This window comes from Macrobrachium rosenbergii, chromosome 28 (assembly GCF_040412425.1).
Source record: "Macrobrachium rosenbergii isolate ZJJX-2024 chromosome 28, ASM4041242v1, whole genome shotgun sequence".
NCBI classification, from domain to species: domain Eukaryota; kingdom Metazoa; phylum Arthropoda; class Malacostraca; order Decapoda; family Palaemonidae; genus Macrobrachium; species Macrobrachium rosenbergii.
Window position 1 is genome coordinate 13,691,815 of NC_089768.1, and position 144,179 is coordinate 13,835,993.

A 144,179-nucleotide genomic window follows, 5' to 3' on the forward strand; every position below is an offset into this window, starting at 1 on the left:
CGCAACACATCAATAGATTTTTTCTAGTAAGATACATAACTATATAGAAATGATAGCGTACATCAACCTAAAAAAGTGAACGAATTCCTAAATTGCTAAAGAAAGAAACACAAAATACTAATACGAAATCCTATATCTAGCGGGTAAATACAGGTTTTCTCTTTCAATCTTACGAAAGAAAACAGACCAGTCTTTTGAGTGGGTGACTGAGCTATGGTCTAAGTCTGTTGGTGTTTGTGTTGACAACGCTGAGATCCATATATATATATATGATATATATATATATATATATACACATATATATCTTATATATATATATATATATATATATATATATATATATATATTGAATGTAACTATTTGTAAACTTATGCTCTATAGAAATCCGAACCGCTTCACCAATCTAGACGAAATTTTGCACACGGCCCTCAAATGAGGGTTTTCGTGTTTCAAACCCGTACATGGCCACTCCCTCCGGGGTACTTTCTTTACAGCGAGTCTTGGCAAATACCCAGCCATGGGATAACATTTTGGACTGGTGTGAATCGTGGAGTGTCGGGAACGTAGGTTCTCACACTTTCTCGCCGAGTAACGTAACTGGAATTGCGGCCACGTTTAGGAAAATTTTCCTGCACCTCCCTTGAACTCTTTTGTCGCGTAAAATATGTGTATACTATAATTGAAAATACTTTTCTTTCGTGTGATTAATAATTCTGTCTTGAATTTATTGCTTTCAATAAACATGTTAGTCAAAACCACACCACGTGTTACTTCCTTCCTAAGGTAAATGATCAACTGTCATTCAGAGTTTTCCAGGGCAGTGCCGGATTGGTCAGCTAGTATGTGTGTAAATATATAATATAGAAAAAAGGCAAAGTGAAAGGACCTCAAAGGACCGATTATACAACAATTTGGTTGGAAATATAAGAAGGAGAAATATAAATATCGGAAACTGACGGGTGACAAAGCAAATTGAACATGAAACTGATATCGGAGTAAAAAAAAAAATCTTTTAGAGAATTTGCGAAGTAGTCCAACGTGATTTCAAAACGGATGAATATCGAGGAGGCTTATGTATGTTCTAAATATGAGATTCGTAGTGTGTTCCTTTCTGTATACCGATTTGTACCTCAACAAAATTCACAGAGAAGTTTTTCATTGCTCTAACCTCTTAAGGATTTTATATTTTAATTTTCTGTTTCACAATATTTAATAAATAGAATTCAATATAAATTTTTCTGCTTATTTATTCAGAATTTGTGTTATCTGGATTCGTTTTCCTTTGCGAAAAGAAAATAATTGAAATAAGAAAACAGAAAAAGAGGACTGATTAAAAGAAAGCTGATTTGCATAAAAGCTTAGTTACTATAGTTTCTGCTGATTATACGGAGCACGCATGTGCAGAGCGTGCCACTGTTTTTCAGTGCTTCCGGAGGATAGCTTCTTGTTGCTATCGCTATTTTATTTCTTTGATTTTATGGATAATAAACACTTACATCGACAAGCAAGATGCAACTTATAGTATTGTCTGCCTTAGGGTTTTTTTTTGTGTGAATTTCAGTAAATATTGTAAGCTGACTCTCTCATTTCTGTGGGGCTAATATTGGCTCTCATTTATGAATATACCTGTCCGGAAGTTGGTCAGCCTAATTTGTTTGTTAATGCACTGGCAATAGTGATGTAATAAATAAATAAAATAAATATATAAATATAATTAAGTGAAACATAAAAAAATCAGTGCATTTAAAATGTCCTCTGATTATATTTTTGCACTTAATATTCAATTTGATAAGTAAAAAGGCACAATATAATGTATATGACCGATTGTATTTTTCCAAAATAAAAAACGGTTAAAAAAATACAATCGCTCAAATACATTGTTGTGGCTTTTTACTTATTTCCCGTCACATTTTAGTGATGCGTCATAGATTTCAATTTGATGCTTGCAGTGAGAGTTCAGATATCAGTGCTTACGGAGGAGGGAGTCTACACTTCCGTGCCAGAATAATGTCGAGTACCTATAACATATGGATTTGATTTTGTTAAGGAAAAACTAAGACTGTTTCATCACAGATCTTATTAGTAACTTTATCTTCAACAGGAACCAACAATATAATCTTACAACAACTGATTCAGTACAAAGCATTGATTCAGTGCATACAACGAGAAACTCATCACTAGAAGTTGACGTCGATTTCAGAAATCAGATTGAATATCTACATTTGTAACATCTGGATTCCAGATGCTCTGGAAGCTTCAGGAAGATCAGAGATTTTTGCAGACGGTGTATCCGAGACAGTTGTCAGGGCAGCAGATGGCTCCCGCTCCGCACGAGCTGTCATCTGCGCATCTCTGGAAAGGAATGCGCACCATTATGCAAAGTATCTCTCAGCCAAAGCTACAATTGAGCTTCTTTCTGAGCCCCACCTGAGTCACATAAATCAAGGTTATATTCTGCAACGAATTTTTCAAATATCAATTTCCACTTTATCTAATTATATCTTAGTATTCTAGAAACAAATTCTATCATTACAAAGGCGCAAAAGATTAAGAAATTTAAGACTAAAGCGTCGTGTAACTTACATGAGGACCAGAAACGCTTGCTATTCCTGCTCCCAATGGCCGGTTGCAGTCTCCAGGTGTGCGATCATCAACGGGACATTTTGCTGTTAAGGAAAATAAAAAATGATCGCATAAAAGACTCACAGTAACAAGTGTCCACAAGTTTCAATGAACATTTGATGTAAAATGATTTAAACCCACAATCCCTATTGAAATAAGAACATTTACTGAAAAGGCGTCACTTACAGCCTAGTGCCATAAGGCAGATTGAGAGAGAGAGAGAGAGAGAGAGAGAGAGAGAGAGAGAGAGAGAGAGAGAGAGAGAGAGAGAGAGAGCGCTATTCACTCATCAGCGTAAAGAATTCCTACAAGAAAAGACAACTGAATATACTTACGGAGTTTGTCACAACATGTGAAGTGACCAGCGCTGTTTTTGCACCAGTTGTCACAGTTGTTTGGGTGACCTTGTGGCTTTCCAGTTGCCACGCCCACCAACAGGACAGTCATGAGAGCCAAAGCGATAGTTTTCTGGAAGGGAATCAAAATGTTTGATGACTTGACATGACAATAAACGGTCATATAAATGGGTCAGTTTGAGATTCCTCTGTACGACTTTTGCATTTTAACTTCTACTGAAGTAAAGCAAATGCAATCTTCAGTTATTTTCACCGTCAAGCAGAACAACTTTTTATCAAGAAAATGACGTTGATTTTCCCAAACAGAGTATCAACTGATGCGAGACTATTTGAAGAGAAACAAACTTTCGTTAACGTTACCATTTTGAAGACGGATTCTGTTGCTTCTTCACACAAGGCAGTCCGAGAGACGAGTGACCTCTGAGCGAGATTCGCAGTCCTTTTAAAGAGGGGACTCAGTCGCCAGTTGCCAGCTACTCACATATTGCAGCACTCACGGTGACTATCACCTCTACCGTCCGAAGAATTCGAGCTTTATTTCCTTACTGCGGAAAGAGAAAGGTGTCGTCTCGGTAGCAAGACCGGTCGGCGAAGAGTTAAGTAGTTTTCCTAGAGTTTCCCCTCAGGCAACATTGGAGGAAGAATCAGCAGGACGCAGAGTTTCACATTATGTAACGGGTATTGTTACACGATTGAGATCATGCTCAACGAGCCTCGAGATACCGTAAGGCATGTAGCCAAGCATGTAAACATATGCTCTTTATAATATATATATATATATATATATATATATATATATATATATATATATATATATATATATATATATATATATATATATATATATACACACACACACATATACATACATATATATATGATTATATATATATATATATTGTGTGTGTGAGTGTGTGTGTGTTTATGCATGTAAATACAGTATATATGTGCATATGTATGCTTGTACGCATGAGTGTATATCCTGTAGTAAAGTTGCCAATATAAATCGTGTGAATGTCATTATACATATAAACACACACACAATCACAATACACAAACACACACACACACACACACACACACACACACACACACACACACACACACATATATATATATATATATATATATATATATATATATATATATATATATATGTGTGTGTGTGTGTGTGTGTGTGCTTGTGTAATGTGAATGTGTGCGTGTTTGTACAATAAGTATATATGAAAATTTTGTGGTAGGTTGCATATATAAATCGTGTGACAGTGTCATTTTATATTTATATATATATACACACAAACACACACACACACACACATATATATATATATATATATATATATATATATATATATATATATATATGCACGTGTGTATGTGTGATGTATATATATATGTATGTATATATATATATATATATATATATATATATATATATATATATATATATATATATATATATATATATTATATATATATATATATATACATATATATATATATATATATATATATATATATATATATATATATATATATACACACATATATATATATATAGTATATAATATATATATATATATATATATATATATATATATATATATATATATATATACATACATGCATACATACTGTATATACATATACACAACTCTTCGTACTATTCCCTCCACCTTTTTTATTGCCGTCTTTATTTCCACACCAATCATATCCCCATGCATTATTAACTCTTTTTCTGTTAACACCGTCTTCCTTCCATAATTCAGATTTGCCCTTCTTCTGCTCTTAACATTCATCATAATACTACCTCCATGAACCCAGAATTGTATGTCTTTATTTACCTTGTATATAACCTAAGAACAGTTTTCTTATTATCAGTTCCATCAAGTTTCACTTCCTTTCACAATATCTTTTTTTTAGTCTTTAAAGAATTTGTTTTGCATTACTGTAAAATCAACATTTTTAACCAATCTCACTTTTAGTTTTCTATAAAGAAAACCATTGTGCTGGCTTTGTTTGTCCGCCCACACTTTTTCTGTCCGCCCTCAGATCTTAAAAACTACTGAGGCTTGAGGGCTGCAAATTGGTATGTTGATCATCCACCCTCCTGTCATCAAACACACCAAATTGCAGCCTTCTAGCCTCAGCGGTTTTTATTTTATTAAAGGTTAAAGTTAGCCACCATGGTGCGTCTGGCAACGATACAGACAGGCCACCACCGGGCGGTGGTTAAAGTTTCATGGGCAGCGGCTCATACAGCATTATACCGAGACCACCGACAGATAGATCTATTTTCGGCAGCCTTGATTATACTCTGTAACGGCTCTCCAGAAAACTCGATTGCGGCGAAGTTCGCATTTTTTACTTGTTTTCTTATATGCCTACTCAAACAATTCCAGTTTTTTCTTCAGTAAGCCTCTGAGTTTATCATTCCTCTAATTTATCGCTTCAATTACTTCTTCCTATGCACATGTATCCACTGAAGTCTCTGCTGGATCCGTGACAGCCTTGAATAGTGACCTTGGCGTCCTCAGCCTGTGGCTGGACTTCATTGCCATTCGTCCTGATTTCGTACAGCAAAAGTCAGTTCTCTATTCGCCTGCAAAGCTTTACTGTCTGAAGTTTTAAAACTGCACCTCCAACTTTGCATTTTAGAGAGCAGCAATCATACAAACCTAACTAAAAGAAAATATTGGGTGCCTTCTAGTCAGAAGTAAGATTCTTGAACAGACCTCCTGTGAATCATAGTTTCTCGAGTTTAGTAATTTAAAGAAAGGCAAGGTTTAATCACAGCAGCCGTTCCTTTGCTAAACAGAATTTCAAGAGTAATATATCAACTTGAAAATGTGAAAGGTTGGTAATCATAAATCTGTTATTCATGTTACGGTATTTTTAATTTTTGTTTCCCTGAAGCTGAAAATAGTTCGTTGTTTATTCACGTTTTAGTTTTATGTAAAAGAAAACTATTGAGATGACTATTTGCCTGTCCGTCCGCACTTTTCTGTCCGCCCTCAGATCTTGAAACTACTTGGGCCAAAAGGCTGCAAATTGGTATGTTGATCATCCACCCCCCAATCATCAAACATACCAAATTGCAGCCCTCTAGCCTCAGTGGTTTTTATTTTAATTAAGGTTAAATTTAGCCCTAAACGTGCGTCTGGCACCGTAACAACACAGCCCACCATGGCCGGCTGAGAGTTTCATGGGCAGTGGCTGAGAGTTTCATACAGCATTATATGCCGTACAGAAAACTCGATTGGGCCGAAGAAACTTCGGCGCATTTTTTACTTGTTTCTTTAGGAAAAGGAGAGAGTGAGGAGTACGCGAAGTGATAATGTTCGCACGACACTCTTCTTGCACTTGGATGATCTTGTATTAATGACGCATTAATCTCTTTTCTTCGTTTTGAAAAGATCAGATTAGAGGACTGATGTAACCCAGGAAAAGAATCCCATGTGTGTGTGTAACCTAGGCAGCTTGCTCAAAACCTTTCATCTTCCTCCCCTCTGTCATTATGTCGTATTCCAGACGAACTTTCCTCTTCTTCTCCTTCCTGCCCCTTTCTTCCATAAATATGAACTGGTAAAAAAAAAAGTAACTGTCCAGTAAATTACGGTATGTCGCTTGTCAAGCTTTCCTGTCTGAATATGATGGTATGGCTCTGAACACTTGAATGTACATTATCTGAAGTCAACTTTTCTCAAGTCAACAATAACCGCTGTAGATTTTGGTATTACTGTTGTTTAAACAGTTCGGTTTCTCTAACGTTGAGCTGATTCTTGTTTCATGCAACTCATTCTTATTCAAGGAGGACAGTTGGCATGTTGCAGTACGTATTATATTAGATATTGATTAATTTTTCTTTACTAACCTTCATAGGTTATTTATTACCTATTACTTCCTGTGTTTATTCATTATGCTTTACATGTCAATTATTTATATATCTTTTTTTTTCTGAAATATTAATTCTACCTGTGATTGTTAAACTGCAAAACCTTAGAAATGTTAAATTTCAAAACTGCGATATTAAAAGATATCGAAACTGTAAGGTAATAGGACAGGAATACAAGATTTACGCCAAAGGCCAAGCGCTGGGATCTGTGAGGTCATTCAGCGCTGAAACGAAAATTGAGAGTAAAAGAGGTTTGAAAGGTGTAACAGGAGTAAAACCTCGCAGTTGCACTATGAAATTACTGTTAAGAGAGGGTGGATAGCAAGATGGAAGAAAGATAATATGAATGGATCTGTGTGTTTAGTATCGATTGAAGAGCGCATGATTTAACAATATTCTGTAGCCAGTAATAATAGGCTGTTGGTTTTAGTTCCAGCTTTGGATACGAGCCTTGATCTCTATTTCACTCGAGCTTTCCTATATCTTGGTTTTAGTTTTCTATAAAAGAAAACTATTGAGACGGCTATTTGTCTGCCCGTTCGCACTTTTCCTGTCCGCCCTCAGATCTTAAAATCTACTGAGGCTAGAGGGCTGCAAATTGATATGTTGATCATCCACCCTCCAATCATCAAACATACCAGATTGCAGCCCTCTAGCCTCCGTAGTTTTTATTTTATTCGAGGTTAAAGTTAGCCATGATCGTGCTTCTGGCACCGCTATAGGTGCCAACAGCACAAGCCACCACCGGATAGTGGCTGAAAGTTTCATGGGCCGCAGCTGTGAGTTTCATAGGGCGTGGCAGAGAGTTTCATAAAGCATTATACGCTGAGCAGAAAACTCGGTTGCGCCGAAGAAACTTCGGGGAATTTTTTACTTGTTTCTTCGTGTTGATAATTTACGCTTTGCTTTTTTTTTTGTTTGTTAAGGAGTGACTTAGAATAAGAATTTGGTCTAATTCATCCCGTTGCAAATTTGGTGAGCAATTATCATTCAATGTTAGTTTTCTTTCACTAGTTTAAAAAATATATTTTTTTGATTGGCTATTTTGCCACATTACTCAATTGCAGTATTTATAATTATTTTCGATTATTAATTCATATACTAAAGCATGTCATGCGTTACCCTTTTCTCTCCTATCCCTTGTGTGCATTTTCTTTCAGTCGATAATGTGATGAGTGTACTAATAATGTTACAGGCATTTTTTCAGAAGCACAAGGCGCATTACAAATGAGAATAAGAGCGACATATGGCGAGATGAATGCACGATTAATCTGGACGGAACGGAACTAATAAAAGCCGTTGCATATTCATTGCCGAATAAATGAATTTACAGTTACAACGTCGATGTACGGCAACTATAAATGTAAGGGAATACATAATTAATATATGGCTCGTTGGCGGAGCAGAGCCTCAGAAAGGGATAATTAGTAATTCAGGTTCTAAGATATTTCTGTTTAAATACGACAGTGCCTTTTGCTTTTGAACTAAATTTTGAAGCCTGCAAAATGAATCAGAAAGTCGATTGAGTCAGTCTTGAACTTTGGACATTGTTAATGAGGTAACTGTTGCCTAAGGTTTCCCCTCAGCGTTATTACTTTGTTTCAGTCACTCCCCGGAGTGGCGTCTCAGAGACCTCGGACGTTTTCTCCCTTGAGGGTACTCTGCACGTTACGTCTTCTTATTATATATATATATATATATATATATATATATATATATATATATATATATATATATATATATATATACATACGTACATACAAACATACAGGTATACATATTAATATATATGTATATATACAAATATATATGTATAGATATATGTATATATATAAACACACACACACACACACACACACACACACACATATATATATATATATATATATATATATATATATATATATATATATATATGTATATACATATAAACCTGAGTGTCATGTAGCTTACACTTTTCGTGAAGGCTTATGCACAGATTTTGAAACAGATATATAGTAACAATGATGATGACTCACAATTCATAAATATGCTTTCTTGAATGTAATATACAACAAAAACGTTTTTAATTGGGTTAAATACGACGATCTACAGTCGAAAGGTTCGTTTTCTCCTGAACTTGGTCACTAACGATACGTCTGAAGCAAATTGCCAGCGATACAATTATCACGTAAAAAAAAAAAGGCGATTTTTTTTGTTATTCATAAGTGAACGCATCGCGTTATAAGTTTTCCAGACGGGAAAATTTATGATTTCATGCGTTCTCGATAATTACCTGGCCATATGACCGAACGCCACCTGGCCGCAGAGAGCACGTGCATAGTCAAACGATCCTCAGTCGCTGCCTGACGTATGACGGCGATTCATACGTCGACGCAACTCCTTTAGGATCCTTTTCACTTGAACTGCAGAGATTTTGTTCACAGTTTTACAATGGAAAAGAAGGAAGAAATGCTCTTATCGGAATGCTTTCACCGCTACTTGTCCAGAAGCCTACGCTGATCGCAATTCGAGCAAGCGGTTTCCAGTTGACCCCTATTACTCACCAGCATCTTCTCGATTGGAGGAGGCCAGTTGTCAACAAACCGTCACGGGAGGCGGACCTCGTAGCTCAGGTCCTTCGGCGCGCTGTAACCATACTTTTTTAATCATATGTGATTCTTTCTTAAATGCGTTTGCTTCGTTATCGACAAAGATTGTGTCTGGTATTAAAGTGCAGTCCTTGGGATATGAACTAATTACTGAACAAGGTTCGAGCAACTGAAATTCGTCAAGATGAAACTTTCTTCATGATTTTAACTTCGAAAGATTTGCATTACGAATGCCGCGAGGGAAAATGAATTGAAATCCAAAATGTACAAGGCTATATTGGAGGAATAAGTTCTCTGCATAAATGTCGAGGAAAATGGAAGGCGCCTCCTCAAAGATTTTGACCTGTTTCATCATTTTCGTCTTTTGCATTGGAGGTAGGTCATCTGTATTGGAGGTAGGTCAACGCCAGGTCCTGGGCGTCACAGAGCCTGGGGTCAACACCGTCTTTTCGATGTTCAGGGTCAATTTAAAGAAATCAGGTCTTGTTTTAAAAGGATGCGCAAAATAATATTAACAAATAATTTTCAATGCCATTTTCATATGCAATACCAAGTTTCAAAGACAAAAAAAAAAAACTGAAACTTAATGAAAGCAGTTTTTACACTTTTCACAATTAGATTAAAGTGAAGATACAAAGGTTTCACGGTAAAGTAAATTATAATATACATACACACACACACACACACACACACACACACACACATATATATATATATATATATATATATATATATATATATATATATATATATATATATATATATATATATATATATATATACATTTTATTACATTTTCCCCCAATAAATAGCTACGGTTACTTAAATTAACTAATTCATCATAAAGGTATTAATAAGGCATAATTTCAAGTACATCAAAAAGAAATTTGACAAAGAAAAATAAAAAAGGAAATTATCTACTGTACACCTAGACATTTGAAACAAAGTTATTTATATATTTTCCAGTGTAAAATAATTGTTGTAACCGTTGTTCGCTGGATAATTCATGAAAGTTGACTAATTTCAATGTTACCAATAAAAACTAAATTACTCAGACAAATAAAAAACAAAAAAATGCTGTATAACTCAAATTCATACATCCGCTAAAGATTTAAACATGAAATTTACATATTTTCCAGATGTACATCAAACACATACACACACACACACACACACATATATATATATATATATATATATATGTGTGTGTGCAATGAGCCTTAATCATGAAAATATGGAACATGATGAATATATAAATAAAGGCAAAATCCACGAAAGAAAACAATGGATAACTGCAAATTTTCGATAATCCTTTAAGCAGACTGCTAAGTAAAGGACTATAAGTCGAAATTCTTACAACACTCCACTTAGACAGATTCTCACATCAATATATATATATATATATATATATATATATATATATATATATATATATATATATAATATAACATATATATATAAATGCCATAACATAAATAAGAGAGAGATATGAGAGAGAGAGAGAGAGAGAGTGTGTGTGTTTTCCTTTTGTTTGTTGGTCATGGGAAGGTTCAGGGGGCCTGTAGTGAAAGGGTCCTGTATAAATGTATTCTGAAAATATGGACCTGATTGTCGGAAAAATTGCTGCCTGAAAAGGAAGATTATTCGTAATCCTACTTGAGAGAGAGAGAGAGAGAGAGAGAGAGAGAGAGAGAGAGAGGAGAGAGTTAACAGAAATAGATGCTTAAGCAGACTGCTGCTTAAAGCAAGCTCTGATGGGCGCAATGGTGCGAGGTGGAATGTCTCGAGGAATTCCCGAGGAATGAAGCTGTAATGAGAGAGAGAGGCTCGGCAGTTGTGAGAACGTAATCAAGATACGTGAGTTTGATGCGAAATAAAGGAACAACTCATTTCGAGACTGGATGAAATATATCATATCAACGATGCTGAGGGCAAGTCTTGCTTTGGAGTTTGAAAGGTGCAACTATGTGGTCATTCGGACAGCAAAGAGATGAGAGAAAGAGAGAGAGAGAGAGAGAGAGAGAGAGAGAGAGAGAGAGAGAGAGAGAGAGAGAGTGTGTGTTTTCCTTTTGTTTGTTGGTCATGGGAAGGTTCAGGGGGCCTGTAGTGAAAGGGTCCTGTAGAAATGTATTCTGAAAAGGACCTGATTGTCGGAAAATTGCTGCCTGAAAAGGAAGATTATTCGTAATCCTACTTGAGAGAGAGAGAGAGAGAGAGAGAGAGAGAGAGAGAGAGAGAGAGAGAGAGAGAGAGAGAGAGAGAGAGAGAGAGAGAGAGAGAGAGAGAGAGAGAGAGAGAGAAAGTTTTTTAGCTTCTTTGTTAACAGGGAATAGATGCTTAAGCAAGCTCTGATGGGCGCAATGGTGCGAGGTGGAATGTCTCGAGGAATTCCCGAGGAATGAAGCTGTAATGAGAGAGGAGAGGCTCGGCAGTTGTGAGAACGTAATCAAGATACGTGAGTTTGATGCGAAAGGAAAAGGAACAACTCATTTCGAGACTGGATGAAAAGTATATCAGCTCAACGATGCTGAGGGGGCAAGTCTTGCTTTGGAGTTTGAAAGGTGCAACTATGTGGTCATTCGGACAGCAAGGGTATTGGCTTATGAGAAAGAGAAAGGAGAGGACTGTGTATTCGGGTAAAGAAATGAGGAGTTGACTGAAGAGAAAAGTTTTTGCTATTTTCAATTGCAATTGCGGGATAGGACCGTGTAGAGCTGTAAGACAGATGAGGTTTAGTGAAAATTAAAGGAAAATACAAAGTAAAGAATTTTTTTCGGGTGAATTTGTGTGAGAACATGAGTAAAAAAAAAATACTTGTTCTTCAGGGAAGTCAATGTAGAGAAGATAATGAGAACATGAATATTAAAATAAACAAGTAAAAAATGCGCCGAAGTTTCTTCGGCGCGATCAAGTTTTCTGTACAGGCGCATAATCAAGGCCACCGAAAATAGATCTATCTTTGGGTGGTCTCGGTATAATACTGTTTCAGCCGCGGCCCATGACATTCTCAGCCGGCCGTGGTGGCCTGTGTTGTTGCGTTGCCAAAAGCACGACTATGGCTAACTTTAATCTTAAATAAAATAAAAACTACTGAGGCTAGAGGGCTGAAATTTAGTGTCTGATGATTGGAGGGTGGATGATCAACATGCCAATTTGCAGCCCTCTAGCCTCAGTAGTTTTTAAGATCTGAGGGCAGACAGAAAAAGTGCGGACAGAATAAAGTGCGGACGGACAGACAAAGCCGGCACAATAGTTTTCTTTTCAGAAAATTAAAACTGAAAATGAAAAGATGCCGTTTGAAGAGAAAATAAATGCAACTTTGACCTGACTAAGAGGATCCTTTCAAAGAGTCTTTAATGCAGGGTATTAAAAAGACACGGGATTGGATCACACGAGAATCTACAGTAAGGGGTTAATGAAAATGTGAAGACTTTCGAGGCAGTAACTGTTTAGGATAAAAAGAGTGAAAATGAATTTTGAAAAACGGAAAACAACCAGGAGCTAGTAGGAATGCCAGCTGGATAGTTTATGCGTTGCCAGTTTAATCAATGATCGACCAGACCGTGTAAGGTAAGTCTTGCTGATGGAAAGGCTCCAGGGTAATATATACGGTAAAAATTTCTGGTAATCATAAACGACTTTAAATTAATCTCATCTTCCATCAATTTCCTATAACAAAAGGTCTAATGTGAAACAACTTTCTGAGTTTAGTAAAAGCTGATGGATTTGGAGCATACGTACATACAAAACATACAACTATACATATTAATATATATATATATACATATATATATATATATATATATATATATATATATATATGTATACATATTATATATGTATATATATAAATAAATATATGTATATATATGGATATATGTATATAAATATATATAATATATATATATATATATATATATATATATATATATATATAATAAATAATAAATGCGTTGACCCTTTAATAAAGGTTGCACTAGCAGTGAGCCTCCGTTTTCTAAACAGAAAACCTACAGTGACAACAAGGTTATTAGCCCAACGACCCTGACCTTTCGAGATGGTCTCGGGGTTATATGCTCTCAAGCGTGATAATTATCCTTGGCTGCAGTATCATATGATATTCTGTTGATAACAAGGTTTACTACCTATCATAAATCAGATGTGCCTTTGCAAGGAAATAATTTGAAAAAGATGAAAATCTTATATTGTGTATAGGGATATATATATATATATATATATATATATATATATATATATAATATATATATATATATATATATATATATATATATATATATATATGTATATATATATATAAATTTATGTATGTACATATACAGTATATTTAATTAAATATTCATATAAATGAACAGATATACAGTATATATATATATATATAATGTATATATACATATATATTTATTTATATGTATATTTAATTTATATATATATTTATATATATAATAAATATATATATATATATACATATATATATATATATATATATATATATATATATATATATATATATATATATATATATATATATATATATATATATATATATCTATCTATATACCCCGGCAACCACACCCTATATACTGTATGTATGTGTCCGTGTGTATTTCCCTATAAGAATTTTTTCTTAGCGGTGAGGTTGCAAAGGTGTTACGTTCTGCTTAACAGTAAATCTTTTGGGAAGAGTTTGCTAAGAACTGTGCCCTTCATACTCTGGGTGCTACATAGTACAGTCGACCTGCCAATGAACGCATAAAATACGGATAACATCACAAGATTCGATCACGGTTTAAGGCGACAACGTCAGACTTGCTGGAGTCACCTGTGACCATTTACCCAAATGGGCACAGGTGACTGCAAGAAAGAATTTTCCGTCACCGTTAAGAAAATAACTGTGAACCACAAGGTAAAAAGAAACTGCGACATACACACACAGACACATACGCACACACCAAAATATACGTATATATATATACACACACATATATATATATATATATATATATATATATATATATATATATATATATATATATATATATATATATATATACATATACATATATATATGTATAAGCGAATCCCATAGGAAAATGACAGGGATTCGCTTATACACTGAAGTCACGTGCATCTACTGTGATTTTTTTAAGCATATTGCTAGGTAACCAATTGGTTCTTAGCCGCGTGAAATAAGTCTAATCCTTCGGGCCAGCCCTAGGAGAGCTGTTAATTAGCTCAGTGGTCTGGTTAAACTAAGGTATGCTTAACTAATATATATATATATATATATATATATATATATATATATATATATATATATATATATATATATATATATAGATAGAGAGAGAGAGAGAGAGAGAGAGAGAGAGAGAGAGAGAGAGAGAGAGAGAGAGGAGGGAGGACTGATCCTCTCCCGATTAACAGCCCAGACTCTTCCCATCCACCACAACTTAAACCTCGCTAACCCGATAACAAGGACGTGTATGTCAGGGTCAGATAAACACACAGAAGCCGCCTGAAATTAAATATGAAGGAATGATCGACTCATCAAGAGCTATTTATTACCGGAGGAGATTTTTGTTGTCCGCGATTCGTCGCTTCACAGAGATGGATATATGTAATGTAAGCGTTATCGTCTATTTCTGCTCTCGACTGTGGAATTATCGACGGGGAACTCTTGCATCATGGAAGCGTCCTTGTAAATAGTTTTCCAACGCTCGGTGCTTTTATGCACCCTGATGGTAATATATTAATATTCGCTGGAATTGTCACTTTGGTGGAATAAGCTTTGCCCCGGTAGAAAAGGAGAATATTGGAATGAAAGTATCATGTTACTGATATTGTGAAGATTTTACAGAATTCATCTCGAAGAGCTATAAACAATTCATTACACCTCGTTGGTATGAATCAAGGTATAAGACAGTCTAGAAACGTTTGCACACAGTATATATCAATACACACACACACATATACACACAGAGGGCGAGATATACAGTATATATATATATATATATATATATATATACATACTGTATATATATGTATATTCCTATATCTTTCTATCTATATGTACAATGTAGATATAGGCATATATATATATATATATATATACATCTATCTATCAACCTATCTGTCTATCTATCTATATTTATGTACGTATAAAACTCGTCTTTCTTGTACTTGAAAAAGAGAATTACACGACAAGTGATCAGAAACTGTTTGCTGTAGCCATCACTAGTATTTATATGCCTGCAGACAGCAATCGTCATTCACAGAGCATTTGACTTTGTATTATTGATGTTGCAGTGGACAAGTGCACATAATGTCAGTACAGTTCATTTGATTTGCACGCTTACGTGCCCGAGCAAGTAGTAGCAAATGAAATAGTCCTAAGGTTCCATTTTCAACGTTCAATAATTGTATTACTTCCGTCACTATCGCCTACATTGTTTCGGTAAAAAAAAAAATGCTAGTGCTACTTTGGCGTGTTATTAACGCGTCATCTACTCCGAGGTGCCAGTACTAAACACCGTGAGGTAATTGTAAAGTAGACGGCCGCACGAAGATACCTATCGTTTATTAATATAAAAAATTTGTCGACCACACAATATAGAAACGGGTGTATATAATACTTTGATCCCCGAGGGGCTATACTAAACAGGTCGTCCCAAGGAGCTTCCGCCATGTTTAGTACTAGCACCTCGGAGTAGGTGACGCGTAGATAACAAGCCAAAGTAGCACCTGGTTGATTTTAGTAACTTTCTACCAGTGATATATCTGCTAATGGGAGTTTGGAAAAAAAACTACTCTGGCAATTCGGGTTTTCTCTCACTTTATCCTTGCTGCAGGGCGCTAAGATCATCTGGAAATGGATATACTTTATAGAGATTGTTGTTTTTTACGAAAGGTGGAATTACAGCAAGGGCTTAAACACTGTACATCTCATTTTGCTTCTTTTCATCCGACCAGTCTGATTAAGTTTTAATACCGTAGCAATTTCAAGCTCATCTTATCTTTTATAATTAAGATCTCATCCTCAACATTATTCTTATTACATTATTGCACTGTCTTATTTTCATCATCCCTGCTATTTCGCATTAAGTTCACATTCATGTATCAATTCGGGTATGCAATTACACCTTTAATGTCTTTTGTTATCTTCCCTTTGAGTCCTCGATAAACAAATATAAAAGACAAAATTTTAAAACGCTTTTATTAAGATGCACTAAAAAGTAAAAAATAAATTTTTTGAGACACGTCAGGATTTTCTTACAATTAATCATGTCTGCAAAAGTAAAAGCGTGGGCGCCAAACATGGAAGGGAGTGCTACAAAAAAAAATATCTTTTTTTTATTTCTTGTCGCATTTCCTTCCATGTTTGGCGCCCACGCTTTTATTTTTGTAGACATGATTAATTGTAAGAAAATCCTGGTGTGTCTCAAAAAAATATATTTTTCACTTTTTAGTGCATTTTAATAAAAGCGTGTTTTAAATTTTTTAAAAATATATTTTTATTTTATACTTTCTAGTTTTGACAGGAACTGTAACCGATTTATGAGTGTAGCTAACGAAACTGATATCCTGTCGAGCCAACGAAGGTATAAAATTCCGTAGAGTTGTTAACTTATTCTACCGAATCAAAAAAGTTGTGAAAAATCTGAAAAGTGTCATACAAATCCTGAGATATTGGGATAGGTCACTGTAGGGTCATTAGAGGTCAGTGCTGACCTACTGACCATTTAAGGTTGTATTGTCACCGGGATTGAGTAACCATGTAAAATTTCAAGTCCATCGGACGAAGCGAACAGGTCGAAAGTTGAGTTACATGTTTTGACCCAAACAAACAGACAGACAGACAAACAGACGCAGAAGTCAAGTTAAATAAAGGCATGTAAAAAGAACGTATAGGAGTAAAGAAAAGGAAAATAAATTGTTTCTAAACGTGCCACTGACTGTGGTGTTCATATCTGAGAGACGAAAGTTATGCGAACATGAGGAGCTTTCATATGGTCGAATCCTGCTTTCTGATGTGGGTAAATTCCTCCCTTTTTTGGTGTCGTGGTTTATTACTGCTGTGTCCTAGGCTCATCTTCATGCGCCTCATGCCTACGAAAAACCACTTGAATGCTACTTTTTATAACTGGCGAAAAACCGCTTGAATGCTGCGTTTTATAGCTGGAGAAAAACCGCTTGAAAACGCTGCTTTTTATAGCTGGCGAAAAACCGCTTGAAAACGCTGCCTTTTATACCTGGTGAAAACCTCTTGAACGCAGCCTTTTACATCTGGCGAAAAACGACTGAACGCTGTCTTTTATACCTAGCGAAAAGCCGCTTGAACGCTGCCTATTATGCCTGGTGAAAACCTCTTGAGCGCAGCCTTTTACATCCGGTGAGAAACAGCTTGAACGATGCCTTTTATACCTGGTGAAAACCTCTTGAACGCAGCCTTTTACATCTGGTAAAAAAAAAAAGATTGAACGCTGACTTTCATTCATGGCGAAAAACCGCTTGAACGCTGCCTTTTACATCTGGTAAAAAAAAAAAAAAACCGCTTGAACGCTGCCTTTTACATCTGGTGAAAAACGATTGAACGCTGCCTGCTATACCTGGCGAAAAACCGCTTGAACACTGCCTTTTATACCTGGCCAAAAACCGCTTGAACGCTTCCTCTTATACACGGCATGAACGCCAAAAAAGAAATGACTGAGAAAGAAATTGGCCTAAACATGAGGTTTTGTTCGAAGAAAGTTATTTTATCAGGTGAAGAGACACGTCGTCTCCAGAACCTAAAATTATTATGCATTTATTAAAAAACCATATACTGTAACAGTCTCACATAAAAAAATGGAGAACGAGCATAATGAAAGATTAGTCCTGAGAGTGTGTTAATTCCTATCGTAATTTTTAGTTAGGTGTATAATGGTGAGTATAGTTCATGATATGAATTTCTGATATGTATTTCCTGCAATTCATCAAGAGAATTCAATTAGTTACGAAAGAAAGTATATAAGGGAATCAATATCAGGGATAAGTCCATGACAGTAAGAGACTGGCATTTATATCTCCTTTTACTTTGAAGTCAGCTATCGGACATTAGATAGAGTTAAAATTCATCTAAGGTTGCATTCCGGTTTCGAGACGGTTCTACAGTAATGTAAATGTGTAACAAAGTTGAATAAAAAAAGTCCCTTCCCTGTCAAAAATATTAAGTAAATAAATTAATATATATGTGTATATATACACACACACACACACACACACACACACACACACACACACACACACACACACATATATATATATATATATATATATATATATATATATATATATATATATATATATATATATATATATATATATAAATAAAAACAGATGCCTTTCATCCCAAATTTGCTTTGCCTCATCTTGGTATCTAAATGCACGACAATTTAATTGGCAATATTTTCGTCTTTACACTCAACCTCTACAGTCTCTCTCAAAATATTATTGGGGCCTGTCTCGTGATTCACAGTGAAAGTCCACTTCATCAAACTGAATCAAACTGAAAGACATGTTTTTAAAACTGCTTACTAGAACGCAATCAAATCTGTCTGTATGGCCGTCTTACTGAAACAGGCCGTCTATCTTCGAAAGTTCTTACGAATATTGTATTGCTGAATTATGTTGAAGTAACCGCCGTAGGGGGTTAGTGCCGTCAGTGCACCTCACGGGGTGCACTGCAGGCATTACTAAAGGTTCTTTGCAGCGTCCCTTCCTTCGGCCCCTAGCTGCAACCCCTTTCATTCCCATTACTGTACCTCCATTCATATTATTTTTCTTCCATCTTGCTATCCACCCTCTCCTAACAGTAACTGCAAAGAGCAACTGCGAGGTTTTCCTCCTGGTACACCTTTCAAACCTACCTATTCTCAATTTCCTTTCCAGTGCTGAATGACCTCATATGTCCCAGCGCTTGGCCTTTGGCCTAAACTCTATTCTATTCCATTCCATTCCATATGTTTAAGTAACCAGTAATTTCAATCGAGTAAGAAAAAAAATAACAGTTTATGACTTATGACTTCGGGCTGATCCATTTTGCTTTTAACAAAGTCATCCATTGAAATATTGTGATCATTCTTACATTTCAATCACGCACGAAAAGCTTTATGGCTAACGATGAATCCCTCCTCTCTATATTTCACTTTTACTAAATCACGTTAATGTTCATTTTACAGTTTATATTACGCACCCTTCATTATGGAAGTTAAGAATTATTTATCAATTATGATAACAGTAGCCTACACGCGTATTTTTACCAAACGCTTAAATTGAATGGCAATTATGAACACTAACCCCATGGTGTATAGTATGTTGTTCTAGTTTCATGAGTAATCCCTGTTTGTCAATAATTTATTTAATCATAATACAGTATAGTATAATCAACACTGATAAGTGATTATCAGGCTGTCATTAATTATTCATTACTCATAACAGGTCATTACCATCAAAGGTTCATTAATCATGATCACATCCTTATTAGTGGTACACAACTCATAATAACATTATTCATTATAATCATTATAATTACTCGCCCGAAAGCTTATATAACATAATTGTCACTAGTTTTAGTTTTCTGTTAAAGAAAACTATTGTGCCGGCTTTGTCTGTCCTCCGCACTTTATTCTGTCCGCCCTCAGATCTTAAAAACTACTGAGGCTAGAGGGCTGCAAATTGGTAATGTTAATCATCCACCCTCCAATCATCAAACATTGCAAATTGCAGCCCTCTAACCTCTGAAGTTTTTATTTTATTCAAGGTTAAAGTTAGCCATAATCGTGCTTCTGGCAACGATATAGGCCATGCCACCACCGGCCCTTGGTTAAAGTTTCATGGGCCGCGGCTCATACAGCCTTATACCGAGACCACCGAAAGATGGATCTATTTTCGGTGGCCTTGATCATACAATGTACAGAAAACTCGATTGCGCCGAAGTTTCTTCGGTGCATTTTCTACTTGTTTGCTCCCGAGATCTGCTCTCACAACTTTACCACTTAGCCTACTCTTATCATTCTCAGCAAGGCCAAGTATTTTGAACACCATTTTAGGCCCACTTCCCCATTACTGTCAGGACACCTTTTCTCTACTTTATTCAGGATAACTTGCAAAAAAAGGGGCCAATATAAACATAAAGTGGATTATAATATCCATATTTTGCTGGTTCTGAATGCCCATACATTGCTCACTAGTAATGGCTGACTAGCTGAATGGAGATTTCATTCAAGAACGAGGAGCAAAGGGAGAGAAATTATCCTTTGGTTTTGGAAGCTGGATTGCAGCCCAAGCCAGACTGTTAATGTTCACAGAGCAAAACTTTTACAGTACCTGCTTCTAATATTGTTTAGGATATTATCCCGTAATTAGCTGTGCCAGTTTTGTGTTAGGACAGAAAGGACAGTCTTGGAGATAAATGTTACCGAACCTGTGAAAAATAATTTTACTTCTTTTGAATACCTTCAGGAATACAGTATTTGACACAATTTCCTTTCGAATGATAACAATGTTTTCCCCATAATAGTAATATAAGTATCACATGAGAACTAAATTCACGGATTTCGTCTGACGAATTTTGATTATGCTCTGTTATCTCAGTGTGCACTTATGGCGTCTTTTCAAGCACATGCAACAACCTGACATCAAATTCCGAGCTAATTACACTGATTAGAGGCGTAATCTTTGCTAGGCTGAATGATTCACCTACCGGATATTTTAAGCATTAGTTGAATTGAACTGAACTGAGTACAGAATTTAGGCCAAAGGCCAGGCGCTGTGGCCTATGAGGTCATTCAGCGCTGAAACGGAAACTGACAGTAAAAGGTTTGAAAGGTATAACAGGAGGAAAACCTTACAGTTGCACTATGAATCAGCTGTCAGGAGAGGGTGGAGTGTCAGATGGAAGAAACAGAATATGAAAGGAGGTACAATAAAAGGAACGAAAGGGGCTGCAGAGTGAGTGCCAGACTCTCCGGCTTATCTGTACTCAGCGAATTTGCCTCATTGCAAAGGAATGACTTTAAATGAAAGTGAATTACCAATCTTGATTAAGAGAAACTTGAACTAGCAATTATGAGGAGCCAGTGCCATAGGCCTCCCGACTGCCTTTCTTTCAGCTTTGAAAAGATCAGAAACTCAAAATCTTTATGATTTCGACGACATGTGCCGGGCTCTCGTGGCTAAGGCATTTTCTTAACGGATCTCTGAAGGAAGCCATAATAATATTCTATATTATAATCTATGTTAGTAGTCAGTAGTATTTTCCAGCTAAGAAAACTAAAAACTGCCATCGCACTGACATCTTCAAAATTGGTATAAGCAACAGTAACGTAATTTAAAAGATGAAATTCACGTAGCGGAGTTCGTTGTAATGTAGACCACATTAGAATAACAAACTTCTTTAACAGTTAAACGAATGGTAGCCTAAACCGAGGAACCTATCCCCAGATTCTAACTGAATGACAAAATACAGTAGTATGAGGCAGCCTCATCACTAACACATATTTCGTTATGGGGTAAATTATGAATAATATTAATCCCCATCTTTAATATGATGATGAAATTTTCAATTCTACTTCCGAATCAACGAACAGCAACTTAATCTCTCCGCGTTCAACACGTAATATTATTCATATTCCTCTTTCTCTCTCGCTGCTACTGTTGCTGCCTGAATGAAGAGATCATTTGATACCAGTTTCCACGACAAGGCTCGAAAATAATCTAATCGAATTTGTTAGCGAGATAAGGCCTCGGGAACGCGACTCTTCATTCAATAATAGTTTCGCTGTCGCTAAGCGAAAGAGTGGATTCGCACACCTATTCCTGAGTACGTTCTTCAGCTTCTTAGAGCTCTGCAAGAATAATAAATAGCAGTAAGCATGGATTTACTCATTTAAAGAATGTGACCTAGTGCATCGTTACAAATGATGGATGTCTATACATACGTATGTATGTATAGAGGAGTTCCTCATTGGGAAGGGTTGGTATCGTTCTCGGATGGCACTCTGCTGGGCCCGCGTTCGATTCTCCGACCGGCCAATGAAGAATTAGAGAAATTTATTTCTGGTGATAGAGATTCATTTCTCGTTATAATGTGGTTCGGATTCCACAATAAGCTGTAGGTCCCGTTGCTAGGTAACCAGTTGGTTCTTACCCACGTAAAATAAATATAATCCTTCGGGCCAGCCCTCTCACGGGTAGCTGTTAATCAGCTCAGTGGTCTGGTTAAACTAAGGTATACTTATGTGTAGATGGATATATAAACATTGATGGATAGACAGGCATCGAGAAGTAGTGACCCCACCGCCACCCGTGGATAAGGCACAATGAAAGCGGGTACTATAGATGACTGGTGAAGAATTTAGCTCACGTTTGCTAGGTCCGTGCACTGCTCCCGGAATGTGCCTACCACTCCACCCAGCTACTGTAAATGGTCACCAGCGTCTGCTAGGGTTAAAATTAAAGGACGTTGGTCTAGCAACCTCATCCCTAACAAGACTTGTTGAGAAGCCGAGGAGCTCTTTCCTTCTATTATTATTATCAAAATTGTTTTACCAGACCACTGAGCTGGCCCAAAGGACTTTTTTTTTATTTATATTTTGTCAATTAAATCACAACTTTTCAAAAACGTTATAAATGGATAAATTTCAAATGTTGTTGAAGTTTCTTTTTTTATTTTATTTATATTTTTTACTTATATTTTGACAATTAAATTACAATTTTTCAAAAACCCTTATAATTTGAATAATTTCAAATGTTAAAGTTTTTGACAAAATTTCCCTGATCGATCTGTTTCCAAAACTGGATGTTCGCTGCTGATTAGACTTTGGACACTGATAAAATAAATGTTTAATTGTTATTATTACTTTCAATTCTGAGCATTCAGGAGCAAGGTTGTGGGGATTATTCATTATGTGTCCGCATGTTAGACGAGAATGGCCCATTCGGAGACGTGTCAGAAATACCTGCGAATGAGGAGACAAGGTCTACGCAACGGGGCGGAGTCGCCTCCCACCTGGGGTAACTACGTAGGCGATGACGTATCTTAGAGGTACCTACTCATTACGGCAATTCGCCTGCTGACGCAATGAGGTAGACACAGCTCCCCCTACATGGGGGATTTGGGTGAAGTGGGCAGACCTCCTCTTTCTCTTGGCCCTGGTTTATCGTGTCTGAAATATAACAATTCCTCCGGCCCGTTGCCTAAAATCTTCTTTTGATGAATCATTTCTTACTCAGTTCTTTGCTAATTCAATGCGTAGATATTCTGTTCGGCCGATAAAATTTTAATAAGGAAATAACTGATACTACAAATGAAGATAAACAGTCTTATTTTTGCTTTGAATTACGATGGGGACATTGCAGACTTCAACCCTGGGAAACACTAGACACTAATATTATTTACGTATATATATATATATATATATATATATATATATATATATATATATATATATATATAATATATATATATATATATATATATATATATATATATATATATATATATTTGTAATATACGTAGTACGCATCAAAATTTCCAAAAGTCTTCAAGAAAGCCGATATGATTTTCAATTTTAGATTTTCTGCAATAATTTCCGTTGTTGAAATATTGCTAGGGAGATGCATTGTTTTTAACAGATAAAATAAAGACCAGATCACTGAGCAAAGGTGAGTTCTTTTTTTTACTCTTAAGCAATGCAATACTTAGCTTATGGAAAAACTGGAGAATAAACGGCATTTATGGAGGCTAAAAAAAAAAAAAATGCAGTTTAGGAATGCCCTAATTAGACAGGGGACAACTACAGCAAAATAGCAACAAGTTTCGGGCAGGCTTTTGTTTTTAAAAAACAGGAAATAAAAGTCTTTGAGACAAATCGCAAAAAACTCTAGGCCAAAGCATCAGCGTCTCCAGTATGTTTCAGCTTAAGTACAGGAAAAACAAGTAAAAAATGCGCCGAAGTTTCTTCAGCGCAATCTAGTTTTCTGTACAGCGTATAATCAAGGCCACCGAAAATAGGTCTATCCTTATGTGGTTTCGGTATATGCTGTATGTGCCGCGGCCCATGAATCTTTAACCACGGGCCGGTGGTGGCCTGTCCTATATAGTTGTCAGATGCACGATTATGGCTAACGATTAACGTTACACAAAATAAAAACTACTGAGGCTAGAAAGCCGTGATTTGGTATGTTTGATGACTGGACGGTGGATGATCAACAAACCAATTTGCAGCCCTCTAACCTCAATAGTTTTTACGATCTGAGGGCGGACATAAAAAGGCCGGACGGACAGACAAATCCGGCACAATAGTTTTCTTTTACAGAAAACTAAAAAGAAGACTGCAAAGCGTATCAGCTTTTCAGCCTAACTTTAGCAATCCTTGACCGAAAGCAAGAGCTGGCTGGCACTCCCAGTAATCGAGATTTGCAGTTGTTTTGGCTTCCCGGTTTTCGCTTATCGACTTTGAAATTCTTCAAGTTTGAAGCTATTTTATGATCTTAAAGTTCTGGAAGTTTTAAGTGACGGGTCTCTCTCTCTCTCTCTCTCTCTCTCTCTATATATATATATATATATATATATATATAAATAAATAATATATATTTATATATATTTATATGTATATATATATGTACACATATACAGTATATATATATATATATATATATATATATATATATATATATATATATATATATATATATATATATAAAGAAATTGAAGAATTTGGAGTTCACCGGTTGTTGATTTTAATATTTACGATTCACGAAGAAGTGGTAAATGTAACCGAAAACAGTATACATATATATATATAATTCATTTAATCACATTTACTGCTTGTTTGTATATAATACCACCAACATCCACACTTCAATGTTGAACTCGTATTTGAAAGCTGAAATTAAGCAACTCCGTCATCCATGGCAGGATCCAAATTTGCTTTATGAGAAACGGCTGTTCAGCGCTAAAACAAAACCAAAAATTGGAGACTGGTTTGCACCTTTAAAGCGTAACAGAAGAACTATTGGTAATTTTGAAGTATTCCCCTTTACACTAGCAGGAACGTTCAGGCGTCTACAGAATGTGAAGAACAATCTCATATTTTCAAGCATTTATATTCGGGTGATAGAACTGGGTAGAATACAGACTTTAGGCCAAAGGCCAAGCGCTGGGACCTATGAGGTCATTCAGCGCTGAAACGGATATTGACATTAAAACGTTTGAAAGGTGCAACAGGAGGAAAGCCTCGCAGTTGCACTATGAATCAACTGTTAGGAGAGGGTAGAAAGATGGTAGACAGAGAATATGAACAGAGGTACAGTAAAGAGAATGAAAGGGACTTCAGCTAGGGGAAGAAGGAACGCTGCAAAGAACCTGAAGTAATGCCTACAATGCACCGCATGAGGTGCAATGACGGCACTACCCCCTTCCGGTGTTATATTCGGGCGGGGGCGTTGGGGGGACAAGCATCCGGTTCTAGTCTAGATTCAGTCAAGGCCAAAAGACAAGGTCTACCCAGTTGGGTGGAGTCGCCTCCCACCTGGGGTAACCACGTAGGCGATGACGTATCTTAGAGGTACCTGCTCATTACGGCAATTCACCTGCTGACGTAATGAGGAGGTAGACAAAGCTCCGCCTACATGGGGGATTTTATTTTGGGGGTAGTGAGAAGACCTTTTCTTTCTCTTGGCCTTGGATTCAATCATGACTGGGAAAGAAACTCTGTTTAGATGTTATGAAGGCGTCAAAAAGAGCTTAGATAGTAATGATTCATTGTAACTTTTATTTCTGTTTCAACGAAGAAACAAATCCACAGTTATGTAACTATAAATATATTTGAAAATAAAACTATACAGACAGCTTTCGAAAATAGGGACAAATTCTCGAAAGCTCTCTGTAAAACTTTATTTTGTATTTATTTGTACTACGGTTACATAGCTACGGATGTTTCTCCACTGTTGCCTATGTTTTTTTTTTTTTCAAGACGTGTGACATAAAACTTATTTTCATTCTTTTTTTCGTTTTCATAGTATGCAAATAGTTCTCAAGGTTAAGTACCCGGCCATTTTCGCGAATTCTCATAAATGACCCCATAAAACTTGAGAATATGAATCTTACTTATATTGCTTGAAGGACCGGGATATGAGCTCATAAAAGCTCATAAAACACCATTTTATGATGACCTGCATGTTTATGAAATAGTCTGCCTTCTCCGTCATCACGACCTCGGCCGAAGGCGGAAGATAACTCTGGTGCATTAATAAGCACAATTACGGAAAAACAGTCCCAAGGACAGTAATTCCATCGATAAGTGGATGTTGATATTACTGAAAGCCATTACAACGTACAAATGAATTTTTTTTTGCCGTGTGACAATGATATATGTTGAAACAGAGGCAAAATTTTTCAAACAACGCAACCTCCCACTTCTCTCTCTTTCTCTCTCTCTCTCTCTCTCTCTCTCTCTCTCTCTCTCTCTCTCTCTCTCTCTCTCTCTCTCTCTCTGTGTTTTCTAATTCTGAATCGTTGGGAATTAATGCCCTGTTCCTCTAACTTACCATACAGTCTTTTCAAATTCCCATCCTGTATTTTCAGAGACATCCATTCAATCTCTACATCTTTATTTACAAACTAGTGTTTCAATTCCAGGCCAGTTACTCTAGAAATTGGATAAACTGAAATGCCAGCCAGCGGGATTTGCAGATTGATGCGTTGGGCAGAGGCACTCTTGCGCGAATGCATTAAACTTTCGCCTCTTCCTTGTGTTACTGCCAATGTATTCCTTTCACGGGGACTTGCCTTAAGCCCTGTCAATCCTCATCAATTTTTCCTTTTTTTTTTTTTATTCAGCAAAGCGTTAAAGCTTAGAGAGAGAGAGAGAGAGAGAGAGAGAGAGAGAGAGAGAGAGAGAGAGAGAGAGAGAGAGAGAGAGGTGGCTGCTTTCTTTTTTAACAAAGAGTATTGACTAAATCTAGTTAGTTGGCGAAGAGAGAAAAGTGCGCTTTCTTTCAAGGATTTCCTCAGTCGGGGGAGAGAGAGAGAGAGAGAGAGAGAGAGAGAGAGAGAGAGAGAGAGAGAGAGAGAGAGAGAGAGAGGGGGGGTAAAAACAGTTCCTGCAAGTCCGTCGTCTTTAGACCTGCTGTCAATTACAGGGAAACTTCCTTTTTTTTTCTGGGTCGCTTCAATTTGCGGCGAAGATTTAGAAGTTGGCCGAAGTTTCGACCATTTGCCTTTTAAAACTATTATGTGGTTATGAGTTTGTACTCAGGATTTTATTTTCGGTTCGGGTTATTTTCTTCTGGGGAGTTGGAAAGTAAAGTGGACCTCTTTTGACCTTGTTTGCTAATTCGAACTTTAAGAATATTGCATCTCGACTGAAGGACATTTCATGGCAGCACAGAAAATTTTTCCTATGAATATAAAGGTGAATCTTATTCTTTCTTCTGTATAGATCGTCACTGATTTATTTAATGTTTTGCATATCGAAATCCAAATCTCTCTCTCTCTCTCTCTCTATATATATATATATATGTATATGTATATGTATATATATATATATATATATATATATATATACTGTATATATATATATATATATATATATATATATATATATATATATATATATATATATATATATATATATATATATATATATATATACTGTATATACACACACACACACAAATATACAAACACATACACACACACGCACAGACACACACACATATATATATATATATATATATTCATGATGCTACAAATGTCGCTTAATATATAATTCACGCTACTTCGGGAATATCATGAACTGGATATTAAGCCACACTTGTAGCTTCATGAATATATATATAAATCACGGTGTGATAAAAATTTCATATCTATATATATATATATATATACATATACATATATATATATATATATATATATACATATATATATATATATATATATATATATATATATATATATATATATATATATATATATATATAGAAGAGGTCTGGGTATTCAAGGATGGAATGAGTGCTTTTATGAAAATAGGTTCTAAAGTTGTGAGCTCGTTCTCATGCTGGGTTGCAGCTATTATTTTGAATTTTGAAGTTTTTTTTTTATGTTAATCTGCATTTTGCAGACTGAGAGTGATTACTTATGTTTTGGTAATTCGGCAGGCAGCCGGTACATCCCACGTATAGGTTCCCAGCTCACGCTTGAGACAAGAATGTTTATAAATGACGTTACTCGTTAGAATGGAATGGAATATAGAATTCTAGCCAAAGACCAAGCGCTGGCACCTATGAGGTCATTCAGCGCCTGAAAGGGAAACTGAGAGTAGAAAGGTTTGGATGGTGTAACAGGAGGAAAGCCTCGCAGTTGCACTGTGAAACAGTTAGGAGAGGATGGAAGTAAGCTGCAAGAAAGAATATGAAAGGAGGTACAGTAAAAGGAATGAAAGGGGTTGCAGCTATGGACCGAAAGGACGCTGCAAAGAACCTTAAGTTTTGCCTACAGTGCACCGCATGAGGTGCACTGACGGCACTAACCTCCCCCCCACCTTGGGTTACTTGTTAGAGAAAGCCCTAGGAGAGCAGCTGTTAATCAGCTCAGTGGTCTGGTCAAACTAAGGTATACTTAGAGAAAGACGCAGTCTATCCTGTTATCTGAAAAACGACCCGAGCCTTAGTGGATGTTTTTGGGATGAGTTTAAGGTTTACGAATGGGAATTCTTGGTTAAAGACCTGTACAACTTTCTTGCGGAAATCATTATTAGAAACGAAGGGGAATTTAGCATAGATTTTTAGTTTGGGAACATTACAAATGACTTGTGGCTCTTTAAAATTCATAAAGAAAAATCTTCTAAAAATTGTATAGAAATACCAAGATTATCAAGAACTTTCTTAACAACCCTGGAGCGAAATGCAAATTTTGTAAGAACAGGTTCAGGGTGACAAGTAGCAGGGAGAGGCACATCCTCAGCTGACTGCTTAGCTTCAAAAGCTCGATGAAGCAGTTCAGCTTTTTTCTTTAGGGGCCAGTAACCAATCTACTATATGTCAGTAGTGGTGATGTCAATTTGGCCCACCGCAAATGAAGCTGAGCAACTCCTTCAAGTTTCCTCTTTGAGGAATTACTGTAATTCCTCTCGACTACCTGGTAAATTCTATTCGCAGCACGGCGGGACTCGGCAAAAGCAGTGTAATTTTCATGTGAACGATTTCGTCTCCAAGTGTTTAATACGGCCTGTTTGTCATGGTAACCTCGTCTACATGCATCACCAAACCATGGCTGGTCATTGGTCCTGAATCTGATGACCTATCTAGGGACATACCTTACTAAACTAGCTGTCACAATGTGAGTAAAATTTTAAAAATGTTGACTCTATCACTGAATGTGATTTTATATAAAAGTAATGTAATGCAATAACTAATATTTTAAGAATCTACATTGGGATTTGCAAGGGGAACAGCACTAATTTTAAACGAATATTAATAAACATCTAATTGAGCATTAGCTTCGAGAAACGTGGCATTTGCAAAGCAGTTTTGGAAAAGGAAAACAAATGACTGGAAAAAAGAAAAAAGAAAAACATACACCTACCCACCAACAAATTAGATTAAGTTGATAAAACCCGGGCTCTATTCAGCTAAAATAAAGCCGTGAACTTGTCTCTGCTATTGAGGCGAGCAAATGTCAGCCAAGTTCAGGTTCTGGAATGACAAAGCTTCAACTTTCCACATCTCTTTTGATGCAGCACGGCAATTTGCATAAGAACGTCGGGCAAAGAGCAAAGGTATTTACCAATCGCTTTTGGGATGGGTTAATTGACTTAATGCCTGTTGCAAGGTCTTAGTGTATTCTTAGCGTATTCACTGATGATTTTCTGAGGACGGTGCAAGTTTTACTCTTTCGAAAGAATGTATTAATGATTCGACTATGAATTCGGATGCTAAAATTGCCCTAATTGTGAAATACTGAAGCTCTTTTTTACATGTATATTTTCTACATAGGATTATTTTGCTAGCCCAGACCTGCTGGCTAAACGTAATAAATTTGCTCAGAACTTTCGGGAAAACAGATTTAGCCTACCTTTTACAGATAGTTAGTGAAGTCACTGTTTGAGAGAGAGAGAGAGAGAGAGAGAGAGAGAGATGGAACCCCTTATAGCTTTAGGGGAGAATTACTGTTGTTCCTACCATCACGAAATGAATGGATTTATTTTAGGTTGGGAGAGGGCGTAGTCACTGCACTCAGCATTTAAAAGGAGAAACAATTCGGGGTTAGAAATCATACTTATCAAAGGCTTTTTTTGCAGTCAAGATAGGAATAGTAATGGAATACTTTTTTTATGTCCCTCTCGACGGTATCGTCATCGAGTCATCGAGAGCATTTTTCGTCAAAGTTTAACGAATACGGTCCAGTTGTGGTGCGCATGTCTCTAGTAGGTGTCAGTCATAGCAACAGCAGCTGATATACCCTTGGAGCAATCACAACATTTTCCTTTTGCATTCATCACTGGCCTTCGCGTAGACTCGTTTGCGTAATGAAGCATAAGCCAATTTTTCCCGTCTTCCTTTGATTTCACGATAATTGTTTCAACCCTTCCAGCAACAGGGCGCACGGAATTACAGGTAAATTTAACATTTAATATTTCTGGATACGTTTCTATACGAAGTGGCAGTCTGCACTTAATGAAATAACAAAGTGAACAGCCTATCAAATAGTAAAAATAGCAAAAGAAAAAAAAATTAAATTAAAATTAACTTCACGAAAACATGATTTTAAAAGTAGAAATGCAAAGCTAAATATTTCGAGTACATAACATTATTTTTTATGAAAGAAGAATCCTGGAACGTGGGAAAACGTTACGGTACTGGAGGCATGTGAAACATACAGAATTTGTATCTTCCCTCATTCTGTGGAGAAACTTTTGCTATTCACATCTTCATTTACTTATTTTCTGGATGTGCACCTTAGAAAGTGCACTTTCTCTCACCTGAAATATTCTGTATATTAGTGGTATACATCTACTATTGTTTAGAACCCTCTCTTGTTATGTTTTTTTTTTTTTATCTACTTTTATGTGTGATATACGTCAAAATATTAAATTCGAGTTGAACCTATAGTGTATAATGCATATAGACAATTTGCTCGACAAGAAAAAAAATGCTAATAACAAAATGAAAAAAAAATTGTGGTGCACTTTTCCAGTCATATGATTTCTTTCACAAATGAACACAATTATTATTTTTTGAAATGTTCAAGACATATACAGTAGACAACTTGCCTGACAAAATAAAAAAAAATTGTGGCTTTCCAGTCATATGGTTTCTTTCTCAAATGAACAAAATTATTTTTTGAGATGTTTAAGACATATGGACAACTTGCCTGACAAAATAAAAAAAATTGTGGCTTTCCAGTCATATGGTTTCTTTCACAAATGAACAAAATTATTATTTTTTAAATGTATAAGGCATATAGACAACTTGTCTGACAAGAAGACAACTAATAACAAAATAAAAATAAACAAATATAGTGCACATTCGCAATCATATGGTTTCTTTCACGAAAGATCGTAACGATTATTTTTTAGCAGATCCGAAAAGTGGCGAAAGGTTTTTGAGCGACTACGTCCCAGATTTTGAAGCCCAACTGTGACCAGGCTCCAGCGAACCCTTTCGAATCCTCATTTGATCCATCCCGTAGATTTATAATCTCGGTCTCATTCGGCTGAATTCTGGCAATTACGCAACGCTTGTTTTCCTCGGTTCTATTTAGGAAAAGGGTGGGCGCACGCGGAGGAGGCCACCACGGAATTTCGGGCCGAAATATTTCGCGACTCGAATTCTGTCCAGGTAATTACTTAACTTAGAATGCAAATGGCTGCGGACAGTTGTGTGTTGCTTTGAATTTACCGTTATTTTTTTTTTTTCCTGACGGTGTGTGCGCGTTATTGCGGGGCGTTGTTTTGTTGCTCAGACGAAGGCTGCTGCTGCTTCTCTGTCTGTGAGTAGCGTTCATTAAAGAGACGAGACCCAAAAGCCTTTGTCTTAGCGCGACCAATAACCCGCGTTGAATGTAGCAGAGACACGGCACTGTGATGGCAATCTATGCGAGGTAATTATCTAGACCTTCTTGTTCTTTTTTTTTCTGTAGCTGGTATTTTGCTCGTTAAAATGATTAATTCGCTTCTATTTCAGAACCTCCCTTTTCTCTTACCCGGTATTTTGCTCGTTAAAATGAATCGTACGCTTTTATTTCAAAACGTCTTGTGACTAGACAATGCTGTGAGGTTTGTGGATTCTGTGAATCTCTTCCGTCGGGCAAAAGCAGGAATTACGATCTGGTAGCTTTAACAATAACAATTTTAGTTTTTCTTTGGTTTATGTAAAATGAAGTGGGTCGATTTTGAACAGGAATCTTTTTATCCAGTTATGGCTATTTTTCTGAGATTCTATGGATTTTTCTTACCTTAAAAATTCTTTCATAAACATTCCAGCCGCTGAGAAACATCTCACGGTAATTATGAAATGAAAAAAAAATGAGCGAAGTCAAAAACTATTTACTTTTTAACTTTTATTTTAGATATTGTAGAAGTAACCAGGTTTGCCCAGATCGCATATAATTCGCGTCCATATCCAACTTTAGTGAAAACCTTCACGATTCATAAACTAACTTCATCAGATCTCATTTTACTCACCGACTAATTCGTGAAGGTTTTCGAGTTACTCTGAAACAGGTATACCCATCAATCACCAAAATACTTGGATAAAATTCGTCCAAGAGTTTAGCAGACACGTTCAAACTCAATTTCATCGCAGAGGGGGACTGAGTGATGTTCAATTACCAAACGCCTTGCGAGGTGACCGCAGTCTTGGAAATATGCAGAAGGTTACGCGATGAATGACTTGACCCGCGTCACGTAATGAAGTTCTGCGTCCGAAGGAAAGAAGAAGAAGAAGAAGAAGAAGAAGAAGAAGAAGAAGAAGAAGAAGAAGAAGAAGAAGAGGCTGTGATCTCAGAGGGAAAACGTTTGGGATTCTTGTTGCAGAAAAGGGTAATTGTCAAGGATTAAAATAAACGGTCCGATGAACTTTCAATTAAAGTAAAGCTGAAGACGTTTAAAACTGTAAATGACGAGGGAATTCAGGGTCAGTTCAAGTAATGTAATAAAAGCTAATGTAATAACAGCATGAGAGAGAAAAGTTATAAAGTAAAACTGTTTCAAGCTAAACAGCTCTGCACCTATCACAAACAGTGTAGCAGTGTTCCTGCAACTGTGTTTGCGGAGTGAGCGCTTAGAAACCAGGAACCAGGAACCAGGAGCTGTTATACCACTTGCATCCCTTCCTGAATATTTCGACGTACATCCGAAATGAAAGGAAAGTATGCTGACTGGTAAGCAGAAATACCAGTACATGAAGAACGATATAGTCATGCTTGGCAATGTCGTAGATCCGACAGCGGAAAGAGACTTCATTAACTAGGGAAATAAAACCCAATTCCAATCAGGTTTAGCTGCGCTGCGTTCGTGATAAGTTTTAGCGAACTGCAGGTGAACTCTCGAGATAATTACCCGAACAAGGGGAACGATTAATACGATGCATCACAGAATCTTGAGGAATAAGAATGGGGGCTTCTAATTACTGTTTTAATGGATACAGCAATCACTATGTTCATCATGGCATTAGTTCTGTAGGTTATTTAAACAATCATTATTTATAAATAATCATATATATATATATATATATATATATATATATATATACATACATATATATTATATAAGCATATATAACTATTTATATATATATATATATATATATATATATATATATATATATATATATATATATACATATATATATATTATATATACATATATAACTATTTATATATATACATACATACAGTATATATATATGTATATGTATAGATATATAGATATATGTGTATATGTATATGCATATATATATGTATATATATGTGTGTGTGTGTGTGATGAAACCGTCCTTTAGCCAGGTAGTCAGTGCTGTACCACTAAGGTATTTATCAATAGAGAGAGAGAGAGAGAGAGAGAGAGAGAGAGAGAGAGAGAGAGAGAGAGAGAGAGAGAGAGAGAGAGAGAGAGAGTTCTCTCTCATATCTTTGTGATCCTAATAGGTGCAGTTCTATATTATCATTATTCAGATGAACCTTATTCATATGGAACAAGCCCACAGGGAGCATTGGCTTGAAATTCAAGCTTCCAAAGAATATGATGGCGTTCATTAGAAAGAAGTAACAAAGGATAGTGAGAAACACAGAAAGAAGAGATCACCTGTTAAAACGAAAAAATTAATTAACAAATTAATAAAGAAAAACAATCACAGGTTAATTAATTACAACTGGTTAACTACCAATACCTTTCAATGCCCTTAATATATACCGTAGTTCCTATCAGTTTTATAAAACATATCTTGTAAAAGTACTATTTTATCAGTAACCTCCCCTTCCCTTCCCCCTCTCCCGTCCCCTCCATTTCTGTCCACCCTCTTCCTCTCTACCTACATCTTGGCTTCCCCCCATCCCCACCCCACACTGAGGGACCTGGGGCAACCCGAACGAACTGTTATGTAAGACCACCCCCACCCACCTCCTACTTTCTGTAACAATGACGACCTGAAGTCCCAGCTGTTGCGTGCGGCCTGAGATTGTATTGTGAATTTTGCTTTGTGATCTACTGGTTTCTCTTGAACACTTCTACTTATCTGCGTCGACGACAGACATTAGGATTCAGGGTTTCGCCCCCTCTCTCTCTCTCTCTCTCGTTTCTTCTCCCCCTTGATGGCAATAATTCTGAGACAGACAGACAGACAGACGTCTCGGTTGATCTTTCAGATTTGATCTTTTAGATTTCTTGACGTGGGGCAGACATGTATACCATGCCACGAAAAATAGCTTCCATGATTACGTCAGGCACGCAGCACTAGGTAGGATGAACAGGAGTTCTTCAGTGGATACTAATGTTATTTTTTTTATTTTTACTTATTTCAACAGCGAAATACATGGTTAAGAAAAAGCCACCGCATACAACCAAGTGAATGAATATAAACAGGAGCTTTCGAAATCCACTAAGTTCCTCTTCGGCTGATGAGGACCTTAGTAAAGGTCGAAAGCTCCGGTGTTGTATTTATTCACTTAAACTTGGTTGTATACAGAACCTTTCAGTTTTCTGCAAAAGAAAACTATTGTGCCGGCTCTGTCTGTCCGTCCGCACTTTTTTATATCCGCACTTTTTCTGTCCGCCCCGAGATCTTAAAAACTACTGAGGCTAGAGAGCTGCAAATTGGTATGCTGATCTTCCACCCTACAATCATCAAACATACCAAATTACAGCCATCTAGCCCCAGTAGTTTTTATTTGATTTAAGGTCAAAGTCAGCCATAATGGTACGTCTGGCAACGATATAGGACAGGCCGTGGTTAAGTTTCATGGGGCGCGGCTCATACAGCATTATACCGAGACCACCGAAAGACAGATCTATTTGCGGTGGCCTTGATTATACAGAAAACTCGATTGCGCCGAAGAAACCTCGGCGCATTTTTTCCTTTTTCTTTCCCATTCAAGACAAACACGGAGAATGTGTTTTTATTGCTGGAGGCAAATATATAACACGGTCTGTGGGGCGTTCCTGAATGAGAAATGAACATTTACTGATTTGCTTCGCAATCAGGCGTAAAGAAAAACAAACAAACAAAAAAAAAGGCTGTCCTTTGTAATTCATTTTACACGCAGAATAACAAAAAAGGTTTTAATTCCCACATTCACAAATTAACAAAAGACATGGCAAAAAAAAAAAAAAAATTAATCTTGAATAAACACTTTGTCATTTTTTTCGTTTTAATAATTTTTCTCGATTTACTCGAGTCATTCTTAAGAAAGTAAAACAGAAATTTTGAGGCAGTAGAGAATTGGTATGTCGACACCAGTCACATAATCTTTATCAGGTTTAAGAATAAAAGCTATATAGCACCTATTACTGGATTCTGGACTATTTCACAGACAAACTTAATAATTACACAGCAGAGAAGTAGCTATCATTTAGAATCCCCCTCGGGTGTAAGTTATTTCCGATATGGAATATTAAAAGATATTTGTGGCTTAATATTAGTGTATGTAAAAAAGTCATGCGCGTGTGACAAAAATTTAATGTGGGCATTTGTATATATATATATATATATATATATATATATATATATATATATATATATATATATATATATATATATCTTTATATATTATATATATATATATATATATATATATATATATATATATATATATATATATATATATATATATATATATATATATATATATATATATATAAAATATACATATCATCCCACCTCATTTATGTAACTGCTCAAACTATTCGGGGTATGACAAATCTTGTTGTTTCGACCTAGTTCTAATGTTCTATTATTACGTTTATTTTTAACAGCCTGAGGCGTCGATTCATTGATAACCGAAGAAGATTTCTCTGACCGAGTAACTGAATAATTCCGAAAGGTTAAGTGCCGGTTATAGCCTTCAAAGGGAGAATTACTTGTTCAGAATAATTAAAAGAGACTCACTTCAGTATTCTGTCGTTGTATTTATCCTTTACCCTGTGAGTTGTAGATATTCAGCGGAGATTTTTTCGGAGGAAAAACTGAATAGGCCTAAATGGCCCAATGGCGACGTTAATCTTTGTCTGGGATGGCTCAATAAATAGCCTCAGATGACATTCTGGCTTTTCTCTTGCCTGGGCGTCGTTTTTTTGGGACCGCTTCTTTTTCGACTTTGATCGGCACGGAGCCACAACACCCAGAAACTTGTGAATTAGCCGAAAATAGGTTCTGCTTATTGTATTCTGTTTGTGCTGTGACTTCATTGACAAGGCCGCTATTTCGTCGTGCGGGAGGAGATACTGAATGACATTTCCGCTAATTATAAAATATTTTATTAGTATGTTCTTGCAGCATAAAAAAAAAAAACTTTACTGACCCAGGCTCTAGACCTGTCTGCCCACTGATTTCCCTTAACAAGCTGGCTCTTATTAAGAGCCAAATTGAGTATACAGTAGAATATAAAATTTTGGCCAAAGGCCAAGCACTGGGGCCTATGAGGTCATTCAGAAACGAAACGGAAATTGACAGTAAAAGGTTTGAAAGGAGTAGCAGGAGGAAAACCTCGCAATTACACTTTGAAACAATTGTTAGGAGAGGGTGGAGAGTAAAAGAAATGAAAGGGGCTGCAGCTAGGGGCCGAAGGGACGCTGCAAAGAACCTTAAGTAATGCCTACAGTGCACTAACCCCCTACGGGAATTAGGAGCCAAAAAGCAATTTGGAGCCATTTTCCATAACCTTTCTATGCCACAGACATTTTGTCACCCGTAGTTAGTCTGTCATTAAATATCTAGGGTCTTTTGCAAGCGTTAAAACTATGTATAATTCTACAAACATCAAGAACCACGTAACCTAAAGGAAGAGACTCATAAATTCAAGGCGACAATTTACCACCGAAATTATCTTGATATCACACATCGCATGAATATTGTACTCTAAGAAAGAAATGCTTAAAAATTTGTAAATATTGACGTAGCCACCACAAATTCAGTGATTAACAATGGGGATACATATAACAGTTAGCGACCAGCTACCTCATCACGAGGCTATCTTTTATGAGTTTACGTAGTAAATATAACAAATACTTATAAAAAAGAAGCGAAACATGAACAAAACAAACTTATGCTTGAATACTGCTATAACAACTGTTTGAAACAGTGCACTTATAAATTCAAAATCGACTTCAGGCAATATATCTTGGCGAAGTGGTTGCAAAAAGAAAGCATTCTTGACACTTCTCTCCTGCTGTTTTTGAGGGACCCCAGTTACAGTTTCCTGCACTGAAGTGTTCCTGGTCTGAAGTAGCCCAGAGCCCGTAAATATGCACGATATTCATTTTATTGCTGCCAATTATACAAGCAAAAAATGCGCCGAAGTTTCTTCGGCGCAATCGAGTTTTCTGTACATCGTGGAGTCAAGGCCACCGAACATACATCTATCTTTTGGTGGTCTCGATATAATGCTGTATGAACCGCGGCCCATGAAACTTTAACCACGGCCAGGTGGTGGCCTGTCCTGAATCGTTGCCAGAGTACAATTACGGCTAACTTTAACCTTGAATAAATAAAAACCATCGAGGCTAGAGGGTTGCAATTTGGTATGTTTGATTACTGGAGGGTGGATGATCAACATACCAATTTGCAGCCCTCTAACCTCAGTGGGTTTTAAGATCTGAGGCCCAACAGCAAAAAGTGCGGACAGAAAAAATGCGGACGGACAGACAAAGCCGGCACAATAGTTTTCTTTACAGAAAACTAAAAAAGAAATGTACACACATTTCCCCATAACATACAGATGAAATGTTAGTAACGAGATAGCAGCTTACACGAACACTTGTTCAACCGAACTTTTTATGCAGAGTATAGCTAAAGAGAAAAGGGATAAACAATTACTTAACATTGATGAAAGAGACAACCTCAGGGGGTTTGCAAGATGCAAATGATTATAAAGGATTCTAACATGAAATTATTTTTCTTAAGGAAACATCTTTAATTAAGAAGCCAAAAAAAAGGGACATGAATTTAAATAACAGGCTTCCACAGAATACAACATTCATTTCTGTAAAGGAATTACATATAAAATAAATGTAACAGTAAAATCTACTGCACATTATTATTATTAATCATTCAAGAGGGGAAAATCAGCTAACAATACAACTAATATATTAAGGTGTTTTATAAAACAGATAATTAAGACTGAAGATTAAAGCAATGGCACACGGAACTTTAAATCAGTATTAAACCCCCAATAACTCTACGAGGAAGAACGTTCCATAAGTTTATAGTAAAGAAATATAAAAATTCGGTCTTCGGGAACGAGATATAACGCTTCAAAGTAAGCAGCGTACTCAAATTCTATAGATACAGGCACTACAGAGAACAGCAGATAAATTGACGCTGAGATACTGTTTTAGGAAGACAGCCAGTTACAGTGTCTTTCGATGATAATTTCAGTTACGATTACAGCTGTTAGTATAAATGAAACCCAGACATACTAATAATTCTATCTAAGACAGATCATAAGAGGCACTGGCATTCATCAGAGATGCAATATTCAGTTAATGGCAAAAAATCTGAAGTGTGTGGCATTAATATCATCTCCGTTGATAGAGAAAGTCTAACTAAAATAACCGTGGAATTAGATGAAGCTTTAAAGCATTAGTAGCATTACATGGCAAATGTTTGAAGCGATGCAGAAACGAAAGCTGAGATGAAAGTTATACCAAAACAATTTCAGAATCATCAAGTACACCGTTACCCACGCACAGCAAAGCATACCGAGGGAGTACGGTACGAGATCATCAAACCAATTAAGAGCTAAAGCCACAGAACACTCGAACCCAGGTCTATAGACCCTGACTCAGACACTGCGGAGAGCCGGACAAAATAGGCCTATGCTCACTAAAAAAAAAATACAAATCCTACCTCTTCTCGCTATGAAAATGTGAATGATAAGTCGCGAAATTCAGAGTAATGACAGCTTATGTTTAATAGTCACTAAAATGAACAAATAGAGGAATGAAATTAACATTAAACAAGTATATAATGCGATGAAGTTTCTTCGGCGCAATCGGGTTTTCTGTACAGCCACTACAGCGTATAATCAAGGCCACCGAAAACTTTAACCACGGGCCGGTCGTGGCCTAACCTATATCGTTGCCAGAAGCACGATTTTGCAGCCCTATAGCTTCAGCAGTTTTTAAGACCTGAGGGCGGACAGAAAAAGTGCGGACGGACAGACAATAGTTTTCTTTTACTGAAAATAAAAAAATAAAGAGAAAGGGAACATATGCTTTGCGTTGTCCTTAAGCAACGGAGCTAAAATCCATGGGCCTAAAAGGCCATGGTACCGAGGCTATGTCAAAGCCGAAGGTTAGGAATCCATGGTTATATGGTTAATGGAAAGTATCACACAATCAAATGGTCCTAGATGGATTTTCGAGATTTTGCTGATCATTAATGAATCTATTGCCTTGGCTAATGTTCTCTCTAGTCATCAACTATATCATTGTTCATCATATATCTTGAGAATTGTCTCTAAAAGTAAGAGAGCAGCAACTAGCTTGGTTTCCTCTTGGTTTTCCATACTTGAAATCTGCGAAGTTCTCTCTCTCTCTCTCTCTCTCTCTCTCTCTCTCTCTCTCTCTTTCAAGTTTAGATGACTCTATTTTGTCTAGATTTAATTGATTACTCTGAATAATACCGCCGTTGTGTTCATCCATCTATGAAGCTAAAAGATACAATCGTGTCTCAAGTCTTCCTCTGGTTATGAAGAAAGGCAATTGGTTCAGAACGAACTGTACATTTCCATCGTCTGTCATTCCCAGCTATCAACATTACCTATGCACTTGACTTCGTTAAAATAACTTTCATATTACTCAAGTATATGAGACCAAGGAATCGCGACATCGCTATCTTCGATTCACGAGTTAAGAAATATTAATGCCATACTTAAATCCGGGTGGCTTAAAAAAATTGTGAATAAAAAAAGAAAAATAGGACACGGGAAATGTCAAAATCATATAAAAGATGCAAGACGCCTCTTACCCCAAAAGTGATTCCTGTCATCGCTTTTGTAAGTAAATGATTTTTGATTAACTTGTTTATGCGATCTAACATCACAGCGACAGAGGAAATAGTCGCCAGATGTCAATGTAATGAACTACAGTCAAGCGGGACTTTAAATGCTCCCCTGAGTATTATACAACATGGTAGGAGGTTCTTTACAATAGAGTTTTCTCTAAACTTTCTAACGCGATTGAAATGATGCCCGATCACTGATTGTTTGAGAGGCCTACAGAGATGTAATGGCAATTTAATTGTGAACTCCTTATTATTATTATTATTATTATTATTATTATTATTATTATTATTATTATTATTAAGTATGAATCAATGAAGCTATAAGATAATTTCTATGGTTTTTTTTAACTCCCTCTCATTATTATTATTATATTTAAGTATGAAACCACTAAAACTATACGGTACGGTATTTTCTATGAATTTTTTTCGTCAAAGGAGAAATAATCCGTCAAATATACATATACAGTATATATAAAGGGATTGCTCATAAGCTAATTATATCCTTTAACATCTGTCCGTGCCAGCATAACAGGACCCTTCACACGCTGCCCAAATGATCATCTGCCCCTTCCGACGACAACACATGCACTTCCCATCGTCATACTCATGGTCACACTTCCCCTCGCCCGTCTCTCTCTCTCTCTCTCTCTCTCTCTCTCTCTTTCATCATATCCCGAGGGAGCATATGCCACCGCTGTCTCACGACCAGACCTCTTTGCCCTGTCCCAAACACAGCTGCTTCCGCCAGCCTCACCTGCGGTCTGGGCAAATTTCACCGCTCTTAATTATTCTTGCTCGGCGTCATCATAACTCCTCGCGCTTTATGTCTTCTCTCTCTGTCTCTCTCCTTAAAAGTATCTCTCTCCCTCTATCTCCTTAAAAGTATCTCTCTCTCTCTCTCTCTCTCTTTAAAAGTCTCTCTCTCTCTCTCTCTCTCTCTCTCTCTCTCTTTCTTACGTTTCTCAAGCATCCTCTTTTATAACATGAAATATTCTGTTCTCTCTCTCTCTCTCTTTCTCTCTCTCCCCACTTAAATTTTCCAAGTATCCTCTTTTACAACATTAAGTATGTCTCTCTCTCTCTCTCTCTCTCTCTCTCTCTCTCTGCTTAAAATGACACCATCGAGATACGTAAGACAGGTCTGGAAGCAGGCAGTGATGTATGACGAGAGTCATTAAGCTATGAATGATGTCACGTACCGCCCACGGCATGGAACGGTATTAATCTCGGCTTTATTTTGGTTTATAAATTCAGCGGTAAAGTATAAAGACCGTTGCAACAGAGAAGAACGGTCGTAGTAAGCCCGTTAATCACAGATATGAGCACACATAATCCCCGTTGAAATGACATCATTCTGATTAATGACTCAGAGTGACTTCAGTTTTGCATAGATTAATTGTCCCAGCTAGAGCGGGTTGTTGTGTACGTGGGAGGAACTAATCAACTGCTTTGATCTATTATAATAGTTCTAATAATCAAATGTTCGTTCGTTATTTAGCGTTTTGGGTTTCGAATGACGTGTAAAGGAAAAGAAGAAGAAAAAAAAAGTATTTAGCATTCGATTCAACGAGCCTAAAGCCTAACAATAATCGCGCTCAATAAACGGGGTTTTAAGCCCCTACCATGAAGTTTTGTATAACAACGAGCTACCATCCCTTCCAGGGACGGCGAGTCATCGTTTTTCTCAAATATCTTTCAGACTAATCATTTCATTGGATTGGTACTTTGACACAGTGTAAAAGACACCTTCCGCTAATTTTTGGTAATATAGTGCATTGTCAAATGGTTTTAGTTAAGGCGTTTACTCTTGACTTACGTGGTGTTGCCAAGCATCGCCAAACTATGCACTCGAACGTCCTTTATCCCCATCCCGTCCCTCCCCCTCCCTTCCCCTCCTCATCCCTCCCTCAACCCACTTTCCTGGCCTCCCCATCTCCGTCATCATATAATTAGTTTGAAAGATATTCGAGAAAAACGATGACTCGCGGTCCCTGAAATGGATAGCAGGCAGTAACAGCGTATAGACTGATGTAATAGTTTTTAGTATTTTTTTCGTCTCTTTCTTTCTTTTCTTGATAACGAAAGACGCCTTTTGCTGTTTCCTATATCTGAAGGAGTTACAGGAAAATACAGAACGAATTCTGAGGCTTAAAAGTTCCCTACTCAAGCACGGGTGACTGACGGGATGGAAAGCGAAATGTCTAAATATAATGCAAAAACGAATCAGTGTAGAAAGGCTGAGACTCCTTGCTTGAATTAAAAGCAGTGCTTTTTACGGAAATGGCCTTCACAAGCAACTTGAAAATTCAAGCGAGTTATGAAAATTTGGCTATAAAGCCAGGCACTGGAGAACATTAGTACCTTTAGTATTGTCTACAGTGCACCATGTGGCATGCACTGACGACGACACGAATCCAGGTAAAAAAGTCACAGAAAAAAAGTCACAGGAAAAGTCACATTAATCTTTCCTAGATAGTAGGCCCCAAGGGTTTTAGCCGGTATGCATCCACCTTTGTGGCGTGTTTAGTACAAGCCAGTTGGGGATGACCGTAAAAACATAAACAAAAGACTGTGAATATCATAAAGATAATGACCTCCAAGAAATATTAGTCCTAGATAAAGACCCTCGAAAACCCTTGGGGGCCACTATGTTGGAAAGATCCAAAATATTTTTGTTTTATTACTTACTTTAATTGCTTTAATTGCCACCATAAAATAATGTGACTTAGTTCCTGTAGCTTTTTTCCTAGCCAAAATTGTGACTTTTTTTCTGACTGACTTTATTACCGGCCACTGACAACACTAACAACTTACGGGGATAGGCAAATTAGGAAAGATAATAAACTTTTGTATTGCTCTCAGTTCTAATACATGTTGGATTTTAATAATTTTTCATTTATGACATTAGACTTCCAAAAACTGGGAACAACTCATGTCAAATTCCCTTCTCAGTTATACTGTTAAAAATGACTTCACAACAGCTATAGTGTTAACAGAGACTTCACAACAGTTACATTGTTAAAATGGACTTCACAACAGCTATAGTGTTAACAGGGACTTCACGACAGTTATATTGTTAAAATGGACTTCACAACAGCTATAGTGTTAACAGAGACTTCATAACAGTTATAGTTAAAATGGACTTCACAAACGCTATAGTGTTAACAGAGGCTTCACAACAGTTATATTGTTAAAATGGACTTCACAACAGCTATAGTGTTAACAGAGACTTCACAACAGTTATATTGTTAAAAGAGATTTCACAACCAACATACTAATTACTCACATTGTCCAACAATGTCGTATGAATAAGTAACACTGGCAATTAATTACTTGCTTAATCAAATGAAAATGCTGTAACTGAAATTAAATTATCAAAATTTTTTTCCGCATCATTATAGATTTATATCTCTTTCGGATGGCTAACCGCTATAACAATCATTTCATAATCGGAAAGCCTGAAACGCAAAACACTTTAATTACAGAGGAAATACATAGATGTCGGAATATCAATAATGTGTTGTCGCTGACGTTGTTTAAATAGCCAGGCGGAAGAAGTTTAAAAGCAAGCACAACCTGCATTTTGTTGATGATATGAATGATTATACTGAAATTTTTACTATAAGGCAGGCAACGGAAATTTTCAACCAACAGTTTCGCGAAAGAGAAATCCCACAAAAAAGAAAGGAAAATGAAAATCTTTCAAGAGGGAGAATCAGAACTTGGTAAAGCCCAGAGATAAGAAAGGCAATAGAAGGGAACGTTTCTTATCCATTCTAGGAAAGATTCCTATGAATTTTTCAGAGGAACAAGAGGAGCTGTTGCAAAGCCAAGTGCTTAATTAATAATACTTTTCGGTTGGCCAGAAGAAAAGATTACTCGAGAATAAATAGGCATGTTAAGCCACTAGATAACTGAACTTCAACAAGCAAACTGGAACGAGACAAGGAGCCGTTACAAAGATGAATTTCTGTTACTGCTAATACTACTACTACTAGTGCTACACCTGATGACGGGAATGATGTATGTAATCAGTGAACCTGACAGGTCGGGACTAACCATCTTTGCAACGGTTTCATCGTCCAGCAAAAATTTGTTCACAGGTTTTGTTTTTTCAAGCGAAATTTCAATACACTTCCAGATTAGAGGAACGATATATGCTAAAGCCTGAGGAATATCGATCTGTGTTCAAGAACTGAACATCAAGAGGAGGAGACAAAAGTATTTCCTTTTACACTTCATTAAAAAAAAAATAACTATTTTACTAGCAGCGTATAAACTCTAGGAACAGTAAAACTACCAATAAAAGTTATTAAAGGACTTGAAATAAATTCTGTAAAGCGAACGACGTTCTCGTGAGCGCAGAGACATCTATCTGCCTCGCTGCTCGTCGTCGTCTAATCTTGCTCTAAAATTGCATTTCAGCCGGGGAGATACGAGTATATTCAACACGACCACAATAGTGCCATATTCTCTTTGTGTGTGTGTGTGTGTGTGTGGTCTGATGCCGGGGAATATCAAGCCCAACACAATGCGAACGTTCTGATCCGATTTGCAGATGAAGTGGTGCATCTAACGCCCCCGACAGAACCCTCTGTCCTTCCCTGACAGAGAACCGACCATTGGGTAATTGACCTCATGGAGACAATTAAACTCGTGGCTCCAAAGAGGCCCCCAGGAGCGTGCAACCAAGGATCCCTCTCTCGTGATGGTCTGTTGTTTTCTTCTCTCTCTCTCTCTCTCTCTCTCTCACACACACACACACACACACAAACACAGACGTCTCCGGTATTAACCCGGTATGCATCCATATACTCCGAGGTGCTAGTACTAAACATGGCGGAAGCTCCTTGGGATGCCGTGTTTAGTACTAGCACCTCAGGGATGGAAGTATTATATACACTCATTTCTATATTGCGTAGTCGACAAATTATATTAATAAACGATATCTCTGCGCGGCCGTCTACTTTACATTTACCATACGGTGTTTGGTATTAGCACCTCGGAGTAGGTGACGCGTAGATCACAAGCCAAAGTAGCACCGTTTTTTTTTTTTTTTTAAACTCCCATTAGCAGATGTAGCACTGATATAAAGTTGCTAAAATCAACCAGGTGCTACTTTGGCTTGTTATCTACGCGTCACCTACTCCGAGGTGCTAGTACTAAACATGGCGGAAGCTCCTTAGGACGCCGTGTTTAGTACTAGCCCCTCGGGGATCAAAGTATTATATACACCCATTTCTACATTGTGTGGTCGACAAATAATATTAGTAAACGATATCTTCGTGCGGCCGTCTGCTCTACTCAGCATGAGTTTACCCTGGACTTTGACAAAGGTGGACACATACCGGGTTAATACCTACGTCTCCTCATCTAAATCTTTAAATCTCTCATTACTTTTGTCACCAGCTTCCCGTCATTCGTGGTTTCCTTCAATTACACCCCGTAGAGGGGTAGCGCCGTCAGTTCACCTCACGTGGTGCACTGTAGGCATTGCTTAAGGTTCTTCGCAGCGTCCCTCCCGTGAGAAATATGCCACAGATATGACTGACCAGTTTAAACAGTTTCAAATGCTTTGCAGAAAACAGGTAATAGCAATCTTTATAAAGAAGGTCCGCCTTTTTTTTTATTAGATTTGATTTTATGTGTTTATTTACTTAATTATTCCTTCAAAAGTAATATATTTATTTAAGATTGAATACCCTTGAGGCCGGCAGTATGGACGTTCCTCGGCTTATAACTTAGGATCTGCCTCCCTTAAATATATTATTATTATTATTATTATTATTATTATTATTCGGGAGATGAATCTTATTCATAAGGAACAAGCCTACAGGGGCCACTGGCTTGAAAATCAAGCTTGAAATTCAAGCTTCCAAAGAATATGGTGTTCATTCGAAAGAAGTAACTGAGTGTAATGGGAAATACAGAAAGAGATCACATATCAGAAAAACGCATAAACTAACAAATTAATATTTAATATTCGATTAGGATTCGATGCAGTGCGGTTATCTATACGTGGTATTGTTAAAATGAGACTAAACCTACAAAGAAACTCCTCACCGGGAATTCATTTGGATAACAAATTGTCAGCAAGTATTAAACTTTGATAAATAATGATGCATTTAATTATTCAAGCAAGTCTAGGAACTTTTCATGCATCACAAACTCGCGGTGAGCACTTTGTCGGTGCATGCATCAAAGCACATTTTGGTCTGGAATGAAAATTTCTCAGGACCAAAATTCCGTCTGATATGATGCGTTAATATTCATTAATCAGGCAGGAACGTTTATTTCATTGGTAAACACGAATATCTCAGTGCGTGCGTGCTTAAACACAAGCGTATGTGCATTATTCATGCATATCCAAAGGCATTCTATCTCCCACTTCTCTGTCGATGTCAGTTTTTCAATAAAATTGCAATTTAATATTTGGTTCTACACAAACGCAGATATGCGAGAGGTACAGAGGATTCTTGCTTTTAGAAGGATGACAAAGAGAACATTGCGTCAAGGAAATCCAACCTCTCCCCCTCCCCCACCCAAAAAAAGTAAAAAAAAAAAAAAAAAAAGATATGTTAAATGAAAAAACTAACCCGAAAACTGTGGTGTTCTCCGAAAATGACTGGATATATCTGTCGCGTTCCCAATCGTTTCCCTGAAACACCTATCGAGTCGCCTTAAAATTTCTCACAATTAGTTTAACGTACCCTAATCACAGAAAAAGAGCTGTGGTTATACTGAGAAAAAAAAACTATAATATCAAACGTAATTAAGAAAAAGGAAAAGAGGTTTCTTAAGGCAAAAACACGATTTTCTTAAAACTGTTCGAGTGGCAGAGATATAGGCTACCAGAATCCATTAAATCTGATAGTTTCTGTCAAGAGACTTGTTTCGGGAACCAGCTATAGATATCAGGCATTCCCTTTTGGCTCATGGTACGTCTTGGACACACTCGAGGGTTAACTTCAAGCCTCGTTTGTTGCGAGATCTGGGCGTCCATTTCCAGGAGGCTGTCAAGTTCCAGCGAAGGAGGAAGGCAGATAATAAGATGTATAGGACGAAATAGGTGAAGAAGAAATAGCAGAACTGGTGGAGTAATGTCAGAAGTTGCAGATTATTTGAATGGAAAACTCACAGTACCTGTGATGGAACACTGAGTGATTGATATATGAAATTTAGGCTGTCTAGCCAATCACTGGGGCACTTCAGGTCATTCAGCGCTAAAGACAGTGGAAAGAGGGAGCTGGAGAGGTTGGACAGCATGACAGAGATCTCCAGAAAATAAAGAAGATAGAGTATAAGGATCTAAAGATGGTACTAAGACAAACTCCACAGTTACACTAATAAATAGTTTGAGAGGTTGGACAGAAAGACTGAAGAAAGGAAACTGGAAGTGAAAGGATAAAAAGTGGGTGAAGCTAGTGGCCGAACGGATTCTGCAAACACCCTTTAGAAATACTTACAGTGCACTAATTAAGGTGCACTGACAGCACTACCCCATTACTGGGAGGACCACGTATTACCTGACTCATAACATAATACAATGCTTCAGAGGAGTACTTTATCGGTCATCTGTTCCAAGACATTGGTTTATAAGACTAACACTGCCACAAGATAATTGAAGACTACTGTCAAATGCGTCTGAAGATTTAACATGACTTGATCCTTTAGATTCACTTGGTTTGGGTGGTGCATAAAATGCCCAATAACTAATTATTCAACAGCAACCAAAACCATATCCAGGCTACGAACTCGATAAAAACCGGGTTGCTTTCTTTGCTGAATGTGACACTACAGAGAGAATGCTCCCTTAAAAATGCATCTCATCAGCGAGCTGGTGGCTTGCAAACCTTCTCCAGTAGAATTATAAGACTACTGGCCTTGTTATTAATAACTATACATATATATATATATATATATATATATATATATATATATATATATATATATATATATATATATATATATATTCTCATTAGTGGGGTAGTGGTGTCAGTACACCTCGCGTGGTACACTATAGGCATTACTCGAGGGTTTTTAAAGCGTCCCTTCGGCTCCTAGCTGCAACCTCTCTCACTGCTTTTACTGTATCTCCATTCATATTCTCTTTCTTCCATCTGACTTTCCATCTAAAAATTGATTCCAAGTGCAACTGCGAGGTTTTCCTCCTGTTACACCTTTCAAACCTACTTACTGACTGTCAATTTCCCTTTCTGCGAGTCACAGTTCCCAAGCCATGGCCTTTGGCCTAAATTCTATATTCTGTTCCATTTTATATATGTATATATATGTATATACATATTATATATATATATATATATATATATATATATATATATATATATATATATATATATATATATATATATATATATTTCTTCTCAAGGAAGTTTGTACAAAAAAGAAAAATAATATCATCGTGGGGACTGGGTGTAACTGTTTCCAAGTTTGCCGCTTTAGCTGAAAACCACTGAATAGCTAACTACGTATCGTCTAAAATTTAACATATGCTACCGTTTATCCTAACCACTAAACACATTAAAAGAACAAAGCAAGGATTAACATATTAGAATATTCATAACAACAGAACATTGCAGCTTACACTAAAAAATACGATGAAAATACAGTGACATTTGTGTCAACGTGCTTCCCTCCCCTCCCCTCCCCCCTCCCCCTTCCTTTCTCTCTCTACCTCTAATACCCTCCTCCTGTCAAATATCAGACAGTAAAAACCCCCCAAAAATAATTACCACAATAGAATAATTATGACCGTAAGAACAGCATAGTACTTTATGTAAATGTCCTAATTTCTACAACGCTGGCTCTTCTTTCATGACACTGTCCCCGTCGTCTTCTTCGGTTGGACATTCAATTTTTTTGTATATACACACACACACACACACACACACATATATATATATATATATATATATATATATATATAAACTGATATATATATATATTTATGTATATATATATATATATATATATATATATATATATATATATATATATATATATATATATATATATATATATATCTATATTTACATGCATATATTATATATATACATATCCATATATCTATCTATCAATCTATATATATATATATATATATATATATATATATATATATATATATATATATATATATATATATATATATATATATATATATATATATATAGAGAGAGAGAGAGAGAGAGAGAGAGAGAGAGAGAGAGAGAGAGAGAGAGAGAGAGAGAGTCGAATTCCCTTTACCTTGGAAATAATTTACACGCGGAGGGAATTATTTATGAAAAGCTATCTTCTGTGACCAGGATTCTTCCTTATATAACCTGTCAAGTTGTTATGTGGGCGACAATTTCATTACGGATAATGTCCTTCTCAAACCACGAAGCAGCCTAACAAGTCATGAGGAAGAATCCTGGACAAGTTACGTAGATCCCCGTAGGAGGGTTAGTGCCGTCAGTACACCTCACGCGGTGCACTGTAAGCATTACCTAAGGTTCTTCGCAGCGTGCCTTCGGCCCCTAGATGCAACCCCTTTCGTTCCATTTACTGTACCTCCTTTCATATTCTCTTTCTTCCCTCTTACTTTCCACCCTCTCCTAACAATTGATTCATAATGCAACCACGTGGTTTTCCTCTTGTTACGCATTTCGAATCTTTTACTGTCAATTTCCGTTTCAGGGCTGAATGACCTCATAGATCCCAGCCCTTGGCCTTTGGCCTAAATTCTATATATCTATATTCTATAGATATGCTTTATATATACGGTAATTCTCTTGGTGTCTGAATTACTCCCAAGGTACAGTTAATTCGGTGATAGTGTCAGCTGGACTCCTGTATTCGTCAGAGGAGTTGGAAAACCCAGACCTGCTTGGATGAGAACAATGGAAAGGGAAGCTGGAGATTGGCGGAAGACAAACCAAAGGAAAGTCATGAATGACGGAGTTCCACTGGGCCCCATTGCTGCACATGGATTAAGAAATGTCATGTGTGAAACTTACAAATAGAACAGAATATATGAATTAGGCCAAAGGCCAAGCGCTGGGACTCAAGAGGTCATTCAGCGCTGAAACGGAAATTGACAGTAAAAAGGATTGAAAGGTGTAACAGGAGGAAAATCTCGCAGTTGCACTCTGAAACAATTGTTAGGAGAGGGTGGAAAAGAAGATGGATGAAAGAGAATATGAGCAGAGGTACAGTAAAAGGAATGAAAGGGGTTACAGCTAGGGGCCGAAGGGACGCTGCAAAGAACCTTAAGTAATGCCTGCAGCGCACCGCATGAGGTGCACTGATTGAACTACTTCCCTATGGGGGAAATTGACAAATTATCGTAGAAATATATACTCGTATAATGATGCATTTCATTATACAACATCATTTTCGAGATAATTTTTTCGTTAACTATTTGCTTAAATCTAACTTACCCCAAGAAGATTTTGTAAAAGTATCAAGTTAATGAACAGTGCCAAGTAAACAAAGAGAGGTCAATATAAACAGATAAGTAATTTTCAAAGATAATTTTTCCTTACCTATTTACATAAATCTATCTAAACATAAGCTGGTCCGCTGAAATAGCGGTTAGTGTCGTGGAACGTCACTCAGATGTCGCGGGTTCGCGTCTCCCCGAGGGCGATGAAAATCACTGGCTCTGTGTCATGACCAGTTACTGCTGCAGTGTGGGGTCTGCTGCGGTGGGAGGTTGAAACCAACATAATCTTTGGAAGCTAGAATTTCAAGTCAGTGGCCACATTTGTGTGCTTGTTCCATGTGAATAGGTTTCATCTGCTTAAATAATAATAATAATAAATAATTCTTTAAAAGTCGTAAGTTTACCAAACAACTGCAGGTAACAAGAGGGATCAATATAGATGGATAAAATAGGTAGTTAAGCAGCAGATGTTTTCCGAAACAACTCCGACCGCACATATGGACAACTGGTCAATAAAGGGGATTGGGATAGATCACTAAATCAATCATATTCTCTCTCTCTCTCTCTCTCTCTCTCTCCCCACCCCACATGTATTATTATCAACGATATCTATAATTACAGTAGCGTTATTGATGACATGACGCGATATGAAAATGAGATGCCGTGTTTGATCTATACAGATAATAATTCAAAGATTGACCTACTGTGTTGGAACAAAAACAGATTCTGAAAACCGATCAGAAATAACTCATTTGTAGGTACAGACCTCCAGACTGAAGCTTTAGTTGCTAGTAATTCCACGTATTTAAGCTATTAAAGCAAGTTATAAGCTTCGAGAATCAATATATATATATATATATATATATATATATATATATATATATATATATATATATATATATATATATATAATATATATATATATATATATATATATATATATATATATATATATATATATATATATAATATATATATATATATATATATATATATATATATATATATATATATATATACATATATATATATATTATTATATATATATATATATATATATATATATATATATATATATATATATATATATATATATATATATATATATATATATATGTGAATGTCTTTTCCTGTAATACTACAGTGTAAAATGAAAATAAGAAGGCCCATAAAACACTATTTAAACGTTGAAACCATATATTTCAGGCACTTGTTTCTGTGCCCCTGTTCACTGGTAGAATATGGACAGGTGGAAAGTTACAATGGTATATATACAAAAACATGAAGGTGTGGCCTTAGGCCTCCGATGTTAAGGAGGTGGCGTTTCTTAAGAAGGAGGAGATTGACCAAATTCCCTAGTGGTTTTTGGCCTCATTAGCTCCCGTTTGGCGATGGATCTGGCGGTCGCGTTTCTTGGGTCATCTTCTTCAAAAGGGGTCCGAGGATTAAGGTGTCAATGGCGTCCGATTTCCAATGTCCTCCTGACAGGTTCATATTGTTGGTTTGATTGATGATAGCAGATTCCAGCATCTTTCTTTTGTACGGACAGCTACTCTTGAAAACCAACTCCGCCCCACTCCAGTTAATGACATGCCCTGTATTTCTAATATGTAGGAAAATTCCCGAACTCTCCGAAGCGTAACGTACTGATCTTTTGTGCTCTGTTATTCTTTGCGAGAGCGATCTACCTGTCTCGCCTACATAGATGTCATGACAATTACTACACGGTATCTTGTAAACTCCGGCTTCTTCCCTTTTGTTATTTAAGTATACGTTAACGAGCGTACTCCCGATGGATTTGGGATAATGGAAAATGAAAGGATTATTAGAACTGAGTTGCTCGGTGGCCTTTTGGATGTTTTCATCGTATGGAAGCTTTATTTTGTTGTTGAAATCTATTTGTCTGTTGTGAGTGGGACCTCTGTAGTATATTTTATTTGCTTTATTAATAGCCCTCTCGATAATGTGTGGTGGATAGAGCAGTTGCGTTAGGTGTTGGCGGATCGTGTTAAATTCTTGATCCAGGTACTCATTTGAACATATCCTAAGTCCTCTGAGGAATAGGTTGCACCCTACCATGATTTTTACGGAGACGTCGTGGTAGCTTAAGAAATGAATGTAGGAGACAGCGAAGGTGGGTTTTCTATATACTGTAAATGCATACCTGTTCTGTTTTCTTATGATCAGTACATCTAGGAACGGCAGTTTTCCGTCCTTTTCCCATTCTGTTTTAAATTTTATGGTCGGAACTAGCGAATTTAGCCTATTAAAAATTCATTAAAGTCCCCCCAGCTATTGTCCCAGAAAGTAAAGATATCATCTACGTATCTAAGCCAGATCATATTATGGGGTTTGATAGACGACAAAAGTTCTGTTTCGAAATATTCCATGTACAAGTTTGCTAGAAGGGGTGATAGGGGACTTCCCATGCTCGTTAACGTATACTTAAATAACAAAAGGGAAGAAGCCGGAGTTTACAAGATACCGTGTAGTAATTGTCATGACATCTATGTAGGCGAGACAGGTAGATCGCTCTCGCAAAGAATAACAGAGCACAAAAGATCAGTAAGTTACGCTTCGGAGAGTTCGGGAATTTTCCTACATATTAGAAATACAGGGCATGTCATTAACTGGAGTGGGGCGGAGTTGGTTTTCAAGAGTAGCTGTCCGTACAAAAGAAAGATGCTGGAATCTGCTATCATCAATCAAACCAACAATATGAACCTGTCAGGAGGACATTGGAAATCGGACGCCACTGACACCTTAATCCTCGGACCCCTTTTGAAGAAGATGACCCAAGAAACGCGACCGCCAGATCCATCGCCAAACGGGAGCTAATGAGGCCAAAACCACTAGGAATTTGGTCAATCTCCTCCTTCTTAAGAAACGCCACCTCCTTAACATCGGAGGCCTAAGGTCACACCTTCATGTTTTTGTATATATACCATTGTAACTTTCCACCTGTCCATATTCTACCAGTGAACAGGGGCACAGAAACAAGTGCCCGAAATATATGGTTTCAACGTTTAAATAGTGTTTTATGGGCCTTTTTCTTATTTTATATATATATATATATATATATATATATATATATATATATATATATATATATATATATATATATATATATATATATATATATATATATATATTTCATGTATACGGATATACAAATGTCTGCGTGAAAAATTATGGAAGGTTAAAACTGCAGAACTGAATTGTCTACGTAACATGTGCGACTTATGATAAAGAGAAAGGATGTGAAAAAAGTTGTATTAGAAAGGTTGTGTTGGTGAAAGGCTGGCAAACATTTTTTTTCTTTTTTTTAGATTTTTTGTCGCATGGATAAAACGGAAGAGTACAGGTTGATGAATATATTGTACAGTTCGGAAGTGTTAGGAGGAAGAGAGAGATGATTTCCTGTAACCTTCTGTTACTTGTTTCAAATGATCACCATATTTTTTGGAAGCTTGAATTTCGAGTCGGTGGGCCCTGTTGTGGGCTTGTTCCGTGTGAATAGGGTTCATCTTCTGAATAATAATAATAATAATAATAATAATAATAATAATAATAATAATAATAAAAAATACTGAATGACGTGATACTCAGGAGGCTCGAGGGTGTGTGTGTGTGTGTGTGTGTGTGTGTGTGTGTGTGTGTGTGTGTGTGTGTGTGTGTGTGTGCGCCCTAGGGGTATTCAACGTGCTGTTGATGAGCCTTCTGTCTGGTTTAAGAAGCGGCTATTGTTGTGCAAGTTTTATACATGTAAAGTATGAGTGCTGCAGACATTACCACCTTGGCAGCTACCCTCTGTTTGGGCAAGTTCTTGAAGTTAAAGATACACACCCACACACATATATATATTATATATGTATGTATATATGTATGCATATATATATATGCATATATATATATATATATATATATATATATATATATATATATATATATATATATATATATATATATATATATATATATATATATATATATATATATACTATCTTCAATTGTTACGTAGGTTTCATGTTTAAAACTCCAACTATTTTCTTGGGTGTTTGTGGGTGCGACTATCGTATGAAATATTATAGGCTACTGTACTTGTAGTTTCTTGAATTGAATGGGGAAATATTGGTAATTTGTGCAAGATTTATGGCTAACTTTAACCTTAAATAAAATAAAAACCACTAAGGCCTAGAGGGCGTCAATTTAGTATGTTTGATGATTGGAGGGTGGATGATCAATAAACCAATTTGCAGCCCTCTAGCCTCAGTAGTTTTTAAAACCTGGGGGCGGACAGAAAAAGTGCTGACAAAAAAAGTGCGGACGGAGACACAAAGCCGGCACAATAGTTTTCTTTTCAGAAGACTAAAAATTAATAGATAAAACTTGCTAGGCAGCGGATTCTAACACGTGACCTTTACAGGGCAATACACACGGGCTAAGGCATGGCCGATGGATGGTGTATATTGGTTGTACAGCTACCACAATCGTACGGCAAAAATATCTGGCGAATGCGATGGCACTGAAAAAGCAGCCATAAAGATAGGCACTGAAGCCACATTGCATAATACAATATTACCATTCAATCAAATACTAAAACGAAATAAGTTAATGTTTTATTTTATGCAATCCATGTACACCCATTTTTACCTAAATGTACTGTACACACATAAACCATACATTTTTTAGATCAAATACTCACAAAACATTCAACTATGACGCTCATGGATATACTGAATGACTTTTTGCGTTCATTTAATACCATGTATGTGGATTTGCTCGTCAGTCAAGTAAAGTATACCTTAGTTTAACCAGACCACGTAGCTGATTAACAGCTCTCCTAGTGCTGGCCCGAAGGATTAGACTTATTTTACATGGCTAAGTACTAATTGGTTACCTAGCAACGGGACCTACACCTTATTGTGGAATCGAACCACATTATACCGAGAAATGAATTTCTATCACCAGAAATACACTCCTCTAATTCTTCACTGGCTGGCCGGAGACTCGAACTCGGGGCTAGCAGAGCGTAGCTCTTAACTCTACCGACTCATCCAGCTGAGGTCAACAAGTTCAGATTATGAATACGCCTTTGCAGATAAAAGCTTTCGTTGCAAAACTAACGTGGCAGTGATACTGAAACAGCTCTGTATGAAGTCAGAAAAAGCGAGCAAAATACAAGTTTCAGTTTAAAAGAAATAATGAATATTAGTAAAACCATTCCAGGTGAAAAAAGGTGCAACCACTGATAAGTTCCTCTGTTTCTCGAAGCGCGCCTGTTCGACACGGAGCCACTTGAATGGCTAAAACCCCGTTATATGGAAGAGCGATTAACCTTCCATTTGCAAGGGAGTGCAATCAAGCAACAGGCGCTCAGCCAGAGCTTATCTTAGCTATCGCCTGACTTGAAAATCTCTGGGATAATAGCGTTGCCGTCATCAAGGGCGAGAGAGGAACGCTGTAACTCAATCTAGGGTATATACCCTCAAGGCAATCACTTCCATTTGGGGGGATCTATCTCTAGACCGACTTTCCTCTCCTCTGCAGGTGGGTGTCGGATTGATCATGTTAATTATTGTATGCGGATAAATTTCGAACTGGTGAGTGTATTTATGATCTATGTATACACTTACGTACATCAAATATAAGGAGCCAATAAAAACGCAAAAATGTAGAAAGTAAATGCTATATTTCAGAGACCAACTGTCTCTCTCTTCAGGCAAGTAATGAATGACATATATATATATATATATATATATATATATATATATATATATATATATATATATATATATATATATATATATATATATGTAAATATATACATATCATATGTATATATATATGTATGTATAAGTTTATATATACATATATACATATACACTGAAGTGAAAAGTCGTCGTCTATGGTACTTAAATCATTTAAATTTGCCTAAAAGGAAAGGATGAAACACTTCAGCATTCTTCGTCAATGGCAAATATTCTGCTTCGATCATCAGCAACGGTCATTTTGCATTTTTAAAAAGATGAAAAAAGCATCTGTTTTCCATTCCCGCTAGACAGCTGTTCCTCATTAGCTTTCTGCAAAAGAAAACTATTGTGCCGGCTTTGTCTGTCCATCACCCTATGATCTTAAAAACTACTGAGACTAGAGGGCTGCAAATTGGTATGTTGATTATCCACCCCCCAATCATCAAACATACGAAACTGCATCCCTCTAGCCTCAGTAGTTTTGATTTTTATTTAAGGTTAAAGTTAGCCATAATCGAGCATCCAGCAACTATATAGGACAGGCCACCACCGGGCCGTGGTTAAAGATTCATGGGCCGCGGCTCATACAGCATTATACCAAGACCACCGAAAGATAGATCTATCTTCGGTGGCCTTGATTATACGCTGTGCAGAAAACTCGATTGCGACGAAGAGACTTCGGCTCATTTTTTACTTCTTATGAAATTGCTTTGATCTAATCCAGTTAAGGTCTTTCCACGACCTCCCCTCACAAATACATGGAACTGCGAGCTATTCCTTGGCACGTCTCAAGCACGGAGAGAGAAACGCCCACCACAAGCAACAACAACAACCGAAACGCCCACACAAGCAGCAACAACAACCCAACCCTCTTTCAGAGGGAAGAGAAATCCTTGAAGGCTGAGTCCAATATGGCCGAGAGGAAATGCGACATTAGAGAGGTGATGGAGAGAGGCTGCTGCCTTGTCCTCCCTGACAAAAGAAGTGGGAAGTTAGATGTTAAGGTCAAAGCAACGCAGCAGTTGCGCGCTGGGGGCGTGGGCGTGATGCTCACCTGCTAAACTGCATGTGGAAAGAGAGAGGGAGTGGTATGTATGTATGTATGCGTGGGCCGCCCAAGTCAGTAGAGGGGAAACGGGTGAGCATTTGCAGGTTTGAAGGAATATGCTCCCGTTTAACTTAGGTGGGGGTGGGTGGTCTTCATTCCTGCTTCAGTTACCTTATGAGATAAATTAAAACTCCTCCTTGACAGATACAGATTGGCGAACTGTTACGGCGGATCTTCGTGTAAAAACGTTTGAAAGGTACAGGATTCAACAAATGAAGAAACAATGTTGGAAATGCTGACACACGTTCTGGTAAATTTCGCACAGAGAGAGAGAGAGAGAGAGAGAGAGAGAGAGACTGCTGTCTGTGATGGCACCAGTGCTGCTAAACTAGTAATGAACGTCTTTGCTTAATTCATCGAGAGAGAGAGAGAGAGAGAGAGAGAGAGAGAGAGAGAGAGAGAGAGAGAGAGAGAGAGAGAAGCTTGTCTGTGATAACTCAGTGCTGTCAAACTAATACTGAACTTATTTGCTTAATTGTTCATCGAGAGAGAGAGAGAGAGAGAGAGAGAGAGAGAGAGAGAGAGAGAGAGAGAGACTGCTGTCTGTGATAGCATCAGCGTGTCTAAACTGATAATGAACGTCTTTGCTTAATTGTTCATCGAGAGAGAGAGAGAGAGAGAGAGAGAGAGAGAGAGAGAGAGAGAGAGAGAGAGAGAGAGAGAGAGAGAGAGCGTTGTCTGTGATAGCATCAGTGCTGCTAAACTAATAATGAACTTCTTTGCGTAATTGTTCATCGATCGATCGACAGAGAGAGAGAGAGAGAGAGAGAGAGAGAGAGAGAGAGAGAGAGAGAGAGAGAGAGAGAGAGAGAGACTATTGTTCTGATACTGAATGCTACGATTTGCAAAAATATTACGATTTTATGAAAGGCTAATGATCGCTAACAAATTATAGATACTGACATTTCACTAAGCAAAAAAAGTAACTGATTAAAGCACGGGCGAGAATCCTGTCGCAAGGCCCAGTGTTCGACTGACGGGCGGACACGCAGATAGAGAGACAGACAGACAGACAGACAGAGAGACAAGAGAGACGACAGGAGTCTTGCACATCTATAGCTTTTAGATATCGGTGTGAATAAACTCGCGTCACATTAGAGGAAACTTGTCAATAACGGGGTGACAGAGACCCGGATCAATTATAGGAACAAGAGTAAAATGCCTGGGGAGAATGATGTCCGTCGTTATCACAGAATTTATTAAAAGGAATTTTTGCCTAACTTAGATTTGTAATTAGATATCATCTGCATTTTAATGAGGGGAATTATCCCCCAATGACTGTGCTAATACCTGGCCTGCCAAGCTGCAATTATCACTTATAGATTTTCAATATCGAAAAATGATTGGTCACGGAAGCCGTGTGTCGTTACCAATTTTAGCGCCTGCAATACGACTGGACGCGGCGGGAGGGGGGGAGCGGGGAGGGGGCGTGGTCTGTCCTTTCCTATATTGGTTCATTATCTATTGCGCGCTAACGAAAACCCAAAAGCCCTCTGCTTAGACGTGGGAAGAGGTTTATAAGGCTTGTATATCACTGGCCTTTTGTAATGTACAACTGGAGCTTATTGGAAGAAGGGGAGTTTGAGGATAATGAACAGATTCACGTAAGCTCTGGAACAACCCTTCTTTCGAAAATGTATTTTATATATATATATATATATATATATATATATATATATATATATATATATATATATATGTATGTATGTATGTATGTATGTATGTATGTATGTATGTATGTATGTATGTATGTATGTATGTATGTATATGTATATCTAAGGACACTTTATACCCCACTCGCAGGAAAATCAAACCAGATGAAAAATGAAGGAGGTCCATCTTTTACTTGCCACGGCCATTTGTGATTCTTGAATTTCAGCTTTGATGATTTTAAAAAGGCTGCAGATAATTCCAAAATTTTATATCTGCTCTTAATAACGACATTTACCTTTGCGACGAACTCAAATTTCACTGAGAATTTGCGCTGTTCTCATCTTATGTAGTAATTAACTATTTCTTTGCTGAATAAGAGCAGCGCACGTTGCAGATCATAACAGAAGTTCATAGTAGCAAGAGTTCATTAACGATATTAAGCGGAGAGAGAGAGAGAGAGAGAGAGAGAGAGAGAGAGAGAGAGAGAGAGAGAGAGAGAGAGAGAGAGAGAGAATGTTGGTCTGTGATAGCATCAGGTCAGCTAAACTAATAATGAGCCTCTTGCTTAATTGTTCATACAGAGAGAGAGAGAGAGAGAGAGAGAGAGAGAGAGAGAGAGAGAGAGAGAGAGAGAGAGAGAGAGAGAGAGAATGTTTCTAACACCTTAGCAGACCAATAGAGAGAGAGAGAGAGAGAGAGAGAGAGAGAGAGAGAGAGAGAGAGAGAGAGAGAGAGAGAGAGATTGAATTCCAAGATAGGTTTTCAGACTGACTGATACAGAGAGAGAGAGAGAGAGAGAGAGAGAGAGAGAGAGAGAGAGAGAGAGAGAGAGAGAGAGAGAGAGAGAGAATTCCAAGATAGGTTTTCAGACTTTACAGGCTTCATTTAGGCTTGATAAAGACCGAGTCATTTCGATAGTCGTTGCTGTGAAATACCTAAATGTTGACTTAAGGAGTCTCATCACTCAGGCTGATGACCTGGTTGAATTCTTTCCTCTCCTTCAATCCATTTCTCTCTCTCTCTCTCTCTCTCTCTCTCTCTCTCTCTCTCTCTCTCTCTCTCTCTCTCTCTCTCTCTCACCTTATATATATATGTATATGCATCTACAGTGTATACGTATGTATGTATATATATATTATATATATGCATTTATATATATATATATATATATATATATATATATATATATATATATATATATACATATATATATATATATATATATATATATATATATATATATATATATATGTATATGTATATGTATATATATATATATATATATATATATATATATATATATATATATATATATATATATATATATATATTGTATATTCTGTTCTGTAATATTTCCTCTCTCATCAAATCGTAAAATTAATACCCTCCATTTTACAGATTCAAAAACTGAAAATTTATATATTTTTTTTCTTAATCCTCGATTTTAGAAGAGCCTGAAAAGAGATTTCACCGGAATTCTTTGTTATTTCTTCTGGGCGAAACAAAGATCAGATTTAACTGTATGTGAAAGGATTTTCATCTCGGCTCAAAATACGATTTCGGCTTTGCCTTTTGTCATCAAACCTAAGTCTGAGTTATTAGATAACGACTTTTCCCATCAATGGCACTGAATACATTTTCCAGCCGTGGCGATAACTAAATGAGAGAGAGAGAGAGAGAGAGAGAGAGAGGGGGGGGGACAGTATGCCAAAACCTGTGGTAAAATTTCTACCGCTTCTGCTATTATTAATATGAAGACAATCCCAAATCAAAGTGGGTAATATGAAGTTACCCCCGTAGTGGGGTAGTGCCGTCAGTGCACCTCATGTGGTGCACTGTAGGCATTACTTAAGGTTCTTTGCAGCGTCCCTTCGGCCCCTAGCTGCAACTCCTTTCGTTCCTTTTACTATACCTCCGTTCATATACTCTTTCTTCCACCTTACTCTCCACCCTCTCTTAACAATTGATTCATGGTGCAACTGCGAGGTTCTCCTCCTGTTACACCTTTCAAACCTTTTACTGTCAATTTCCGTTTCAGCGCTGAATGACCTCATATGTCTCAGTACTTGGCCTTTGGCCTAAATTTTATATCGTATATTGAAGTTGTGCGTTTCGCAAGTGTTATAGGCCTCTTGCTGCTAAACTAATAATGAACTATGCGTAATTGTTCATCGATCGATCGATCGATCGAGAGAGACTGTTGCTCTGAGAATGAATACTACGATTCGTAAAAATAAATAAAACCTACGCCCATAATATCGTGCTGAATTGTCAACATTGTGAAATGCATCTTTAATTTTTTTTTACATGCATTCCTCCAGTCATCAAATATGATCAATTTCGACTACATGGAGAATGTTCTGACCATCAACGCTCTAATTTGGCTTTTGGACTGAGAGAATGTTTTTTTATGTTAAACTGAGCCCTTTCTTAGTTTCTGAAAGCCAGTATAAGATGAAAATCAATCCAGTCTTTGCACCTCCTCTGTAACGCCAAGGCTTAGAACCAATGGTTCTCAACCTTTTTTGGCCCATGCACCCTTTCACCATATGTCAGAATGTTACTGGCCCCACCCACCCTCTTTCCAAAATTGTCTGCCTCAAAAGGTGCATTTCAGATAATAAGCATATGATAATAAAAATCTTTGGTCACAATCTCCCGCCCCCGCCTGAAACTCTGAAATCTCGCCTGGTTGAGAGCCACTGACTTAGCCTTACACCTTCACCTGGCTAGTTCAATTCTTTTATCCATAACATTTAAGCCTCCCAGTGTATTTTGGCAAAAACATTCTCTCCTTTATCTAATCAAGTAGAAGGGGAACGAGACAGCTCAAGTTTTTCGTATGATGCCTAATGACTCATTGTGAGCAGAACAGCTGGCTAGTCGTTGATTTTAAAAATATGACGATATTCTTTCACCATATCTTCATTAATCTCGTTTCATCCTTTAATAAATTCAGCGATGCGTGTTTACTAAGTTTGTGGCTATAGCGAATGATTAATTAACATATTTTATGGAATCTCTCCCTCTGTGTGTGTGTGTGTGTGTGTGTGTGCACCTATCGTACAACATGTGTGTGAGTGGATTAATCTCTTGGACTAATGGCAGTGTTGCGTAAGTTTTCCCATTTGCTTATTGCAAAGGAAAGAAGTACGCTCATCAAAGACAATACATTTCGTCAGTTGCGACCAACGATTATCTTTATCAATTGTATTTTTAATATTTTTTTGTTCTCAAATTTTTACTTGTACTCTGGATTAACGCATTTCCGTGTTGGTCTAGTACTATGAACAAACCGGCTAATAACAATATGTAAAGGTAGTGGGTATTTAAATTTCAATTTCATAATCGTCTCTACTACCTGATTTAGTTTTGTGGTTTTAAATGCTTCATGAAAAAAGCTCATGTTACGAAAATGACAAATTTCAATTTCATAACTTTCTCTACTGCCTGATTTAGTTTTGTGGTTTTAAACGCTTCATTCAAGAAAATGGTCATATTAAGAAAATGATTCCCTGGTGAATATTGTAACTCTGGAATCCTTTTTTTTGAAAATTTAATATCATTATCCTGTCATTGGATAATAAAAATAATAATTAAATACACTTTTTTGTCACATAATATCATGTCAAGCAACGACTGATCTGGAAGTTAAGCGATGATTTTGATAAAGGACTTAAAAATTTAACAGCTTGGTTTTTAAAGGAAAAAAAGTTAGAATGTATCATTAAGAGACACATTATGTATTTAAAGCGCTTCCTTGCTTAAATATCACAAGCGCTAAAAGTAGTAAGTGTCATAACAGATTGAAATCAGAATTCTCTGTGTAACTGAATCTAAAATAATTTAATAAAAACTTGATTTTGAAGCTACATTGCGAGAAAAAAAACCTGATTTTGAAGCTATATTGCAAGAGAGAGAGAGAGAGAGAGAGAGAGAGAGAGAGAGAGAGAGAGAGAGAGAAAAAAAACCTGATTTTGAAGTTAAATTGAAAAATAAAAAACTTGATTTTGAGGCTATATTGCGAGGAAAAAATCCTGATTTTGAAGCTATATTGCGAAAAAAACCTGATTTTGAAGCTAAATTAACAAATTTTTTGAAGCCATATTGCGATAAAGAAACCTGGTTTTGAAGCTATATAAAAAAAAAATTTGAAGCTATATTGCGAGGAAAAAAACCTGGTTTTGAAGCTATATTGCGAGAAAAAAATTTGAAGCTATATTACAAGAAAAACCTGATTTCGAAACTCAATTTGCGAAAAACCTGATTTTGAAGCCATATGGCGAGAAAAACCCTGATTTTGAAGGTATATAGCGAGAAAAAAAATTGATTTTAAGCTAAATTGCGAGAAAACCTGATTTCGAAGCTATATTGCGAAAAACCTGATTTTGAAGCCATACTGCGAGAAAAAACCCTGATTTTGAAACTATATTGCGAGAAAAAAAACCCTGATTTTGAAGCTATACTGCGAGAAAAAAAAACCTGGTTTTGAAGCTATACTGCGAGAAAAAACCTGATTTTGAAGCTATATTGCGAGAAAAAGCCCTGATTTTGAAGCTATATTGCAAGAAAAACACCTGATTTTGAAGCTATATTGGGAGAAAAAATCATGATTTTGAAGCTATATTGCGAAAAAACATGATTTTGAAGCTACATTGCGAGAAACAAAAAACTGATTTTGAAGTTGTATTGCAAAAAAACCTCATCTTGAAGCTATACTGAGAGAAAAAACCCTGATTTTGAAGCTATAATGAGAGAGAGAGAGAGAGAGAGAGAGAGAGAGAGAGAGAGAGAGAGAGAGAGAGAGAGAGAGAAACCCTGGTTTTGAAGCTGTATTGCGAGAAAAAAATAAAAACCAGATTTTAAAGCTAAATTGCGAGAAAAACCTAATTTTGAAGCTATATTGCGAGGGGAAAAACCTGATTTTGAAGCTATATTGCAAGAAAAAGTTTCACTAATCCCGAGGGATGAGAAGCCAGAGAGCAATTATAAATCCAGACACCCGATCTAGTTTAGCATTTACTCAAGTGAATCATTGCATATAACCGCAAAATACAGTCAATGCAGTTTCTTTCTTATTCTACTTCATCTATAGAATTCCCGAATTTTGAATTCTTCCCTTTAAATGGCAAGCCCTGATTTAGAATTAACTTTCTCCAATTCAGCTCTTAAACTAGAGTTACCTACTTTCTTAATGTCAAAGAATGGTTGATAACCTCCAACGGTTCAGTTCAAACCCGCAAAGGTCCCCATTTATCAACAAATTTTCTCAAAAAAAAAAAAAAGACAAAATACAGTACACGTTTCCTGTGGGAGTGCTCTTGTTTTGATCAGTTGTTTTGGGAGCAATTGCCAGAGGATCCCCCTCATGAATTTTAATTTGATAGCAGCCAATCAATTTATTTTGAAAATGCACTAACGAGTTAGTTCAGTCATATGTGTTTACCACCGAGATGTCCAAAAAATACTATTTGTGTTCGTGTACTGTGTGTACCAGATTAATTGCAGTACTAAAATCAAACAATTTGAAAGGAACTTGATTCTAGAGAGGATGAAATTTTCTGAGGAAGGTGGAATGGAATATAAAATTTAGGTCAGAGGCCAAGCTGAGTGACCTATGAGAGAGAGAGAGAGAGAGAGAGAGAGAGAGAGAGAGAGAGAGAGAGAGAGAGAGAGAGAGAGAACCCGAGTTAAGTGAAACTGAACTTCAATAAGAAAGGCAGTCGTTTTTATAACAGTAATGAGGCGCACATTATGCATGTAGGTTATGACTTTATGGTGATTTCGGGAAAGCCACAATTTATGGCAGTAACAAAGGCATTATTCATGTGGCGTCGCTCTCCTCCCATCTCAGGGGAACGAGAGCTAAAAGGATGTACATTAGACTCGCGTGAAGATTCGCAAATGAATAGCAATGCATTGCTCTTGTTTTGATGCATCCGCATAGCGTTTTCCTTTACGGCTGTTTCACGTAGTTTCGATAAGAAAAAAATGTTTTCTTTAGAGGTAATATTTGGAAAATACTTAATTTACTTGTGATTTAATTTTTCATTTCTTTTTTGTTGTCTTCTCTCCATTTTCTTAAACAGAAACATTGCGTAATATAATTTTGATTTTCAGCGAAAACTTCCTAATAAGTTTAGAGTTTTTGCACACTTTTTTTGATGAATAATCTGACGTAATGAGAGCCATTCTGAATATGTAATAAAATTCCATTAGACTGTCGTTAAGAATTGATATTATATACCTGGCAAGGACGTGCTTACTATAATTTTCAATAAACTGCCGTAAATGGAGTTCTAATTAAATTTTAAGAGGAACCACAAAAACTATGACTTTGTAATGAAGTAGGAATCCATTGAAACGAACATAAAATTCGTCCCCAAGTTGAATTAAGGAAAGTTCTGAGCATTTATTGACATAAATACTTGACTCTGTTTCATCTGTCAAGGAAAATAAGACCTGCGAAATGAAAAATGAAGAGTTACGAGTCTTCGAATCATATTAAAAAATATCTTAGATCGATCTATGACTGCAAAACAGAGCGATGTGGACAGAGCAGAAAAAAATTGAATGAATGAGAAAACACGTAAAAAATGCGCCAATGTTTCTTCAGCGCAATTAAGTTTCTGTACAGCCGCTACAGCGTATAATCAAGGCCAACGAAAACAGATCTATCTTTAGGTAGCCCCGGCACAATGCTGTATGAGTCGCGGCCCATGAAACTTTAACCACGGGCCGATGGTGGCCTATCCTATATCGTTGCCAGAAGCACGATTATGGCTAACTTTAACCTTAAATAAAATAAAAACTACTGAGGCTATTGGGCTGCAATTTGGTATGTTTGATGATTGGAGGGTGGATGATCAAAATACCAACTTGCAGCCCCCTAGCCTCAGTAGTTTTTAAGATCTGAGGGCGGACAGAAAAAAGTACGGACGGACAGATTTAATAGTCGGGACAATAGTTTTCTTTCACAGAAAACTAAAAATGAAGGTGACATTACTTCCATTTACAATACGCATCATCTTTTAAAACTCATACGTTTGAGAGAGAGAGAGAGAGAGAGAGAGAGAGAGAGAGAGAGAGAGAGAGAGAGAGAGTAGGCAACTCGGTCAAGTTACTTTGCTAACCATTTTCTGACACGCTGTAATTTGACGTTTAATGTCATTACAGTACAAAACTTCAAGATTAAAAAATTTTCTGGAACTTTTTGTCCGCCATTCAAAGAATAATAACTTTTTTTTGTTTACTTTTAAAGGTTTTAAGAAAATCCTTGTTGAATTATTTTGGGGGGGAAATTTGAAATTTGAGGATGATTAGAATATACTGTAATTGCACCACGTGTCAAACTACTTCTGGGAAGAAGAGTAGAAGCAGAAAGTAAAGGCAGAAAAAAAAATTATATATAAATATATATTGCCCCGAAGTTTCTTCGGCGCAATCGAGTTTTCTGTACAGCCGCTACAGCGTATAATCAAGGTCACCGAAAACAGACTTATTTTTCTGTGGTCTCTGTGTAAGGCTGTATGAGCCGCGGCCCATGAACTTTAACCACGGGCCGGTGGTGGCCTATCCTATATCGTTGCCAGAAGCACGATTATGGCTAACTTTAACCTTAAATAAAATAAAAACTGTTGAGGCTAGAGGGCTGCAATTTGGTATGTTTGATGATTGAAGGGTGGATGATCAACATACCAATTTGCAGCCCTCTAGCCTCAGTAGTTTTTAAGATCTGAGGGCGGACAGAAAAAAGTGCGGACGGACAGAAAAAGCCGGTACAACATTTCCTTTTACAGAAAACTAAACATGAAGGTGACATTACTTCCATTTACAATACGCATCATCTTTTAAAACTCATAAGTTTGAGAGAGAGAGAGAGAGAGAGAGAGAGAGAGAGAGAGAGAGAGTAGGCAACTCGGTCAAGTTACTTCGCCAACCATTTCCTGACACGCTGTAATTTGACCTTTAATGCCAGCACAGTACAAAACTCCACGATTAAAAAGTTTTCTGGAACATCCTGTCCGCCATTCAAATAATAATTTTTTTTTTAAATCTGAAATTTGAGGATAATTAGAATATACTGTAATTACCCCACGTGTCAGATTACTTCTGGGAAGAATAGCAGAAGCAAAAAAAAAAAAAATAAAACATGCGTCGAAGTGTCCGGCGCAATCGAGTTTTCTATACAGCCGCTACAGTATATAATCAAGGCCACCGAAAACAGATTTATCTTTCTTTTAACCACGGCCCGGTGGTAGTCTATCCCATATCGTTGCCAGCTACTTTAACCTTAAATAAAATAAAAACTACTGAGGGTAGAGGGCTGCAACTTGGTATATTTGATGATTGGAGGGTGGATGATCAACATACCAATTTGCAGCCCTCTAGCCTCAGTAGTTTTTCAGATCTGAGCGGACAGAATAAAGTGCGGACGGACAGACAAAGCCGGCACGACAGTTTTCTTTTACAGAACACTAAAACCGATATTTAATCGGACAGACAAATAAATAATCAGTAAAGAATTAATATAAAACTTGTATTTATATCTGCGTAAATGTCCGTGAATACTTCATAGCCGAAAGGCACGTGCGCATTCCATATATGTTATGGCGTTCCCCTCTCATTCTCTTGTAACATATCTCTGGTGCAATTCTGAGCTCTAGAACAGTGGAATTCATCTGATGAAATTGAGGGACAATATTATGAGTGGAAAGTGAGTTTTAGGAGATTCCTTTCATGGGAATTTCATTATTGTACTGTTGGAAGTTTGTGCTCCAGGAACATTTTCCTGTTGCGTGTGTCACTCTTGATCTAATTCCTTACTACAAATTCTGAAAAGCAGTCCAGTTATATATATATATATATATATATATATATATATATATATATATATATATATATATATATATATATATATATATATATATATACATACATACACACACACATATATATTTATATACATATAAATACATATATGTATATACAGTATATATATACTATATATACATACATATATATATATATATATATATATATATATATATATATATATATATATGTGTGTGTGTGTGTGTGTGTGTGTTTGTTTGTGTGTGTACCTCAAGGAAAAAATTCCACTTTTTAAAATATATCTATACATATATACACAAGCATCCATTTCACATGGTTTACACACACACACACACACACACAACCGTACGTACAATATGTGTGCCTGTATTAAATGATAAACCATTGTGCGTCATGTGGTCACACACATACACATACACACACACGCAAAGGGCTAGAGGAGAGGGGAAATGAAAAAAATGGGAGGTGGGGGTTTGTGGAAGGCGACTCTTAAAACCGGCATAATTGAACTCGGGCAGGACTGTGGGACGCAACCGCGGAAAGCCAACGGAAAGACCTCATCACTCACGTCATAATACCGGCAAGTATAAAAATACCAGGCGCAATAGACTCAACGACATGATTCGTTTAAGGGCCGCGTTAACGCCTTTAACGGTCTGTGTTATACTGCCGCCAGAAAAAACAAAATGATAAAAGCAATTTCGAGGAGAACGCAGAGAGATGCGATCGTAAAATTTCTTTTGGGATTATAATTCTGAAAAGTGTTTTTAGGAAATGAATGTAGAGCGATTGGGAATGAACGATGATTTCGGGTTGTAAATGCATGACTTAACAGGAAGAAAACTTACATATTTTTTTAGTGGTAAATTATATATCTGTCAGGGTAAATCACCAGAGTTGTTTTATAGAGGATTAAAAAAAAAACAAAGGTCAAATTATAAAGCAAATAGAACCATCGGTGTAAAAATAAATCTGTTTAGATAAACTGAAGTAACTTAGGAATTTTCCTTTAATCAAAAATTAAAATAAAACATTTCAGTATATCAAGTGAACAGAACCACATCTTAGAGAAACATCTGAACAAATACAAGCGCAATAAACGGGGGCATAATAATCCATCCAACTGGCAAGACGACAGAGCGGGACGACTTGACTTCACTCAAAACTCGAATGACCGCGTTGTCAGAGGACCGTTTCCCCCCAATCCTGTGTCACTTAATAACCAGGATCCTTATTGCTATAATTAATGGGGTCCGGTGCGCGCTCTCTCTCTCTCTCTCTCTCTCTCTCTCTCTCTCTCTCTCTCTCTCTAATTTTCTTTATTTCTCTCCCATCTCATTGAGAACCGCGTCTCACAATCCCGAGGTTTGTGTCAGGAAGTCCCTTCAACTCACATTAAGTCCTCGGACGTTTGGCGTTGAAAGGCTGATGATGAAGGAAGCCTCTATAAATGGGGTTACCAGCGGGTGTTCCATTAAAAAGGGAATAAGAGAAAAAGGAAATGGGTTTACGAAAGGAGGAATATCTTAGACGAGAAAGAAAAGGTAGGAAATCAAGTTTGAAGAACTTGTAGGTGTTATCGTGAATGTTGAGAATACCATATAGGGCTTGATTAAAAAAAATATACCATACTGGAATTGTCTAAAAACACACCATACAGGACTCGACTAAAGAATGCACCATACAGGACTTGACTAACGAATACAACATGCGGGACTTGACTAAAAAATACACCATACAGGGATTGACTAAATATATACACCACACAGACCATGACTAAAAAAATACACCATACAGTAATTGACTAAATGCACACCATACAGGAACTGACTAAGGAATACACTATACGGGACTTGACTAAATAATACACCATACAGGACTTGACTAAAGAATACACCATACGAGACTTGAATAAAAAATACACCATGCAGGACTTGACTAAAAAATGCACCATACAAGACTTGAAAAAATACACCATACAGGAATTGACTAAATATATACTCCACACAAGACTTGACTAAAATAATACACCATGCGTGACTTGACTAAAAAAACACACCATACAGGACTTGACTAAAAAAATACCATACAGGACTTAACTAACGAATACAACATGCGGGACTTGACTAAAAAATACACCATACAGGACTTGACTAAAAAAAGACACCATACAGGACCTAACTAAGAAAAATACACCATACAGGGCTTGACTAAAAAAAGACACCATACAGGACCTAAGAAAAATACACCATACAGGACTTGACTAAAAAAAGACACCATACAGGACCTAACTAAGAAAAATACACCATACAGGGCTTGACTAAAAAAATACACCATACAGGACTTCGACTAAAAAAAGACACCATACAGGACTTAACTAAAAATACACCATACAGGACTTGACTAAAAACAGACACCATACAGGACTTAACTAAAAAAAATACACCATACAGGACTTGACTAAAAAAAATACACCACACAGGACTTGACTGAAAAACAATTCTCGTAAAAAAAGGACTTGACTGAAAAACAATTCTCGTAAAAAAGGATAAGTCTCATATCGGAATACTGAGACTGGAAAAGGAGAATCACTGGTTCAAAAGGCTCCTTCGATGACAACAGTGCTAGGGTCGAGCAAAATAAAAGGTCCTATTTATCTGCATGGAGACAATGACTGACAGCAGCCTTGCTTTTATTTTGATGAAAACTAGATCATTATTAGTTCTCTATTATTCTGCAGGTTTAATTATTGATGACTACTACTTAGGCTACTGCAATTAGAGGGGAGGAAGATAAGCTGTTATTTGTCGCCTAATTTGATATACATACATAAATACACATATATATAATATATATATAATATATATATATATATATATATATATATATATATATATATGTATATATATATATATATATATATATATATATATATATATATATATATATATATATATATATGTATGTGTGTGTGTGTGTGTGTGTGTGTGTGTGTGTGTAAGCTCTCCTCGAACGAAAACGCGCAGTTGTGGACACGTGAAGGAGCTCGAGAAAGATTATAAATCAATCCCAGACAAAGCGACATAGGCCCCACCTTTTCTCTCTCCTGATTTGCATGAACACTGGAAGGCTACTGAAGAAGATGGTTCAGCCAAAGACTGAAGGGATAGAAACAAGTTAACTGTTGGCTACATTTCCTGCAATATCCATTTTGCCTTGCTCGTCGTTAAGCAACTGATTTTTTTTAGGTTACTGGTGGTAGAGAAGGGCGTGGGCTGGTAACTTCATCCTGAAAACCTTTTGGAGGCCCAGAGCAGTAAACGCATAAGCACTCAATATATATATATATATATATATATATATATATATATATATATATATATATATATATATATATATATATATATATATATATATATATATATATATATATATATATATATATATATATATATATGAGCCTCGGTGGCTCAGTCGGTAGAGCAGCGGCCTAGGACTTCGTAGAGGTCCATGGCGCGGGTTCAAATCCGCAGCCGACTGGTCAGTGAAGGCGGACACTTTGCTATCCGTGTAGACACCCCGGGATTATGTATGTAATCAACGGATAGGTTTGCTGAAAAGCAAATGGGTGTTACAGACTAATACACACATAAACAAAGCCACTCCAACATCTTCTAAAAGCATAACAGACACCTCACACGACTCGAACTGTCGACCTACCCGCCCAGTTCTCCTCGCTGCTTGGGAGAAAGGGAGCTGGGGATTGGCACGATACACGTACACATCGTTACTGGGGTCTAAGCGATGTCAGGCAGGGCAGCCGATCGAGGCTACGGCCTACCCCAACGCCAAATCAAAGTCCTTCGTAAAGAAGGCATCGTTTACCCCCTATAGAAAATGGGAAAAAAGCACGTTAAAATGAAGAAGAATATATATATATATATATATATATATATATATATATATATATATATATATATATATATATATATATATATATATATATTCACACTTTTAAAGTTATTATATACATGGGAGACTGATGTTCTTAAAGTTTCTAGATGGGGAACTAACTTAATGTACTCAACCATCCCCGTCAGGGTTACAAGCTGCACAGGAGCAAGTGCCCGTGGTGGCATAAGGCCAGCTTAGTCCACTGTTAAGTGGGCTCATCACATAGAATTCCCAGTGGATGTGAGGCATTCTCAAGGTGTAGTGAATTCGATAATAATAGGATATCTGTGACTTAACATTCTAAAGAATAAAGATGTCGTACACGAAATTGGTGCCTTTTTAGTTTTCTGTAAAAGAAAACTAATGAGATAGCTTTGTCTGTCGGTCCGCACTTTTTCTACCCGCCCTCAGATCTTAAAAACTATTGAGGCTAAAGGGCTGCAAAGTGGTATATCGATCATCCACACTCCAATCATCAAACATACCAACTTGCAGCCCTCTAACCTCAGTAGTTTTTTTATTTACTTAAGGTTAAAGTTAGCCATAATCGTGCGTCTGGCAACGCAGCACCACAGGCCACCACGATCGGCTCAGAGTTTCATGGGCCGCGGCTCATACATCATCATACCGAGACCACCGATAGATCTATTTTCGGTGGCCTTGATTACATGCTGTACAGAAAACTCGATTGCGCCGAGGAAACTTCGATGCATTTTTTACTTGTTAAAGATGAACTTACCGAAAAACCGCATTTTGTGACCAAATATCAAAGACAGGTATTGTTTGGAGTCTGCGATTCATTATCAAATAAAAAAAATTCAGTGCTTCACGTCTACATAATGTTACACAAGACGAAACGACTGCAAATTGCCACTAATCAAACAAGCAAGCATGCAGTTGAAGCAATACAGTCAATTAAGAGATCTGGGCGAGGCGGGAATTCAGTGACTTAGACATCCTAACAATCTTCATGTGGGTTTTGTTAGGACGTCAAAAATTACCATAATATTTAAGTTGTTTTACAATTCCATCGCACTCATATATCAAGTCGAGAGACAGCACGCAAATTCAACTAAGTGTGTTTTTATAGCGTTTAACGACAGTAAACTACTGGTTAACGAGAAACCTCCAGTTATGGTATTTCTCGAGCTTGTTTAAGCTTAGGGAGGAAGCCGTGTTATGTAATTATTTACTGGAATCACAACAGTCCCTGTTTAAAGTAAAGCATGTTGCGAAAGAAACATGTCAAAAATGAGCCGGAGTTTCTTCGCCGCAATCGAGTTTTGTGTCCGGTGGTGGCCTCAGCACGCCCCAAAAACTCTTGGCCGCGGCCCATGGAACTCAGCCGGCCACAGTTTGGTGGTGGCCTATGTTGTTGGCATAGCGCTGCAAGAAGTACGATTATGGCTAACTTTAACCTTAAATGAAATAAAAACTACGAGGCTAGAGGGCTGCAATTTGGTATATTTGATGATTGGAGGGTGGATGATCAACACACCAATTTGCAGCCCTCTAGCCTCAGTAGTTTTCAAAATCTGAGGGCAGACGGACAGACAAAGCCGGCACAATAATTTTCTTTTACAGAAAACTAAAAATCCAAAATATAGGATGAATTTTAGTGCGATGTTTTTATAAAAACTATTTAGCAGTAATTCATCAAGTGATTATCATATGCACCTATGATACTCATAATAATAATAATAATAATAATAATAATAATAATAATAATAATAATAATAATAATAATAATAATCACGTATGTAACAGAAATATATTTATGACTCACCTCGGATCTACTAACTCTCACAAGTCATATGACCTGCGCGAGTTAGTTGATAGTGATGACCTGTGTGGGTCATTTGATAACGCCCTTGCCTTTCAACTGACAGACCTGGGTTCGATCCAGATATGAGTCAGAAATTTATTATTAATAATAACAGACAATTCCACCTCAATATTATTATTATTATTATTTTTTTTTTCTTTTTGAGATCGGGAGCTTTCTTATCATGGTCCCCTAAATTGTTGTCTAACTGGAATCTTTCATTGTTCATAGTTTACGGAACAAACCTTTGGTCTTCATAGAAGACATAAAGGAAAACTCTCTAGCGCCTGCTGGAGAATTTTCCCTCATGTCTGTGGTTCTTAACCAGGGGTGCTAGCACCCCTAGGGGGTGCAAAGCCTGTTCCTAAGGGGTGCGAGGATGCCTATGAATAATTAAAGCAAAATATATTTTGATATACGCATATGATTTTTTTTCTGCAACAAAATAAAAATAAAGTAAAATAAATAATAATAATAATAATAATAATAATAATAATAATAATAATAATAGATGAAGATAAAAAAAAAAGTGGTTTTGTTACTAATACACAATTCATATAAACTTTGTATTTTAGCTTTTTTTTTATTTCAGCAATTCAGGGGAGGGGGTGCGAATACTGACTGCTGATGTGAAAGGGGCGCATGCACTGAAAAAGGCTGAGAACTACTCCTTATGTTAAGACCGAAGGTTTGTTAGTTATGAAGAATGCAAATTCATTTAAAATTTGCCATTTTTGGCGAAGACAAAATCATAAGGCGGCGAAGGAGTCATTATATCGTGACAATGTAAAATATATTTAAGGAACATACTGCGTCTGACTAATAAGAATATTGGTCGGCCGCCCTTATTCACGTAGTTCACCCTTGCTAAGTTATTTTTTCAGAACTAAACGTTTCTGCATATATGTTCTTGTAGTGCACTGAAGTGTTAATCATATCTTTTTATTTGTTTTACAGACGTCGAATGTGAGATTCTTAGATTTACCTTCAATGAAAGATACAAATGCAGTTTTATATACGTCAGCAAATCGAATTCTTTTATTTTCTGTAAAACTAATCACATGTCTACTTGTGCATTTTCATAAATCAACACATAAGACAAAATCCACGAAGGAAGGAAGGGAAGCAATGGAGTACTGCAAGGCCCTTTACTGAGTAAAGGACAAGAAGTCGAAAGGCCTTGCAGTACTCCATTGTTTCCCTTTCCTTCGTGAAAGACAAGAAGTCGAAAGGCCTTGCAATATTCCATTGTTTCCCTTTCTTTCGTGAAGGGAAACAATGGGTTGCTGCAAGGCCCTTCGACTTCTTGTCCTTTATTAAGCAAAGGGCAAGAAGTCGAAAGGCCTTGCCGTACTCCATTGTTTCCCTTTCCTTCGTGAATTTTGTCTTGATTTATATATTCATCACGTTCCCATATTTTCGCTATTCAGTTATACACCAACACATAAATTTTCATGATTCCATAAAACATGCGCAGCCGTGTAAAATTCTAAATTCACGTCATTCGGTAAAGAACAGTTGGTAAAACTGCGGTATACTTAACAGTCCCTTGCTCTCATGAGAGGCTTAAGGACTGGCAATGAATTCTCATTGCCGAGCTCCCGAGTGAAGCTTGAGCACGACATGTGTTCAGATTCCCGCCGAGCTGCTGCAACTGCCGTTTAACGACTGGCAAAGAGTGTTTTAGTTACTGAAAGGAATAGCTCAGTTATTTTCTGAAACAGGTCTAAATGATGTGATGGGATCAGTGTTGTGATGTTATACGATCTAGATTGTCATGCTGGGATTTGCATTGCGTTTTTTTTTTTTTAATTTTAAACATGCAAAAACATACAAGACTTTTTCTTTTATTTCATAGAACCTAGAGAGATTTCTTTGCTGAACGTCAACGAGAATGTGAAAGAGGATATATAGTGTACATTATATGCATGTAAATACCGTCGACAGCGCATTCAATTTCCTCTGTTACATTCACTACATGTTATTGACTGAATAAAAATTATTATTCATGATCCTGATTAAAAAAAAAATTGATTGTTATTAATTAATTACTTCTTAAAATATTTGAAATACTATACTGTCGGAAATTGATTTTTCAAAACTGTACAACTTAAAGAGGGGAATTATAACTAAGGAATTAAAAAAAATAAATGACTTCAAGATAGCCCTTGCGGTGGACCAATTCGAGTGTGAAAACTATCATGGCCCTACCTAGTATATCTTTATATGCCGCTTGACGCAGACTTTGATGGCGTCACAATTTTCAAAGAAAGGAGAATCAGGTTCGACCGCACTTCCTGTTTTTCAGGAGTTTGAATTCCTATTTATTTCAGAGATTATGCGTTAAAAACCACTGAAGTCTTTGGAGTGTAAATGGCCCATAAGCTTTTGCGTCGGGGTTGGCATTATTCGTAATGGCTAGATGCATCTTGCAATTCATTAGGCTGGAAGAGGAATTCTCTCTCTCTCTCTCTCTCTCTCTCTCTCTCTCTCTCTCTCTCTCTCTCTCTCTCTCTCTCTATCTCTATATATATATATATATATATATATATATATATATATATATATATATATAATGTATGTGTGTGTACGGTAAGACTGTGAATTGGTGATTTCACGAATTCCTGAAAATTTCAGAAATTCATGAAAGCCCTGGTTTCACAATCTTACTCTAATATATATATATATATATATTAACTTTATCACATACACAATTGTTCTGTGCATTAGTAGAATTACTAAAAAGGACCTCATTCAAACTGGATGGTATCTAATGGAGTTTTTATTCAAAAGTTACAAGCTTTCTTGGACAAACAGTCCACATTATCAAGTATCCGTACAATGAGCAGACGCGTAGTCCGGCTGTATTTATATCTGTGTGCTGGGTAATTTTATTAATCCTATAATCGCCTAGCTCTTCCTGTGTGACCTCCACCCCCCTCTTGACCTTGGTCTTTCTCTGATCCTTCCTCCTAGGTGACCGTTTTCCGTGCTTTCTCTTACGTTTTTTCTTCGTTTCCTTGCTACTGTGGAGTATACGATTTTTCTAGATATGCTGTCTTCAAAGCCGTTTCCGGTGTTCCCTGCCATCGTGTTGTTGGCGCAAGTTATGAAGGCGTTCTCTACAACCAGTCTAGATGTTTTGTTGGTGTTCCTGTACAGAAAACTCATATTTTCCCAGTCTATTCTGTGATCATTTTCCCAACAGTGTTTGGCAACTGCCGACGTCTGATTATAATGCCTTATGTTCTGCAGATGTTGTTTGCTTCGTTCTTTACATGATTTGCCAGTTTCATATAGTACCCTTCTTCACAGTCTAGACACGCTGCCATATAAACCCCCTCTAATCTCTTCCCCCTCTACCGACTTTTTGTTTCTAACTATTTTATTCCTAATGGTGTTTTTTGTAGCTGCCTATCAATTTGAAATTATTTAGCTTCCTGTTGATGGGTGCAATAGAGTTGTTGTCCGGGACTGTAATTATTTTCTTTCCTACCAAATGTTCCTTTTCTATCCTTTCCCTCTCCCAAAAATAGTTTTTCCTTGCTTTGATATGTGCCCACTCCCACCAATACTTAGGGTAGCCTAATCGCCTAAAACTCTCCCTCAGGTAATCCAACTCTTCGTCTAAAAATTCAGGACTGCAAATCTATAAGCCCTGATGGCCAACCCTGTCATTAATCCTATTTTTATTTCTTTCCTATGACTGGAGAACCTATGTATGTATGAATTGGTGTGTGTCTTCTTCCTATATACCTTGAATTTTAAATTCTCCCTACCCTCTTGACCAGGACATCCAAGAAAGGAATTTCTCCTCCTTCTCTTCTTCTAATGTAAACTTGATGTGTTCATTTAGTTTATTTATGTTTTCTAAAAACTTATGTAGATCTTCCCTTTCTCCCTTGTAAATGATCAAGATGTCATCCACGTATCTTACCCATTTTACGATATTTAAGTTCCCTTTATTTACTTTGCCCACCTCTTCCTTTTCAAACCATTCCATAAAGATATTAGCTAGAATTGGTGAAAGACTTGAACCCATGGCCACGCCATTTTTTTGTATATAATGGTTTTCACCCCACTTGAAAACATTAACGCTGAGGGCCGCTGTTAGCATTTTTATTAAAACGTCATGACCTATGTCGCATGTATAGACCCCCTCCTCCATATTCTTTTTTATTATTTCCATCGTCGTCTTCACTGGTACGTTAGTGAACAGGGAAGTTACATCCAAACTTGCAAATTTGCAGTCTTTTACGTTAATTTTGGATAATTCGTCTATCAGGTTCATGTTATGTTTTAAATGCCCTTCGGATACTAAGCCTACCCATTTTCCCATTATATTGGAAAGAAATTTCTCCAGCCTCCTCTGCGGTGATCTCGTCGATGCCACGATCGGTCTTAGCGGGCACCCTTCCTTGTGGATCTTAGGCTACCATAAATATATGGGATCTCTGGACTTTCCACTGATTTTACTCTATGTTCTAATTCTTTTCTCTTTGGTTTTGTCGTGGATTTTTGTCAACGCTTCCCTTACTTTTTTGTTAAAATTGCACTGTACCCCCTAATGTCCGGTTTTTTGTTGCAAGCCTCATATGTGTTTTCATCGTTTAACAATTGTTCTAACTTATTCTCGTATTCTACGGCATCCATTACAACAACCGCCCCCCCTTTGTCTGCCTTACAAATCTTTATGTCCTTGTATTTTCCTAACCTATCAAGGGCCTTACGTAACCTCTCCGGAAACACGAATCTGTTCGTCCTAATCCCCGCCCACATGGCCCCCTGCAAAAAGCTGCTTCATCCCCATTTTTGTTCTTATCTAGTTCCTTAAGCTTCTACACATTTCGATGAAATCGTGACTTTCCTTCCCATGCAAAAATTAAGGCCATATCCTAACACTAGCACTTCATCCCTACTTAGAGTCTCTTAGAAATGTTCTTGACTAAATCAAAGTTCCCTTTTTTTACCCACCCCGACCTATCGAAAATGGCAACGAGTCTATTCTCGTGTAGCTGAGAACTACGGCGGGCACATACCTTTACATAACTGGCAATTCCTTTGAGAACGTTGTCTAGGCTGGGGCCTCCGTATTTCTCCGTCAGTTCTCTCCTGATTTTTCTGCTTTTCATCCTTAGTTCTTCCAACTCGATCTTTTTCTTCCTTATGTCTTCCTCCATGATCTCTTCTACAAAACCAGGAAACGGATGTTCATCAGTGTCTCTCTCTCGTATCTTGTCCAGCGATTTCGGTGCCACACAGTCTGCTATGCAATTATTAAGGAACCGGATTTTGTTGTCTGTCACGCTATCCATCTTCTCACTTTCTCATAATTTCTTACTTCCACCATGGCTCTGCCTCCATACATTCTTTTAAAACTCCTGAACCAATCCATCTCGAGGTCATATAAATTAACTTTATCACATACACAATTGTTCTGTGCATTAGTAGAATTACTAAAAGGACCTCATTCAAACTGGATGGTATCTAATGGAGTTTTTATTCAAAAAAGTTACAAGCTTTCTTGGACAAACAGTCCACATTATCAAGTATCCGTACAATGAGCAGACGCGTAGTCCGGCTGTATTTATATCTGTGTGCTGGGTAATTTTATTAATCCTATAATCGCCTAAACTCTTCCTGTGTGACCTCCACCCCTCTTGACCTTGGTCTTTCTCTGATCCTTCCTCCTAGGTGACCGTTTTCCGTGCTTTCTCTTACGTTTTTTCTTCGTTTCCTTGCTACTGTGGAGTATACGATTTTTCTAGATATGCTGTCTTCAAAGCCGTTTCCGGTGTTCCCTGCCATCGTGTTGTTGGCGCAAGTTATGAAGGCGTTCTCTACAACCAGTCTAGATGTTTTGTTGGTGTTCCTGTACAGAAAACTCATATTTTCCCAGTCTATTCTGTGATCATTTTCCCAACAGTGTTTGGCAACTGCCGACGTCTGATTATAATGCCTTATGTTCTGCAGATGTTGTTTGCTTCGTTCTTTACATGATTTGCCAGTTTCGCCATAGTACCCTGCTGGAAGTAAGAAATTATGAGAAAGTGAGAAGGAGGATAGCGGTGACAGACAACAAAATCCGGTTCCTTAAGAATTGCATAGCAGACTGTGTGGCACCGAAATCGTTGGACAAGATACGAGAGAGAGACACTGATGAACATCCGTTTCCTGGTTTTGTAGAAGAGATCATGGAGGAAGACATAAGGAAGAAAAAGATCGAGTTGGAAGAACTAAGGATGAAAAGCAGAAAAATCAGGAGAGAACTGACGGAGAAATACGGAGGCCCCAGCCTAGACAACGTTCTCAAAGGAATTGCCAGTTATGTAAGGTATGTGCCTGCCGTAGTTCTCAGCTACACGAGAATAGACTCGTTGCCATTTTCGATAGGTCAGGGTGGGTAAAAAAGGGAACTTTGATTTAGTCAAGAACATTTCTAAGAGACTCTAAGTAGGGATGAAGTGCTAGTGTTAGGATATGGCCTTAATTTTTGCATGGGGAAGGAAAGTCAAGATTTCATCGAAATGTGTAGAAGCTTAAGGGAACTAGATAAGAACAAAAATGGGGATGAAGCAGCTTTTTGCAGGGGCCATGTGGGCGGGGATTAGGACGAACAGATTCGTGTTTCCGGAGAGGTTACGTAAGGCCCTTGATAGGTTAGGAAAATACAAGGACATAAAGATTTGTAAGGCAGACAAAGGGGGCGGTTGTTGTAATGGATGCCGTAGAATACGAGAATAAGTTAGAACAATTGTTAAACGATGAAAAACACATATGAGGCTTGCAACAAAAAAACCGGACATTAGGGGGTACAGTGCAATTTTAACAAAAAGTAAGGAAGCGTTGACAAAAATCCACGACAAAACCAAGAGAAAAGAATTAGAACATAGAGTAAAATCAGTGGAAAGTCCAGAGATCCCATATATTTATGGTAGCCCTAAGATCCACAAGGAAGGGTGCCCGCTAAGACCGATCGTGGCATCGACGAGATCACCGCAGAGGAGGCTGGAGAAATTTCTTTCCAATATAATGGGAAAATGGGTAGGCTCAGTATCCGAAGGGCATTTAAAACATAACATGAACCTGATAGACGAATTATCCAAAATTAACGTAAAAGACTGCAAATTTGCAAGTTTGGATGTAACTTCCTGTTCACTAACGTACCAGTGAAGACGACGATGGAAATAATAAAAAGAATATGGAGGAGGGGGGTCTATACATGCGACATAGGTCATGACGTTTTAATAAAAATGCTAACAGCGGCCCTCAGCGTTAATGTTTTCAAGTGGGGTGAAAACCATTATATACAAAAAAATGGCGTGGCCATGGGTTCAAGTCTTTCACCAATTCTAGCTAATATCTTTATGGAATGGTTTGAAAAGGAAGAGGTGGGCAAAGTAAATAAAGGGAACTTAAATATCGTAAAATGGGTAAGATACGTGGATGACATCTTGATCATTTACAAGGGAGAAAGGGAAGATCTACATAAGTTTTTAGAAAACATAAATAAACTAAATGAACACATCAAGTTTCCTTTCTTGGATGTCCTGGTCAAGAGGGTAGGGGAGAATTTAAAATTCAAGGTATATAGGAAGAAGACACACACCAATTCATACATACATACATAGGTTCTCCAGTCATAGGAAAGAAATAAAAATAGGATTAATGACAGGGTTGGCCATCAGGGCTTATAGGATTTGCAGTCCCGAATTTTTAGACGAAGAGTTGGATTACCTGAGGGAGAGTTTTAGGCGATTAGGCTACCCTAAGTATTGGTGGGAGGGGTACATATCAAAGCAAGGAAAAACTATTTTGGGGAGAGGGAAAGGATAGAAAAGGAACATTTGGTAGGAAAGAAAATAATTACAGTCCCGGACAACAACTCTATTGCACCCATCAACAGGAAGCTAAATAATTTCAAATTGATAGGCAGCTACAAAACACCATTAGGAATAAAATAGTTAGAAAACAAAAAGTCGGTAGAGGGGGAAGAGATTAGAGGGGTTTATATGGCAGCGTGTCTAGACTGTGAAGAAGGGTACTATGGCGAAACTGGCAAATCATGTAAAGAACGAAGCAAACAACATCTGCAGAACATAAGGCATTATAATCAGACGTCGGCAGTTGCCAAACACTGTTGGGAAAATGATCACAGAATAGACTGGGAAAATATGAGTTTTCTGTACAGGAACACCAACAAAACATCTAGACTGGTTGTAGAGAACGCCTTCATAACTTGCGCCAACAACACGATGGCAGGAACACCGGAAACGGCTTTGAAGACAGCATATCTAGAAAAATCGTATACTCCACAGTAGCAAGGAAACGAAGAAAAACGTAAGAGAAAGCACGGAAAACGGTCACCTAGGAGGAAGGATCAGAGAAAGACCAAGGTCAAGAGGGGGTGGAGGTCACACAGGAAGAGCTAGGCGATTATAGGATTAATAAAATTACCCAGCACACAGATATAAATACAGCCGGACTACGCGTCTGCTCATTGTACGGATACTTGATAATGTGGACTGTTTGTCCAAGAAAGCTTGTAACTTTTTTGAATAAAAACTCCATTAGATACCATCCAGTTTGAATGAGGTCCTTTTAGTAATATATATATATATATATATATATATATATATATATATATATATATATATATATATATATATATATGTGTGTGTGTGTGTGTGTGTGTGTGTGTGTATACTGTATATATATACATATATACATTTAACATACTTGCACATAGAATTTTCTTCATACCCATGGCCATGGAACGGTGTATATATGAATTCCTCTCCTTCCTTTTTTTGTTTCACCCTCCTGTTCCCCTTTCTCTCTCCCTGACCTTTTACGTATGGACCTTTCCCTCCTGCGTCTCATGACAATATTTTTTAGCGGATGTGAGGAAGGAAATTAACGGTCGACCGTGGATTCTCTCTCTCTTCCACTCCGTCCTCCTTTTTACTCTCTCTCTCTGTCTCCCCCATCCAGTTAATGAAAGTGTATCCCTGTGAAATCTTCAAACTAATTCTCCTTTACCTTGTGCCTCTTATCTAATTGCGAAGGACGTTCGCCATTGTTGTTCTGAGTTAGGGACCTTTGTTACGAGGTCCTCCTGGCTTTGTTATGCCTCCTGTTTTATTAGTTATAACTGTTATGAGTTATATAAAGGATCTGATACCTCTCTGACTCTCTCTTTGTCCCTTTCTCTTTATCGTTATCATTCTTATTCTCTTCGTATGCCTCCGTGCATCTGTGGTGTGTTTATGCTGTTCATTCTTGAATTCTTCGTTTTTCCTGTCAGCCTTCAACCCTTTACGTGAATGAACAAGGCTCGTTAGGCGGCCATATTTATATTTCCCTTTATATTAGAGGACATGACCTTATCTAAAACATGCTTGCAGTCTCTCCAGCGCGATCTCAATCATTTCGCCCCACCAGGGTCAAAGAGATTGCTGCTGTTACCTCGGTAATTTTTTCTTTATTTTTTTTGGACCTCGGCCTATCTAGCAAAAAAATATGAGGCCTCTTCTTTTTGTCAAACAGGCCAATTAACAATTCTTTTTATCTGCTTACTTCCAACAGCCTGCTTTTTGTTGTACTGGTACTTGGTCCCTTTCTCGTCATTCCTGGTATTTTAAAATACACCACCTGTTCAAATGCGATTCGTATTTCTTCTTGTAACGGTACGATGCGTTTTGCTGATGACTGCTGTTATGTCATTGTAAACCTGGCGTTTACGATGTAGCACATTTTCCTGTAACGAGGGTGTCCCTTATGAATACGTGTACGCGCTTAGTAATGAACGTGGGAGGAACTGCTTACTACCACCGGTTCACAATTGGAAGTTTCCTCAGGAATAATGAATTTACTAAATTTCACCTCTTATTGGCAATCTTGTATGCACGGTTTTACTTCAAAGATTTCGAGCACAGAGAAATACAGTAGGAATGATTTACTTTTGTCTCAGGGAAAATTACACGAATACCAACGATACAGTATAAAAGAAAACTGCAAATAGTTATCAGACAAATTCTGATTATAGATATGCGGTCTTGCACCACATAATAAGCACAGGAAAATGTGTAATGGTATACATACACACATACACATATATAAACATATATATATATATATATATATATATATGAATGAATATACACGTGTATATAATATATAATATACTGTATATATATATATATATATATATATATATATATATATATATATATATATATATATATATATACATACATACATACATACACACACACACACACACACACACACACACACACACATATATATATATATATATATATATATATATATATATATATATATATATATATATGCCAGATTATTCTGTACATTATTCTGCTACAAAATGCTCAGTAATTCCAGGCGACAAAATAAATTTTCATATGAATGTATGATGACATAATTTACTGAAGAAAACTGACCAATATTAGTGTTTTGTAACCAGGAAATCTTAGTTTTCTCTGGATGTGTTACATTTACTGGTCAAACAAAGATTCACGTGCAGTTTAAACAGAATCTACTAAAAATATATAGACTAATATTTTCATGAAATTGTCATGCTTAAAAAAACAGCTTTTTTAATATTTTTAGGTTAGGCTACCTCGTTTACATTATATATCTGATATTAATCTAGTTTACCAGATATCAAACGAGACAAGGAACCGCGAGGTGTTGGCTATGAACAAAAATATATTTTTTGTGCTTGGTTAAACTGTTTCTAACATTTATTTGTAAAATATAAGGCTTATCTTTGCTACCAATCTCTTTTCCTATGTCTAGCATAAGACGCTGGAGTGCCTGAGAACACAGGAAAAATATTATTCATACATCCCTTTAAATCACCTCTACATTCATATATCAACTCGTGTCGAGTCATCTTAGAGAAACACTTGATAAGGCTCAATGTTCCATAATTCTTATCAGTGTGGACGACCCATTACTCCAAAAAAATATCAAAATTTCATGGATATATCACTGGAATGTCAATTGCAGGATCTGGAAAGCTCGGTTGAAAATAATTGTTATAATATAAACAAGTAAAAAATGCGTAGAAGTTTCTTCGGCGCAATCAAGTTTTCTGTACAGCGTCTAATCAAGGCCCCGAAAATATATCTATCTTTCAGTGATCTCAGTATAATCCTGTATAAGCCTCGGCCCGGTGGTGGCCTGTCCAATATCGCTGCGAGAAGCTCGATCAAGGTTAACTTTAATTTTAAATAAAATAAAACCTACCGGGGCGAGAGGGCTGCAATTCGGTATGTTTGATGATTGGAGGGTGGATGACCAACATAACAATTTGCAGCCCTCCAGCCTCAGTAGTTTTTAAGATCTGAGGGCGGACAGAAAAAATGTGGACGGAGAGACAAAGCCGGCACAAGTTTTCTTTTACAAAAAACTAAAAAAAACATAGCACGTTTGAATTTGAATCACTCTGCGCAAATTACAGGGATACGATATTGGTTCATTTATTGTTATAATTGAAAACAATAATTGGATACGTTTGACCCAGTAAAGATCCTAGATTAAAATTATTAAAATTTGACACTTTGAAAAACAGTGCCCAGGTAATCAATGGGCCAATAAGCATTTTCAGTCTGACAAAAAAAAAAAAAAAAAAAAAAAAAAAAAAAAAGATGCAGGGAATACTAAAACTGAATATCTGAGACCTGTCATGTTCACGTCAGAGAGAGAGAGAGAGAGAGAGAGAGAGAGAGAGAGAGAGAGAGAGAGAGAGAGAGAGAGAGAGAGAGAGAGTTTTAATTATGCAAAAAACTCAAATGAGAATTTGCATAATTCTTACCTCATGGGGTTATTAACCATTCCAGTTGCGAGCAGTTGATGTACAGTACATGTGGCAGAGCGTAATAGAAGATCATATTAGTATATTATGTGCTCGTCACTAAAATAAATCGGACTGAGAGAGAGAGAGAGAGAGAGAGAGAGAGAGAGAGAGAGAGAGAGAGAGAGAGAGAGAGAGAGAGAGAGATTTGTAAGTTTATAAAATCTGGTATGGATATGAACAGAGAGAGAGAGAGAGAGAGAGAGAGAGAGAGAGAGAGAGAGAGAGAGAGAGAGAGAGAGTTAATTGTAATTGCAAATAATGATCCCGAAAGACATCAGAGGTCGCATCAGCCACAAGCGTACGTTAAAGGAGATGGCGTTACGAGGCACCGAGACAGATCTTTTGCCGTGGATTGCTGGCCCTCTTTGCTTTATATTAAAGGCACCTGCCTCCTTTCCTCTTTCGGTAACACCTTTTGCAAAATCTCTAAAATGTTCTGAAAGGTGCCTTAGTTTTAGTTTTCTGTAAAAGAAAACTATTTTGTCGGCTTTGTCTGTCCGTCCGCCCTTAGATCTTAAAAAACTACTGAGGCTAGAGGGCTGCAAATTGGTATGTTGAAATTATCCACCTTCCAACCATCAAACATACCAAATTGCAGCCCTCTAACCTCAGTAGTTTTTATTTTATTTATGGTTAAATTTAGCCATAATCGTACATCTTGCAACGATATGGGACTGTCCACCACCGGGCCGTGGTTAAAGATTCATGGGCCGCGGCTCATCAGCATTATACCGAGACCACTGAAAGGTAGATGTATTTTCGGTGACCTTCATTATGCGCTGTAGCGGCTGTACAGAAAGCTTGGTTGCGCCGAGGAAACCTCGGCGCATTTTCACTTGTTCCTTTTTGTAACATCTTCCTGAATCTCTAGAATGTTCTGACAGATGTGTTAGCTGTCCACAACAATAGATTATTAATGATTTCCGTCACTTTTGAGTATTTTATACAAATTTCTCTCAACGATACCACCCAAAGAAAGGAAACTGAACAAGAACATATAATCGGGGTTTAATATAATAGCTGTGTAATTAAATGAAGTTACAATTTTTTTTAAGGTACCTTCCAAAGTCTACCATATATTCACCTTCTCTCGCAATAAACAGTTTCTAATAAGTCTCTCATCATCCTAGCATCCAATAAAAAAAAGAAATAATGCGTAAAATAAAATCGAAGTAGCTTAGAATGCTGCTAAAAATCCTGAATTGTAGAGTTTCCTGAACTTATGGCAAAACCATTGCGCAAGACAATTATATCTCCCTGGCGTCTCGGCAGGCAGAAGAGACGAGCCATCTCAGATACAATACATTCGCGAGCATCGTCTTTCTCTTCTGACTATTCCTGCTGAAACCTCGAATGCTTCATTCTTCTTCCTTTCTTTCTTAGGGACGAATCGGCAGTTATGCAAAACGCCATCGGTTTTCTCTAGGATTCGGAAAAGATTGCTCTCCCGACATTTTACTGCTGACGAAACCTTTACTTTTGCTCGGAATGCCGTCGAGGAAGAAGTGAATAGATATCTTAGCCCTGGCTATGAGGTATTTGAAACTCATGAGAGGTTCACGAATGTGGAGTCCCAAAAAGCATTCTCTAATTTACTGTGGCCTGAGCATGACGGTTATAAAAATTGATGAGCAGAATATACCCTCTTTCTCTCTCTGTCTTTATCTTTCTCTCTCTTCGAATATTACAGCCAACCTTAGGCATTTAGGGAATCATTGTTGCAAATGCTTTTAAGAGAATGCTGAATATTATCGTTACTCATATTTCTTTCAACATAAAACCGTTCCCTAGGCAATAAAGGTAGCTTTAGAGAAGCACAGGGTAGCAGCATCCTTTTTCTGAGCAATATATAATCAGCTACAATTTAGTAAGGTTCTTTAATCTAGAGCTTTTCATGTTATTTTTAGGAGTAGGGTATGCATTTTTGAGGACTATGTTGACTAAAAACCCAGAAAAAATTTGTTCCCATAAATTAGAGGTTTTTAAAACAGCTAGGCTATATTCGATGTTTAGACATTGCGACCTTGGAATGAGAACTGATCAACATTTAGGCTCACTGATGGCCTAGAATTAAGATTTTATTAGCTAAACCTATATTTTTGGGTATGAGGAGTCAGCAATGCTTACTGAAAACGTTACATATTGTTAAAGGTGCATAATAATGTTGGTGACCATCTTCGTATTTTGATGTAATAAAAAACAGAATGAACGAGTGTTTGTATATCATCACTTCTGGGCGACGTTAAATCCTGCTTTGGATAACAGATCAGAAAACGAGTTTCACTTTCTTGGAAGTCTATGTAGCGGCCATGTTGGATATTTTCATATGGGAACCTAATAAATAAACAGAATGAATGAGTGTTTGGATATCATCACTTCTAGGCGACGTAGAATCCTGCTTTGGATAATAGATCAGAAAACACGTTTCATTTTCTAGGAAGTCTATGTAACGGCCATGTTGGATATTTTCATATGGGAACCTGAAGTTGAGATAAGGAGTTTCAAGTTGTTGCGAGCATATGAATGACTTACTTCTCAAATTGTTAGGAAAAATATGAGTTCTATTCACTTTCCTATTTCAGATCTCAGCATTAATTTGTGGCACATTCGTTCGATTAGCTAATTTTTGTGTGGCTGATCATTTTTCTCATCTTGCGATTCATCCTGTGCATTCGATGTTTCTGTGTCGGAGCCTTTGAGGTGATATCACTCTGCTTTTTCATTACTACACCTACTACTACTACTACTACTAGTACTGCTGCTACTACTACTACTACTCCTAATAATAATAATAATAATAATAATAATAATAATAATAATAATTCATTTTTAGTTTTCTCTAAAAGAAAAGTGTTGTGCCGGCTTTGTCTGTCCGTCCGCACTTTTTCTGTCTGCTCTCAGATTTTAAAACCTACTGAGACTAGAGGGCTGCAAATTGGTATGTTGATCATCCACCCTCCAACCATCAAATATACCAAATTGCAGCCTTCTAGCCTCAATAGTTTTTATTTTACATAAGGTTAAAGTTAGCCATGACCGTGCATCTATCAATGATATAGGACAAGCCACCACCGGGCAATGGGTAAAGCTTCGTGGGCCGCGGCTCATACAGCATTATACCGAGACCACCGAAAGATAGATGTATTTTCGGTGGCCTTGATTATGCGTTGGGCAGAAAACTCGATTGCGCCGAAGACACTTCGGCGCATTGTTTACTTGTTTCTTTCTCACCCAATGCTGAGTAAAAGTTAACCATTTATAAAGGGGTGTTAAATTCAAAGTTTTCATATTATAATGCTTTATGTTACTAATACAAGTTCAACTTTATTTTCGTTGTCTATCGACAAATTTTTCTTTTATGATACTAAACGTGAATTCTTCTACCTGCATTTCGTGTGACAGTGGATGATCTATATTACAGATATATATGATTGCAAGAAAAACTGAAATGACCAAAAAAAAAAAAAAAAAAATCCATAATCCTGATTTTCGCACTTGAAGAGAATTACGTATTACGTAGAAGGTATTGGAATGAATAAGACCCTATGCAGTATACACCGGACATCCTCTCTTTTATCGTATCTCATTTATCAACTGGTTCTAATCGCCTTTAATATTGGTTTAGACTTGAGCTCTGAATGTACAATCAACGTCCGGAAACCCTCTCGAGAGTCTAAGCCGATTATCGTTCTTAGATATCCAAAGGTGATGAAAATGGGAAGAAAAAACCAGAATTAAATATGGAAAACTTGGAAAGCTTTCTGCCATTATGATAAGGAATGCAGACAAGACATCGCAATAAGACGATAGTTGATATTAAGGCTTATTTTTTCATTTTTATTGCTAAGCACACAAACGGAGTAATACATACATACATACATACAAACATACATCATACATACACACACACATACATATATATATCTATAATATATATATATATATATATATATATATATATATATATATATATATATATATATATATATATTTATATATGGTGTATCAGTGAGTTTTTTACAGGCACATGAAAGAATTCTATATTATCTTGAAGCTATAAGAACTCTGGTTTATAAAACGTTCCCCGTTCAAACTTTTGCTACTCAAATCTTTCGCAATGTTTTCTATACCTAATTAGAAAGCTGCTGCTCACTATATTGTTCCTCTGAACAACTTTCTTGTGACAGCCTTTAGCGATTATATATACCTCTCTCTCTCTCTCTCTCTCTCTCTCTCTCTCTCTCTCTCTCTCTCTCTCTCTCGTCATTATTTATTTCTGTTTTTTTATAAACTGCCTTATACTTTCGTCACGTGATCAACACGATAAAAAGATGAAGCTCGCTAAATATGTTAAAATATTTAAAAATAAAAAAATGAATTCGATAAAGTACAACAAAATATTTCACAACACTAAGAATGTTATTGTTTATTTATACCAGAAACCAATTTGGACCGCTGGTGTTTATACGAAAATGATATGGAAATTCATTAGCCATAGTTCTCGCTCAAGGGCTATGTTTATTCTGCATAGCTTCGCGCACTGCCAAAAGGGGAAGAACGCATGGATAAAAGGAACCAAAAGCGTATTTGTTTTAAATAAAAAGGTGTTCACACATATTGTCTCTATGGGAGCTGTGCTTCTTGTTCAGAGCACTCACTCGCCGCATCATCCTTTCACTTTGGACACAACCGGTCGTAAAGCAATTTAATGAACGACCCAAATTGGATAGAGGTGGAACAGGAATGCAAAACGCAGAACGACAAAGTATCAATTTGCAGTTGTTTTGAAATGCTTCCCAGCGCAGCTTCTTCGTAAAGAAAGTATCCTCTGTTCAGCAATAAATACAAGCATATTCCGCCCACTCAGGGGGAAACAAAAGCGAAACTAAATTCTGTTGTAGTACTGTAAATGGTTGGATGTGAACTTGAAGTTTTAAGAAACAGAGCAAAATAATAGTGCATTTAAGTAACTGGATATTATATATCTCACATGCACACAAAGCTACAAGCAATCATACTTGATAATGAAATTTATTTCCATGTTTCAATTTTAAATATTAATTGGAAATGTTATAAAAAAACTTCGATTTTCCTTTTTAAATAATTTTTGAATAGAGGAATTAAGGCAAATGAGGTATGAAGCTAATTTCTCAAATAACGGAAACCATTAGGTTTATTCCCTTACCATCTGGACAATATACTGTACATGGAAGGAAGCGTTAAGATCTAAAATACTGGATTATGCGGTCGGTCAAAAAAGATTTTAAATTTGTTGCTCTAAATTTGAATCATCAAGAGTAAAAGGCAGTTTATAAGAAAAGAGAAATAAACAATGACAAGAGAGAGAGAGAGAGAGAGAGAGAGAGAGAGAGAGAGAGAGAGAGAGAGAGAGAGAGAGAGAGAGAGAGAGAGAGAGAATGTTTAGTGTAAAAATCTTTAAAACCTGGAAATGAAGATCTTCCAACACTTGAAAGCCCCGGAATAGAACGTCAGCATTTTAAATGTTAAAATGAAAAATTACTCAAGTCACGAAACCTAGTCATACCGGGTTTGAAATACACCATCCTCTAGCAATAATAAGAAAACTAGATATCTAGCAGAACTGTATCTACATTACGTTATGTACCCAAACATCAATACAATATGAAATGTTAGAGCTGACCGCAGCCTATCAATATTACGTCAACGTACATTTGGAAGCAACACGAGAACAATTCTGTTACAGGCGGCGTATATCATCGTTCAGTTCAGCATGTCAGCTTTCAGCTTGGAAATTTGCACATCCAGTCAACCGCTCATAATTACTTAATTAATATATATTAATGAGACTTGACAGGGTTAAATATGGTATACCTTTGTTAGTTCCTCATTGGACGGGTTGGCACCGTTCTCGGCTAGCACTCTGCTGGACCCGTGTTCGATCCTCCGACCGGCTAATGAAGAATTAGAGAAATTTATTTCTGGTGACAGAAATTCATTTCTCGTTATAATGAGGTTCGGATTCCACAATAAGCTGTAGGTCCCGTTGCTAGGTAACCAATTAGTTCTTAGCCACGTAAAATAAATCTAATCCTTCGGGCCAGCCCTCTCTAGGAGAGCTGTTAATCAGCTCAGTGGTCTGGTTAAACTAAGGTATACTTAACTTTGTTACATTGCTATCATGAGATTTGTGGCTGGTTAAAGTGTAACAGATTTCTTCTTATGGAGACTAATTTACCCTAAATTGGAAGAGTGCAGTATCTGCAAAATACAAAACTGAGAAAAATGATAGATACTACAGTTTTCCTTTGCCTTACTACTGACTGTGCAGATACTGCATATGGGATCCCCGATAAATAAAGCAATGAAGATTCATTCTGAAACTGTAGTAACTTGTGTATTAGTGTTTCACGAACCCAAAAGGTGGTATGTCTCAATTTCGAAAAATTTGCATATGCAGTTTTCCATTTTAGGTTTTAGAAAATGCTGGTCTTTTGGAAGTTTGAGCATAAATATAAGAGGTAATCAATAGCATAATAACAAACTCATTTAACATGCAAACGTAATAGAAAACAAGTAAAAAATGCGCCGAAGTTTCTTCGGCGCAATCGAGTTCTCTGTATATCATATACTCGAGGCCACTGAAAATAGATCTATCTTTCGGTGGTCTCGGTATAAAGCTGTATGAACTGCGGCCCATTATACTCAGCCGGCCGTGGTGGCCTGTGTCGTTGCGTTGCCAGAAGCACGATCATGGCTAAGTTTAACCTTAAATAAAATAAAAACCACTGAGGCTAGAAGGCTGCAATTTGGTATGTTTGATGCCTGGAGGGTGGATGATCAACATACCAATTTGCAGCCCTCTAACCTCAGTAGTTTTTAAGACCTGAGGGGGGAGAGAAAAAGTGAGGATAGCAAAAAGTGCGGACGGACAAAGCTGGCACAATAGTTTTCTTTTACAGAATACTATAAAGACTCCACAGGTAAAGACGACAATTCCAAACTGAACCCCGGTTCTAAAATTCATTCATAAATGGACTTGGCTAACCTAACTTCACCTTCACAGTTACCTCTAAGTAGAATTTAGAGACCTTGATATTAAAGACATATTAGTAATCCCAAAGCTTAAAAGCTGACACTTTGCTCCTTCGTGATTGTGGAATCAGGAACACAGAATTTTAATATATGAGCTGTCATGCACTACATAGCACTATGTCACTCGTCTCATTAGACGATTCCTGACTCATCAGAACATCAATATTTTTTTTAGTTTTCTGTAAAATAAAACTATGGTGCCGGCTTTGTCTGTCCGTCCGCCCTCAGATCTTAAAAACTTCTGAGGCTAGAGGGCTGCAAATTGGTATGTTGATCATCCAACCTCCAACCATCTAACATAACAAATTGCAGCCCTCTGGCCTCTGTAATTTTTTTTTTTTTATTTAAGGTTGAAGTTAGTCATAATCGTACTTCTAGCAGCGATACAGGTACCAACAACATAGGCCACCACCGGACCTTGGCTGAGTTTCATGGGCTGCGGCTAATTGTTTTATGAGCCGTGGCTGAGGCCACCACCGGACAGAAACCTCGATTGCGCCGAAGAAACTACGGCGCATCGTTTACTTGTTTTTTTTTTCTAGTGGTAGAATATCACCGAAGATTCAGTTTTGAAAAAGATATATCACTTCCTCATCACACAAAATTGTGTTGTCACTTGGAAATGTCTTTCTTAGGTACAAACAGATTTGGAGGTGGACACACGCCGTAAAAACAGCTTGTCCGGAAACCTCTTCTCGTTAATGAAGTCTTTACAAATAGTATTTCTTCATGAAATAATTCGTGAGTAGATTGCGAAAAGGCTCCGAGGAAGCAAAATATAAAACAAGTAAGACATGCGCCGAAGTTTCTTCGGCACAATCGAGTTTTCTGTACAGCCGCTACAGCGTACAATCAAGGCCACCGAAAATAAGTATATCTTTCGGTGGACTCGGCATAATCCCATGAAATCCCACCGGTGGTGGCCTGTCCTATATCGCTGCCAGACGCACGATTATGGCTAACTTTAACCTTAAATGAAATAAAAACTACTGAGGCTAGAGGGCTGAATTTGGTATGTCTGATGGTTGGGGGGTGGATAATCAACATACCAATTTGCAGCCCTCTGGCCTCAGTAGTTTTTAAGATCTGAGGGCGGACAGAAAAATTGCGGACGGACAGACAAAGCCGGCACAATAGTTTTCTTTTACAGGAAACTAAAAGTTACAATTTAACGGAGCAGGTAACCATCAAGATAGCCATGTTAGGATGGAGATAATGAAAGACACTCTATGCCCACTTTGTAAGAAACTCTGAGGGAGAAAATTACGAATATATAATGGGTTATATAAGTAAAATGTCTTTCAGGAATTGATCGCATTTTGGCATAACTCCAGAGACGAATTCTTTTTTGGACAACTCTACAATATCAACTCACAATAATCTCGGTAAGACTTTATCCATATGAGCGTTGGTTTTATGTGCACGTGTATAATTAAAGAAAAACCCTATAACAAAAAATATAGTTGGCGATGGGCGCTTCCTCCTTTAAAGTGTGAAGCCAAAACAGCCGCCAACTTTGGACTTTCTCAAAATGAAACGGCTTAATCTTCAAGGTTAAGGCCCTTCGAATGCTTTATTGCCCATAAGCGAGAGATTCGGCCACCGAACTTTTCCCGGACTTGACTTTTGTAGCTCTTTTGATAGCTTTTATTTCTTTTACAAAAGTTGGAGAGATGACACAACATAGCACCTTCGCTGTTTCTCTCTCTCTCTCTCTCTCCCTCTTTCGAAAGAGACAGTCGACTGCTTTAAGTGTTTAAAAAAAAACTTAAAGAAAAATATTGGCTATATATCTGCGTAAGCAGCAGTAAGTTGGAATATATGTTTTCACAAAAGTTGCTTAGATCGACGTAGAAAATATTTGTTGTTGTTTAAATAATCTCTCTCTCTCTCTCTCTCTCTCTCTCTCTCTCTCTCTCTCTCTCTCTCTCTCTCTCTCTCTCTCTCTCCTAAGAGACAGTCGACCACTTTAACTGTTTTTAAAAAAAAAAACTGAAAGAAAAATATTAGCTATCAGTGTAGGCAGCAGTAAGCGGGAATATACCTTTTCACAATTTGCTTCGATCGAAGTAAAAAATATTTATTGTTACTTAAATAGCAACAGCTCAGAGGAATATAACCAAAGAGCTATTTTAAGTAATCATGCAAATAGCACTGACAAAGGCTCAATGCTGCCAGAAATGCCTGAGATGAATAAGCAATATATCTCTTTACTAGTTCGTAGACGACTGTGCCATGTTTTCAGATGTGCACATCATCTATGGTCTATCAATGTTCGATTATATAAAGAATTCACTTATGTATACTCGATAGTTTTACGGCAGCGTCATTTATGATTGAGTATCTTGGCACTCTAATAATTTATTTACTTTTTATTAAAATGGGCACATAAGTAAATGCAAACACGTGATTACACGCAAGCACAATCATGGGCAGACAGATGGACATGCACACATACATATACACATGCACAAACACACACACACATATATATATATATATATATATATATATATATATATATATATATATATATATATATATATACATATATCACACACTCACATACACACACATATATACATATATATCTATGTAGAGAGAGAGAGAGAGAGAGAGAGAGAGAGAGAGAGAGAGATTATCCCACGCTTATTTGCAGACGCATCCATACTTTTACATAATCTATTCAAATGGCAGCAGGAGAAAACCGCCAAACTCCCAAAGAAATGGAAAAGACTTTCGCTTTCGTTGGTTATTATGCCCGTGGGAGGTCAAGTTGAGCGTAATCTTATTCTCGGGGACCTGCAGTCGTTTTATTTCCTGATAACAGAATATCTTTTCACTTCTTTTCCAAGGCAAAAAGAGTTGGGGGCTGGGGTGGCGGAACTGACGTCACTTCAGAATTAAGTGGTTGTTTTTCTACGCAACGAAGTTTGTCACCTGCCTTGCCATCGGAAACAATCCATTCGTGATGTTATTTGAAGCTTTGTTTCCAAAAAGTTAAGTATACCTTAGTTTTACCAGACCACTAAGCTGATTAACAGCTCTCCTCGGGCTGGCCCGAAGGATTAGACTTATTTTACGTGGCTAAGAACCAACTGGTTACTTAGCAACGGGACCTACAGCTTCTTGTGGAATCCGAACCACATTATAACGAGAAATGAATTTCAGTCACCAGAAACAAATTCCTCTAACTCATCATCAGCCGGCCGGAGACTCGAACTCGGGCCTAGCGAGTGCTAGTCCACGGCTCTACCGACTATCCCAACGAAGAGCTAGCTTTGTTTCCAAAGTACGTGGCATTAAGATATTCTGTTCATCTTCACCCGATTAATTTGATAGGAAAATACTATATTAGTCTCTTCTTAGATATTCTGCGTGAAATATTTTACCCATAAACTCATAAGTTTAATGACTGCACTGCTATTCCAAGTGACTTTAGGAAAGGGGGTTTGGGTGTATAATCTACTGAGTAAGTGCTGCAGGACGAAGTGACATTTTTTATAAAAGAATTTTCTCGTTGATTTAAAGATCTAGTTTTAAATCATTCCTTTAAAACGTGCCGACAAAACCGAAATTATTATGGGTGTCGACCAAAACTTTTTTTACATTTCGGAGGGAAAATTTCGAAGAGAAATGTGAGGAAAATGAGTCAAAACTTTTTTTCACACTTCGGAGGGATAATTTCGAAGAGAAATGTGAGGAAAATCAGTCAAAACTTTTTTTTTACACTTCGGAGGGAAAATTTCGAAGAGAAAGGTGAGGAAAATGAGTCAAAAGTTTTTTTTACATTTCGGAGGGAAAATTTTGAAGAGAAATGTGAGGGAAAATGAGTCAAAACTTTTTTTTACATTTCGGAGGGAAAATTTTGATGAGAAAGGTGAGGAAAATGAGTCAAAATTTTGCCACACTTCGGAGGGAAAATTTCAAAGAGAAAGGTGAGGAAAATGAGTCAAAACTTTTTCTACATTTCGGAGGGAAAATTTCGAAGAGAAAGGTGAGGAAAATGAGTCAGAACTTTTTTTACATTTCGGAGGGAAAATTTTGAAGAGAAAGGTGAGGAAAATGAGTCAAAATTTTTCCACACTTCGGAGGGAAAATTTTGAAGAGAAAGGTGAGGAAAATGAGTCAAAATTTTTCCACACTTCGGAGGGAAAATTTTGAGGAGAAAGGTGAGGAAAATGAGTGAAAAATGTCAGTAAGTGGCGAATGACGTCCTCTACCCGAAGAGTAATGGCAAATGCATCCAACAAAATCTGGGTTAGACGACAGGCTCGGCTTTCTTCTGAATATTTTGCGCCTCGGGGATCGCCAGCTAATGGCTCGAACATCATTTTAATCTGTAAACTTGACGTATGAAACAGGACTCAGTCCGTCGGTTTAAGAGCTAGATAAATGGGTTTTCTATTGTTGTTACTGTAGAACGTACCATGGAGCCGAAAATATTTCGCTTACTACAGAATGTAAAGAATTTTAATTTAATTTTTTATTGTTGCGCTAAAAGCAGACCAAGGAAAAAATTTGACTTTACAAATTTTGCAAACTTCACTGTTGATCTCAAAAAAAAAAAAAAAAAAAAAGTCAGGATTGAGGAATTAAGTAAGGTGCGTCCACACTACAGTAAAACATAAAAACACGTCAGCAAATTGTTGCACGCACAAATTGCAAACAGGTTGAGCAAAAGTCAATGACTTATTGATAGTTCTGACCAGTGCTTCATAAGATTATCAAGCATTGGCCAAAGGTTCGTTCCTCACTTACCCCTGTAAAGGGTAGTGCCGTCAATGCACCTCACACGGTGCACTGTAAGCAATACTTAAGGTTCTTTGCAGCGTCCCTTCCAACCCTGGCTGCAACGCCTTTCATTAATTCCACTACACCTCCGTTCATGTTCTCTTTCTTCCATCTTACTTTCCACCCTCTCCAAACAATTGTTTCAGAGCACGACTGAAAGTTTTTCATACTGTCACACCTTTCAAATCTTTTTACTGTCAATTTACGTTTCAGCGCTTAATGACCTCACAGACCCCAGTGCTTGGCCTCTGGCATCAATTTTATATTCCATTCCATTCTTCACTTACAATCGTTGACTTATTTCAGCCTGTTTGCGATATGAATACGATAAGTTACCGATGATCCTTTATGATACGTTTTAGTGCAGTCTGGGCTCACCTTGAGGATGGTTTCAAAACAGTTGTCTTCCCTGATTTAAACAAGCCAATATCTTTCCTCTATCTCGAGTATAATGCCTCAAATATTTCTTCTTTAACGGCAGATTTCCTCAACGCCCTCCACATCACAGACATCAAAGTTCCCAGCCCTCTTGCGACGGGCGAGGGAGGCTGGCTGGAGTGCGAGTGGGCGGATGACGGGGACAACATCTACGCCCTCAAATGGTACCTGGGCCTCGACGAATTCTATCGGTGGACCCCTGCCGAAACCCCTCCAGTGAAGACGTTCCCAGTTAAAGGGAATCCCATCACGGTGGATCTCGAGGCGTCACGTCGAGGCCGGGTTCGCATCGGGCAGGTAACACTCGAAGCAACCGGCGTCTACCGATGCGAAGTGTCTGCAGAAGCTCCTTCCTTTCACACAGAGTCAAAAGTAGCTTCGATGACCATCGTAGGTGCGTTATTGCAAAGAGTTTTGTCTGTCTTCTTTTACTTCATGTTCTTCGTTGGCTCTTTCGAGCAAGTGGTAAATAAAGAATAGCCACTTTACCTTACCTACTTGATTCTGACTTAGCCGAAAAAAACAGACGTCAGAGAAGCCACATGAACAAAGAAATAAGTAAAGTATCAGTCAAAAAGTCAAAAAGGGAAATCATTAATTGTGTCATGTCGTATTTTCCAACAGATCTCCCAGATGATAAGCCACTTATCACGGGAACTCAGCCTAGTTACCAGCTGCACGAAGAGGTTCGCCTGAATTGTTCGTCTCCTCATTCTCAGCCGGCCTCCACTCTCACATTCCTAGTCAACAATGAGCAGGTGACTTTTGGTTTTATAAGCAAATGAAGAAAAATAAAGAAAACCATCATGCCATATGGAAATTATTTTTTTCATTTCCCAGCATGTCAGCACACGCTCTCTGTCAAGACTAACCGTCGCCCCTAACGGGGGTTAGTTCCAGGGAATAGACATTACCACATTCATCCTTTTTTGCTGTACTGTGAATGAGCTCTCTGTGCAAGACATTTCTTCAAGATTAGCAGCTTTATATACCTATGCAAAAGTCGTAATAGGAGCGCAAGAAACCTCCCCTTTCCATATATATTGCTTTCTTCCACGAACTCTTACATTTCCTAGACATTAAAGCCCTTCTCTCCAACACTTCTTACACCCATAGTACCATATACCTCTATCTTGCCCAAACTCTTGCATTTCCCGGGTATTAAGGCACGATTTCAACAAAACTACCCAATATTTTCCTGGTTTCACTCTCATTTCTCCTCAGCCTCTCTTTAAATTATTTCTTGATCTTGCAAATAATTATATACTCTTGAAGCAGTTCTGTGGTTTCCCTTTACAGTCCCCAGTCAGTGCTGTTTGCAAATGTCAGACATTCCACGCTCCAGTCATGACCCGTTTCCTTATCCTACAACTTGCACCTAAATCTACTGTCGGTATTTTCTTAATTCTCACATTGCTACATCTATAAAGACATCAGACATTAGAATATGTAGACTCTCCTGTCTACATACTCTATCATGAAAACTCTGAATTTCTGTTAACTGGTTATAGTCTATTCCATTTATCCTCAACATCCTTTGGATTGCCTCTTCACCAATATGATTCACCCATAAGCTTCCCTAGATCCATTTATATACCTTATAAAACTTACCCCATTACTTTCAAAGCTTTTACATACCGTTTCATCTCTTTCCAAGTACATTTCCTAAAGATTCACCCTATTTTCATTTATTGCAGGAACTTCATACCTACTTACCATTGCATTTAAACTCCCTAGCACAACCAACCTTTCAAATACTCCAAAATCAACACAGTACAGACTCAGACTTCACCAAAAACACTCATTTACTCTCATTCTTCTGCCCTTCGGGACAATTTACTTCTGCTATTACAACTTTTTCTCCAACCGCAATCTTGCCTGGGCAATAATAAATCTGATATCTTTGTACCCTTTTTTTTTCCATCCCGGAGACAAGCAGTGTCAGCTAAAATTGCAACTACTCTCCTAACTCTACGCCCGTGTTACAGTGGACACAATTACTCCTTGTCTCCCGTTATTGCTACAGTGTCCCTTCACGTCTGTCTCACTACCAAAAGATTAAGCTTTCCCCCTTTAAACAAATGAGCTATCATACATTCCTTCTTTGCACTGCATCCATGTATGCCCAGAACTCCGAGGCACAATAATTTATTTGCTTATTTTTTTGTGATATACCAGTAAAGGTAATATGGCTGTAATCCTACGTTCCGATGTGTATATGTATATTGTATACACACACACACACATATATATATATATATAAATATATATATATATATACATATATATATATATATATATATATACATATATACATATATATATATATATATATATATATATATATATATATATATATATATATATATATATGTACATCGGAACGTGGATTACAGCCATATAACCTTTACTGATATGTTACAAAAAGATAGGCAAATAAATTATTGTGCTTTGGAGTTCTGGGCATACATGGATATAGTGCAAAGCAGGAATGTATAATAGTTAACTTGTTTAAAGAGGGAAAGGTTAATCTTTCATATATATATATATATATATATATATATATATATATATATATATATATATATATATATATATATATACTGTATATATATTATGCATATAAATACTGTACTGTCCAACAAGAACGCCTCTCAATTTCTTCACACTCTTTGGACAAGCTTTCCACTACAAAGCTTTATTTGAATTACCTCAGCCTCATCTCAATCCATCGTGCATGAGTTCGAATCTCACCACTAGAAGCTGGGAATTCTTAGATAAACAAACACATACACATATGTATATGAACGCGTATTTGAGCATGTTATTTATATTTCTCGAATAAATCTAAATCTGAGCTGATCCCCTACAGGCTGACCCATCATGGTTAGTATACTACAACAGTCGCGAGGACTCTTCGACTGGGCTTGAAACAGCCGTTTTAGGCCTACGCTTCTCCCTCAGACCAAGACTCATGCGGCAGGGGTTCGTCAGCGTGAAATGCATAGCGCAGATCTTGGACATATACTGGGACAGCAGTGAGACTCTCATCATGGGAGACATGCCCTACCACGCTTCCGTCATGGAAGGAAGGGCATCATCTGCCTATAGTAAGAACCTGTGAAATGTTGTATTCGGCTTCACCTACTGCTGCAGTTAGATCTGGGACTTAGTTTATTTTAGGCGTTGTACTGTTGAATTACAAAAGAATTTTTCCACGTTTCATCTTCATTAAAATCAAGTAATGGGGGAGGTTAGCACTACTGTCAATTCTAACATTGTCGTTAAGGGCACAAATGAATATGAAACCTTTGGACTGTTGGTGCATATCAAGCCTCCGTTAATATGAACAAATAACAGATATGTAAAATGACAAAGTCAATATTACATATAGGACAGTTCTGGATCATGTCAAGATTAGAAAACCCAACATCTCCATGTCAAGAACAGCCAATCCAATGATCCCCATGTAAAGAATGGCCAACCCTTTCCGGTTCGAAATCCAATTCCAAATGATGGCTAGTACTAAACACGGCGAAACAGATTCATCTATACTGTTTCGCCGTGTTTACTACTATCGGCGGGGCGGGGGGGTCAAATGTATTTCACCTTGTTTAGTACTAGCCCCTGGGGGATCAAATGTCTGGTACCGAAGGGTTCATGTCTAGAACAGCAAACCCGATTATTCCTATGTAAAGAATAACGATCACAATAATCTTCTTGTAAAGAATAGCGAACCCTGCTGCGAGTTGGTTCGCTATTCTCGACATGATCCACATGCTCCCTGGCGTAGTTGCAAGGTAGTTCCATAATGATGTCAGTCCCAGGGTCGACACTAAGATCATTGATAATGCCGTCAACAACAGTGCTACTGGTTATCCCATTTCTCTTCAGATTGCAAAAATTTTGTGTGCAATAAATATTATATATATTATCGACCATAAGTAACTATATCTATCTATCTATCTATCTATCTATCTATATATATACATACACACACACAATTGCCACAATATTTGTGTGATACTTGTTTTCCTTTTTTCCAGAATTATCAGCAGCCACAACTAGTCTAGTAAGCATGGCGCCGGTGATCTTCGCGTTTGCGAAGGCGTGGTGATAAGAAAATGATAAACAACAAGAAGACTCAAGCGTGAATGTGGTGTTAGTGTTAACTAATCTATCAAAAACCACGAAATTATAAATGCCAGTGAACGGAGACGTTACTTTCAACTGTGCTAGTTTAGAAATCTTCAAGGACACGACGAAACTCTCCTCTTAGTGCTACTTTGTGTTACTTAACAATGCAGAAACAAAAATGTGGTTGGAGTAACCTACCGAAGAGATTTTCCTGAGGTATAAACCTAATATAAATTGGAAAAGCAATTTCATTTACTCACCATTAAAGACGCCAAACTCCGAAAGACCCACACTTTCCTGGGCAGCGTATCTGTGAAGAGACATGAGTATTAGGCCTACTAAACCGTGTGGAGAAGTGCAAAAAACAAACAGGTGGTTTGGTTTGGACAAGAGACGAAGTGCGTAACCAATCGCCGAGATTTTCCTGACGCATAAACCTAATGGGAAAAGCAACTTCATATATTCTCCATTGAAAGTGCGCCAAACTCCGAAAGCCCCACACTTTCCTAGGCAGTGTATCTGTGAATAAAATGGAAGAGACATTTGATTAGGCCTGTTAAATCGTGTGGAGGAAGATGTGTTCTACACCTGTCCTGTGAATATTTTTTGAAACTATGACGTGAATAGACGTAGACGCTCCTGTATGTGGTTAACATGCTTTGTGGTCGACGAAAAAAAGACGATTGAAACTCCTTATTTGGGGCATCACGGAAAAGAGTGATCGGGTACGGTACATTGTGGGCATCCCATATCATTTCTGAAGGCCTTTCATATTCGAGTGTTCCTACCAGTTCATGAAAATTTGGCAGAAAAAACACTTATTTACATATACTGTAAAAACGAGAAAACTAGAGGGGCATTATGAAACTAACCTAATTCATACCTCATGAAGCCACATTATATGAGATATATAAACATTTTGTAAATTACACTTATACGTCTTTTCCGGTGCGTGCAAGCAAATAGGAGAATTAATTCTTCTGTTCTCGAACAGGTTTGAAGTTGCAGTCAGATTAAGTGGGAGACTTTTTTTCTCCAGTTGTGAAGTCATTACTGCGTAATTATGTGTTTGCCTTCTTTCAGCTCTAAATACATCTTAGCAAAAAAAAAAAAAAACTCTTCTCTTCTTATATATATATTAAAAAATTTGAGCTTTAACAACATAGCCAAGGAGCAGAGGCCTAACTTTTGTGTATATATAACTCAGTTTACAACGCGGATGCCTATCGACGTCTGTTCGAGGACAGAGTTAGAATTCACCCCATTTGGTTGCCAGTTACGATAAGCACAGGTTTAAATAATACAAAAGCGCGAACGCACACATACACACGCGCGCACACACTTACTGTACATACCACACACACACACACACACACACACACACACACATATATATATATATATATATATATATATATATATATATATATATATATAAATTTAAGCACTCGCTGAATGAACACGTGTGTATATAAGTGTACATGGGTGTACGTATACAAACGTATATCAAAGTGTCACAAACATGTCTGTGCGCGTATGTTACATGTGCCGCTCAACAAACAAGATCCCAGCCACAAACATATGTTCTCAGTTACACAGACCCACACACGCACACACAAATACAAACTCACACACACAAACACACACATACACCAGACATAAAACTTATAACCGTGAATTATATTTTCAAGGCACAAAAATACCGAAGAATGTAAGGTGGGTCTAAGTGTTTCAATTTGTAAAAATATCGTGTCGACGTAGCTCGTATACTTACGACCTCTTATTATATAATATATATATAACTGACTATACTGTGTAATCTATGTACATTTTTTTTTATTTTCCAAATGAGAGCTGATTGATATAATCAATATCGTGACATTATTTATGTGTCGAGGGGACTGCAATGCCATTACGATAAGTATTACCACCATTATTATTTTCTGTCTGTGTATATAATTTCTAAGAATAAAAACACCTGAACTTCTTTCATGATGGTATTTTTTCTCTTTATATCCATACATTCATACACACATATTAACACACACACAGAAACATACCCCCATATATATATATATATATATATATATATATATATATATATATATATATATATATATATATATATGAATGTGTGTGTATTATATATAAATATAAATTTATATATATATATATAAATATATATATATATATACATATATATATACATATACACACACACAAACACATATGTATAAGTATGTACGTGCGTGTTTGTGTGTGTGTATGTGTTGATCCCAGGACACACCAATACCCTCCAAAAACTGGGTATAATGGTGTGTATCAACTCTGCAAAAAATGGACCAAGCAAATGCTCTCCAGTGTTCAACCAGTGAGCTTGCAAAATGGGGTATGGAGCTCGCAAACTCATCCCAGAGACTTTCTTAGAACCGGAGAGCTCTCTCTCTCTCTCTCTCTCTCTCTCTCTCTCTCTCTCTCTCTCTCTCTCTCTATATATATATATATATATATATATATATATATATATATATATATATATATATATATATACATACATATGTCCCTAGGTTTATGTACATATTTACAAAGTTGAACGAAATAAAAAAACTAAATATTACCATAACGTAACATTCAACGAGATGGGGAATAATACTATATTTTGTTCAATCTTAGTTAGTCTCCGCAATAGCATCTGGAAGATAAAGCTTTTGAGAGTAATCGAGATATTATCATGAACAGAAAAACCCTACGGCGAGAGCGTTGCCGAATCGAGCGGTAAAATCTATATTAACAAGATATTCTCAGAGGTAAGAGGTTCATCAATCACTTTTTATGAAAAGATATTTCGAATATTCGATGAAATGGCGTACAGAGGAATAAGAGGTAATTGTATCTCAAACTTCTAGAGAGACGATCCTACACAAAGCAGTAGGAAGAAGGATGTCAATTAATTCTGCCTTAGCCGGAGACTATGTATAACGGTGACTCAACTACAAGGAGAATCTATCCTGCGAATTTCATAGGGAGGAAAGCTTAGAAAACTCCCAATGCTTCAGTGACAATAGGAATACAAACGACAGAACGGTCCTCTGTGTGATTCCAAGAATCATTATTATCATTATTATTATTGTGGCGTTGAAGGTGATAGCTGCATCAGCGGTATTCAGTTTGTACAGTAGAGTTTTCTCTGTTTTTCTAATAACTGATTTTTCTATGTTACTGAATTCTGCCAGTAACATGCCCCATATCTGTCATATTTGGAGAGGGAAGCAGGTTGCAGAATTGGATAATTTATTTCCGATGAATACAGCATGTCAGTAACAGGGTACTGAAATCGGGAGTTCATCATCCGTAGAGTTGTTCTTCAGGAGAAAGTCTTCTTGAGCGCTAATATAGTGTTTGTATAGGGAAAAATCTATACAAAATGAATGCCACTGATGCAGCTATCAGCTTCAACACCATTATTATTATTAAATTATTATTATTATTATTATTATTATTATTATTATTATTATTATTATTATTATTATTATTATTATTATTATTATTATTCAGGAGATGAACCCTATTCATATGGAACAAGCCCACCGAAGGGGCCCTTGACCTGAAATTCAGGCTTCCAAAGAATATGGTGTTCATTTGAAAGAAGCAAGAGGAGGTAAATGGAAATACAGAAAGAAGAGCTCTCACTTACTAAAAAAATAAAAAAAATTAATTAACAAATTGATAAATTGATAAAAATCTATTAAAAAGCACGGATATTGGTATTAGGGTAGCAATGCATTGCATCTTCGCTTGAACTTTTGAAGTTCCAAATTGCACGACATCCTCAGGGATTCTGTTCCACAGTCCAATGAACACGAAAAAGTGCTAATACTGGCAGTTGGTAGAAGACAGAATAACACACTCGAGCCAATCGCAATGTTTAAGAATACCAGCCAGGCAGCTGCACTGCTGATCTCCAGGGATATAATACTACCTGGAAAGCAAGAGACGAAACGATTGGTCGTCCACTGGAGAGTAAGCGATAGATCTATCAGAATAAAAGCAAAGAAAGATATATTAACAGCAAAAGGCCATTAATTTAGTCAAGGAACATACAAAATCAAGATAAGTCTTTGTCTCAGCAGGGAAAACAATTCTTCGAAATGAAAGACAATACGTATAGTGATTTCTGGTTGATGTAAGAAACCGTGTATAGCAGAGGAAGAAAGTATATAGAATACAGAATTTAGGCCAAAGGCCAACCACTGGGACCTATGAGGTCATCCAATACTTAAAGGGAAATGGACAGTAAGAAAGTTTGAAATGTGTAACAGAAGGAAAACCTCGCAGTTGCAACATGAAGCAAATGTTAGGAGAGTGTGGAAAGTCAGATGGAAGAAAGAAAATTTTAACGGACGTACAGCAACAGGAATGAAAAAGGTTGCAGCTAGAGGCCGAAGGGACGCTGCAAAGACCCTTAAGTAATGCTTACAGTGCACCACGTGAGGTGCACAGAGGAAGAAGACGCTAAGTATAACTGATAAGCCAACCCTTCAAGCCAAATGGGTAAGGGAAACTAGTGAGCAGGCTGATAGAGGGAAAATCAATTGCAACATACGTAAGGACATACGTTTCAACGTTACAGTATCAAAGCAAGAATTCCTGTGCAAAGAAACCAACGATAAAGGGTAATTGAAATTTCCAACAGTGAAATATCTGGCACTGAATAGTGGGAATAGAGGTAGGAGACAATGAAATAACTCACAGAATTTGGAACGTTTTGAAGAACCAAGAGCAAAAGGTTTCTATCGGAGTTATTTATGAGAATGAGAAACAAAAGGAGATTTAGTTAGTCTTAAGTGACTATGAATTGAATATGGCCCTGTTGCATAAAAGTGTGACTGAAGGTCTTCCAAATATCTGATGAGTACCCAAATAATCTATTTTCCAAAACACTCAAGATACTTGTGCGATCATGCAATAATTGTGCAAGCAGTCTGAACCTCTAACTAGAAGCAATGATAATCCCTACAGGGCATTCACAAATTTTGGTGTAGTTTTACTGAACTATATCTTCTCCTGAGTGGGTTTGGTATGTTCCATATTCCATATGCTTAAGTTTATTGTTTTGTAAGTATCATTATCATTACTCTACCTCTGCCTTCGTTATCACCTGATAAACTTGTCCTTAATTCTGGAAGACCTCATGCTTATTTTTATGCTAAACTGAGAAAATTTTAATATTAAATGGCTTATAGTCATAAAGTTCATTTTTGTCTATTAGATTACGGAAAGGAACGAACAATTTTGGTAAACGGGTGACAAGAGATATATCTCTCCTTCCTTTCCAAAAGATAACGCTAATATTTATAAAAAAAAAAAATGGAAACAAAAAAATGTGGTTGATGCAAAGCTTATATACGGCGTTAGATTTCTATGAGGTTTTAATTTGCATAATTTTTTTCAGAGAAAATGCATGCATAAATACATTTATAAGTACCTGTTTGGGCAATGAGCCTGTGACATATCAAAACCTACCTACTATACCAGACAAGTAAAAAATGCGCCGAAGTTTCTTCGGCTCAATCGAGTTTTCTGTACAGCCGCTACAGCGTATAATCAAGGCCACCGAAAACAGACCTATCTTTTGGTGGTCTCGGTATAATGCTGTATGAGCCGCGGCCCATGAAACTTTAACCACGGCCCGTGGTGGCCTGTCCTGTACAGTTACCAGAAGCACGTTTAAGGCTAAATTTAACGTTAAATGAAATGAAAACTACTGAGGCTAGAGGGATGCAATTTGGTATGTTTGATGACTGGAGGGTGGATGATTAACATATCAATTTGCAGCCCTCTAGCTTCCGGAGTTTTTAAGCTCTGAGGGCGGACAGAAAAAGTGCGGACGGACAGACAAAGCGGCACGACAGTTTTCTTTTACAGAAAACTAAAAATAATAAAACGGTTTTTATATTTTGGTTTTTGAAGGACACACACGCGTTCATTTTATCTCATAAAAAAATATTAGCCATTTAACCTGATAAAATAATACATTACGTATTATTCCTGGAATAATACTCGTGCATTTCTTTTTTTTCAAATGAGCACATCCTTTTGACAAGAGAATTCATTTCACATCAAACGGGGGAAAAAAGACTGGTTATATTGCCTCAACCTCGAATGAAGATGGAGGCAATAAAGAAATTGGAGGATGGCTGAGAATTCAATAAATTGTATAACGTGTATGTCATATACAACAGCTTCAATTGCACAACTTCATTCCCTTCCGAGAAGTTTCATTTGTGAGTGATTTAGCATTGATGAAAACAGTTTAATTCGCCTTTTCGCCAATCTAAGCATCCTTTGAAACATTCTGCCATGAATTCTTTCACTTCATTTACCTTTTTTTTTTTTTTGCTAATCTACGCATTCTTTGAAATATTCTTCCATTAATTCTTTAGCTTCTTTTACCTGATTTTTTCCCCTAAGTCCCACTCTTAATTAAAGCCAGTAAAGTTGCACTTTTATCAGAATACCAATTTGTTTTTCAGTTTTGTGCTGTGCGGTAATTTCAGCAGGCAACTGTATATATTCTGTATGTGTTAATTCGCGTTTTATTAAGCTGTCATAATCTGTGGCATAGCAAGTTTCATTAAGCTGTCATAATCTGTGGTTTAGCCAGTTTCATTAAGCTGTTATAATCTGTGGCTTAGCAAGTTTCATTAAGCTGTTATAATCTGTGGCTTAGCAAGTTTCATTAAGCTGTCATAATCTATGGCTTAGCGAGTTTCATTAAGCTGTCATAATCTATGGTTTAGCCATTTTCATTAAGCTGTCATAATCTATGGTTTAGCGAGTTTCATTAAGCTGTCATAATCTGTGACTTAGCGAGTTTCATTAAGCTGTCATAATCTATGGCTTAGCGAGTTACATTAAGCTGTCATAATCTGTGGTTTAGCGAGTTTCATTAAGCTGTCATAATCAATGGCTTAGCGAGTTACATTAAGCTGTCATAATCTATGGCTTAGCGAGTTACATTAAGCTGTCATAATCTATTGCTTAGCGAGTTTCATTAACCTGTCATAATCTGTGGCTTAGCGAGTTTCATTAAGCTGTTATAATCTGTGGCTTAGCGAGTTTCATTAAGCTGTCATAATATGTGGCTTAGCGAGTTTCATTAAGCTGTCATAATCTATGGCTTAACGAGGCATTCAAACGCGTATCTGGATTTGTTTACTAGCTAAAAAAAAGAAAAGGAAAAAGAAAGGAAATTGAACGAAAAAATCGGCTTTCATTTTACCTACCAAAATAATCCCATATTCATTGCTAGAAATCATCTATAAAAATGAAACCATTTTTTACTATCATATTTCATTTTCATATGAGGCATGTGGTGGCTACTACATACAACAAAAGGAAAAGCGACAAAATATTCCGCTTGCAACGAAGGTCTCATGTTCCGTGCTATGACTTCTATAGCAACTGTTGCTTAACGCCAGTTAGCTGTATCTACATAAAAATGATCAGTCTTTTCATTAAATGTTATCTCATTGTCACCTTTCATCCTTTCGCTTCATCAAGGATGCCTCATTTCCTTTCAGACACTGAAGAATCCTGTCACCACGAGTTTTTTTTTTTTTTTTCTTTTTTTGCTCTACCTGGGTTGATTGACTGGATTACCTGCGCAGCTATTTGTGGCACGTGGGGCTCACGTGGTATCACATTTATTTGGCTTCTGTCAGGTGGTGACTTTATATGGTCTAAGTTTACTTCATGGAGAGAGAGAGAGAGAGAGAGAGAGAGAGAGAGAGAGAGAGAGAGAGAGAGAGAGAGAGAGAGAGACTTTCTGAAAGTTTAGGCCAAAATGCATGAAATTCTACATGGACTCAATGGAACGAGAGAGAGAGAGAGAGAGAGAGAGAGAGAGAGAGAGAGAGAGAGAGAGAGAGAGAGAGAGAGAGAGAGAGAGAGTCTAGATAAAAATCCAAGAAATTCTACATGTACTCATTGGAACGAGAGAGAGAGAGAGAGAGAGAGAGAGAGAGAGAGAGAGAGAGAGAGAGAGAGAGAGAGAGCGTTATTTGTTAATCTAGGCAATACCCATTATTTTTCCTAAAAGTAAAAAAAAAATTTTTACACGTATTTGTTGGAGAGAGAGAGAGAGAGAGAGAGAGAGAGAGAGAGAGAGAGAGAGAGAGAGAGAGAGAGAGAGAGAGAAGCAAAATGCCGAGCAAAAGTGTGCAAAATCTGGCTCAGAGTTTAAAAACGCATTTTTTTTCAAAACTGATTTGTTTGATTTCAGTGAAGTATTTTTAGTCATCCCTCTTCTATCCATAGTGACAGCCGATTTTGCTTTGCAGATAGAACATATAACGCATAGCTGATCTGTACCATCCGCCTGAACGAAACAATGCTTTTAGTTCATGAACAACTCTGTCATTGTTGATCTGTGCGAGAACGAGTAAATATATATGTATATATATATATATATATATATATATATATATATATATATATATATATATATATATATATATATATAATATATATATGTGTGTGTGTGTATATATGTATGTATGTATGTATGTATGTATGTATATTTGGTGTTATTATCTCCTTCATACCTTTACGTTCATTAACCAATCCATGGATCTTTCATAGATAGGGACTCCCAAGGGTTTTAATCCGGTATGTAGCCACCTTTGCGGCGTGTTTAGTACAAACCCGTTGGGGATTACCATAAAAACATAAACAAAAGACTGTAAATATCATAAAGACAATGACCCCAAGAAATATTAGTCCTAGATAACGACCCCCAAAAACCCTTGGGGGGGTCACTATCTAGGAAAGATACCAATCAATTAAAATGGCATGTGAGATAGACAGAAAAACACACCTAGGTCAACTCTGTCCTCTTATTCCAAACTGTTGCATTGTGATTCGGAAAAAGATATAAAAGTTATCTGATTAGGCTCCACATTTTTATTAATAATCATATTTACTTCGTCCTTGAGATAACATTCAAGGTCTCAAGTGGCAAGCTTAAACATTATAATGTTTAAGGACTAGTTCCTGTATACATCCAGATTTCAGATATCTTTTTATAGACATCTGATTTGTAAATGAAATGTAACAGTTATTATTATTATTATTATTATTATTATTATTATTATTATTATTATTATTATTATTATTATTATTATTATTATTATTATTCAGAAGATGAACCCTATTCATATGGTACAAGCCCACAGGGGCCATTGACTTGAAATTCAAGCTTCCAAAGAATATGGTGTTCATTAGAAAGAGGTAACAGAAGCTAATGGGACATACAGAAAGAAGAGATTACTTATTAAAAAAAAACTTACAAATTAATAAATAAATACAAAAAACCGCAAGTAAAGTATTAAAATATAAAAATTGAAATTATTTGCCCAATCATTTCCCGTAAAGGCGTAACTGTACCATTTCCTTCAACCTCACTCCACGGCATGGAAATCTTTTGAAAAATAAACTATTTAAAAACAAAAAAATTAACAAATCAAAAATAAAGACAAAAAACCGCAATTAAGTGTTAAAATATAAAAACTGAAATTATTTGCCCAATCATTTCCCGTAAAGGCGTAACTGTACCATTTCCTTCAACCCCACTCCACGGCATGGAAATCTTTTGAAAAATAAAATCTGTTAGGAAATCTGAAATAGAAGTGCACTGATATCCTCGACCCTTTGACCTAAAACATATTTTATTCCAGTGGGAATCTGTTCAGACAAATCTGCGATGCCACTTGCAGTGTTCTCTTCAGTCATGCCATACAGTGACAGCGGACCCCATATGGATCTTATAGTGTTCTCATAGTGAAGGCATGTGCTCTGCCATCATCCTTACCTTCGGTTTCACCTGCACATCACCATCATAATAGTGAAAATATTAAAGAAAGATTAAAATTTTTGCCGATAAGATGGCTATTGTATTGTTGTATTTTCACCTTGTAAAATATTGCAATTGTGTTTTCTATTTGACAAAAAATCAATTGACTTAGCATGTCTCCAAAGGTGTCTCATTAATCTTTTAAATTACCATGCGGATAATTTAATGTCTATTGCCATAAGGTATTCGTGGCTTTACATAACTCTCATTTTTTTAAGATTTGATTTCAACTCACTTTTGTTTCGACAGTATGGCGTCTACAAGTCAAATTTTAATAGGAACCTTTTCTCTCTAAGATAACTAAAACCCTTTTAACATCACTTTAACATCTGTTGCGTACAGACTTCTAGGCCAGTGTTCCTGGTTTCATTCCTGCTTTTTAGTTTCCTGTAAAAGAAAACTATCGAGATGGCTATTTGTCTGTCCGTCCACACTTTTTTCTGTCCGCCCTCAGATCTTAAAAATACTGAGGCTAGAGGGCTGCAAATTGATAGTTGAGTATCCACCTCCACTCGTCAAACATACCAAATTGCAGCCCTCTAGCCTCAGTAGTTTTTATTTTATTTTTAAGCCATGATCGTGCGCATGGCACCGCTTGCCAACAACACAGGCCACCACCGGCTGGCTGAAAGTTTCATGGGCCTCGGCTGAGAGTTTCATGGACCTTGGCTGAGAATTTCATACAGCATTATATGCTGTACAGAAAACTCGAAGAAAACTCGAAGAAACTTCGGTGCATTTTTTACTTGTTTTAGTATAATTCCAAACGTCTTGTCGGACATTATCATATCTTTTTTCCTTTTATCAATTCTAGTGATTTTGCCAGTTTAATTTCCTTCGTTTCAGGCTTTTGTCGAAGATTCATCTTTATATTTTATTCTTCTTTCACTTTCCACCCTCTTCTCTTGTCCGTTCTCATTCTCCAATTACTCTGGTTTCGTTTGCCATCTCTGATTTGAAGTAATATGTATATGGGATCTCGGAAGTTACCCAAGTTGGGTGCCTCCAAGGCGATTAATAATCATTACTACGACTCCTCCCGCTTTGTTAAGCGATTTCTTTAATGAAAAATGTAATCCAGTCTCTTCCTTCGATTACCATGATGGTGTTTCTTGTTAGTACAAACTCGCCATACTGGGAATATATATAAAACTTAAAATTGTCAGAGCAACTTCTAACAAGCAAAAATTGCCCCGAAGTTTCTTCAGCGCAATCGAGTTTTCTGTACAGCGTATGATGCGGTATGAAACTCTCAGCCACGGCCCATGAAACCCTCACCCACAGCCCGGTAGTGGTTCGAAACTTTGGCACCCAAAGCCCGAGAGTGATCATGGCTAACTTTAACTTTAAACAAAATAAAAACTACTGAGGCTAGCTAGAGGGCTGCAATTTGGTATGTTTGATGATTGGAGGGTGGATGATCAACATACCAATTTGCAGCCTTCTAGCCTCGGTAGTTTATAAGATCTAAGGGCGGATGGACAGACAAAAAGCCATCTCAATAGTTTTCTTTTACAGAAAAGTAAAAAGTAAGTGCAGTTTTATTCATTCAAAGTCATTAAAGCTTTCTGTAAATCTGATCTATCTCTATTCGAAACACCTGTCGTATATTTTGGGAGCTTTGACTTTCGTCTTTCTCTTCGACAGAACTAAATCAAAGACAATTCTTCTGATTGCTGACTTATTCATCGTATCTGCGCTTTACCCTTGCTCTGGTGGGAAATGGCTCTCCTCTCTCTCTCTCTCTCTCTCTCTCTCTCTCTCTCTCTCTCTCTCATTTCTGCAAGAACTATCTTATCTACGCTGTACAGTAAGTCTCTTCTTCTCTCAGGGACCTTGTAACACCTGTTAATCCTCCTATATTCTCTCCGGAAATCAGTAACCATCCAGATTGTCCAACTCATAAACTTGGGAATTTTCTTCCCGCTTCTGTATTTACTGGCTCATAAAATTTCCATCGTTAAAAGGACAGGTATATCATTACCTTCGAGATAAGACCCACCTGTTTCTCTTTCCACTTCCTCAAAATCACAACTTTTCTACATATTTTATGCAAAACGTTTTGTCATTTATGTCTCGCAAGAAACTAAAGACCGATAAACTGGTCATTCTCTTCTTCCCTTCCACTCGATTTACGTCAGTTATCCCAAACCTGCTCTCAGACATATTCTTATCTTCTTTCCACGGTACATTCTGGCCCAATCCCTGCATTCAGTGAACAAGAATGGAGTATTGTTCCGCCGTCGACGATATACAACCTGGCAAAAAATGCTAAACCATTCTTAGAGGGTATTTTTCGACTGCAGTAGTAAAAGTTGGTCCGTCTGAATTGTAAACAACATCTATAGGCCATAACATTCTCTTCCTCCTTAACGAAAGTGTTGCAAAGGATTCTGGGAAATATTTCACGGAACTCGAGGAAAACGAACGCATAAAAGAAAGTGGAAGGCAATAGGGAACGCATAACACGGGATACATAACAGTAAAAAAACACTTCACGGAGAAATTACAAGTATTGTACAGAAATATTACACATACAAATATGTGTATGTGTATATATATATATATATATATATATATATATATATATATATATATATATATATATATATATATATATATATATATATATATATATATATATATATATATATATATATATATATATATATATATATATATATATATATATATATATATATATATATATATATATATATATATATATATATATATATTATATATATACTTGTAAGCGTCCAGGAAAGGCACTCGTTACAACTGATAATTTATTGCTAATACCGACGTTTCACAACTACATTGCTGCATCTGCAAGGCTGAAATACGGCGAGTCGACTCTCAATCAATTATTCATAAAAACATTTATTATAACAACTAATTAAAAACACTACAGTATTATTCTTTCCCTGGACACCTTCAAGTATGATTTCGAGAGCTGCAGCTCCAGTGTTTTGAATATTTGTATGTATTTATATGAATATGTATATTATATATATGTATATATATGTATATATATATATATATATATATATATATATATATATATATATATATATATATATATATATATATATATATATATATATATATATATATATGTACAAGTTCGAGCCCGACTATCCTACGCAAGTAGCAGACTCTTGAATGATTTATTCCCAGAAAACGAATTTAGGACCACGTCCTAAGTATGGTAAAGGGAATTAACAACTTTACGCGAAAAAGAAATAAAGTTAGGCTGCAATTATGGAGAGTAGGACGCCTTTCATTCGTGTTTCCCAAGTCATAAAACGTTCAAAAAAAGAAAAAAGAAACAAGCAGAAAAACATAAAAAGAAACAAGCAAAAAACTAAAAAAGAAACAAGCAATAAAACATAAAAAAGAAACAAACAAAAAACATAAGAAAGCAAAAACCACAAAAAGGAAAGAAAAACATAAAAAAAAGAAACAAGCAAAAAAATCATAAAAAAGTAACAAGCAAAAAACATAAAATAGAAACGAGCAACAAAGCATATAAAAAAACAAGAAATAAAACATAAAAAGAAACACGCAAAAATAAGCATAAAAAACAGAAAAAAACATTAAAAAGAAATAAGCAAAAAAAAAAAATTTAAAACGCAAGCAAAAAAATCATAAAAATCAAGAAAATAAATATAAAAAAGAAACAAGCAAAAACAAAAAAGATAAATAAGCAATAAAAAAATAAACAAGATAAACAAGCAAAAAAAGCATAAAAAAAGAAACAAGCAAAAACAAAAAACAAGCAAAAACAAAAAACAAGCAAAAAAATAATAAAAAAAGAAGCAAAAAATATAAAAAAGAAACAAGCAAAAATATCATAAAAAAGAAAAAAACACAAAAAAGAAACAAGGAAAAAAAAAACATAATAATGAAACAGACAAAAAGACATTTTTAAACCGTTTGAGACGCCGTTAACATGGAATCATTCAACGAAATCACGACGGGCGAAAACGTTCTCTCACCCTCTGCAATGGTTTGATAATGAAGCTGGCTCCATAATTACACCACGGAACTGAACTGCTACTCAACACCTACAGAGTTATAGCAACGGATACAAGTTAGTCAGGTTTATGCAGTTGGGCGTCTTGTAAACCTGATATTGCGGAACAGTATTGGTTCATTTCAATTCTCTCTCTCTCTCTCTCTCTCTCTCTCTCTCTCTCTCTCTCTCTCTCTCTCTTTCCAGTGTACCACAATTCACACCTTGGTTATATGTTATTTCCCAGTTCACATGTCTATTAATCCTTTGTGAAGATGCTTATCTGGATAAATATTACACCTAAAACCATTACAGCTACTCCGTGTTGAATAGTTTTATCCCTAGAATAGTCATGAATCAGTGACGGAAAACACACACACACATATATATATACATATATATATATATAAATATATATATATATATAATTATATATGTATATATATACATTTGTATATATATATATATATAAATATATATAAATATATATATATATATATATATATATATATGTGTGTGTGTATATATATATATACATGTGTGTGTGTGTGTGTGTGTGTGTGTGCATGTATATCAACACAGAACACTATATGTACATATACTGTATAGATGTATATTTATATATAATATATACAATATATATACATTATATATACTGTATATATAGATGTATATATGTATAAAATGTCTCTGTTTACATATATACATGTATGCATGTATGTATGTCTGTATGTATATGACGACAGCAACGATCCTCTCATAATGACGAACAGCTAAAACGACAGCAGCTGTAGTGATGACGGTAAGGCTCTTAACGGGGACAATTAAGGTGATGCAATCGATGATTGTGCATAATTGGTGAGTCTTTTGTCACTGGGTATTGTCTTTTTCTATACCTTCCCCAGTTTCTCTGTAGCTTAATCAGTAATCTTGTAGCTGATCTGGCACAATGAATGCAAAAGAATGCTCGTAATTTCAAATAAAGTAGTTACTGCCAGTACAAAGATATTTTGTTGCATACAGGTTCTGCCTTCTAAATGTTGCCAGTCAGTGCCAGTTATCTTCCTCAGGAAAAACAATGTATATTATTCAAAGTAAACTGACAGATTTTCTGGTTCGGTCACTCAATGATCTGTACAATGAGAAGTGCTCCAGCACTTTTAAAAATCATTATCTGAAGGATTGTAATTCTGCAAGCGCGATGACCATTATACCCTACTTTGTAAGGCGTATTTTCATCGTACTAAAACTTGATTAGAATCCCTTTTTCAGCTAAATCTGAGCCTTAATTCCAACGTTCTTTTGTGACCGCCAGAATCTTATTTCCGAACTCCGCATCTCTTCGAGAAAAAGCATTTTTGAATGAAAGGAAAGGCTGTTTCAGCTACCGGGATAGGCAGGCGTATCTTAATTCACCTGCTGTATATTTACATTGCAAAGCAAGAGAGCTTGAATGCATAGTAGTTGGTTCCAGCGTACAGCCTGATTTATAGTTATTTTTCACCTAAATACCTTTGTTATGGGTATGCAATAACAGCAACCATGGTGATTGCCTCCCTTTTATGCCAGCAACCAAACTGACTGCATGTTATCTTGCAAGGTAATTATAGCCCATTAAATGAACTATAATTACCTAATAGAAGAGTATGATTCTCAACATAGGCTTCGAAGAGTTGATGCAAACTGACGATAGTTCTTGTACACTCTCTCAGGACTTCAAATCTTAGAAATGAAAGATTTCCTTAAGGACGGGAATAATATTCCCAGTATATTTCCTAGATAACTCACATTGCAATTATGTCTGAATGTGTACCTCTCCCCAGCGTTCTTTTATTCGCGTGTTCCTTTTTTCCTTTTCCGTTACATAGTAATTTTACTTTTATATTCGATATCTCACGTCAGTTTTGAGTGAACTGATGTACACTAATTTGGATTTTTTTTCTTAACTTTATTTTCTTCTATCATGTCTGCGCTGCTGTTTATGGCAGCAAGTCATCTCAGGCGTCAGGCTCAACAGTCGATGGGGACCGCATAACCAATGTTCTCTAACTTTAAGTGGATCCGTAGTTCTTGTACCAAGGTCTTTCAGAATATGACACTGAGCTCATTTGATCGAAGATTCAAATAAGCGTTATTTCCTTTCCTATGAATGCACAAAATATATATACACACACACACATACACACACAACATACAAGCGAATATCACAGGAAAATGACTGGCAGAAGTTCAGTACCAAGCGCTCTCGCGTTTTTATTCATGCATCTTCGGAGGGAGGGGGGCAATTTTTTTTTTGTGCCCCGAAGATGCGTGAATAAACACGTGAAAGCGCTTGGTGCTGAACTTCTGCCTGTCATTTTTCTGTGGTATTCGCTTATATACTAAAGTCACGTGCATCTGCTGTGCTTTTTAAGCACACATATACATATATATGTGTATGTGCGTGAATGTATATAATTGCATATAAAAGACTAATTAACGCCAGGAATTTAAAATGAGACTTAAAATAGAGAAAGCAGTAATTTAATCGATTATATATATATATATATATATATATATATATATATATATATATATATATATATTTGTGTATATATATGTATGTATGTATGTATTTGTATGTATGTATGTATGTATGTATGTATGTATGTATATATATATATATATATATATATATATATATATATATATATATATATATATATATATATATATATAATTCCCAGTTAATTGACAGCTTTCTTTGTTCTTAAAACTCATTCTAACTTTATGTGTATATTTAACACTTTACATGCACTCTTTTAAGCTCGTTTGCTTCCGCACAGTCAGGTTTACTCATATTTCAAATATACGCAGGTTGTTTGCATCTCTTATGCTCCAGAAGAATTCACGCAAGTAATGCAGAATAAGTTAAGCCAAATCCCAATTCAACAGTTAGCGGATAACGTAACCAGGGAAATAAACAAAATACTAAAAAATATTCCGGCAGACATCAATCCAATGTCATACCTTGCCATTCCGGAATGTATGAAAATTCCGGATTCATGGAACCTCAGCTTGTGACCGTAAAATACAAAAAACTTAAAAAAAAAAAAAAAAAAAAAAAAGGATTTTCAAGAACGGGCTGACGCTGGAACTATAGGAAAGGTCACAAAGGGTAAAACTCTAAACGGAGGACGGAATACATTTAATTTCTCCTATTTTTTAATGAAGGAATCTTGCAAGAATGTTATAGTTTGTACATTTTTATTTTGAAAGAGTTGAAGTTCGATGGAATAAATATTGAAGTTTAATTTGTTCTTGTGATTAATAATCAAATTTGTTTGCAGGTGAATAATATTACTAATTGGGGATTTTGTGAATAAAGGAATTAATAATATTATTAATGAGGGATTTTGTGAATGAAGGAATTGATAATATATCAATGAGGGATTTTGTGAACGAAAGAATTGATAATATATCAATGAGGGATTTTGTTAATGAAGAAATTGATAATATATCAATGAGGGATTTTGTGAATGAAGAAACTGATAATATATCAATGAGGGATTTTGTGAATGAAGGAATTGATAATATATCGGTGAAGGATCTAGTGAATGAAGGAATTGATATATCAATGAGGGATTTTGTGGATGATGGAATTGATAATATATCAGTGAGGGATCTTGTGAATGAAGGAACTAACAATGTATCAGTGAGGGATTTTGTGAATGAATGAATTAAAAATATATCAAAGAGGGATTTTGTAAATTAAGGAATTGATAACATATCAACGAGGGATTTTGTCAATGAAGGAATAAATACGCAAAGCAACAAATTCCCCGAAAAATGCCCCAAAACCAAGTTCCCCAAACAGGTACAGGGAAGTTACGAGGAACTTCCATCTCGACTACAACCGAGGCTCTCCTTCCTCAGAGTTTTCAAAGGCGTCGTCTAAGATTTCGGAATAAATTTCGGCGCCGATGGTAACCGCCTTTTACACTTGTTTGTTGATGAGCATCATGAAGAAAGTTTGACGGCAGTGCTGATTGACCCATTGAGGAAGCAGGGAGGGCGAGAGAAACATTCTCAGAGGAAGTTAGTGTGGTTTCACAGGAGATTCTTTTAAAGAGCGGAGAGTCAAGGAAAATATACTTAGTTTTAATTTTGTTACGTTCACTGAGGATCCTTTTAAAGCTTTCGCGGAAGTTGCTCTGTCCCTCTCAAAGAGCTCGCCAGGTAGGACGAGAATCTAAAAGAAATCTAAGGAACTGCTACAAGAGTCAGTTCTATCAAAGGTTCTCTCTCTCTCTCTCTCTCTCTCTCTCTCTCTCTCTCTCTCTCTCTCTCTCTCTCTCTCTCTCTCTCTCTTCTTTCGAGAGAAGCAAAATTCAAAATACCACTCCATTTCTTACTTTAATTATTACTGTTAAATTTCATCTATTCAATCAACATCTGAATTTCACAAAAGGATGATCATTTTTCTTTTCATAGATTCATTTGACTAACAAAGTTATTTCAGAGTCAAAAGTTATTTCACTTTTCGTCCCTAAATAACTGTCGAACGCATTTAACTGAAAGGCAAATGATTACATGCTCTGAGGTTAAAAAGCATAATGCCATACACTGTACAACCAGAAAGTTTACCAAAGAAACTTCCTGTGGGGTAAAAGCTTTAGTAATATTTGTATACATCTTAAAAACCATAAGTACTAAATCATGATGAAACCGAGGGAGAAAAGCCGACTTCAGGAATCAGTCAAACAACATAATTGAATGCTATAATCCTCTTACCTGCGTAATATGGTTTACCGGTACCGTATGATTAATAAAATCTTGAAAAAAATGGAAAGTACACGGCAAGTATAAAAAACGGGACAGTTTCTTTTCTCGCATTTATGTTGTCACGAATGAATCTGCAGGAAAATTAGGTAATCTTTTGTGTTATTATTAGAAGATCATAACTGAGATGTAATCCCGGATGAGGTCTTATTGCTAATATTTTATCCGTGTGATAAAATGGTGGAGGTCAAGGCTTCCTAGGAAAAACATGTGTTTGGGGGTCTCCAGCTTCCTCCTCAGGGATATCTTCCCAGAGGGAGGGGGTACCCATAGCACGAAGGTCCTCTACGGGACAGCATTCCCGGGAAGAGGTAGTACTCCTGCCAACAGAGGACCATCACCACAGGAAGGTCTCACCTCAGATGGAGGCCAAGGCTTCCTAAGAAAGGAATTCATGGAAGGGAGGGTCTCTAGCTTGTCCCCAAGGGATGCCTTCCCAGAAGGAGCTAGGGCACCCCGACTGGGAGGGTCCTTCTCGGGGAAGCATTCACAGAACGAAGGCAGTACTCCTGCCAATTGAGTAGCATATGCTTAGACAGCCTTACTTCTTGTGTGGAGGTCAAGGCTTCTTGGGGGAGGTATTCACTGATCAGGGTTTCACCTCCCCTCTACAAGTGATGTCTCCCCCAGAGGAAGCCTCAGCCTTAGGCTCCCACGAGGATGATCCTCCTCGGGGGCTTCCTTCCAGGGCTCCAGCTAGTCCGGGAATCATCCCCATGGGAAGGCCTCACCAAAGTGGTGGAAGCAAAGACTTCCTAGGATACAGATCCCTTGAGGGAAGATCTCCATTAAGGGAGTCTCCATCCACTTAGCAGAAGAATCCAAGGCATTTCCAGCGGCAAGCAAGCATTTCCAGGAACCAGGAAGTATTTCCAGGAGTGGGTCTTACTATGGGAATGGAAGCCAAGGCTTCCTAGTAAATGTATCTCTTGGGGATGCTTTCTAAGGAGTGAGGCACCTGAGATAGGAGCGCTCCTTCCCAGGAGGGAAGCAGGGCGCCTACTAGACCTGCAAGCTTTCCCACACAGGTGTGGGGCAAGGCTTCCGAGGAAAGGTTGCCACTGAAGTTCCCTTTATTAGTTCCAAGGGTTTTAACATTATGTGTCTTGTAAAGTGACAAGGGTAGCTTCGGAGAATGCAAAATTATTTTGGCCTACATAAAATCATATTTTCATTATTAACCACATAAGTGCCTTGGTAGACATATCAATTTCTAGATTAACATTTGTATAAATCTATCCCCTCTTAGCACTATAAGAACAAAGATTGATCAGAAGTTGAAATTGGAACAAGGTAAGATAGAGATGGACCACTAAATGGGAAGGCAGTGAATGGATCGAAGGAAGGCAAAAAGGAACGCAGCTGGGGGTTGAGGGGATGCTGTGAAGGCCCTCTACTGCCATCAATAACCCTCTAATTAAGTCATGACACTGCTATTAACCGCCATTGTAATGCAGAACAGCAACCATGGGGAGCAGGCTCAGTGCCTTCAGCTGCCGCTACCTCCTGGTAGCCAAAATACTCCGATATTGTGGTCGCTTGGCAATAGAACATGACTGAGATTTCAGAAGGTTTAAACGATTGTTGTAGGTGTCATAAACATCATTAACTTTTACTTGAAATACTACCAAAAGTCTATAAAACAGTTTATAATCATACCAGAGGAACAGCTCCCATTTCAAAAGGTAGAATCATTGCTTTGGAGCGCATATTCATATTCACTGAGCTGATCAAGGACTCTTCACTTTTTTGTGCCTTAAAACTCCCTGAAATCGTGGTAAGTATTATTTAGTTAAAACACAAGTCATGTGATAATATGATGAATCAGTGTGCAATTACTTTGCCTCTTCTTTTGAGTGCCAGTTCGGCTAATGTTTTTGTAAACTTAGAAGTCTTTTGTTTGTTTCTAGTTGTATCTGAATGAGGAAAAGGACGGGAGTCAATTAATGTTGTAGATAAAGAAGTGCATCACAAAAATCAATCTACCTAGTTTTTTAACCTCTGCCATTGAACACTTAAAAAGGGGCTTTCACGAAACCCACGTTGTAAGTCATATACACTAATGATATAATCGTCATCTAAAAAAAATCTTAAAAAAGATAAATGTAATGAATTCTTTAATTACATTATATTTGCCAGGAATTAAATGCCTGGAAGCACATGGCACTTAGTACGGTAAAACTAGACCTAGATTTACCTTCAAAACAGATTCAGATATACCAAGAATGATTCTTTATTCACCGGAAATTATATGTTAATTTACTCGTACAGTTTCATAGAGATAATGATTATCAAACCCTCATCCTTGCAAATAAGTAAATAAAAAATAGTAATAAAATTATACCTCACATGTCACGGGCACGAAGGCTTCAACTTTATAACATTACATTGATCTATGGCATTAACAACTGTCGTTTAATAAAGTGTATAGTAAAATGAATCTGTGGTATCATAAAGGCCTATCTGTATTTATTTATAAAACAGTCTTCCCATATATTCAAAACTATACAGAATAAGTCGATCATTATACTTCGCGTGGGACGATGAAAAAAGAAAAAGAAAAGTCGGGGGATAAGCGAAAATCCCTTTACATCAGAATGCACTTTCCCTCTTTGCTTTGGCTTCCAGGTGTGTTAGAATATTCGTCCTGCGTTGGTGTTCGTCTTATCACTTTCTAATGTAAACTCACTCTCTCTCTCTCTCTCTCTCTCTCTCTCTCTCTCTCTCTCTCTCTCTCTCTCTCTCTCTCTCTCGCTGGGAAGAAAACTTTATGTGTGTGTAGGATAAAGCATCGCTTTTACTCTCTGTCTGTCTGTCTGTCTGTCTGTCTCTCTCTCTCTGGGAAGAAAATTTTATTTGTGTGGGATAAAGCACACCTTTTAAGCATCGCTTTTACCCACCCTCTCTCTCTCTCTCTCTTTTTTGGGTATGATACCTGTATTTTTGTGGATATAGTAACGTTTTTGTTTCTCTCTCTCTCTTTCTGTGGGAAGAAAATTTTATTTATGTACGATAAAGCATTGCTTTCTCTCTCTCTCTCTCTCTCTCTCTCTCTCTCTCTCTCTCTCTCTCTCTCTCTCTCTCTCTCGTGAAATATTCAGTAAGAAAGTTACGTGGGCTTCGTAGTGGAAAAACAATCTGCAACGCTGACCGTAATGGATCATATGATTTAAGATTACTTTATAAGATATGCTAACACATTATTAAACATATATAATTTTTTACTTTTTCTTTGATCAAACAGCTTGATTTGATCTGGGGTAAAATAAGTAATAATACGAGTAAGAATAAGATAAAATACGAAGCAGTCAAAACTACTCTGGGGTATTAGACATCCCAAGACGCGTCTCTCCATGATTCGCGAAAAAATTTGGAAGCCTCAGAAACTGGATCGATTGATTTCAAGTACAAAGAGAGGTCGTAAGAACTGGAGTTTTGAGATTCGATAAAGATGTCTGAAATACAAAAAACTATATTTCTTACTACAACGCTTGTTATATAGTCAGCAATAGATTAAATATTGTAAGAACTTTAGCTAAAAGTAGCCCTAAATTTTTTGACGTAGAAGTAACAATTTTCGAAAACATGAAGGCTATTTTCTATCGGTGAAAGAGAAGTTGAGCTATTTAACATTATATATATATATATATATATATATATATATATATATATATATATATATATATATAATAATAATATGAAACCTATTTATATTGAACAAGCCCACCAAAGGGGCCACTGACTTGCAATTCAAGCTTCGAAAGAATATGGTGTTCATCAGGAAGAAGTAAAAGGAGGTAAAGGGAAATAAAATACATAAAGAAGAGACCCCACTTATTAAAAAAGAAAAAATAAATAAATAGATAAATTAATTAATAAAAAAAATAGATAAAAACTGATTCTGTTCCTCAACGCTTGGTAATTTTCTTGGAATACTGAAATATCAGTAAATATCATAAGTTCTCGTAGATGTCTTTTTTTGTAACCTTGCGGGTCTTATTTACTGCGCGTATTCACGAGAGAAGCTCGTTTTAAAGAGGGAATTCCTTTGTCTCCATTCTATTTCTTTTACTTTATTTTTTTACTCCGAAAACATAACCCTAATATCTACGCTTTCTTTGCGAACCAAATTACAAAAGGAGGTAATCCGTAAAGGCATGAACAAAAACGTATCGCTTGCTAGTTGCTGGTAAGAAGGACATTTGCACATATGAGAGAGAGAGAGAGAGAGAGAGAGAGAGAGAGAGAGAGAGAGAGAGAGAGAGAGAGAGAGAGTCACAGCAATACTTTATTCTACATAAACACGTCTTCTTCCCAGAAGAGAGAGAGAGAGTAAAAGCGATACTTTATCTCACATAAATAGTCTTCTTCCCAGAAGAGAGAGAGAGAGAGAGAGAGAGAGAGAGAGAGAGAGAGAGAGAGAGAGAGAGAGAGAGAGAGTCACAGCAATACTTTCTTCTACATAAACACGAGTCTTCTTCCCAGATGAGAGAGAGAGAGTAAAAGCGATACTTTATCTCACATAAATAGTCTTCTTCCCAGAAGAGAGAGAGAGAGAGAGAGAGAGAGAGAGAGAGAGAGAGAGAGAGAGAGAGAGAGAGAGAGTGTGTGTGTGTGTAAACGCGATACTTATCTCACATTAAACAGTCTTCTTCCCAGAAGAGAGAGAGAGAGAGAGAGAGAGAGAGAGAGAGAGAGAGAGAGAGAGAGAGAGAGAGAGAGAGAGAGAGAGAGTAAAAGCGATATTTTATCTCACATAAACAGTCTTCTTCCCAGAAGAGAGAGAGAGAGAGAGAGAGAGAGAGAGAGAGAGAGAGAGAGAGAGAGAGAGAGAGAGAGAGAGAGAAAACGAATAGTTAAACGTGATTCTAAGTGTTCCTGTTTTCCTCTTCCTCGCTTGAATGATTTTAATTTATCCTTTGGAACAGCATAAACCCCGATATATTGAAGACAGATTCCGTCAGGTTTATTCATCAACCCTTTCTTTAATACGAGGAATATTCAACGTACAGTAACAGATGACTATCTTCATCTCATACAGAGACTATTCGCCACTTGAGGAACCACTTAAGGGAAGCGAATTCCAGAGACGTATGCTAGTATTGCACCAGCCCCGGTTTTTTTTTTTTTTTTTTTGCCATGCCCCTAGGTTATGTTGGGTTAGGTTAGATTGGTACCTTTGTTGTAATTTGGGTGTGGGAAAGATAATGAGATTTTCAAGAAAATTCTATGGTTAGTTTTTAAGATATGGCGTTCCGCTTTTTTTCCAAGGAAAGGTCTCGGTACTCGGCTACATCTCGGGAAATGCGTGCGGGACACGTCACACTCTTGCATTTTCGGCTTCTGAATTATAAGAACACCTCAGTTTAACCTCACCACTTGGTCGTTTAACGTCAAATTTGCCGTGAAATTTAAGTTCAAGGTATTACTAATATCTTGTAGGAGCAGTCGCATCCCTTTCACTAATTGTAAAGGCAAGGAATCTTTTTAATAGTGTATAATGCATGAAACAATTTCGTGTCCTTCTTCAAGCGAACACGTTTTAATTTCGCACGAAGTAACGACAAACTTTAGTTCTCTATGTCATTTACGCTTCAAGTTGCTGCTAAGTACTTTGGATAAAGCCTTTTGAAACATCAGTATTGACCCATTAAACTGAAACAGGCGAAGCAGTCAGAAATTCAAATGAATCTGCATCCAATTATTGAGCAGTGAAAGGAAAACTGCCTTGAATGTTTTACTTTTAAAGGAAAAATAAAATAAAAATGGAAGGCCACGAAGGTAAAAAAAAAAAAATGATGGTCCTGCCCCTTCGCTGTTAAAAAATTAAGGTCACGAAGGCAAAAAAAAAAAAAAAAAAAAAACATGTTTCTGCCCATTCGTTGTTAAAGAACCGGAGCATTCATATCAAGTTATTTACAAGAAAATTCTTTTAGTCACCTTCTGGCACAGGCTGAAGAGTGATACTTTCAGCTAAAACCTATTCCCCACTTCAGCGAGTGACCTCCAAAGGATAGTCTGTTACTATAGTCTCACAAAGGCTCAGCGTCTAAGCTTACAAACCTTTGCCCTCAGACCAGAAGAGCATTCCGCCTTGCTCTAGAACAGATTTTAGTACTCCTTGGGTATATATATACTTTGTGCGATGAGTTTGGTGGCCTTGTCCAGTACCGCTTTTCATCAAGTTATCCAGTCTACCACCGTAATTTTTAAATGTATATTTGTATTTTGTCGGTAGCGTAAAGTTGTCATTATAATTGACTAAAAGAAGAAGGAGGAGGAGGAGGAGGAGGAGGAGAATATTAAATCTTCCTCTGGGAATCATTTGGTTTCCACCAATGAGCCTGATCAGTTTCTTCATGGTGGCCCTTTCCTTCTTTCGGACTACTACTGGAACAATAATAATAATAACAACAACAATAATAATATAATAATAATAATAATAATAGAATGACTGAAAATATATGGGGCAGAGGAAAACACCATCAGCTTCCTTAAATATACAACGCGCAACTGGAATACAGTACTTACAAGCTCTGGGATAAGGCTAGTAGAGGTTAAAATCAGGAGAGGGATCTTTCAAGGCGACCCACTGTCCCCACTACTCTTCGTAGTAGCCTTGATTCCCATGACAAAAGTACTGCAGATGGATGGATGCTGGGTACCAACTCAAGAAAGGAGGCAACAGAATTAACCATCTGATGTTCATGGACGACATCAAGCTGTATGGTAACAGGACCAAGGAAATAGATACCCTAATCCAGACTATAAGGATTGTATATGGGGACATCAGGATGGAGTTTGGAATGCAAAAATGCGCCTTGGTCAACATACAAAAAGGCAAAGTAACAAGGACTGAAGGGATAAAGCTACCAGACGGGAATAGCATCAAACACATAGATGAGGCAGGATACAAATGCCTGGGAATAATAGAAGGAGAGGATATAAAACACCAAGAGATGAAGGACACGATCAGGAAAGAATATATGCAGAGACTTAAGGCGATACTCAAGTCAAAACTCAACGCCGGAAACATGACGAAAACCATAAACGCATGGGCAGTACCAGTAATCAGATACAGCGCAGGAGTAGTGGAGTGGACGAAGACTGAACTCCGCAGCATAGACCAGAAAACTAGAAAACACATGACAATACACGAAGCACTACACCCAAGAGCAAATGCAGACAGACTATACATAATACGAAAGAAAACGGGGAGAAGGCTACTAAGCATAGGGTACTGCGTCAACATCGAGAGCAGAACACTGGGGCAATATCTGAAAACCAGTTAAGGAGTGCATGGGAAGAAGGACTGATAAAAGTAGACGAAGACTCAAAAATATACAGAAACAGGAGAATGAAAAACAGAACAGAGGAATGGCACAACAAACCAATGCACGGACAGTACATGACACAGACAAAAGAACTGGCCACCGATGAAACATGGCAATGGCTACAGAGGGGAGAACTCAAGAAGGAAACAGAAGGAATGCTAACAGCGGCACAAGATCAGGCCCTAAGAACCAGACATGTCCAAAGAACAATAGATGGAAATAACATCTCGCCCATATGCAGGAAGTGCAATATGAAAGACGAGACCATAAACCACATAGCAGGCGAATGTCCGGCGCTTGCACAGCACCAGTACAAAAAGAGGCACGATTCAGTAGCAAAAGCCCTCCAATGGAGGAGCCTGTGCAAGAAACACCAGCTAGCTTGCAGTAATAAGTGGTACGAACACCAACCTGAGGGAGTGATAGAAAACGATCAGGCAAAGATCCTCTGGGACTATGGTATCAGAACAGATAGGGCGATACGTGCCAATAGACCAGACGTGACGTTGATTGACAGAATCAATAAGAAAGTGTCACTCACTGATGTGGCAATACCCTGGGACACCAGAGTAGATGAGAAAGAAAGAGAAAAAATTGATAAGTATCAAGACCTGAAAATCGAAATAAGGATATGGAATATGCCAGTGGAAACTGTACTCGTAATCATAGGAACACTAGGCACGATCCCAAGATCCCTGAAAAGGAATCTGGAAAAACTAGATGCCGAAGTAGCTCCAGGACTCATGCAGAAGAGTGTGCTACTAGAAACAGCGCACATAGTGAGAAAAATGATGGACTCCTAAGGAGGAAGGAAGCAACCCGGAACCCCACACTAAAAAGCACCCAGTCGAATAAGTTGAGTGTGATAAACAAAATAATAATAATAATAATAATAATAATAATAATAATAATAATAATAATAATAATAATAATAATAATAATAACAATAACAATCACGTCTTAGTGGGTAATGCTATAAAAAATTGATGATGAGAAACAGTGGAATACTTATACAAACTTAAAATTATTCTCACTGTCCTTCTGACAGTGATGTCGAAGTATAGGAAGCTGTATTCGTGTAGCATCAGTTCCAGCCAATTCAACTCGAAAATCCAGCCAAAGAAACCAACTCTATTTTAAAATGAACGAACATTTTTAAAGTAATATTATGAGGTTTTAGACCCATCAGACATTTGAAGAAGTATTCAGTTAAACTGAGAATGACCATCGACACTTGTTCATAACTGAATCTTTCGAAACGAAAGTGCAGTGTCAAAACATCAATTAAAATCTATCTACAGGGGAATTCAAGATTTTAATAAACAAAAAAGCTCAAGAAAGCTTCACGGACGGTGAAGATCGAGCTTAAACACACACACACACACACACTCACACACAGAGTAGTAGACTGAACTGTTAACAAAGGTTTAGGTATAAACCACACGTGTTCAAACCACATATCTGCGTTTATCCTTCTACCTGTCTTTTTTTTTCCCTCTCTCTTTTTCCCCCCTTCTCTCCATTCCATACGGAATACATGGTCATACAAAGGTAACAAATGCAACCAATAATAAATGCCCCGGAACGCTGGACTGCACAATTCTCCCTCAAGATCAATCCTTTATGACTATGACTTCCATTTTGTACGTTACAGGCGCTTTCCCGCTATTACTTATTCCCTCTCCTTCCACAAAGGCGAGACGCAACTGAGGAATAACGGAATAACGTACCTATCGGCAGAATGCTTCCGCATATCTTCTTTCAGAGAGAAAACCCTTTCTGAGAAATGAGATTACCTGGTAGATTTCTCGCTTTCTGTAAAAGAAAACTATTGTGCTGGCTTTGTCTGTACGTCCGCACTTTTTCTGTCCGCCCTCAGATCTTAAAAAATACTGAGGCTAGAGGGCTGCAAATTGGTATGTTGATCATCCACCCTCCGATCATCAAACATACCAAATTGCAGCCCTCTAGCCTCAGCAGTTCTGATTCTATTCAAGGTTAAATTTAGCCATAATCGTGCTTCTGGAAACGATATAAGATAGGCCACCACCGGGCCGTGGTTAAAGTGTCATGGGTCGCGGCTCATACAGCATTATACTGAGGCCACCGAAAGATGGATCTCATTTCGGTGGCCTTGATTATAAGCTGCAGCGGCTGTACAGAAAACTCGATTACGCCGGAGAACCTTCAGCGCATTTTCTACTTGTTATAGAGTATTTTCAGTTCTTGGGAAGTGCTAACGTAGAAGGCAAATTCTACGTAATTTTCCTTTATTTGTCATCTTCACTTTTACAAGTGAGGCGAAAAGATTTCCTTTGACGATGAGCAAAAGGGAAAAAGTAATGCCTTCGGCCCCTAGCTGCAACCCCTTTCGTTCCTTTTACTGTACATCCTTTCATATTCTATTTCTTCCATTTTACTTCCCACCCTCTCCTAACAATTGATTCATAGTGCAACAGCGAGGTTTTCCTCCTGTTACGCCTTTCAAACCTTTTACTGTCAATTTCCGTTTCAGCGCTGAATGACCTCCTCGGTCACAGTGTTTGGCCATTGACCTAAATTCTACATTCAATTCAATTCAATTCAACAGGCAACATAAATGTGATAAAGGCAAGATTAACAGATTAAATCAAGAGGGAACGCCATAATATGTGTGGTAACGCAAGCAAACGGTGTATCATGCTTCAGTGAAATACGGTGCCAGCAGTAAATTCTCCAGTAATAAATCTCCATCAAAAATTCTGATCACTTTCGATGAAAGTGATGTTCATAGAAATTTAATTGGTTACTGGGTAGCACATTCGATTATAAAGAGTTACTGGGTATTTCTCGTACTGGAGTTATAACATACGCAGGCACATACAGGGGTACATTTAACACAAACATACAAGTACAAACAAACACACACACATATATATAAATATATATATATATAAATATTTATATTTATCTATCTCTCTCTCTCTCTCTCTCTCTTTCTCTCTCTCTCTCTCTCTCTCTCTCTCTCTCTCTATATATATATATATATATATATATATATATATATATATATATATATATATATATATATATATATATATATACATATTATATTACATATATGTGTGTATATATGTATATATGCGTGTTTATGTACTATATATGATATTGTCACATACAAACGTCATTTTTTTTTAATATTCACAACTTTTAATCCACTAACTACTATTTCCACGGGGAAATAATAATTCATAGCTGCAAAACGCTGACTGTTGAAACATTTACTGTGTTTGGGGAAAAGGGGGAGGCAGAACACAAGTAGAACAATAATGTAATACACCAACTCTCTCTGACGGGTAATGAAGCACAGGGCGACGGTCGGTCGGTACCTTTTTCCATACCATTGACTTTATTACTGAAGAATTACGCTCACGAGGAAGCCCTTAAGAGTATGTTCACGCAGCCGTGCAAATGAGCCCTTTGGTCGGATGCGCCTGTCATCTGCACCCCGACGACGTCATTCGTTCTTCTTTTCTCCCCACCCCCCACCCCCATCCGCCCCACTACGTCGTCTCAAAGTTTGTAGCTTCCATTTTTTTTTTTTATCTTGACTTCGTCTTGCTGTCTATGATAACCGTTCCTTAAAAAGAGTGTTCTTTACTGTTCTTCAGTTTTAATTAATAACTTTTTTTTTTGAGGTTTTGACAATGCCAAAAAACTAAAGAATTAATTTATGATATCTAACGTGCGAAAGAAAATTAAATGAACTTGGTTAGGTAGATGATGGTGAACCGAAATAAAATGGATTTGATCTGTTCACAAACAGAAAGGTCTAATACAAAAGGTCTAATAAGGAAAATATATCAAAGCAAACTACTGAAGAATATTTTTAATGGTAAATTTTGACTGGCTTAAACAGTTCTATCTGTCAGATCACCATCCATTCCTGAGCATTACTGATCTTGAGTATAAACTTTATATGCTCTACTTCCTGTTAATCTGCCGAAGTCTAATTTAAAAACGCAATTAACGGCGAAGTATCTGAGAATAGGTAGTTTTTGTAATTGTATAATTCCTGATTCTTGGATCTTTCAGTTGGTTACTTTTACAGTTATGCTGTAATAGCATTGTGCTACATTTGATCAGGATATTCAAGTCAAAATGTTTTAGCCTGCCCTTAGAACCATACAAACAAGAATTCCCTCAAAGAACAATGCTAAAAGACAACGGAATTCTGAAAGAAACCTCTTTCTCTCTTAAAAAAAAAAAAAAATCTCTTATTACTGACGTGGCTACACACACCTATATTAGTGGACAGGAGGTCAGAAAGAACTTTTTAGCAGAATTGAAAGACCAAATATTTGAGAGAAACAATATTTACCAAAGAACATCTACAGAACCCTATACTTCATCTGAATAGAATTTCCTTTGCTTTAATGGAATGCCTATCAGACATGACCGTGAAGGTTTTGAGTCCAGACATACGGACAGTCACCTGCAAAAGAGGCAACTTTACCAATATATGACAAAAACCTTATATAGTAACTCCATGAAAAGCGAGACTGAGGTAAACTTGAATTTTATTGACTATCTTTTCTTTTCTATTTCTCCATTTATACACAAGCGGCAACAATGTATTTCAATTACTAAGAAAAAATGTCTTTAAACTAACATAACCTGTTAACGATGTATAAAAATAACTAATAACTATATATATATATATATATATATATATATATATATATTTATATATATATATATATATATATATATATATATATATATATATATATATATATATATATATATATATATATATATATATATATATATATATATATATATATATATATATATATATATATATATATATATATATATTTCCATACCATATGCTTTATCATAGGTTTAATTATATTTTTTTATGAAATAACCTACCTAAAGTAATGAATCACTACTGTAAAACCATATTCACCATCGTCAGCAGGTTCTCGAAACCTAACAGCTAAGCCACTGCACTTTCTGTTGTTTTCATTACTTTTACATACAGATCACCCATCACAATCACCCTTTCCCGATGCCCGTAACCAGATATTCAAATATTCACCCTCCCAGAATCAATCTCGTTCTTTGTCTGTTTTTTATTTGATAAAAGACTGAAACTTAAAAACTAATAGTCAGGTACTGTGGATTATTTTTATTCTTATAACCAGTTGGCAAAAGTTATCATTAATTCCCTAAAACGAAGATTTTGTGAAATTCCCCCCCCCCCAAAAGAAATGAAAAGAAATAGAACCTATTGAAACATGATACATATGTTTTATAACATTTCAAAAGTGAATGGAACGTATCACAAGGTAATCGAAGTTATTTAAAAATACTAGTATAAAAACAGAGCGTTTATATTTTCAGAAAAACTACAAAAGTAATCGAAGTTATTTAAAAATACTAATATAAAAAAACAGAGCATTTACATTTTCAAAAACACTACAAACGGAGCATAGGTACTAGTAATGTCCATGTGTTTACCGTACTGCTTAAACGGGGAAATCTGTGACGTGTATTCAAACGCAGAACAAATATATAATATTTGTACAACAAATAAACAACAACGTATAAAGATTATATTTGCACTCTGGCCATGCCAGATTTATTGTCTTCGAGAGCAGAGAGAGAGAGAGAGAGAGAACGAAATGAAAAGCGACCCGGAAAGAGTCAAGACAGCAGTGTTCCATATCGGGAAAGGGCTGCGAGAGCACCTGAGGAGGAGGCTGGAGCCATTAACAGGGAGCGTGTTAATGCTCTCTGGTGCACCACTGAGTGGCGAAAAACCACCATTTATTGCGGCGTTTGTTACCGAGGATGAGTCTGATAGGGAAAGAATGGGACTCTGCGGTCTTCAGTGTAAGAGGGTCAGATTTCTTTTTCCTTTTTCCCCGAGAGAGAGAGAGAGAGAGAGAGAGAGAGAGAGAGAGAGAGAGAGAGAGAGAGAGAGAGAGAGAGAGAGTGTGTGTGTTGCTTTGCTCTTGCTTATGAAGACGTCGCCATCGGCTAGAGTTGTTGTGCAAGATACAACCTTTAGGCTTCTTCATGGGACTTCTTTTCTGGTTGTAACTGTGAAGTATCTGTTGTTGGTCTGTGTGTGTGTGTGTGTGTTGCTTTGCTCTTGCTTATGAAAACGGTGTCATAGGCTAAATAGTTGTTGTGCAAGATACAACCTTTAGGCTCAATCATGGGATTTATTTTCTGGTTGTAATTGTGAAATATCTGTTGTTGATCTGTGTGTGTGTGTGCTGCTTTGCTCTTGCTTATGGAAGCGCTGCCATAGGCTAAAGAGCTGTTTTGCTCGATACAACCTTCAGCCTCATTCATGGGACTTCTTTTCTGGTTGTAACTGTGAAATATCTGTTGTTGATCTGTGTGTGTGTGTGTTGCTTTGCTCTTGCTTATGAAAATGCTGCCGTAGGCTAAAGAGTTATTGTGCAAGATACAACCTTCAGCCTCATTCATGGGACTTCTTTTCTGGTTGTAAGGTTTGTCAAATACCTGTTGTTGATCTTTCACATAATGTCAGGCCTTCCCAATACACGGGTTATTACTTGACGACGCCCCCGATGTTTAAATGATTTCCATATTGATTGTAATTACAAATTTTTGACACCACGCAGTATTTTGTTGAGAAATCAATTTTTAGATCAAGCTCGAAGAACAACCCACCTCTTGCAACATTGGTTTTGCATGTCTGTTAAGGTGAGAAAATACGAAGACAATACTTGTAGTTTCATTGATGAGGACTACGTTCTTCTTGGCGATTCTTAATGTAACTAAGTGGAAATATTATATTAAAAGGTTCCAGTTAAGGTGTTGATTAGAGGGAAAAAATATACCAAGGAACGAGAACTGTAGGTGAACAGAATATGAGAGAGAATGAATATTTTTTTAATTAAGATACCGGCTCAGAATCTTAATCTCCGAAACAATATCAGCGAGGGTTACTTTGTACTGTGTTGGTTGCCTAGAAGTCCTTGAAAATGTAGTATATATCTCAAATGACATGTAAAAAATGCGCCGAAGTTTCTTCTGCGCAATCGAGTTTTCTGTGCAGCGTTTAATCAAGGCCACTGGAAAGGGATCTATCTTTCGATGGTCTAGGTATAATGCTGTATGAGCCGCGGCCCATGAAACTATAACAACGACCCGGTGGTGCCCTATCCTATATCGTTGCCTGGCTAACTTTAACCTTGAGTAAAATAAAAACTACTGAGGAGGTTTGAGGGCTGCAATTTGATATGCTTGATGATTGGAGGGTGGTGATCAACATACCAATTTGCAGCCCTCTAGCCTCAGTAGTTTTTAAGATCTGAGGGCGGACAAAAATAGTGCGGACGGACAGACAAAGCCATCTCAATAGTTTTCTTTTATAGTAAACTAAAAATGAGTGTCCTTCATTAAAAAAAAAAAAACAACTGAAAGATATTGCAAGACACGCAGGAAGAAATATTTCAAGAAGATCTTCGATGAATGATTTACATCATGATAGATTTCCTGAAAATGTAGGGAGCTTCGGTAATGCGAGTTATTAAACTGGAATAAGGAAATCAGTTGCTATGCAATCATTTAAACTATGAGGCAATATAAAATCGTAAGTGCATCTACTTCACTGTGGTGGGGCAACCTAGTTTCCCGAATCATCGGTTTTGTTACAGAATTTAGATATTTCTGGAACATTTGGGTGTTCCTTTTATGAAGCAACTTCAGCATATCTCTTGTTAAAGGCACTTATCAAAGTTCTCTCGTTAAAATATGGAGCAATCGTCTATAATTTAGGGTATAAATATCTTTCACATTTAGAATGAATAACAAACCATTGTTTATGCTGCCGTCTACAAATTTCAGTTTTATTATTATTATTATTATTCAAAAGATGAACCCTATTCATATGGAAGAAGCCCACAGAGGCCACTAACTTTAAATTCAAGCTTCCAAAGAATATGGTGTTCATTAGAAAGCAGTACCTGAAGGTAATGGGAAATACAGAAAGAAAGGAAGAAGAGATTGCTTGTAAAAAAGAACAAAATAAATTAACAAATTAATAAACAGATAAAAATGTAAGTAAATTATCAAAATACGCTTGAACTGCTGAATTTCCAATTGCACGACACCCTCATTTTTATTGTTGGGAAACTGAAAGACGTTAAGAACATTTTCAACACTCATTCAACAAAAAAAGGCAAAAGCTGTTTTTAAGTAATTTTTGCTAATTGTCACTTTTTAGTATTAAATGTCTTTACAGCTTTAGTTTAATAAGCTTCCACAACCTGAGGTGGAAACACACACACACACACGCACACACTCACAAATAGGTATGGACTTGTGTCATCGGAACTCATATTCAGTGTTTGACCATGCTGCTATGAAAAACAGATTCTAAAGATCGCAATTCTAGCGGTATGGAGAAACTGTTCTTTCTAGCACAAGGGAAAAAGTTAATTAATATTCCAGCCGGAACAAACAACATACAGCTTGCCGATAGAAGGATAATATTTTCGGAGAAAACAAGGATCCGTGTTTGTATACTTGCTTCAATTAGGAGCTACTCCAAACAAAGGGGTCCCTTATATAGCCTGCATAACAAGGTCTGTTAGAAGGTCTTAGGAACATAATGCCGAACAACATTGTTTTTCAGTATAATGTTTACTACAAACGATTTCTGCAATATGAACTTCGTTTTCCGTTTGACAATCACAAGAGTGCGATTACTCGAACAAAAAGAACTGTAGATTGTGCTTCGTCCCGAAAACAAACATTTCAAAGCATTCTATTACTTCAATGAGTATTGTTTCTCATTCTATCAGACTTGCCAGCAGCCAGCCGTATTTACTAAAAAAAAAAATGAAACTATGGAAGGACTGTATAGCTTTTTGTTGCTGAATCATATGCTAGTAAAACATTTTACGAAGTCATTGCATAATTAATCACAAATCTACCTTGTCAAACGGTTTTCCTCTGCACAGTTAAATTGAGAACTTTCTAATTTATTTAGCGTCCATGTTCTGTTTGAATTGCATCCCGCTGTAAATTTTTTTAGTACCTGTCTTGATAATGTAATGTACATCGAAATTCCATTGTTTTTATTGCAAAAAATTCTTCTATTGTTGAAGTATTACAGATCCTCTTTCATTCACTGCTTACTATATGAAACCACCGACAGATTTTTCCAGTCAATCCCTGGTACTCTACTTACAATGATTTAATGTCTACTGGCCTGGTCTGAGATTTGTAATTTACTAATTGTCCTTTTTAGTTTTCTGTAAAATAAAACTATTGTGCCGGCTTTGTCTGCCCGTCCGCACTTTACGCTGTCTGCACTTTTTTCCGTCCGCACTTTTTTTGTCCGCCTCCTTTGAGGGATTATGTCTTGTGTTTGACTGAGTTTACACGTGAGAAGATAAGTGTGCTCTCATATTCATCTCTCGACTAGAACCACAGTAAAATGAGAGACTGATCAGTTTATGTAGTCTGGAGTCTCAACGCCTAGGGGTCATCTACAACGAAAATATGCTTTTAGTTTTCTGAAAAGAAAACTATTGTGCCGGCTCTGTCTGTCCGTCTGCCCTTGTTCCTGTCCGCCCTCAGATCTTAAAGACTACTGAGGCTAGAGGGCTGCAAATTGGCATGTTGATCATCCACCCTCCGATCATCAAAAATTCCAAATTACAGCCCTCTAGCCTCAGTAGTTTTTATTTTATTTAAGGTTAAAGTTAGCCATAATCGTGCTTCTGGCAACGGCATAGGATAGGTCACCACCGGGCAGTGGTTAAAGTTTCATGGGCCGCGGCTTATACAGCATTACAGTATACCGAGACCACCGAAAGATAGGTCTATTTTCGGTGGCCTCGATTATACGCTGTACAGCTGTGCAGAAAGCTCGATTGCTCCGAAGCTTCGTGCAATTTTTACTTGTTATCTTTTAAAATTAAAATGGACAAATTCAAAGATTACATTGGCGTTTTCTTGGTTTGCTCGGCCCTCTTAGCCGTTACCTTTCAAGACCTGGGGTTCGAAGTTACCAAAAGGATATTTTGGACGATAATCCGTTCTGGAAACTCAGTTATCAAGGTTGGCAAGGTCTGCTTATAAGCAAATATAATAGGTCCTAGAATTGGAACTGAAATATAAAATTTAGGTCAAAGGCCAAGCGCTGGGAACTATAATGTCATTCAGCGCTGAAAAGGAAACTTAGAGAAAAAAGGTTTGAAAGGTGCAACAGGAGGAAAACCTCACAGGTGCACTATTATACAACTGTTAGAGAGGGTGGACAGTAAGATGGAAAAAATATCATACGAACGGAGGCACAGTAAAATGAATGAAAGGGGTTGCAGCTAGGGGCCGAAGGGACACCCAAAAGAACCTTAAGTAATGCCTACAGCGCACCGCATGAGTAGCACTGATGGCACTACCCTCCTACGGGGTAATAGGCACTAGAGGTACTCTTTAACAATGATTAATTCCCAGTTCTTCCAAACTAATTATCCGCTGTCGCCTACTCACTCTTCCCTGATATTCGTCTGAATGGCTTCAAACCACTTGCTGCCAGTTCCAATGTTTCACCGTCTCAAAACTTACGGAAAAGAAACAGTTTGTCTAATTTTATTATCAATTCATAACTAAATTCCGATTTCTGTTGTACTACTATGTGACTTGGATTTCACTAAGCAAGCTACGATTATTAAATTGAAAAAAGGTCTTTATCTAATGGCTACTCGTGTTTAGTGGCGTTCATTGCTAAGAACGTCTTGGTCACCTTGGCGTTAAAATACCTTCTTAATTTATGACTCATTAAAATGCCTTTTTAATTTGCCTCATTAAAATATCTTTTTAATTTGTCTCATTAAAATGCCTTTTTAATTTGTCTCATTAAAATGCCTTTTTAATTTGTCTCATTAAAATGCCTTTTTAATTTGTCTCATTAAAATGTCTTTTTAATTTGTCTCATTAAAATGCCTTTTTAATTTGTCTCATTAAAATGCCTTTTTAATTTGTCTCATTAAAATGCCTTTTTAATTTGTCTCATTAAAATGCCCTTTTAATTTGTCTCATTAAAATGTGTTTTTAATTTGTCTCATTAGAATGTCTTTTTAATTTGTTTCATTAAAATGCCTTTTTAATTTGTCTCATTAAAATGCCTTTCCAATTTGTCTCAATAAAATGTCTTTTTAATTTGTCTCATTAGAATGTCTTTTTAATTTGTCTCATTAAAATGCCTTTTTAATTTGTCTCATTAAAATGCCTTTCCAATTTGTCTCAATAAAATGTGTTTTTAATTTGTCTCATTAGAATGTCTTTTTAATTTGTCTCATTAAAATGTCTTTTTAATCTGTCTCATTAAAATGCCTTTTTAATTTGTCTCATTAAACTGCCTTTTAAATTTGTCTCATTAAAATGCATTTTTAATTTAAGGCTCATTAAAATGTTTTTTTTTTTAACTTATGACTCATTAAAAGGTCTCTTTAATTTATGACTCATTAAAAGGCCTCTTTAATTGATCACTCATTAAAATATTTGTCTCATTAAAATGCCTTTTAATTTGTCTCATTAAAATTATTTTCAGATTTATGACTCATTAAAAGGCTTCTTTAATTTATGACTCATTCAAATGCATTTTTAATTTGTGACCCATTAAAACGCCTTTTAATTATTCTCATTAAAAAGCCTTTTAATTTGTCTCATTACAATGCCTTTTTAATGTATGTCTCATTAAAATGTCTTTTTAATTTATGTCTCGTTAAAATGCCTTTTTAATTTGTAACATTACAATGCCTTTTTAATTTATGTCTCATTACAATGCCATTTTAATTTGTCACATTACAATGCATTTTTAATTTACATGTCTCATTACAATGCCATTTTAATTTGTCTCATTAAAAAGCCTTTTAATTTGTATCATTAAAATGCCTTTTTAATTTATGACTCATTAAAAGACCTGTTTAATTTGTTACTCAACTATTTTATAAAACCATTAGAGGCAGTGGATGGTCGTTGTTATCTGGCAATACTAAGCTTCTTTTCATTACAATTTTATAGGTAGTAATGACTGTCTCTTTAAAAGGATAAATAGATAATAGTTACAGAGAGTAGACCGGCATTCACCTCGAAATCCAATGATAAAAAAAAAAGAATAACTGGGATGTCACACGCTTAATTCTAGTCTTTTTTCTAAAGCACCTTAAGAGAACAGGCAAACCAGGGCATCTGACTCAATTATCCTGTAAACTATTTCATATTAAGTATTTCAAACGTATATAACGCAGACATTAGACAACGCAAATACATTAAATACAATTATTCACATTAATTGCCGACGACAGTCGGATTGATTATAGAAGACCTTAATGCTATCCATAAATCACGTCGGCGTGAGGTCCTCACGGTTCAAAGCGGACGCGCCCCCAAATTGCATATGTATCAGGCGAAGCAATCTCCGTGGCATCTGGGAATCCGCCCCGCGTACGACGAGGACGTCGTGAATAAGCATTGCCGACAACAACTCCTGCCGGGTCCTACGTCTTGGGAGCCAAGACGGCGTGTCGTTCCTTGGTCCCCGTAAGGATTAATTGTCCTCCAGAAAGGTCCGAGGCAATTGGGAATTCGTGGGAATGAGTGAGAGTGTAGCCCGAACGAGACTTATACATTTGGCCGAGATACGGTTTACCTGTTTTCTTAAGTCGATCACACAGCAAGGCCCTCATTACGATACATCATGTCGGTTTCAACTGAAACATGAAAAATAAAAAATGCGCAAAATCATTAGTAATTATTAAACTATGTTTATGTGTTGATTTTAAAAGCCGAGGTTGTGTTGAAGGTAATAAAGTTGTATTAGAAATAAATTGAGGAAATTCTTAGCTTCTACGTTGAGAAAGAGAGAGAGAGAGATGAAATTCAAACAAATCTGAGGAAATTCTAAGTTTCTGCTTTCAGAGAGAGAGAGAGAGAGAGAGAGAGAGAGAGAGAGAGAGAGAGAGAGAGAGAGAGAGAGAGAGAGAGAGAGGTTGAAATTCCTACAAATCTGAGGAATTTCTTAGTTTCTACTTTGAGAGAGAGAGAGAGAGAGAGAGAGAGAGAGAGAGAGAGAGAGAGAGAGAGAGAGAGTTGAAATTCCTACAAATCTGAGAAATTTCTTAGTTTCTACTTTGAGAGAGAGAGAGAGAGAGAGAGAGAGAGAGAGAGAGGAGTTGAGAGGAGCTGAAATCTGAGGAATCTGAGGAATTTCTAGTTTGAGAGAGAGAGAGAGACGGTGGGGAGGGGGGAATGGAATAATGATGTAAAGGTGCTTGTGTAATTATAAATAAAGAGTGATAACCAATTAATATTCGCACATAAATATCTTCGAGTAGCACAGCAGATTGAGGTTGGCATCTTGGATACACTATAATTATATAGTGAAGACACGATAACATTTACCTGGTTTGCTCTGCGTTAAAAAAAAAAAAAAAACTCACTTAACTGATGAAAGACTCGCTCTTCAAACAGGATCTACATTGCCATCCTTTTTCTCAAGAATAATTAACTATCAGCATGGGCGTTTTCATTCAATTCCCTCCAGAACCGTTTTTTTTTTTTTTTTTTTTTTTTTTTTTTTGTCTCTGTACAGCTCTGGCGGTTTTCTTCTTTATTCCCTCTTTTTTCCTTCAGCAACTTACTTTTCGCCCCCTCTCTTGCAATCCTACACTCCTGTCCTCTTTCCGCGCTGCAAACGTATTTCAAACCGTGTCCTTTTTTCCCTTTTCGTTTGCTTTACTCCTCAACCCTATCTGCCACACTCCATTCTCCATTCCTGTGTCTCGTCCTCTTCCTATCCACATACCCACATATACTCCCTGTTCACTAAAGACCCTCTATTGAACCCTTCTAGCACCAGATATGCTTCAACGTTTTGTATATATAATTCAATCTTAGCCCATTTTTCTTTCATTCTCTCTCTCTCTCTCTCTCTCTCTCTCTCTCTCTCTCTCTCTCTATTTTTATTTTTATTTTAGTTTACTAGTGCTGAAAAAACTGATAAGTAAGTGTGGTTGGAATTCCTCGAAAGATCAAAGGGTCTCAGAGCTGAAGGTCTAGGTATCTGAGTTTTTTGAAAGTTGCTTTGTAGTAGTCCAATTTTTTAGTCCAATTTTTTACATGAAAATCAAAGGCTTACAAAATTATCGTAGCAATGTAACCGTATGTTACCCATGTATTCAAAATAAAGTTAAGCTTCATACGCGATCAGCTTCAGCATATTTTACGCTTTACGTTTACACTATTTACAGGAAAGAGAATAATCGGTTGGTCGAAATTTCACATAAAAAAGCGCCAGTAATCTAAATATTTGTTTTAACATAATAATTGACTCTTAATGAAATATGCGTATCAGTTCTCCTGATTTTTTTATAACAGACTGCGAACTTTTCTTTCCACTGTTACTTTAACCTAAGTATCTACAAAAGATTAAACGAGATTCAGGAAGTGCAAACTTCTGCACACCATTTCTCCAAAACCAAAGGATTAATCAGTCTCTAATTGCTGGTGGAAATAAGCTGAACAGGCCATAATTTCTTTGCAGAATGTAAAAAGACTGATATTTAAAACCAGATATTTAATTTCTGAAATCTCTCTTTGACAGATCTCACGCAATGAATTCACTGAGACAAAAGGAAGTAAGACATACATGATAGAATTCAACTCTCTACAAGAAGATGGGTAAAAAAGAATTGCAATCAGTTACTTGCAAGTGATTACAACGAAAGGGATTGCAATACTAATTCATTGTTTTTCCCCCAGAGAAAATTTTGCCCGTGTTGCTTGCGAGAGGACGAAGACTACGTAGTATTTTCTCCCCTCTGGGAATGATGGACCCTTTGAACTTTCAGGTTGAATTAACTCTGCTCACAACGACAAAT

At 36.8% G+C, this 144,179-nt stretch overlaps 1 protein-coding gene across 1 annotated transcript; it reads left to right on the plus strand.

Moving 5' to 3' along the window:
- Positions 1–9,434: 9,434 nt before the first annotated feature.
- LOC136854049 (uncharacterized) lies at positions 9,435–104,521 on the plus strand. Its single transcript, XM_067130115.1, has 5 exons — positions 9,435–9,839; positions 99,079–99,429; positions 99,660–99,793; positions 101,908–102,145; positions 103,082–104,521. Exons 1-5 carry the CDS (start codon positions 9,767–9,769, stop codon positions 103,150–103,152), a joined length of 867 nt encoding a protein of 288 aa, XP_066986216.1. The 5' UTR covers positions 9,435–9,766; the 3' UTR covers positions 103,153–104,521.
- Positions 104,522–144,179: the final 39,658 nt, after the last annotated feature.

Bases quoted from the DNA above. Each gene is read 5' to 3' on its own strand.
- LOC136854049 (XM_067130115.1), top strand. From the start codon at position 9,767: ATGTCGAGGAAAATGGAAGGCGCCTCCTCAAAGATTTTGACCTGTTTC. The intron at 99,430-99,659 runs GTGCGTTATTGC...ATTTTCCAACAG, and splicing joins AGCTTCGATGACCATCGTAG to ATCTCCCAGATGATAAGCCA. The intron at 102,146-103,081 runs GTAAGAACCTGT...CCTTTTTTCCAG, and splicing joins AAGGGCATCATCTGCCTATA to AATTATCAGCAGCCACAACT.